Here is a 144,179-nt window from a genome sequence, read left to right on the forward strand (position 1 = left end):
GAACTTGCTGTTCCAACAGGACAATGCATGTCCGCATGTATCCTGTGTCACCCAACGTGCTCTAGAAGGTGTAAGTCAACTACCCTGGCCAGCAAGATCTGCGGATCTGTCCCCCATTGAGCATGTTTGGGACTGGATGAAGCGTCGTCTCACGCGGTCTGCACGTCCAGCACGAACGCTGGTCCAGCTGAGGCGCCAGGTGGAAATGGCATGGCAAGCCGTTCCACAGGACTACATCCAGCATCTCTACGATCGTCTCCATGGGAGAATAGCAGCCTGCATTGCTGCGAAAAGTGGATATACACTGTACTAGTGCCGACATTGTGCATGCTCTGTTGCCTGTGTCTATGTGCCTGTGGTTCTGTCAGTGTGATCATGTGATGTATCTGACCCCAGGAATGTGTCAATAAAGTTTCCCCTTCCTGGGACAATGAATTCACGGTGTTCTTATTTCAATTTCCAGGAGTGTATATTTTCTTTATGCTTATGCTACGATTTTTCTGGGTCACCACTATGGGAGCCTTTATATTTTATGAAGTAACAGCTTTTTTATGAGATGAGAAAACATTTTATTTTTTAAGCACAGATCAAAAACTAGCAAGAATAAACAACTCGTAACCAAGGCGACTACGGCAAAGATAACTATCTATCAGCTGCAGCTTTCACCCGCTGTTTTTGGCGCAGTGGATAAATAATGTCGCCACAATGTTATCGGCAGTAGCTTCTGCTCTACTAGCTCGTTGTATAGTGGCTTGCGTTGCTGCCTCTTGATTATGGGCTCCACGGTTAGATTCCCGGCTGGGTGGTTTTTTTTCCGCCCGGGGAGAGAGTGTTCGTGTTGTCCTCTTCATTTCATCATCATTCATGAAAGTGGCGAGATTGGACTGTGTAAAGATTGGGAATTTGTACGGGCGTTGATAACCGCGCAGGTGAGCGCCCCTCAAACCGAACGTCATCGCCATTACAGGTTTAATATTCTTTCCAGGTTAAAATCTTTTCGCCGTACTTTTTTGACGAAGACAGAATGATATATGCTAAAGTTCTGTAAGATTGTGCAGATACAATAAGAACAGCAATTCGTACTCTAGTTATTGAGACTTTTAAGCATTAGCAAGAGAGTGTCTGCTTATTCACGACACAAACTTCGTCAGCGTAGGTCAGGATCAGACACTGGTGCATCTGCATTAGCTTCATGTTATAATTACTTCAAGTTTAATTATTTTTTCTTCACGATTAATTGCACATTCAGAATAATGCATCCGCACGTACATACAACGATGTATACAAATATTATAAAGGATATACTGAAAGTGTAAGTGTAAGTAACACTATACATTGGCCAACCTTGTCTTGCAGAAACCTTGCTGTTCGGCTCACTAATTCCTCTTGCTTTTCCAGTGCCCAGACGTTAGTCTTGCGCACCCTGTTACATATTTCCTTTATCACTCTCGCAAACTCTTTTAACCGATTCTCTTGTCTCGTACTTCTTGGTTTTTAACATATTGAACGGCGATAGCGTCTTACGACCTTATACTACCTCATATGGTGACAATCCTGCGTTCGTGCACTGCTTCGAGTTGCACGCTGAGACCACATATCCAAAACATCCCATTTGGTATGGTGTGTATCCATACAGTGTTCTAGCATCTCCCTAAATGTCTATGCCCATATCTGCTCTTGCCGTGGCTTGGGGATGTAGAGGACTGGTTCTCAATTTTGTCGCTCATAACAGCTTACAAAATTTCGTGAACAAATCCGTGACAATCGTTTTAAGTACTCTGACAACCAATATTCAATTGTTTACTAGCGCCTGCGCCACTGTTGCTGCCTGTTGCTTAGGTATTGCGATCAGTTCCACATACAGTATCTCGAAAAGTGCTCAGTAATCATGAGTACATACACTCCTGGAAATGGAAAAAAGAACACATTGACATCGGTGTGTCAGACCCACCATACTTGCTCCGGGCACTGCGAGAGGGCTGTACAAGCAATGATCACACGCACAACACAGCGGACCCACCAGGAACCGCGGTGTTGGCCGTCGAATGGAGCTAGCTGCGCAGCATTTGTGCACCACCGCCGTCAGTGTCAGCCAGTTTGCCGTGGCATACGGAGCTCCATCGCAGTCTTTAACACTGGTAGCATGCCGCGACAGCGTGGACGTGACCCGTATGTGCAGTTGACGGACTTTGAGCGAGGGCGTATAGGGGGCATGCGGGAGGCCGGGTGGACGTACCGCCGAATTGCTCAACACGTGGGGCGTGAGGTCTCCACAGTACATCGATGTTGTCGCCAGTGGTCGGCGGAAGGTGCACGTGCCCGTCGACCTGGGACCGGACCGCAGCGACGCACGGATGCACGCCAAGACCGTAGGATCCTACGCAGTGCCGTAGGGGACCGCACCGCCACTTCCCAGCAAATTAGGGACACTGTTGCTCCTGGAGTATCGGCGAGGACCATTCGCAACCGTCTCCATGAAGCTGGGCTACGGTCCCGCTCACCGTTAGGCCGTCTTCCGCTCACGCCCCAACATCGTGCAGCCCGCCTCCAGTGGTATCGCGACAGGCGTGAATGGAGGGACGAATGGAGACGTGTCGTCTTCAGCGATGAGAGTCGCTTCTGCCTTGGTGCCAATGATGGTCGTATGCGTGTTTGGCGCCGTGCAGGTGAGCGCCACAATCAGGACTGCATACGACCGAGGCACACAGGGCCAACACCCGGCATCATGGTGTGGGGAGCGATCTCCTACACTGGCCGTACACCTCTGGTGATCGTCGAGGAGACACTGAATAGTGCACGGTACATCCAAACCGTCATCGAACCCATCGTTCTCCCATTCCTAGACCGGCAAGGGAACTTGCTGTTCCAACAGGACAATGCATGTCCGCATGTATCCTGTGTCACCCAACGTGCTCTAGAAGGTGTAAGTCAACTACCCTGGCCAGCAAGATCTGCGGATCTGTCCCCCATTGAGCATGTTTGGGACTGGATGAAGCGTCGTCTCACGCGGTCTGCACGTCCAGCACGAACGCTGGTCCAGCTGAGGCGCCAGGTGGAAATGGCATGGCAAGCCGTTCCACAGGACTACATCCAGCATCTCTACGATCGTCTCCATGGGAGAATAGCAGCCTGCATTGCTGCGAAAAGTGGATATACACTGTACTAGTGCCGACATTGTGCATGCTCTGTTGCCTGTGTCTATGTGCCTGTGGTTCTGTCAGTGTGATCATGTGATGTATCTGACCCCAGGAATGTGTCAATAAAGTTTCCCCTTCCTGGGACAATGAATTCACGGTGTTCTTATTTCAATTTCCAGGAGTGTATATTTTCTTTATGCTTATGCTACGATTTTTCTGGGTCACCACTATGGGAGCCTTTATATTTTATGAAGTAACAGCTTTTTTATGAGATGAGAAAACATTTTATTTTTTAAGCACAGATCAAAAACTAGCAAGAATAAACAACTCGTAACCAAGGCGACTACGGCAAAGATAACTATCTATCAGCTGCAGCTTTCACCCGCTGTTTTTGGCGCAGTGGATAAATAATGTCGCCACAATGTTATCGGCAGTAGCTTCTGCTCTACTAGCTCGTTGTATAGTGGCTTGCGTTGCTGCCTCTTGATTATGGGCTCCACGGTTAGATTCCCGGCTGGGTGGTTTTTTTTCCGCCCGGGGAGAGAGTGTTCGTGTTGTCCTCTTCATTTCATCATCATTCATGAAAGTGGCGAGATTGGACTGTGTAAAGATTGGGAATTTGTACGGGCGTTGATAACCGCGCAGGTGAGCGCCCCTCAAACCGAACGTCATCGCCATTACAGGTTTAATATTCTTTCCAGGTTAAAATCTTTTCGCCGTACTTTTTTGACGAAGACAGAATGATATATGCTAAAGTTCTGTAAGATTGTGCAGATACAATAAGAACAGCAATTCGTACTCTAGTTATTGAGACTTTTAAGCATTAGCAAGAGAGTGTCTGCTTATTCACGACACAAACTTCGTCAGCGTAGGTCAGGATCAGACACTGGTGCATCTGCATTAGCTTCATGTTATAATTACTTCAAGTTTAATTATTTTTTCTTCACGATTAATTGCACATTCAGAATAATGCATCCGCACGTACATACAACGATGTATACAAATATTATAAAGGATATACTGAAAGTGTAAGTGTAAGTAACACTATACATTGGCCAACCTTGTCTTGCAGAAACCTTGCTGTTCGGCTCACTAATTCCTCTTGCTTTTCCAGTGCCCAGACGTTAGTCTTGCGCACCCTGTTACATATTTCCTTTATCACTCTCGCAAACTCTTTTAACCGATTCTCTTGTCTCGTACTTCTTGGTTTTTAACATATTGAACGGCGATAGCGTCTTACGACCTTATACTACCTCATATGGTGACAATCCTGCGTTCGTGCACTGCTTCGAGTTGCACGCTGAGACCACATATCCAAAACATCCCATTTGGTATGGTGTGTATCCATACAGTGTTCTAGCATCTCCCTAAATGTCTATGCCCATATCTGCTCTTGCCGTGGCTTGGGGATGTAGAGGACTGGTTCTCAATTTTGTCGCTCATAACAGCTTACAAAATTTCGTGAACAAATCCGTGACAATCGTTTTAAGTACTCTGACAACCAATATTCAATTGTTTACTAGCGCCTGCGCCACTGTTGCTGCCTGTTGCTTAGGTATTGCGATCAGTTCCACATACAGTATCTCGAAAAGTGCTCAGTAATCATGAGTACATACACTCCTGGAAATGGAAAAAAGAACACATTGACATCGGTGTGTCAGACCCACCATACTTGCTCCGGGCACTGCGAGAGGGCTGTACAAGCAATGATCACACGCACAACACAGCGGACCCACCAGGAACCGCGGTGTTGGCCGTCGAATGGATCTAGCTGCGCAGCATTTGTGCACCACCGCCGTCAGTGTCAGCCAGTTTGCCGTGGCATACGGAGCTCCATCGCAGTTTTTAACACTGGTAGCATGCCGCGACAGCGTGGACGTGAACCGTATGTGCAGTTGACGGACTTTGAGCGAGGGCGTATAGTGGGCATGCGGGCGGCCCGGTGGACGTACCGCCGAATTGCTCAACACGTGGGGCGTGAGGTCTCCACAGTACATCGATGTTGTCGCCAGTGGTCGGCGGAAGGTGCACGTGCCCGTCGACCTGGGACCGGACCGCAGCGACGCACGGATGCACGCCAAGACCGTAGGATCCTACGCAGTGCCGTAGGGGACCGCACCGCCACTTCCCAGCAAATTAGGGACACTGTTGCTCCTGGGGTATCGGCGAGGACCATTCGCAACCGTCTCCATGAAGCTGGGCTACGGTCCCGCTCACCGTTAGGCCGTCTTCCGCTCACGCCCCAACATCGTGCAGCCCGCCTCCAGTGGTGTCGCGACAGGCGTGAATGGAGGGACGAATGGAGACGTGTCGTCTTCAGCGATGAGAGTCGCTTCTGCCTTGGTGCCAATAATGGTCGTATGCGTGTTTGGCGCCGTGCACGTGAGCGCCACAATCAGGACTGCATACGACCGAGGCACACAGGGCCAACACCCGGCATCATGGTGTGGGGAGCGATCTCCTACACTGGCCGTACACCTCTGGTGATCGTCGAGGAGACACTGAATAGTGCACGGTACATCCAAACCGTCATCGAACCCATCGTTCTACCAATCCTAGACCGGCAAGGGAACTTGCTGTTCCAACAGGACAATGCATGTCCGCATGCATCCCGTGCCACCAAACGTGCTCTAGAAGGTGTAAGTCAACTACCCTGGCCAGCAAGATCTGCGGATCTGTCCCCCATTGAGCATGTTTGGGACTGGATGAAGCGTCGTCTCACGCGGTCTGCACGTCCAGCACGAACGCTGGTCCAGCTGAGGCGCCAGGTGGAAATGGCAGGGCAAGCCGTTCCACAGGACTACATCCAGCACCTCTTCGATCGTCTCCATGGGAGAATAGCAGCCTGCATTGCTGCGAAATGTGAATATACACTGTACTAGTGCCGACATTGTGCATGCTCTGATGCCTGTGTCTATGTGCCTGTGGTTCTGTCAGTGTGATCATGTGATGTATCTGATCCCAGGAATGTGTCAATAAAGTTTTCCCTTTCTGGGACGATGAATTCACGGTGTTCTTATTTCAATTTCCAGGAGTGTATCTATTGCCTACTGGTGTTTTGTTAAAAGGACCTAAAAATCAGTCCTGAGCAACTGAAACGGTGCTAATGCTTCAGTTAACCTCTGCGATTATACTTTCATCTGACATAAACCCGTTATTTGTGCATACTGTTCGCAGTTCCGCAAATACTGGTCCATGTCCGTCCTGTTCTTCGACCTGTACCTCCCTGCTACTCTTCAGTTGGTAGACCTATATCCCCCAAGACCTGCTAACACGTAATCATGTTTCTCCCATAATACTCTATCCCTCAGCTTCACTGGTACCACCACTCATGGCCCAAACTTAGTTTCTGTACACAGCAACCCATCCTGTATACAATGTGTTTTTTTACAAAACTGTTTACATTCGTCATCCATTTTCTCTGCTGTCTGCCATTGCTTAAGCTCATGCAACCTGTTTGCAACCCTGATACGTTCCTTCTCGAACCACCTGTGTTTCCATGTTTATTAGCAGGTTTATGTGCAACCCCAAAATGGCACTCATTCAGTCGTACTGCATATCATGTCAACCTACTGGATAAGTCGTTCAACATCAGCAAGCATTTCAATGCTGCATGATCTGTTATCACACAAAACTTTTTCCCATAGACACTTGAAGTAGTTCATTCCATAGATAAGGCTCAATATTTCTTTCGCCTTCATGGAGTGACTCCTCTCCATTGAGTTAATTTGTGTAGATGCATAGCCTACTTATTGAGACCACACACAAACAAGTACTTAATTTGATGCATCGCAGGACAGCGGATATTCTTTATTGAAATTTGGAAACATTAAGATCGGTCTTGATGTCAAAACTTTCTTCAGTTTCTTAAAAGGGCTATGACAATCCTTTAACCAAACAAATTTTGAATCGTTCTTCAACAATTGCATCAATAGGTCTGGCTATATCCACAAATCTTTTTACAAATCCCCTATAATAATTTACAGCTCCAAGAATTATAGTTTCTTCACTGATTCGGACACTGACAATTGACATATAGCTTTAACAAACTTCGGGGTCTATGTCAATCCCATCATTGCTGGTATGACTAAGGTATGCCACCTCTTCTAATAGAAAATTACACTTTTCTATTCTTAATGTTAAATTCTTGGGTTTCTACAGGAATACTTCACTTAGGCGTTGTGTGTGCTGTTCCATATCACTCGCAAAGACTATTTTATCATCAAGATACACTATGCATTGCTGTGGTTTCAGTCCTCTGAGAACTCCATCCCACAACCTCAGAAACGTCACAGGCGACTTCTTTAATCATAAGGTATCCTCCTCAATTGCTAATGACCCTATAGTGACGAAAATGACGTTTTTGATTGGTACTCTGGAGCAGCGTCTACATGAAGGTCTGGCTATATCCACCTACGGTTTCTGTAACGTTTGGAAAAGGACAACCAGCTGTTACAGTCTTAGCCTACAGATGTCGACAATCGCAACAAAACCTAATTTTCCTGCCCCCCCCTCCCCCTCATCTTGGGCAATTACTTTTCTCAATAACTCGATCCTTCAGCTGCTGATCGATAAATACCTGCAAAATCCGCTGCAAGTACCTTGGGACTCTGTATGGTTTGTGGCACAGAGATGATTCATTTTCTGTTGGTATTCAGTGCTGCGTAATAAGCGTTGTTGGCAGTATCCCTTTCGGAAGAAACAAATCCCTAAATTGCAACAGCAACTCTTCCATCCATTCCTTATCACTTCCCGAAGGATGCTTCACCTTCTCCTGTAACGCAGTTTTAGTGGTGTCTGGCAATTATCCGTAGCTAAGACCCCTTATGTTCCACTCTTCCTCCTACAGGACATCCATGCTGGTGATCAACAACTCCTTTGTTAATTTTAAATCTTCAGCGATAAAATCATCCAAAAACAAAGATACTATTTTCTTACAACTACGTCTTGTTGGCGTACCACACTTCTGTTGACTAAGCAATCTGAAAGACCCAATAGTTCATTCATTTCCAATGATTTCAACCCACAAAACATTCCTACCGGTAAGTTACACTTACCATTAACACAAAGTGATATCCCAGTACCCTTAGGTACACAATTGTGTGAAATGAGTCTTAGTGTGACGGCTAGCGGTTTAAAAGTTTCGTCATAAGTGATGGACTGACCTCGTAACATTGCTATAATGGCAGCAGCTTCACCCAAAGATCGATTTTGGCACAACCTCTACACATTGTCTGAACTGAACCATGCCCAGACAAACATCTGTACCCACCCAATGGTGTGATATCTTAATACGCCACTCCATGCAGTGTATACCATTGTGGGTTACATTCCCCCAGATCACTACACTCCAATGGTCAACAATACTATTCCATTGAGCACACAATCCACCTCTTCAGATGACTTCGCAGCATATAATCTTATTGGGAATCACAATAGGTGGACCTTGCGTTCTCTTGGACATTTAATGTCTGCTTCTTTCCCGATCCCCTACTGCTGAAACTAGTTACCATTGCGCTGACTTCTGCCCCACCTTGTACTGTCCTGTGGCTGGCGACATTCCTTCCGCACATGTCCCATCTGCCCACGAGGATAACACTTTATATTGGTCGAAAACGCTGTCCATCTAACTTGCAGACCAGTTGACATGTCAATTTTCTCACATTTTACTGCTGATGTGACATCTGCATGCAAATCAGCTCTGTTTGTAGCTTCCTTGACATTTCCGAAGGCAACCTTCTTAAATAAAAGCACCGAGAGCCCTCTGCTCAGCCTCCCGCAGAAATGCTTCATTCACCATAGTATTCTTTCCAAATTCATATGTGCAATGGCTGGTCTTCCTTTATTCTACCCGCAAATTCCTCTACTGATTCAGCACGCTTCTTTGTTACCAGGCCCAACTGTTCGCTTGAATGCCTGGCACTGTTTTCCTTTGTATACGTTTCCAGCTCCCTTAGGGGCCTCTGTGTAATTCGCATGAGCCTTTGCTTCTCTCGTTAATCTTAATTTTGCTGCTCTCAAAATGCCCACACCAGAACATCCTTCCATCTTTGCTAAATTCCTAAGATCCTCCACAAACGCTTGCACACTCTCAGTAGGTTTACCAGAGAAACGACCAACTAAACATCTGTCTGACAAAACGATAATTCGCTATGGCGACTGTGACTCCAATAGGCCATATAACTCCATATTATCTGTTGTTATTTGCGCTGCCATTTCCAGTAATATGCAAACTGCCTTTGGTTCCGAAATCCCTGCATCTCTGACTCTGCCAAACTCCTTCCCGTCTCGGCATTCATTTTGAAACACCAACATTTACACATCGAATAATTCTTACATGTAAACACCAACCATTTCGATTCCCAGCATTGTCTAGCCATATCCCCATAATGTTTACGTCTGAAACACGCTATCTACACTGATTCTGTACATGATGCTGAATGACCTAATTACGCTGCATCCACCTGACAGGTACTAACCAATCATGACCTCCATTTCATCTAAAGTGCGACAAATTCTCTGACTCCTTACTTTTAAGAAAATGCACCTTGCAAAGAGCGTAGCAGTCAAGCCTCTTTTCCGTGACCAAGATACAGCAACAAATAGCCTGTAGGTTCAGATATTATGCAGAAAAGGCGATGTCAGTACTCTGAGATTAGTGAAAAAGTCTGGTGTCAAAGCGGTGCAGGGGGACACTGTGTGACGCCAGACAGCTAGGAATTCCAAATTACTCTAATGCAGCGTTCTGGCATATGATTTATTACAGGCAGCGGTAGTGTGCTTGCAGTATTGCATAGCCTCTTGTGTGTGTGTGTGTGTGTGTGTGTGTGTGTGTGTGTGTGAGCGCGCGCTTGTGTGCGTGTGTAGTTGTCCAGCAATGCTGACAGAATGTGGCCTAGGATGAGTGATTACGCTTTACAGAACATTTTGTGCCAGCGACAACCCCATGTTCCGGCCGCTATGGCTGGCTCTGGCCGCACGTGAGACGGTGCGTCTTGCGTCCCTCGGGTTGGCTAGTAGGCAGCTGCATGTTCCATAATGGCCGAGACCCACTGAATTGCATTAACAGCTGACATGTTGCTTTCCAGGATCAGGCCGGTCCAAAGTGGTTGCGGCTCTGCTCCCCATGATCTCAGGGCAGTGTCCTCTGAAGCAGAGTCGAACTAGATCCCAGAGCAACATTTCCAGCAGCGCCCCAAGATCCCCCATGGTGGTAGAGTTGCGATACTGACACAAGTAGCTTTAGTACGAAATGACTGTGTATTTATATGCCTTTGAGCTGTACTTGGAGGGGGATGAAAGGGAAGCAGCGGTTGAGAAGGGAGCGAGACAGAACTGTAGACTATCGCTGATGTTATTCAATCTATACATTGAAACAAGCATTAACGGAAACCAAAGAATGACCTGATAAGGAGTTCAAGCTCAGGGAAAAGAATAAAAATTCTAAGATTTGTAGACGATGTAATTCTGTCAGCGAGATAGGAAAGTCTTGAAGGAGCAGTTGAATGGAAGGGACAGTGTCTTGAAAAAAGGCCATGAGATTGCCATCAATAAAAGCAACACAAGGGTTGTGGAATGTAGCCGAATTAAATCAGTGGATGCTGACGGAATTAAATTAGGAACGGAGACTCTAAAAGTAGTAAATGAGGTTTGCTATTTGGGCAGTAAAATAGCTGATGATTGCTGAAGTAGAGAGGACATAAAATGCAGACTGCACAATCTGGCAGCACTCTCCACGACATCGATTCGACGCAACCCTCCATCACATTATCGACGAATCAGCTGCCGACGCCGGTCTGGGCAGCCAGCTGCACCAGACCAGCTCACGGTTCTAAGTTCACACCCACGGATTCAGAACGACACAATGGATGAGCTGCCCCAGGCTCCACAGCAGCACTGAACTTCTGTGTTGGAGGGTAGCGGTTTGTAAATAGAGTGGTACTCCCGCCATCCTTCCTCATCAGGGCAGACTTCTGAACCATTAGCAGTGGACATCGACGAGAATTCTGTGGATATGCGCATCACTGGGTACTGCTCACTCAGGGCCACATAGTGTTCACTCAGACACACAATGTGTACTGAAGTAAACAGGGTCAGTAAAGCAGGACACAGACGTCAAGTGACCACCCCACTGCCATGATCTGCCGACGCCATCCCCCGCACCATGGGACAAAACACCTGCAGAGGCTGCATGAAGGGCATCGCAGCACCTGGACATAACAGCTCCAGACGAAATAAAGTATGTTGTACCTTGGAGTGGACCTTGCTTAGCGACCCCTGTGGGAGATCCAGTCATGAGTAAACTCTTCCATCTCGTGTGCAACAGATTTGGGACAGGTGAAATACCATCAGATTTCAAGAGGAATGTAATAATTGCAATGCCAAAAGAATCATATGCTGACAGGTGTAAATATTAACAAATTTCAATTTGTACATTGAGCAAGAAGTAAAGGACACCAAAGAAAAATTTAGTAAGTCATTGTTAAAAAATAACACGAACTCCTTACAGAAGAATGGACAAATAGGTAGAAGCCAATCTCAGAGAAGATCAGCTTGCATTCCAGAGAAAAATAGGAACACGCAAAGGAGTACTGACAATATGACTTAACTTAGAAGACGTTTATACCATTTGTAGACTTAGAGAAAACATTTGACAACGTTGACTGGAATACTCTCTTTGGAATTCTGAATGTAGCAAGAGTAAAATACAGGAGCGAAAGGTTATTTGAAACCTGTAGAGAAACCAGACAGCAGTTATATGGGTCAAGGGGCACGAAAGGAAACAGTGATTGAGAAGGGAGTAGCTTGTCCCTGATGTTTTTCAATTTGTGCATTGAGCAAGTAATAAAGGCCACCAAAGAAAAATTTGAAGTAGTAATTGAAGTTCAGGTAGAAGAAGTAAAAACTTTGAGGTTTTCTCATGACATAGCATCTCTGTCAGAGACAGCAAAGGACTTCGAAGAACAGTTAACAGAATGGCCAGTGCCTTGAAAGGACGATACAAGATGTATATCAACAAAAGCAAAACAAGGATAATGAAATGTTGTCAGATTAAAGCAGGTGCTGCAGAAGAAATTAGATTAGGAAATAGTGCACTAAAAATAGTAGCTAAGTTTTGTAATTTGAGCAGCAAAATAATGAGGATATTAAATGTAAACTGGCAATGGCAAGAAAAAGGTTTCTGAAGAAGAGAAATTTGTTGACATCGAATATAGGTTTAACTGTTCGGAAGCCTTTTCTGAAGGTACTTGTCTGGAGGGTAGGCTTGTATGGAAGTGAAATATGGACGATAAACGGTTCAGGCAAGGAGGGGATAGAAGCTTTCGAAATGTTTACTACCGAAGAAGGCTGAAGATTATATGGTTAGATTATGTAACCAAGGTGGAAGTGCAGAAAGAAATTTGTGGCATAACTTGACTAAAAGAATTGATCGGTTGATATGATACATTCAGGGACATCAAGGAATTACCATTTGGTATTGGAGGGAAGTGAGGGGGTAAGAACTGTAGAAGGAGACTGAGAGATGAATACAGTAAGAAGGCTCATAAAGCTGTATATTGCAGTAGTTATTCGGGGATGAAGAAGTAGTAGTACATTAGCACATGGTAGAGTAGGGTGGAGAACTGCACCAAATCAGTTTTCACACTAAGGACCACAACAACAACATATACTTATTATTATAGTAGGTTCATAAGGCTGTATATTGCAGTAGTTATTCGGACATGAAGAGGTTATTAGTATTGTTTTGAAGTTCATGATATTGCTGCATCTATCTTAGAAGTTAGCTAGTTTTGTTTTGGCGCCAAAAGGACTCACGCAGTAGTCTGCAACTAGCAGCTGGCCATATCGAATTCTGGTAATGAAATAAATTTTATCACTAATATCTGTGTTATACGTTGATATTAAACCATGAGACTCTTCTATCTCACTCAAAACCCAGATGGCTGCCGTTAATGGCCGCATTAAGAGAATTTTTAAATTCTGGATTCCACAAAAGCCCTTTTTTGACGCCGAAGACAGGAAACCTAAAATTTTTTTTTCAGTAGTCCCATCAGTGAAATTTAATTCATGTTCCCGCAGTCAAACTTGGCTCTCTTTGAAAAAAATATAAAAAGCGTAGAGAAGACTAAAGTCTCGATAACTGATATAAGAAATATATTAATCGATACTCTAGGATATCTTAATGAAAGGAAGACTGCCAGTTTTATTGGCTTGCAAACCAAGACCAATTTGAGTAAATTAAAGAATGAGAACCCTAACCAAGAAACAGTTAATTTGGTTTACATATTTGAGGAGGAGACAATCGCTTTCTATACCATAGCACTTGATTACGTAGAGAAATGGGCTATTTCTTTTAATAAATACTAAGTATTTGATTACATTTCCAAGCAGTACATGGTATGTCTCTCCAAGCGAAAGTTAAAACTTCCCCTCACTCGGAGTTCCTAGAGGGGAACACATGCCAACCAGCCAGCATAGAGATGAGTAAGTGGAAGAATATTATGAGAAAATACAAGAACTCATCGACAAAGAAAATAGAAATTCCTGCATTATAATCATGGGGGACTGGAATGCAGTGGTGGGTGAAGGAAGAGATAAAATTTGGATTAGGAATCATAAATGTCAGAGATGAACGAGTAATTAGTTTCTATAAAGAAAATTCATTAGCAGTGGGTAATGTACTACATCCTGATACAAAAAAGGTTTAGGAGCTGTTTGAAGAATGCCAAAGATTATCCAGGAGCGGATATAAATTCAGACCACAATAGTGTATTTCTCCCACAGATGTGGGAGAAATACAAGTGAAGTTGAAAAAAGTCTGGAGAGGTAAAGCAAAAGAAAGAATAAACATAGAAAGACTCAAAGAAGTAGGAAAGGCATCGGATTTGGAAAACAGATTTATGGAAAAATGGGAAACAGGTAGTGTTGATGAAAGTGTTAATGACAAATGGATAAAAATGAGGGAAGGACTCATGGACTCTGCCAAAGAAGTACTAGGAATTAGAGTATCTCAAAGTAACAGGTAGATCGGATAACAGAAAACTTGTAGTAAAAGATGGAAGAGCGGAGAAAGTGGAAAAATGTAGAAACTGAAGAAGGCAAAAAGAGTACAGGAAACTGAATAATGAATTAAGAAGAGAAGCTGAAGAAGCAAGGGAAAAATGGATGAAACGGAAATGCGACGAAATAGAGAAAATGTAGAAAGAGGGAAAGTATGAAATGATGTATAGACTGGCTAGTGAGATAGTTTTTGAACGTAAAAGAAAGAGGAATAAGATGGAAATAGAAAGAGCGGATGTTACTCTAGCAGAAGAACCACAGAAGTTTTGAACAGATGGCAAAAATATATTTAATGTCTGTATAAGGGGAATGAAATACAAAGCGAAATTAGGGTTGAAGAGGAGCAATATGTGACAGAAGATGGAAAGGGATCCACCATCTTGGAAGCAGAAGTAAAAAAGGCGGTGAAGAAGATGAAAAATAGGAAGGCATGTGGAACTGATGATCTGCCAGCAGAACTGTTGGAGAAGCTGGGTAACAAGGCAAGAAAACAAATAGTCTACCTCTATAACGATATATTTGACAAAGGGGAGAGGCCTGAGGACGTCCTTGCAACAGTTATGATACCAATAGGGAAAAAGAGAAACACTAAAAAATGTGAAGAGGATAGGACCATTAGTCTAATTTCTCATGCAGCTGAGAGTGTTGCTAAGAAGGCTATATGGAAAGCTGGATAGAGGAATTGCAGAGGAGCAGTTCGGATTTAGAAGAGGAAAAGGAACAAGAGATGCTGTTGGCCTGTTAAGAACTATAGGGGAAAGATATATGGAAAAGGTAGAGAAATCTTTGCTGTTTTTATAGATTTAGAAAAGGCTTTTGACAGAGTTCAGTGGAACAAGCCGATGGATATTTTGAAGAGGAAAGGAGTAGATTGGAGAGACGACTGATACAGAATCTATATTTACATCAGAAAATAAGGATAAGGATTGGAAATGAAATGTCAGAAGGAAGCAGCATTGGACGAGGTGTTAGACAAGGTTGTGGCCTTTCCACACTGTTGTTTAACGCGTACCTGGAAGAGATTATTGCGAAAGGCTTAGTTGTGGAAAGAGGAAATTGTATTGTTGGAAAGAGAATAGAATGTGTAAGATTTGCTGATGACATGATATTAGTGGCAGAAAGTGACCGGACGGTGAATAACATGCTGAAATATCTGAATCAAGTTTGCGTGGAATATGGGATGCAAATAAACACAGCAAAAACAAAGAGTATGGTCCTCAGTTCAAGACGCAGACTGTTCAATATTAAAATAGGACTGTCTACCATTAACCAAGTAAGTGCATTTAAATATCTTGGAAGCACAATAACTGAAGACTTGATATGTCACCAGGAGGTGAAAACTCGAATTGCCATAGCGAAAGAGGCATTCAACAGAAAGAGGAGACTCTTATGTGACAAATTAGATAAAGGTCTAAGGAAAAGGACTGGCAAATGTTTTGTCTAGAGTGTGGCACTATATGGGGTAGAAACATGGACACTGGGACAAGAAGATGAAAAACGGTTGGAAGCGTTTGAGATGTGGATGTGGAGGAGAATGGATAGAATAAGCTGGATGGAAAGTGTGAGAAATGAAAGATTATTGGAAAGGGTTGGTGAGAGAAGATGTCTGCTGAATGTTGTAAGAGAAAGGAAAAAGAACTGGTTGGGACATTTATTCAGAAGGGAGTGCTTACTAGCAGATGCTTTGGAAGGATTCGTTTGTGGGAGAAGACTGAGAGGAAGAAGGATATACAAGATGATAGACGACGCAAAGGGAAGAGGAAATTATGCAGACCTGAAGAGGATGGCAGAAGACCGTACAGCCTGGAGAAATAACATGTAAAAACCTGCCTTTTGGCAGAATACTGATGATGATGATGATGAGTATCTGTCCAGTTTGTCCGGAAAGGGGGGAAATTAAGGTCGTTCATAGTTGACGATCACCAGAATGTTACTCGATGCCTTTTATTAAATGGTTCAAATGGCTCTGAGCACTATGGGACTTAACTTCTGCGGTCATCAGTCCCCTAGAACTTAGAACTACTTAAACCTAATTAACCTCAGGACGTCACACACATCCATGCCCGAGGCAGGATTCGAACCTGCGACCGTAGCGGTCGCGCGGTTCCAGACTGAAGCGCCTGCAACCGCTTGGCCACTCCTGCCGGCGCTTTTTATTACATTAAAAATATATCCGCTGTGTCTCATCGACGGAAAGCATTTGACATTGTTGATGCTGATTCGTCCATAAGAAGGAACACTAACCTAAGTGGTGGCTTTTCTGTTACGTAAGAGGAATGGAGTCTGCCTTCCATTTACTTTCCTTCTGTCCTCATTTGCAAAGGCAAAATTAAGCATACCGATTAAAAAAGTTATTCAGTTCCACGAGGCATAATGCTAATACCATGTAACGTTGCATCGATAATGGTCTCAACTCAGCGGAAAATGAAGTCCAAAACTTTCCTCAGTTCTGCCATATCTCGCTGTAGCCACTCATCGATCGCTAGGTCCCGTAGACCTACCAAATGGGGAGAGGGCGGCGGGGGCCGGGGTGGGGGGTGGGGGGCTGTTGATTGGTACCCTTCATCCGCTGTTTCAAATAGTCAGTGGGATTCAGTTCAAGTGATGTATCGACCCAGTCGAAGTGCCTGAGGGTTACCTGAGAATACATCAGTAGAGAAACATACAAGTGCAACTCTGTGAACATAACTGTTGTCATCCTCAGAGACGTGTCCACAGCATACTCATCATTAATATGTAGAAGTAAGGGAAACAGTAACCGAGAATCATCTTGGTTTAGGTATACATAACCCGGAGTGAGTGAGCCCCTGGTATCATGCAATGATACCATTTAACTGGTGTAGCATGTTGGTACGGGAATTGCAAGTTTCTGTCCAACACTGACAACGGTCATTGGGATCTGTCAGACACAATGGAGGATGCCGGCGGCAGCCACTCAGCCTACTTGTGCTTTGAACCGCTTTGCTACGTGAGGCTATGCACACGCCGCCTAGTCATGGTACTGACATCTACATCTACATTTATACTCCGCAAGCCACCCAACGGTGTGTGGCGGAAGGCACTTTATGTGCCATTGTCATTACCTCCCTTTCCGGTTCCAGTCGCGTATGGTTCGCGGGAAGAACGTCTGCCGGAAAGCCTCCGTGCGCGCCCAAATCTCTCTAATTTTGCATTAATGATCTCCTCGGGAGGTATAAGTAGGGGGAAGCAATATATTCGATATCTCATCCAGAAACGCACCCTCTCGAAACCTGGACAGCAAGCTACACCGCGATGCAGAGTGTCTCTCTCGCAGAGTCTGCCACTTGAGTTTGCTAAACATCTCCGTAACGCTATCACGCTTACCAAATAACCCTGACACGAAACGCGCCGCTCTTCTTTGGATCTTCTCTATCTCCTCTGTCAACCCGACCTGGTACGGATCCCACACTGATGAGCAATACTCAAGTATAGTGTTTTGTAAGCCACCTCCTTTGTTGATGGACTACATTTTCTAAGGACTCTCCCAATGAATCTCAACCTGGTACCCGCCTAACCAACAATTAATTTTATATGATCATTCCACTTCAAATCGTTCCGCACGCATACTCCCAGATATTTTATAGAAGTTACTGCTACCAGTGTTTGTTCCACTATCATATAATCATACAATAAAGGATCCTTCATTCTATGTATTCGCAATACATTACATTTGTCTATGTTAAGGGTCAGTCGCCCCTTCCGGCACCAAGTGCCTATCGGCTGCAGATCTTCCTGCATTTCTCTACAATTTTCTAATGCTGTAACTTCTCTGTATACTATAGCATCATCCGCGAAAAGTCGCATGGAACTTCCGATACTGTCTACTAGGTCATTTATAAATATTGTGAAAATCAATGGTCCCATAACACTCCCCTGTGGCACGCCAGAGGTGACTTTAATGTCTGTAGACGTCTCTCCATTGAGAACAACATGCGGTGTTCTATTTGTTAAAAACTCTTCAATCCAGCCACACAGCTGGTCTGATATTCCGTAGGCTCTTACTTTGTTTATCAGGCAACAGTGCGGAACTGTATCGAACGCCTTCCGGAAGTCAAGTAAAATAGCATCTACCTGGGAGCCTGTATCTAATATTTTCTGGGTCTCATGAACAAATAAATAGAGTTGGGCCTCACACGATCGCTGTTTCCAGAATCTATGTTGATTCTTACAGAGTAGATTCTGGGTTTCCAGAAACGACATGATACGTGAGCAAAACATGTTCAAAAATTCTTCAACAGATCGACGTCAGAGATATAGGTCTATTTTTATTTATTTATTTATTTATTGTTCCGTGGGACCAAATTAAGGAGAAAGAGATGGTCATGGAACGAGTCAATACCTGAAATTATAACACGATATTAGAAACAGATAAAATGAAATATAAAAAAAACATATTCAGGTGTTAAGTCGTAAGTTTAAATAAAGAAAATCAACACTGTAACACTGGAATTTGCTTAATTTTTTAGCTCTTCCAGGATCTCCTCGACAGAATAGAAGGAGTGAGCCATGAGGAAACTCTTCAGTTTAGGCTTAAAAGAGTTTGGGCTACTGCTAAGATTTTTAAGTTCTTGTGGTAGCTTATTGAAAATGGATGCAGCAGAATACTGCACTCCTTTCTGCACAAGAGACAAGGAAGTGCATTCCACATGCAGACTTGATTTCTGCCTAGTATTAACTGAGTGAAAGCTGCTAACTCTTGGGAATAGGCTAATATTGCTAACAAAAAACGACATGAAAGAAAATATATACTGTGTGGGCAATGTCAAAATTCCCAGACTATTGAATAGGGGTCGACAAGAGGTTCTCGAACTTACACCACATATAGCTCGAACAGCCCGTTTTTGAGCCAAAAATACCCTTTGCGCATCTGCTCGACGACCTTCTTTGAAGACTGGGACTGCCTGTGCTCTTTTCCAATCATCATCGTTTGTGTGTCGGTACAGAGAGACTCTGTACCGAGTCAAATCTTTAACCTCACTCTCCACACACTACGGGTCAAATACCTAAGTGGGCCGTCGAACTTGGCGCTTTGCATCATTTGAAAAAAAAAGAAAGAAAGAAAGAAAGTAAAGCAAAGTCGTGACTCGTTGGACCGCATTACACACCTCCAGCCAGCCAGCTGCTGTCTAGTTTCTGTGTTCTTTGGCCGACTGAAGACATGTCACTGTATGTGTCACTGTTAACAGTGGCACATTCCAACTGTCAATTTCGTGCAGTTCCATTCCAATGTTCGCTTGTAAAAGGTCGAGAAAGACCTCAATTCACCAGTAGGGGGAAACAGGTCGTTGTTTGCAAGGCTACACTGACATGCCCGCGAGTGGTACAGCATCCGTTGTATACACAATAGACAGTCTACGTTGATACACCAACGGAACGAGCAACTTCATCCACGGTGCGACTATGAGAACGACGGAACGTGACAGCTCATTTATGCCATTCTATCATGCTACAAGTCAACACAGTGTGCTGCACGGAATCCATGAAACTCAGGTGCATACACACTGCTTCACCAACATGACTTGCGTCAGCGGTAGAAGATGACATGACTGCCTGGTACCAGTTACGCACTATCTACAGCGCTCGGAAACGACCACTGAGCTATTTATAGAGGTGATTAGTATTTCAACAGTACTCTGGCAAGCACTGATCTGTCACTCATGTAACGCAGATATATGCGCTTTTGGCAGACTGCACCGAGGAAAGAAGAAGTGTCAATGTCTTACGATTTCATTAGTATAAGGGATACTAGGGAAAATGTGGCCCTATGATCTATTTTGAGACAATAACTTCACAAATGAACGCAAGCATGCCAAAAGTTGTTGAGCAGATACTGATTGTTCCTTACACTTTTTCTGTACCTACGTTTCACCGTGCTGGGAACGCAAGACGTATCAAGACATCAAAAGAAAAATTACTCTTTTTCTGTAACGGAAAGCGGGGGCCTACGCTTCTTTGCGTCAGAGCAGCGTATCAGTACTCATGAACAACTTTCAAAAGTTTCTTCCCGTAGGTCACTTCCCTCCATGAGTTTCTTTTTCGCATCAGAGTTCGAAATATTTCTATCAAGGGACCGAGGTGAACAGGAAATCGGGCCACTTATATTAATGTAGCGATCCTCAAATTTGTAACGTGCCTGAAAGTTGTACTTCATGACACAGTTCTTCCCTTGTAAGCAGTGCGATGGCGCCTTCTTGCAGAAGAAAGACTGGAGTTTGTTGATGAAACGAAAGTTCAAAACAGCTCCTGAATGCCGATTTAATTAGTAGCATTTATCAGTGCACAAATGAAAAAAGTGAATAGCTCTAGCAGTCATGACTCATCATTACATATTAATATTTGTGACATTACGCACCCCTTCTCGAGCAGATAGTGAGTTTGCTTAGTCACAGACGCGGACGATACGTTCATCTCTTCCACAAAAATGACCAGTTGTTTTACCAGGAAATAAAAGCTTCTGCTAGACCATCGAAAATCTCTTACTGTTATGTTAGGTAATTCATAATATATAAAAGTTTTATTCATTTCATAATTCATAAGAAACATGTATGAATCAAATTTTAATTCTTTTAATTGCTGTTGTTGTATCTCATATCGTCCATACAAGCTGAACATTGAGATCGTTGAATGAATCGAAACCCGTAAAATACTATATTATAGCGGTATTGACTGTTGTAATAAAAGTTAACAAACATTTGCTGGTGTTCTAAGAGACGTCGCTTCTAAAACTATTAATTTTATCAAAAATGCGATATTATTAACGTATGATCCAAACGTGGAACGATTGCTTTCTAAATTGCATGCATTTCTGTGCGTTATCTGTTTTAATGGCCTTCTGTAGGTGCAGCCGATACGAATATAACTGAAGATGTTTTCGTAGATTTCTACGCATTGCCATATGACGGATGTGGAGTTCCCATACATGTTACAAAACTACTTATATGGTTAGCAATGAGAAGCTACCTGTAAGCATTCGGAGTTTTCAGCACGGACTTTATAAGAGATTGCAACCTTCACACGAACTGAGTTCTTAATAAAACTTTTCTGCTCTGAAGACCGTCTCATACTGTAAAATGTCCGCCCCCGATAGCTGAGTGGTCAGCGCGACAGACTGTCAATCCAAAGGGCCCGGATTCGATTCCCGGCTGGGTCGGAGATTTTCTCCGCTCAGGGACTGGGTGTTGTGTTGTCCTAATCATCATCATTTCATCCCCATCGACGCGCAAGTCGCCGAAGTGGCGTCAGATCGAAGGACTTGCACCAGGCGAACGGTCTACCCGACGGGAGGCCCTCGTCACACGACATTTCATTTCATTTTCACTGTAAAATAAGAAAACACCATTTCGTCCATTATTGAAAATAACCTTCAGGAAGATATTTGACAGGCTACGCAAAGCCACTTAACGATAGTGGCAGCAAGCCTTGGTTCATCATTTACAATATTTCGCGGTCTAAAAATCAGTAAAACTTCGCACGAACTTACTGTAACCACGGAAGGCAACGAACATGCTTATAATTCAGTGTGTATTCCCACGGAGAGCTTCTGCATCGTACCCTGAAATACCAGACGACAGTGTTAAATCATCAGGTGTTTAATCTTCACTATGTGGAAGCCATTGTGTAACAAGAAAATAACGTAGCAATTCCATTTCGGAACGACTTACTTTTTTCTCTAAAATATTTGCTAGTATTAGAAATTACCATGACATGTTGTTATGATGTTATCAGATACTCTGCGCATGGTACGACCTTACACAATTTTTTTTCCGTCGTAAGTACCATTTATGTGATAATGTGCTGGCTGAATTATATCTATACAGAACGGGAAAATAAGTAAAGAAATGTTTTCAGGAATCGTTCTACACCAGCCAATACGAAGTTTCACATCCACAATCCCTGCCTCCAACAAACTGTTCAGCCACATTCGCCTATAAATCCGAGAAGGTTGTTTTTTGCCGTATTTTGTTTTTTGTTTCTCTTTTCTTGTTCTTCTGATGTTTCATTCACACGCTATTGAGAGGGTAAATATATCACAGTTCGTTACGTTCCCACGGACTGACTTAATACAGGGTGTCCATAAAACTTTCAATTATTTGTTGCACAAGAACCAACATTGTATAGATATCATACATATGCCATTTTGAAGAGAAACCCTGAAGGTTTTTTTCATGTATACCGCCACAGTGTAGTTCGGTAATTTACCGATAGTCAGCGTTAATCGCAAACATGGCGAGTTCAGGTGCGGAGCGAGTTTTCTGTGTGTCGGAGTGCGACAAAAACAAGTGTGCTAGATATGTTCAGTGGATGTTTAGAACCAAGTACGGTAAGAAGCCACCACCAAGAAAAGCCATTTACCACTGGCACAACAAATTCATTACGATGGGTTGCTTGTGCCCGGCAAAGAGAAGCGGACGTCCCAGTGTGGTTGAAGTGAATGTGTAGCGCGTACGAGAGAAATTCATAATGAGTCCAAACAAATCGGTGCGTCGTTGCATCCCGTGAACTCGAAACGTTTGTAAAAAAAACTTTCAGAGTTCCTCTTCAAAATGCAGTATTTATAACATATGTACAATGTTTAGTTCTTGTGCAATAAATAATTGAAAGTGTTCCTGGACTTTATGTACACCCTGTATTATTTCCCTCGTTATGTTTTATACGGAACTGATGATGGGTACCACAACAGACACTTCAGTTGAAGTGTAATGGAGCAATCAGCAAGACCTGGGCAGACAAATAAAGGTACAAGAAGGTAACTGTGAAGAAACCGTAGGTAACAGAAGAAACGCTTCCATTGATCGATGAAAGAAAAATGCACAAAAATATTCAGGAAAAATCAGGAATATAGGAATATAAGTCACTTAGGAATGAAAGAAATAGGAAATTCAGGGAGGCCAAGGTGAAATGGCTGCAGGAAAAATGTGAAGCACAAATAATGGTTATCCGAAGGACTGCTTAAAATATAGACAATTTAAAACTAAGTTTGTGACATTAAAAACAAAGGGGTCAACATTATGAGTGCAAGAGTAATTGCACAGTTAACTGCAGAAAAGGGAGCGAATAGGTTGAAACAGTACATTGAAGGGCTCAGTGATGGGGAGGAACTTCCTGAAGACGGTATAAAAGAAGGAATGGGAGTCGATAGTAAGGACATAGGGGATCTACTGTAACAGTTTAACATAGCTTTGGAAAACTTCAGATCAAGTAAGCCAGAAGGCATAGATAACATTAGTTTGAAACTCTAAAACCACTGGGGGAAGTAACAACCAAACGAGTACTCACTATGGTCGGTAAAATCCATGTCCTTGAAACATACCATCAGAATTTCGAAAAAATGTCACACACACAGTCTGGAAAATAGCCAGGACGGAAAAATGCTAGAATCATCAAACAGCTTATCATCTTAAGCAACGTGAAACGTGGCAGACAATTCTGCATGCCATTTTCATAAAAAACTAGAGTATTTTTTCGTAATTCAGAGAATGACAAAAGATAAAACCGAAATGAGAACGTTTATTGATTAACTGAAATCACGGTGACAGGCAGTATGAGCTCTACGTAATATTCATTTCTCTCCTTTATTAACACTGTGACTGGCTCAATGGTTTGTGAAAGTGTCTGGTGAGCATGCCAATATACGTTGGATTTCAGACGGGCGAACGGGAAACACTACGGCCAAATGTGGTAGGTTGGGAGTCAAGATCGGCGAATCGCGAATCGCCCGATAGAGTCTTGCGCCCAGCTTAGATGTTGCAGGGGGAGGGGGCGTGGGGGGAGGGAGCAGCTTTTGTACATCTACACCACCGTACAGCCTGGAGGACAGTCTGGTGCTGAGTATAGGAGTAGGAGGCACCTTTTGTGTTTTGTGGACCACCTTTGAAGACAACCATCTACTGAGATCCATGGGCTACCGGAAACAATCTCTAGCTTTGCAGTGACTATTTATCAAGTCCTCAGTTGCAAGACCAGTGGCATATGTGGGGAAACGCATGCTTGGCATAATTGTGTGTGACGTCAAGAGCGCAGTTTGAGGTAAACGTATTTTTGATAGTAGGGGAGATTTCAATGCTGTGATTAGCGTCCGAAGGAGACGCGCTATTTTGTGGGATTCTGTAGGGGAAGGAAACCTCATGATTGGGACGCAGTGCTTCTTAATTTTGCAATTAGCATCTGGCAATGTTTGGTGGAAAGGAGTCAGCAGTGCGTAAGTGAGCGCCACAAGAGAAACTCTGGGGGTTATGACACGGGGATGTCCACATAGATTTCAGTTTAGGACACGCAGGTTACTCATCGAATCCGAGTACAGTAGCAATGGAAGATGGATCGACTTGGCATTGCATCACGGTTGAACATGCAACATCTTCGAGTTGCAACAGCTTTCTGACAAAATCGTCTTCATGCTGGGGCCAGGACATCAGCAGCGTACAGCACGGCGTACCTGAAAAATTACCAGTTCATGACATTGATGTGGATGTACCAACTGTAAAAATAGTTAGTTCACCTAAACAGGTCATTCCAGAGGATTTAAATATGCCAAATCTCATGTTAGTAAATTGTCGAAGTGTCTGTAGCACGATCCCCGAGTTACTCTCCGAAATAAACAGTAGTAATGCCAATATTGTATTAGGTACCGAAAGCTGGTTGAAACCAGGCACAAACAACAGTGTAATTTTGAACCCGGATTGGACAATGTTAGGAAGGATAGTAAGACTGATGCTATGGGAGGTGATGTGTTCATTGCTGTCAAATGTTGTTTAAATGCAGTTGACATCGATAATGGGTCGGACTGTGAAATAGTCTGGATAAAGCTGTCAATCAGACAAGGAGTGACCATTGTATTAGGATCTTTTTATATGCCACTACCATCCGCAACAAACGTCGCAGAACGTTTCAGGGTCAGTCTTGAGTACATAGGAAATAAATATCCAAATTATCCAATAGTTATAAGTGGAGACTTTAATCTGACGTCCATTGACTGGAAAAATTACACGTTTATCACAGGGGGCAGAAGCAAAAACTCGTTTGAAGTTACTCTCGGGGCGCTCTCAACACACAACCACGAGCAATTGGTTAGAAAACCAAATCGAGATGGGAACATATTAGGTACCTCGGCGACAAACAGACCCGATCGTTTTGACGAAGTTAATCTAGAAGTGGTATTAGCGACCATAATGTTGTTATGGCTTCTATGTTAGTGGAAGTTACAAGAAAACCAAAGAAGCAACTTAGAGTTTCCTTGTTTGGGAAATCTCCAAGCATTCATTGCGGGACACAAAGATATTGAGCATCATTGGTCGGAATTTAAAGGTATTGTCCACCAGATGCTAGAGAAATATGTGCCTAGCAAAAATGTAGGGGAGGGAAAGGATCCACCTTGGTTCAACAAACATATTAGGAAGTTGCTGAAAAAGCAGAGAATTTTGCACAGTCGTTTTAAACGTAGTCACTGCCCCGCTGACAAACATAAATTATGCGATATGAAAGAAGTTGTCAAAAGGTAAATGAGAGATTCTTTTAACGAATTTGAAAGCAATATTGTAACTGTAGATTCTAAAAATAACCCCAAAAAATTTTGGTCGTACGTAAAATCTATGAACGCCACAAATAATTCAATACCTTCTCTTGCTGACAGTACGGGTGATGTAACGGATGATGATAAACAGAAGGCCGAAGTTCTAAATCTAGGTTTCAAAAACACATTTACGTTAGATGGCTGCAGCGCCATCCCCATTTTCAATTATCGAACAAACGTAAGGATGGCTGACATAGTGTTTAGTGTATCTGAGATTGTAAAACAGTTAAGATCCTTAGATGCCAGGAAGGCATCTGGCCCAGACGGTATCCCCATAAGATTTTATGTCGACTGTGCTACAAATGCACCATTCTTACCCGTCATCTATCAGAGATCATTGGAACGGCGTAAAGTTCCACGGGACTGGAAGAAGGCCCAGGTCAGAGCAATCTATAAAAAGGGTAGAAAATCGGATGCACATAATTACCGGCCAATTTCACTGACATCGATTTGTTGAAGAATCATAGAACATATTTTCTGTTCAGACATAATGACCCTTCTAGACTCTGAGAAGCTCATCTGTAGAAACCACCAAGGTTGTAAGAAACAGCGGTCATGCGAGACACATCTGGCCCTCTTTGTGCATGATATACAACAGGCTTTAGATACCGGCTCCCAGGTTGATGCCACATTTCTCGACTTTCGAAAGGCGTTCGACTCAGTTCCGCACTGTCGCTTGCTCCAAAAAGTGCTCGATTACGGTCTATCCGATGACATATGCGGTTGGATAGGAAGTTTTCTAAGAGACAGAGAGCTGTGTATCGTCCTGAACGGGGAGACGTCAACAGAAACAAATGTAACATCAGGTGTGCCGCAGGGCAGCGTAATAGGTCGGCTGCTTTTTACGATTTACATAAACGATCTGGTATTGACAGCGGCATTAAACTGTTTGCTGATGATGCTGTAGTCTACAGAAAAGTAGTAGCACACTAAAGTTGTGAACAAATCAATGAGAATTTGCAGAAAATAAATGCTTCCTGTAATGGCTGGCAGTTATCTCTCAATATTAGTAAGTGTAACCTATTGCGTATAACAAAGTGAAAATCCCCATTGATGTACGAGTACTAAATAAATGTCCACTCTTTGGAAGCGGTAAAATCCGTCAAGTATCTGGGTGTGACTATGCGAAATGATCTCAAATGGAACGATCAGGTTACTCAAATAACAGGTGAGAAAAACTCTAGATTGCGGTTTATTGGTAGAATCCTGAAGCGATGCAGTCCTTCAACAAAGGAAATTACTTACAATACTTTAGTTCGTCCAGTGTTAGGGTACTGTTCTTCTTTATGGGACCGTTACCAGTTGGGTCTGATTCAAGAGATTGAGAAGGTCCAAAGAAGAGCGGCAAAATTCGTGACTGGTTCATTTAGCCATTGCGAGAGCGTTACAAATCTCATAGAAAGACTGAAGTGGAACGTACTTGCAGACAGACGACGCGCTAAACGGAAGGGGCTGCTCACTAAATTCCAAAATCCGATCTTCGCAGACGATGTAGAGCATATATTATTACCTCCAACTTTCATATCGTGCAATGATCACCATCAAAGATAAGGGAAATTAGAGTTCGTACTGAGGCGTTCAGACAGTCGTTTTTCCCTCGCGCGATCCGCGAGTGGAACAGACGGGGGGGGGGGGGGGGGGGGGGGATATGGTTTTCGCGCGAATAGTGTCCTCCGCCACACACCGCTTGGTGGCTGGCGGAGTATATATGTAGATGTAGAGTAATATTCGCAGTACCGACGGAGTAGCTGAGTTCGATGTCATACTTGTGGGGTTTAGGATGATTGCCTGTCTCATGTACTGAATGTGTGAACTTCTGGGGTAGTCACCAACTTCCAATCACTATTTCTATCAGGAATTTGCAGTATTATATACATTTCAATTATCTTTGTACTTATCAGAGTGTAAATTCTCAAGTGAACAAGTAGTAGATTCATATCTGTGGGAGCATTGTTGTCCATTTAATCTTCCACTTGAATTTTGATAAACAGTACTGTCACAGTTCTCAAGTTGAATTTTATATTATGAATGTGTTTATTAATAAATTTGAGTACTTAACTAATCAGTGTTTTTATTTGGTACCTTTAATGAAATTAATTTATATGCAGTCAGCCAGGGCTGAGGTAGATACTTTCAATCGGGTTAAAAAATATGCAAATAATTATTGTTCCAGTCAGATAGCATCACTGAGATTACGTTTTTACGCAAGTTCCCCGTTGTAGGGTCTATGCGTAGGGCCGTAATTTAGGTTCATCCACGTAACTTTGTGAAAAATTAAATTTTAAAGGATAGATGTTGAACACGGGGATTCCCCATAATTAGTTTTGAGGAACAGGGGATTTAACCAGGAAGGATTTCGCAACCACGTACAGAAAAACAGAAATGAAACTTGATGATCTGTTAGTCGGCGATCATTTTGGCTTCAAGAAAGATAAAGAGGCCAAAGAGGCAGTTCCGATGTAGTGCACGATAATGGAAGCAAGACCTTAGAAAAACCAAGATACGTTCATAGGATTTGTCGACCTAGGAAAAGCGTTGGACAGTGTAAAATGTTGAAGGGTTTCCCAAATTGTGAAGAAAGTAGGTGTACGCTATAGTGCAAGACGGTAATACGTGTTATATACAAGAACCAAGAGGGAAAAATAGGTACGGAAGGCCAAAAACGAAGCGCTCGGATTTGAAAGGCGTGTAGTCTTTCGCATCTACTGTTCAACTTACACATCTAAGAGGCAATGACGGAAATTAAAAAGAGGCTTGGGATTGGGATTAATGTTCAGGGTAATAAGATTCGCAGAGGATATTGCTGTCCTTAGTGCAATTGGGGAAGAATTGCAGAACGTGTTGAATGAGATGGTCTGATAAACACAGACTATAGATTGAGAGTAAACGGAAGAAAGACGAAAGGAACGAGGAGTAACGGAATTGAGATTAGCGATGAACGTAACATCAAAATATGGGAGCAAGAAATTATGCAACACGTGACGGAAGGGCAAAAGGATTAAAAAAGCAGAACAGCACAGGCAACTAGGACATTGCTTGCTAAAAGAAGTATACTAGTTTCAGTGAGCAGTCTTAATTAGAAGTAGTTTCTGAGAACGAACGTTTGCAGTATAACAGAGATGAGGAGAACCGAAGGGTTTGAGGTGGACGATAATGTTGAAAGTAGGGAGGAGATTTCCACGGTATTAGTGAGGAGAGGAAGATGTGGAAAACTTTGACACGAAGGGACACGATGGTAGGAGGAGTGTTAAGACGTCAAAGACTAACTTCCATGGTACGCGAGACAGCTGTAGAGGGTAAAAACTGCAGGAGAAGAGCGTCTGGAATATATTCGAAAATAACTGATGACGTAGGGTGCCGTATCAAATCAGTCACAAGACTGACGGGAAAAAAAATCTCGTTTCTGCAAAAAAACTTTTATATGCATGGCCCATTATTGTTAATTTCAAAATTTTTAATTCACTCATTTAATGTACGTTTTATTTTCTACTGCTTAGTTTACAGCTTCGGGTTTACAACTTCTTCATCGCAAAGCAAATAGATTTCTCTAGAAAAAGAAACTCACTTTGTTCTGAAACCTCTTTTGTCAATAGGCACATCTTCTAGTAATTATATGCAGCGAGAAGATGCGAAAACTTTCACCAGCTGACTAGCTTCGATACGGTATAGACATGAATGGACAAGAATATACTAACATATGGTGGACGTCATCTTCTGGAGTTGATTTACAATTAATCGACATTAGTTTTTTTTATTATTATTATAAAGTTCATAGAATTTCTTCACAATGCGGTTTCCACCTTATCGCCGTTTTTTGACAGTCGACTTAAGTTTGAATTATATATGAAGAAAGTAACTGTTCTCGAAAGAACAGAAACAATTGGTCATGAACCATGGACCTTGCCGTTGGTGGGGAGGCTTGCGTGCCTCAGCGATACAGATGGCCGTACCGTAGGTGCAACCACAACGGAGGGGTATCTATTGAGAGGCCAGACAAACGTGTGGTTCCTGAAGAGGGGCAGCAGCCTTTTCAGTAGTTGCAGGGGCAACAGTCTGGATGATTGACTGATCTGGCCTTGCAACATTAACCAAAACGGCCTTGCTGTGCTGGTACTGCGAACGGCTGAAAGCAAGGGGAAACTACAGCCGTAATTTTTCCCGAGGACATGCAGCTTTACTGTATGATTAAATGATGATGGCATCGTCTTGGGTAAAATATTCCGGAGGTAAAATAGTCCCCCATTCGGATCTCCGGGCGGGGACTACTCAGGAGGATGTCGTTATCAGGAGAAAGAAAACTGGCGTTCTACGGATCGGAGCGTGGAATGTCAGATCCCTTAATTGGGCAGGTAGGTTAGAAAATTTAAAAAGGGAAATGGATAGGTTAAAGTTAGATATAGTGGGAATTAGTGAAGTTCGGTGGCAGGAGGAACAAGACTTCTGGTCAGGTGACTACAGGGTTATAAACACAAAATCAAATAGGGGTAATGCAGGAGTAAGTTTAATAATGAATAGGAAAATAGGAATGCGGGTAAGCTACTACAAACAGCATAGTGAACGCATTATTGTGGCCAAGATAGATACGAAGCCCACACCTACTACAGTAGTACAAGTTTGTATGCCAACTAGCTCTGCAGATGATGAAGAAATTGAAGAAATGTACGATGAAATAAAAGAAATTATTCAGATAGTGAAGGGAGACGAAAATTTAATAGTAATGGGTGACTGGAATTCGAGTGTAGGAAAAGGGAGAGAAGGAAACATAGTAGGTGAATATGGATTGGGGCTAAGAAATGAAAGAGGAAGCCGCCTAGTAGAATTTTGCACAGAGCACAACTTAATCATAGCTAACACTTGGTTTAAGAATCATGAAAGAAGGTTGTATACGTGGAAGAACCCTGGAGATACTAAAAGGTATCAGATAGATTATATAATGGTAAGACAGAGATTTAGGAACCAGGTTTTAAGTTGTAAGACATTTCCAGGGGCAGATGTGGACTCTGACCACAATCTATTGGTTATGACCTGTAGATTAAAACTGAAAAAACTGCAAAAATGCGGAAATTAAGGAGATGGGACCTGGATAAACTGAAAGAACCAGAGGTTGTACAGAGTTTCAGGGAGAGCATAAGGGAACAATTGACAGGAATAGGGGGAAAAAATACAGTAGAAGAAGAATGGGTAGCTCTGAGGGATGTAGTAGTGAAGGCAGCAGAGGATAAAGTAGGTAAAAAGACGAGGGCTGCTAGAAATCCTTGGGTAACAGAAGAAATATTGAATTTAATTGATGAAAGGAGAAAATATAAAAATGCAGTAAATGAAGCAGGCAAAAAGGAATACAAACGTCTCAAAAATGAGATCGACAGGAAGTGCAAAATGGCTAAACAGGGATGGCTAGAGGACAAATGTAAGGATGTAGAAGCTTATCTCACTAGGGGTAAGATAGATACTGCCTACAGGAAAATTAAAGAGACCTTTGGAGAGAAGAGTACCACGTGTATGAATATCAAGAGCTCAGATGGCAGCCCAGTTCTAAGCAAAGAAGGGAAAGCAGAAAGGTGGAAGGAGTATATAGAAGGTTTATACAAGGGCGATGTACTTGAGGACAATATTATGGAAATGGAAGAGGATGTAGATGAAGACGAAATGGGAGATACGATACTGCGTGAAGAGTTTGACAGAGCACTGAAAGACCTGAGTCGAAACAAGGCCCCCGGAGTAGACAAAATTCCATTAGAACTACTGACGGCCTTGGGAGAGCCAGTCATGACAAAACTCTACCAGCTGGTGAGCAAGATGTATGAGACAGGCGAAATACCCTCAGACTTCAAGAAGAATATAATAATTCCAATCCCAAAGAAAGCAGGTGCTGACAGATGTGAAAATTACCGAACTATCAGTTTAATAAGCCACGGCTGCAAAATACTAACGCGAATTCTTTACAGACGAATGGAAAAACTGGTAGATGCAGACCTCGGGGAGGATCAGTTTGGATTCCGTCGAAATGTTGGAACACGTGAGGCAATACTGACCTTACGACTTATCTTAGAAGAAAGATTAAGAAAAGGCAAACCTACGTTTCTAGCATTTGTAGACTTAGAGAAAGCTTTTGACAATGTTGACTGGAGTACTCTTTTTCAAATTCTAAAGGTGGCAGGGGTAAAATACAGGGAGCGAAAGGCTATTTATAATTTGTACAGAAACCAGATGGCAGTCATAAGAGTCGAGGGGCATGAAAGGGAAGCAGTGGTTGGGAAAGGAGTGAGACATTGTTGTAGACTCTCCCCGATGTTATTCAATCTGTATATTGAGCAAGCAGTAAAGGAAAGAAAAGAAAAATTTGGAGTAGGTATTAAAATTCATGGAGACGAAGTAAAAACTTTGAGGTTCGCCGATGACACTGTAATTCTGTCAGAGACGGCAAAGGACTTGTAAGAGCAGTTGAACGGAATGGACAGTGTCTTGAAAGGAGGATATAAGATGAACATTAACAAAAGCAAAACGAGGATAATGGAATGTAGTCAAATTAAATCGGGTGATGCTGAGGGAATTAGATTAGGAAATGAGACACTTAAAGTAGTAAAGGAGTTTTGCTATTTAGGAAGTAAAATAACTGATGATGGTCGAAGTAGAGGGGATATAAAATGTAGACTGGCAATGGCAAGGAAAGCGTTTCTGAAGAAGAGAAATTTGTTAACATCGAATATAGATTTATGTATCAGGAAGTCGTTTCTGAAAGTATTTGTTTGGAGTGTAGCCATGTATGGAAGTGAAACATGGACGATAACTAGTTTGGACAAGAAGAGAATAGAAGCTTTCGAAATGTGGTGCTACAGAAGAATACTGAAGATAAGGTGGATAAAGCACGTAACTAATGAGGAGGTATTGAATAGGATTGGGGAGAAGAGAAGTTTGTGGCACAACTTGACTAGAAGAAGGGATCGGTTGGTAGGACATGTTTTGAGGCATCAAGGGATCACAAATTTAGCATTGGAGGGCAGCGTGGAGGGTAAAAATCGTAGAGGGAGACCGAGAGATGAGTACACTAAGCAGATTCAGAAGGATGTAGGTTGCAGTAGGTACTGGGAGATGAAGCAGCTTGCACAGGATAGAGTAGCATGGAGAGCTGCATCAAACCAGTCTCAGGACTGAAGACAGCAACAACAACAGCAGATGATAATTAATTGAAACCCTCAGCTACCGACATTTAAGTTTGAATTGTCCGGAACTCTGTCGGTCCTCCTCAATTGGCAATATCAATTTGTCACCATTACCATTAACATCACAAGAAACAAAGAAAAATAAGTCTGAATGAATATGTTGAGGCAATTATGGTAAACAGATTAAAATTATAAAATTTGACTTTTTAGATGTTGTGTTATTAGGAGCAAAGTTCAACTTCTACGTTTAATGTCTTTCGTATTATTGCGCAGTCATGTAATGAAATATCTTTGTAGGCAGCGACGAACTTGATCCTGCTAGCTACCAGGAGTCGCGGTAGCAAGTGGCGCAGTGAAGGCTGGCGTCGGTCCTGGTACGGAGCTCCTTAAAGCCGCACCGCGTCGTTTACAGCTCGGGGCATAGACAGCCCACTTTATGTCCCGCCAGCTGCGTAAATCACTGGAGCACCGCTTCCGCCGTCAGCGACGGCTCGGCTTCTTCTACATGCCGACATCTTCACGCTTACCTACACTACTGGCCATTAAAATTGCAACACCAGTAAGGATATCAATAAAGCAATTTTATTTATTGTGTGTATACAGTACAGTGGAATGTATACATAATTAATTTTGGGACTGATTTAAGGGTATTCAAGATGCCAGATTTAGTATCCAAAGCTGTGAGCTCTAACAGCAATGAAGGCTGTAACCAGGCTGGGTAGCGTGAATCTCAGATGAGGGTGCGTCAGTCCATACTACTTCAACTGTTAGTTAATTGTTGTAGCGGCTTGCCACTCTCTCGGCAACCTGACCAGACGTTTTCAGTGGGCGAGATCTCAGCGGAATGTGATGGTCTGAACATCAGTCGAACTTCTTGCTAGAAGTGAGTCATCACAGCGCGATCAATATGTAGTCTTTCGTTATCTTTGGAAGGCCTAATGGTACCGACCGACCGCCGTGTCATCCACATCGATAGGCGTCACTGGATTCGATGCGCGTATAGAGGGTCAAGTGGTCAGCACACCGCTCTCCTGGTCGTCGTCAGCTTTTGCGAGCAGAGCCGCTACTTCTCAATTAAGCAGCTCCTCAAATGAGTTCACAAGCATTGAGTGCACCCCACTTACCAACACTCTTTGCAGTAAAGATGGTGGTTATCGCTGAAACAACCAATTTTATTTTCACTCCATTTTTAATCTGACTGTTAAGGCCGCTCCAAATAACCGGTTTCGGAAATAACCGATTTTCGATTTTTATTCATATTATTTCATGTATTAAATGTAGAAATCTAACAAAGATTGAAAAATTCTGACTCTTTCACTTTCAAGTCACATAGAAACAAGGTATTAAATCAAATAGGCAAGTAAAAGATACCTCGTTCCGTCCACCGTTCGCTGCGTTTTTTGAACACTGATGAGCCGTTGAATATTACAGAATATCACCAGTACTATTCTAATGAATCTATTTCTTTGAAACTGTTCTCAAAAATCATATTGTAATCGGGGATCACACCACTGTTTGGGCATAGTCAGTGCTGAAGAGTGAAAACTGAGGTCGAAGCACACTGTTTTTGGTGTTAATTTGTCCGTTTTAAAGGGCTGCATATTATATAGACACAGGTAGCAGGTTAGCTACTTTCTATTTTTACTGTAAGCTATGAATGAATTGCTATTAAACTTTTAGTTACTGTTATCAAATTTCTTTCCATCTTTTATTATTTCATAGAAATGGCAGACATATACATTTAATCTTTTAAAGAAAATGCAACGTCACTTTGTAACAATATCTCCAGACATGCTGCAGCATAATGAATGTCCGGCAATGACAGAGAGAAACCGTACCACAGACCACGTGGGGTCAAGTCTTGCACATGTACATACACGCTTACATTAAGTCACGTGACACGGCAACAAGGACATTATTGTCACAGCAATGCTGTACTGATCTTTATTCCATGTGTTTGTTGCTCGTATCTGTCAGCATTGGCACTAAAATAGCACCCACTTGCTGTAACAACGCAATAGTTCAAAACAATGCAAATTTTAAGAATAAATATTACTCCCTTTTTTTAAAAAAAAAAAGCTAATTTAAAAACGAAAAACTTAACATTGCTGCTATGGCTAATTGATATTTCGATTTTGTTACTCGGTTTTTAGTCAATGGTATAAAACACCTGTGATCAATGAGACCAAAAAAATACAAAAAATTCCTCTTATTCATAAATAAAATACCGGAATTGGTTTAACGGTCAGTTTTTCCATCTTTACTGGCAGACCCATCCGAGCCCAACAGCGGTGAACTCGGGTGATCTGACGAGAAACGGGAGGGACGCCTGGTTCTTCTTCCCCAACCAGGAGCTCAAAAATGGTTCAAATGGCTCTGAGCACTATGCGACTTAACTTTTGAGGTCATCAGTCCCCTAGAACTAAGAACTACTTAAACCTAACTAACCGAAGGACATCACACACATCCATGACCGAGGCAGTATTCGAACCTGCAACCGTAGCGGTTCTAGACTGAAACGCTTAGAGCCGCTTAGCCACATTGGCAGGCTCAACCAGGAGCTCCTACATATCTTTCCTGGCAGCGCACTCGACGCTATCAAGGGCCAGAGGCGCAAGCCTGAACACCGACAGCGTGTGCAGGAGTTCGGGGCCGTCCTGCTGGAGAGGGACGGGGAGAGACCGGAGTCCAGCTGGGGCCGGCGGTGATAATGGGCGACAGCGGCGTGAGTGTGGCTGTGTAGGGCGTCAAGGGGTGTCCGTCAAGGGGACCCTCCCCCTTAGCCTCTCCTTTTCAAAATGACCATGGACACTGTGCTTTACAGCTTGCTTTCCCACATAGGAACCCGGATTTTAGGTTGCAGAGTCAACGTTGCGGCCTTCGCTGATGACGTCCTGCTGTTTACATCGACGAAGAGAGGCCCACAGTCCCTCATCGACGCGATCACGGCAGTCATAGCCCATCTGGGGCTGCATATAAACGCGCGGAAGTGTTTCACCGTCGCCTTAGTGGCCTCCAGCCACGAGAAGAAGGTGAAGGTGGACGACACCGTCACCTTGACTGCCGGCAACGCCAACTTACTGGCGCTATGCATGGGTGAGACTTTCCCCTACCTGGGGCTGCTGTTCTCTTCTTCTGGTCGGTGCCTGTTCCATCCTCGGTGCCACCTGCAAGAGCAGCTGGACATCCTCACTTGGGCTCTCCTGAAGCCACGACAGCGCCTCTATGTCCTTGTGCAGCTGCTGCTATTGGGCATGTACCACAGGCTGGCCCTCTGTCGCACCTTGATCACTGTCGTGAATGCCGCGGACACCGCTGTGCGAGCAGCCGTCAGGAGATGGTTCACCTCCCGGCGGACACCCACTTGGGCTACTTCCACTCTCTTGTGGCCCATGGGGGACTCGGCATTACATTTGCCCACTGGATGGGCCCCGCCCTGCGGCGGCCCGACTACTTATGGGGCCAGCTGTGGACGACGCGGCTTGCGCGAGGTGGCGGCGCTTGAGCGGCACTTGACGATGGAAGCCAATCTCCTCACGACGTCAGAGCATGTTGGGGAAATATGGGCAGCTCACCTACACGTCGCCTTCGGCGGTGTGGCGCTCTCGGAGTCTGCTGCATCTGGGAGCAGCACCAGTGAGTCGCTAACTCCAGTCGACTCCTATCTGGGTGCGACTATATCAACTATATCAAATGGTTGAAATGGCTCTGAGCACTATGAGACTTAACATCTGTAGTCATCAGTCCCCTAGAACGTAGAACTACTTAAACCTAACTAACCTAAGGACACCACACACATCCATGCCCGAGGCAGGATTCGAACCTGCGACCACAGCAGTCGCGCGGTTCCGGACTGTGCGCCTAGAACCGCTAGACCACCGCGGCCGGCGCGGACGTGTGGCCGACAACCGATGCCGCTCGGATAGCAGAGCCGTCGAGACCGCCAACCATATCATGCAGGCTTGTGGACAAACGCACAGGTCTCGAGTGAAAAGTCACGACGCGGTCGTGAAGTACCTCGCGAATGGACTCGCGCAAAGGGGTTCCGACGTCTCCGTGGAGCCCTACCGAACACCAGAAGGACTTCGCAACCCTGACATCATCGCTGACAAAGACAACCAAGCCCATGTAGTCGACACCCGATAGTCGGCGACCACCTTCGGCTCGACTGGTGCCACAAGGAGAAGGCGGCGGAATGCAACACGCCGTCCAGCAGCCGCTCCGTTCTCGACCTGCGTACCGGCGTCGAGAGTGTACACTTTTCATCGGACACATTGAATCGGAGGGGGACATGGTCCCCACAGTCTGCGGGCGACCTCCTGAAGCTGGGCTTCAAGGTGCAGGAGCTCGCGATCATTTCATCCAGGATGCTGTCTTCGTGATGCGCGTCGTCCAGAATCTTCGAGCTTATGACGGCACAGCGCCCGATGCCCAGGGCTGGCGTTGGGTGGAGTGCTGGTCTTCTCTCCCTGACCGCTGGGGACTATCACAGGAGCAATACCTGTTTTTATTCGTGTATCTTCTATTTCTGCATTGTTATTTTATTCTTTGTTTATTTTCTGTGTTTTTCTTTAATATACGAGGTGTGTCGTCCTATGTAAGCTCCCTCTGCGATGGGGGTACTGGCAAAGTACATAACACCTTTGTTCAGTGTAATATATATATATATATATATATATATATATATATATATATATATATATATATATATATATATAATCATGTATGTACTATTCCAAAGGAATAAAGGCGGCTGAAACAACTAATTAGGCCTACTGCAGAAGAAACAGTGCTGACTGTAAACACACGGCCAAAGACGGTAATGGTGAAATATGTGAGATTTCCAAAGACAATTTCAGGGTCGATATCTCAGAAAATTAATAAAACTACTTATCATACATTGTGAGACGTTTCACGCTTTGCAAGAACAAATTAAATATTGCCACATTAAATTTTCTCTATAACTTATTAAAATACATGTTTATCATAATACAAGCTAACACTCTACAAAAATTCGATTTCGTACACCTTGCAGGCACATAGCGCTATCTTAATAAGCCTAACACAAGGCTTTGTATGACCACCCTTCATTGCTATAAATGCTAAAAAAATTCCATAACACGTATTAAAGTGATGTTATTCTCTGTAATTTACAGGTATGTAGACATAAACGTGAAAGTAATAGCATTCTAAGAAAAACTGGGGGTTCACAACTGGAAATGACGTTAGAGATTGTTCCAACCCATGATGTTGCCTCATCTGAAATATATGCTTAATATCCAGTCCTCAACCCCTTAGTTCATGTCTGGACTTCCAACGGCAAAAAAACTGTACGAACATTCACTAGGCAGAAACTACATTATACTAGCGCCGACTGAACCGACGCACATTCCTTATCAGAGGGGACACAGGCCAGACGTGATAGACATGGCCCTCATCAAGGGCATTACATCGACACTCAACGTTGCCGTTGAAAACGATCTGCCCTCAAACCAACCCGTAATACTATAAATTGAGGAAACACCGCAGCACATGGAACAACGCAAGATGTTGGACTACGGGCGTGCGATTTGGACATTGTTCAAGCAAACGCTCTTTAGCCACTTCCCACCTATACACGAAATTAATGAAACAGCGCCAATTGACGAGGCTGTAGAAACCCTCACTATCGCCGTCCAGGACGCAATGGCAGGCACCATACCTGATCGCACCTCACAACAACGCAGTGCGGCCCTGCCCTAGGAAATCTTGGGCCTAATATCAATGAGAAATCGCCTCAGGAGACAATGGCAGCGCACCAGGCGTCCGTACTTCAAACGGCACATTAACAGGCTACAGGGCACCGTACACGATAAAATATAAACACATAGAACACAACAGTGGAACCAAAAATTCGAAGGGTAGGACACCGCACGATCTGGCGTGTGGCAACGAGCCCGACACTTCACCAGGGAGAAAATATACACCCCAACGCTTCAAGGGCCTGACGGACCTGCATACTCAGCGGAAGAGAAAGCAGAGCTAATGGCCCGCACACTCGCAGCATCATTCACACCGAACCTGGTACCATCAAATCCAGTGTTCACACTTACAACTGACCTAGAGGTTACACGCATTCTAGCCCAACCATGGTGCGACGACATTCGACATGCTAGCACAGCCGAAGTCTCCTGGACTGTAATGCATTCCGATGCTAGGAAAGCCCCTGGTCATGATGGCATTCAAAACCGTGTCCTCCAGGAGTTCACGGATAAAGCAACTGAGTACCTAACACACATAACGAATGCCATACTAAAACACCAACACTTCCCCGCCTTTTGGAAGACGGCCAAGGTCCTGATGTTCAGGAAGCCGGGGAAAGACCACAGCGTCCCACAAAATTACCGACCCATCAGCCTTCTGAGCTCGCTCAGTAAGATTGTTGAGAAGGTGATTCTCAAACTCATCACTAGGTACTGCATAACAAATGACATCCTGAGACCGGAGCAATTCGGCTTCAGTAAGCACCACTCCACAACACAACAACTCCTACGGGTCGTTGAACATATGGCTTCAACATAAACAAAGCTACAGGGGCGGTGTTCCTGGACATCGAAAAGGCTTTTGACCGACTATGGCACAACGGCCTCATCCGCAAGCTCAGCGACGGGGAATTCCCCGACGGTCTGCTCCGTCTAATACACTCATAACTCACAGACAGGAGTTTCAACTCTGACGTGCAGGGAAAATAATCAACTCGACACGGTATACACGCGGGAGTACCCCAGGGCTCCTACTGTTTAACCTCTACATAAACTATCTCCCAACCACACACAACACAACGATGGCAATCTACGCGGATGACACAGCCATCCATGCGCAAGATTGGAAACCATCAAACATTACGTCACGCCTACAGACTGCACTCAGAGTGGCTGAGCCTTGGTTGGAGAAATGGCGTGTAAGAGTAAACGTCGACAAGTGCGAAGCCGTTCTGTTCACTAGAAGACCGTAGCAACTGCGCAAACACCGCTACTGCAGACCAATAACTCTACATGTACGCCCAATACGTTTCCGCGAGAAAGTCAAATACCTCGGTGTCTGGGGGGACCACATACAACACATGACCAACCGAGCTAGCGCGAGGCTCAAACAGCTCTACCCTATGCTCAACAGGCGTAGCACACTGGACAGAAGGGTGTCGAGGTCCATGTACATGACACTTATCCGACCCCTGATGACATACGCAGCTCCTGTGGGGGGATACGCTGCGCCTACACGCCTGCGCCTACACGCCTGCGCCGTCTGCAGCTCATACAAAACAAAGTGCTCAAAATCATAAGCAATACTCCACGATACACACGCATCGCGGACCTTCACCGGGAATACCGACTTGAGACTCTCACGGAGGTAATCCACAAACTAACCACAAGACTATACATAAACTCCAGACATTCGCAGAACCCTTTTATTCTGAATCTGGGGAACTACGACCACAACCATAGATGGAAACATAAAAGACTAAAAGACATACTTGTAATGACATAACATCTACGGCCAAGCATACGCAAACATAACGGTACAGGCGAACTCCTGTTAATCAGACGCCATTACTGGATATCCAGCTGAAATACACTGCCGAATAACTGGCACCACACAGGGAAGCCGTACCGTACACTGCATGCAGACAAGCTCCACACATCCCCCACACAGTGAGATTGTCTATGACCGATCTCTCACTACTGTATAACGACCTTGATTGTTCCAGGAATGTAGCGGCTGCAGCAACTGGGATACATCGCTATCGCTTGTCACGGTAATGATGCATGATACCTATACTAACAAATCCAACCTTGCATGAACTATCGCAGCTAGTAAGCCACTACTGCTCTTACTACCCATCCCACTGTCGCAGAGGATTTTTTCCCACGGCACGAGCCATGGCACTTCCTTCCCTCTGCTCTTCAAATCACTACCCTCACTCGCGTTTCGTCCACTATCTATAACCTGATGGACCGTGTTAATGCGTAGTCTTACCCAGCTGCACGGACAACATCACAGCCCGGCATCCTGTGATCCAGTTACTAGATAACTAACATGTTTACGGAGGTGACAGTAGAACGTTTTGTTTGGTCACCACGTTGGTGCGGGCGTGGAGGGGCCCCGTCTCTCTTCCCAACAACCAAAGATTAAACAAATTGGGTCTAAGTATTAAGAGGTATGATACCTTAACAGTGTAGTGTTAAAGCATGACAATGCACATCTGCAGAGACGAAGATACCAACATCGTAGTATATGCAAAACAGAGACGAAATAACGTGCCTACAGCAGCAATAGTGGAAGACATCACCCACAATTACTGAAGTGACGTAATTATATTCTATAACAGAGTACTTGAAAAGAAAGATACTAGTCATCAAGTATAAATCTGAAGTCTTGCACAAAGAACAAGCAAATGATCCTCTCTGTAGTGCTCTGCAGCCTTGTAATACCATGTATCTTAGCCAAGGAAGGCGTAAAAAGTTTCCTGTAGTCACATATCTGGTCACATTATAAAATCTGTAAGTTGGTTACCAATAACACTGCCTGCTTGTGGGCTTGTGATTTGACATATATAGTATATTATATAAGTTTTATCTTACAATTGGAGGTCACCACGTTAAACAGTCAACCCTAACTGTCTTATCATATAGTATAACCTTAGGTGTCACTGTATATGGGGGATGTTTTCTCAAAGCGAACATTATGTTTGACCTAGGAATAGCTTTATAGACCTACCACAGCAGGCTGCTTTCATAATGTAGATTTTAGTGTAGTTTCATATGGTGGAATAGTAATACGTAAATCCCATGTTTGTTGTATATAAATTAATGGCGTCATAGAATATACAGCAGAAAAATGGTGATGAATAGTAACATAATGGAATAATTTAATGGTAAATTCCGCGAATTGTGTGATAGAGAACCAAATTGCGAAGGGCAGATGGTGCCGCTGACGGCACTGCGAATAACAACGCTTCCCCCGATTTAATATAGCACTTATGTCAGAGTCAGAGTGGCTCATTACAGCCAAATGCATATAGCATATAATTGATGGTACACTTGCCTGCCAGTAAACAAACAGCAGAAGCTTTGTTAAACACCACGCAATGACTGTTCTGTAAGTTAACTGACACAACATGGAAGCAACTGCCAGAGAATAGGGGTACTCCTACTCGGCACTTGCCACTATCAATTAGCAACGTATATTGCCTGAGCCATCGAAACCCAAGGGGTTTCCGACCCATTGCTAGCAGAACTGATGGAGTCGCAGCAAGAAGTGTAGGAGACACATTATAGGATTGGATGCTTGAATACAATGTGGGTAACCTAGTATAACTGGCTTATAGTAAATTGTCATCTATCGTCCAGTTCACATGTGCTGTAAACGATTTGGTGCTCCTGTGGGGTTAGTGATCAACAAGAAGCCTATGCTGTTGACATGGTGCTCTCAAACCATGTTATTCTACGTGTACTACATCATAAAGTTCGTGTGAATGACTTACTTTAGCAAACCTGCCAGCTGATGTCACAACAGTAGCATTTGTAGATAATCTCTACACCTCACAGTCTGGACGTTGCTGCAAATAATTCAGAAACTCATTGATAGCACTGTTCAGTAGATATGTATAACATATCATATAGGTCACGGGTAGGGCTATGAATTGCTTATGGCTGAATACATGAACTTCCTTACAAAAAAGGCATTTATTGTGCTTTACAACACATTGATATTACCTTGTGAACTGTGGAATTTAAAATGTTGCAAAGACAAATGGACACACTATTTGCTGATACGGTCTTAACTGCGTTGAATGCATACTCTAGCTCCAGATGCTGTAGGCTCCCAACTAGCGACACATATGGAAATGGAACATACACATTCAAAACAGGTAGTAATGTGTCTACATAGATGGAACATTACACTCACCTCATCCTGGAAGGAAATTATACACAGTCGTGTACTCTCAACCACATGCTGTTCAGATGATACTGCTTTGTCCAGAATATCTGCCTCAAGTTTAATGTTTAACACATCGTTTACTGTAATTATAACATTTTTCGTTTGACAGATAGTATCCACAAAGTCCCTGCTTTTTACATGAATCAGAAACATACATTTATAGAACCACAGAGTGTATACTCTCCATGAATCATTCTTTTCAAGCCAATGCTTGAAGCCACCATCACAACAAACTGTTTTATTATCATTGGCAGTGTAAAAGAACCTCGCTTCACTTTCAAGAAACCCCTTGCATGTCGCAATATTTAATGTTTGTTGAAAGTGCAAGATATCTCAATATATGATGAATAGTTGTATTTATTTTCCGAGGTATTGACTCTGACATTATCTTTGGTAATGTCACATCTCTCACTGTTACCATCTTTGGTTCTGTGTTTACAAGCAGTACATGCTCTTCCGTAATCTAAGTTATATTTGGCAATAAAAACACATTATTCCTTCCTTCCGTCCTTTGTGGTGGTGTAGTTGTTTACAGGTTTTTATTTCTGTGGACCATAGTTTGAGAAATGCAACTGCACTGGTTGAATACACACTTTATATATTTAGGTACCACTGAAATGTGAACATAGCATTTTCGGGTAACTGACGTATTTTTAAAATATTGTGAGCAATATTATAGCAGAAATCCAGTCTATAAACCACTTAGGGAGCCTTCTTAGTGCAAACTGCTGTTATTGTGCCTAGCCTCCAGTAGGCGTGTGCCATTTCTAATAATAGCAATAATTGGTAGCATATGTTTTTTCTAGTGAATAACATCATGCATTATCTTTCTCCCTCCTAAAATTAGTTACATTCAGTCTGGCTGTTTGCCTGATTAGTTAACACATATATTCTGCAGTTATAATCCTAGTCAGGTTAGTTTTATGGCCTCGACTTAGTAGATCTAGCTTCTAACATGTCCAATGTTTTTAGGCATTGAAATCTAGCATTTGGAGCATGTACTGCCGAATATGTGTGTATGGGAAATTAGCCAGCACTTTCTTTTACACTTTTTTTTCTTTATTGGATTTTTTTTTTTTGGGGGGGGGGGATGCTTCATGCAAATTTCAGGAGCACAAGGGTAGGAGATCCCTCCCTCCCTCCTCCCCTCCCCCTTGACCATCGCACATGGTAGGATGTCATGATTCCTGGAATAGCCTTGGAGATAAGGACGAGCTGATCGTACTCTCAGCGAAATATGTCGTGTACAGTTGCATGAGATTTCCCATAATAACCTGTCAGTTGTGGTCAAGGTTATTTATGCCAACAGTGCCCCACTACTTTCGTCCTCTCCACTATTTTAAATGACGACTGTGGTACTGGCTTTTAAGGTTTTAATTAAATTGCCTGGCCTCCTTCACAGTATATTGGGATGGGGTTTTATCGCGTATGAGAGGCTATGTCACCCTTTGTTAAGTGGGTACCCAACCACAGTAATATGAATCCTCTTTATCTTGTTTTGTGATGCTATTTCATAATCAGTTTTATCGACAATTATCCTTAGTTATTATTATAGATTGCTATTGTTTTTACAACCTTCTTTACTTCAGTACTGTCTTTTAAATACTGTTTATCTTCGTCTGTTATTAGTATTTGATTTCAGAGATAATTGTTGCTGTAAGTGGTATTAACCAGACTCGTCTCTGTTCTACCTAAATGCATTGATGCCCGAGGAGTCTGGCGCCATGCAAAATGATATCCGTGTTTTTCGGTAAATTGTGCAATGGCTGGTCAGCATTAACCAAGGATAATCGCACGCGTGCTGTAATGAACTCGGAGCGCAGCGTGTGCAACAAGACTATATCGTACGTGCCCGTCATATGAGACACTTCGTTTCCTAAATCTAGCAGTTGCTGGACGTTTCAGGTAACTTCCTGAGTGCCTCTTTTCCGTTGAAAGCGACGTCAGTGGCCAAGAATGTGTAGTTGAGAAGCGTCGATGTCGACTACTGACGAAAGCTACAGCTGAAGTGTAGAAGATAATTCGCCCCTTCGGCGCTGGATAACAACAGCTAGATAGCACTCACTCAGATTAGGGTCATGCTTTTTTTATTTTCGAAAAAACCTTACGCCACAGCTATGCAGTGGATAATACTAACATTTTATCGCCTTTCTAAGCTCGACGTCTCATTCATCGTGGAAGGATGCCAAGTCATTTTTCAGGCAAGCAAATTGGAAGTTGCGGTACACTAGGAACAACCGAATGAGACTTCACTTTTTTAAGCAGTCTGCGTTTGAAGTTTGATGGATGCATGCTCTTTTCGGTCGTCCTGACTTAAGTTTTCGGTAGTCCCTCTACTCTCCGTCTCTCGCGGAATTTTCTGCCAAGACACGTCGCCGCCGTCACCTTGGCGAATAAGGTGCTACACGCTTAGTGGTAGGTGTACCTAATTCAGCTGCCCTTAAGTGTGTTGCCCAGGACAATTGGCTATGGGAATCGTATTGAATAGAAAGATTTTTTTTTTAACAAAGACCTAAAGATATCTTCCGTCCGAGAATGGTGTCTGTATACATAAACGCGTAAAACACGAGAGGTTCAAATGGCTTTGAGCACTACGGGACTTAGTGCTGAGGTCATCAGTCCCCTAGAACTTAGAACTACTTAAACCTAATTATCCTAAGGACATCACACACATCCATGTACGAAGCAGGATTGGAATCTGCGACCGTAGCGGTCGCGCGGTTCCAGACTGTACCGCCTAGACCGCTCGGCCACTCCGGCTGGCAAAACACGTGAGAACCAGGTGTCTCAGTTAGTCGGAGGTTGCAGATAAGTAGATTTCCATCCCTCTCTCTGAACATATCGTATACGCCGGTTTGCAGGATAATGCTTACTACTTGTTTTTGAAAGCGTCCTACTGTTTTTGTTGACGAATGAGCCGCGTATGCATGGAGTTGGATTCAGTAGTTCCTTTCTTGAATGGGATCCTGTGCAGTTCATACACTAACTAATAGAAAATATCAGAGACTATTAACAATTTGTACAGAAACCAAATGGCAGTTATAAGACTGGAGGGGCATGAAAGGGAAGCAGTGGTTGAGAAGGGAGTGAGACAGAGTTGTAGCCTCTCCCCGATCTTATTCAATCTGTATATTGAGCAAGCTGTAAAGGAAACAAAAGAAAAATTCGGAGTAGATATTAAAATCCATGGAGAAGAAATAAAAACTTCGAGGTTCGCCGATGACATTGTAATTCTGCCAGAGACAGCATAGGACTTGGAAGAGCAGTTGAACGGAATGGACATTGCCTTGAAAGAAGGATATAAGATGAATATCAACAAAAGCAAAACGAGGATAATGGAATGTAGTCGAATTAAGTCGGGTGATGCCGAGGGAATTAGATTAGGAAATGAGACACTTAAAGTAGTAAAGGAGATTTGCTGTTTGGGGAGCAAAATAAGTGATGATGGTCGAAGTAGAGAGGATATAAAATATAGACTGGCAACGGCAAGGAAAGCGTTTCTGAAGATGAGAAATTTGTTGACATCAAGTATAGATTTAAGTGTCAGGAAGTCGTTTCTGAAAGTATTTGTAGCCACGTATGGAAGTGAAACATGGACGATAAATACCAGGTGACAAAAAGTCAGTATAAATTTGAAAACTTAATAAACCACGGAATAATGTAGATAGAGAGGAAAAAATTGACACACATGCTTGGAATGGCATGGGGTTTTATAAGAACAAAAAAATTTAAAAAGTTCACAAAATGTCCGACAGATGGCGCTGGACAGCAAAACTGCTACCGTGACGGGTGAGAGGTACGCCAATATGTTACAGAATCGCATCATCCCCAGCCTGGCTGATAAACACCTGCTGGAACGTACGATGTTTATGCAGGATGGCGCTGCACTCCATGTTCTAGACGCGTGAAAGATCTCTTGCGCGCGTCGTTTGGTGATGATCGTGTGCTCAGCCGTCGTTTTCGTCATGCTTGGCCTCCCAGTTTCGCACACCTCAGTCAATGCGATTATTGGCTTTGGGGTTACCTGAAGTCGCAAGTGTGTCGTGATCGACCGACATCTTTAGGGATGCTGAAAGACAACATCCGAAGCCAATGCCTCACCATAACTCCGGACATGCTTTACAGTGCTGTACACAACATTATTCCTCGACTACAGCTATTGCTGAGGAATGACGGTAGACATATTGAGCATTTCCTGCAAAGAACATCATCTTTGCTTTGTCTTACTTTGTTATGCTAATTATTGGAATTCTGATCAGATGAAGCGCCGTCTGTCGGACATTGTTTGAGCTTTTGTATTTTTTTTTGTTCCAATAGAACCCCATGTCATTCCAAGCATGTATGTCAATTTGTACCTCTCTATCTACATTATTCCGTGATTTATTCAGTTTTCAATTTTATACTAACGTTTTGATCACCCGGTAGTTTGGACAAGAAGAGAATAGAAGCTTTCGAAATGTGGTGCTACAGAAGAATGCTGAAGATTAGATGGGTAGATCATGTAACTAATGAGGAGGTATTGAATAGAATTGGGGAGAAGAGGAGTTTGTGGCACAACTTGACAAGAAGAAGAGACCGGTTGGTAGGACATGTTCTGAGGTATCATGGGATCACAAATTTAGCATTGGAGGGCAGCGTGGAGGGTAAAAACCGTAGAGGGAGACCAAGAGATGAATACACTAAGGAGATTCAGAAGGCTGTAGGTTGCAGTAGGTACTGGGAGATGAAGAAGCTTGCACAGGATAGAGTAGCATGGAGAGCTGCATCAAACCAGTCTCAGGACTGAAGACCACAACAACAACATAACGCAGACGTACGAGTATTGTGCTGGCCGGACATCTGGTAGCCCTCTGGAACTCGCGTGTGTATTTTCCAACAACACTTCTCAATGCTCAGCGCTCCTTGTGGATCAGTACATGAGGTGTGTCAGGTCTTGGTTTATCTGTGGTTGTTCCCGTGCTTCCCTACTTCCGAAACTTTAGGACGATTGAATTGTCCCTGATAGATTCACTCCTCAGGTGACATCCAATGACTAGCGCGCTTTCCGTGTCAATTCGCTGCCCTGACCTAGCCGTTCTGCCGTTACGGATTGTCTGCTGTCAACACAGCTCTTCCCGCCTCTTTTTATACCTTTTTGGTCCGCGTCTCGTGGAATCTAGCAGTCAGCATTACAGAGTTGTGTCCGGATACTTTTGATCACATAGTATATTTGAAGATAGATTGCACAACGATTAACATCTTGGGAAACGTGCTACAGACTGCAGAATCAGAAGGGTGGAAGTGGCGAGAGCAGGTGAGCTGCCGGAGGGAGACTTACGGCGGTGCACGGGGCAGAGCGGCAGGCGCTGCGCACCAGCAGAGCGCGTCCGCGACTGACAGACGAGTTGTGTGTCTCGGTGCTCGAGGCGTACAGTCCAAGCGTTCACAGATGTCCTGCTGCCTACTTCGTGTCTGGTCTGGAATACAGCAGGGATGGAAATCTGCAAGCAGCCATCAATAACACACCTACATCTGTACTCTGCGAACCACTGTCAGGGGCGTGGCAGAGGGTACGTTCCACTGTATCAGTTATTAAGGCTTTTCCTTGTTCCATTCATGTATGGAGGGCGGGAAAAAATGTTTTTTTAAAACTCTTTCTGTGTGCTATCATTAATCTAATCCATAAGATACCTTATGGGAGCCACATGTAGGAAGTTGCAGTATATTCCTAGGGTCATTATTTCAAGAGGTTCTTGAAAATTTGTTAGCCGACTTTTTCGGGGTAGTTTCCGTCTACCTTTAAGCCCCTTTTAGTTCCGTTCTTTCAACATCTCAGTGACACTCTCTCGCACGTCAAACGAACCTATGACCATTCGTGCTGCTCTTCTCTGTATAGGTTCAATATTGCCTGCTAATTGTATTTGGTATGTGTCCCACAAATTGAGTGTATTCTGGGTTAGGTCGCATGAGTGATTACGTAAGCAATCTCCTTTTTAGGCTGATCGCATTGCTACAGTATTCTACCAATAAACCAAAGTCTGCTATCTGCTTTACCTACGAATGCTTCTATCTTCAAATGTTCAAATGTGTGCCAAATCTTATGGGACTTAAATGCTAAGGTCATCAGTCCCTAAGCTACACACAACTTAATCTAAATTATCCTAAGGACAAACACACACACCCATGCCCGAGGGAAGACTCGAACCTCCGCCGGGATCAGCCGCATAGTCCATGACTGCAACGCCACAGACCACTCGGCTAATCCCGCGCGGCAATGCGTCTATCTGATCGTTTCGCTTCATGTCCCTAATAGTGTTACACCCAAGTATTCGTATAAGTTTACAGATTCCATCTGTGACTCACTAATACTACATTGGTAGGATACTATGTTTTTCTGTTTTATGAAGTGCACAATTTTACATTCTTGAACATTCAAATCAAGCCGCCAATCATTGCACCAATTTGAAATCTATTCAAGGTCTGACCGAATATTTTGACAGCTTCGTTCAGACTACACTTAGTTGTACATAACTGCATCATCTACGAAAAGTCTGAGTTACTACACTGAACGGTACGAAAAATTCAACACTTCAACTTCTTACAGAAACTGAAATTTATTTTAAATTTATGTCACTTTTATGACACTAATCCACTATCTTGTGATGGAATATTGTGGTACGGTCCCATCTAAGTGTCCAACGATGAAATAAAAGACGATTATAAACAAATTTAACAAATTAAGCCAGAGATGCATACTTCAAGCCGGCCAGAGTGGCTGAGCGGTTCTAGGCGTTACAGGGTGGAACCGCGTGACAGCTACGGTCGCAGGTTCGAATCCTGCCTCGGGCATGGATGCGTGTGATGTCCTTAGGTTAGTTAGGTTTAAGTAGTTATAAGTTCTAGGGGACTTATAACCTAAGAAGTTAAGTCCCATACTGCTCACATCCATTTGAACCATTGGCATACTTCAAGGAAATTCTGAGTAAGCTCATAAAGCTAATGCATGTCTGTTTCGATGTTACACACTTCACACTTTACTTCACAGACATTGGAGATGATCTCAGAGACCTCTGTTCGCATCTTCAAAAGTGTGTATTGGCACCTCCCGCACCAATGACAGCATTCAACCTTTCAGATACACTCGTGATTAATGTGTTAATGTCCTGTTGATGAATCATGCCCCATTCTTCCGTTAGTGTATTCCATAGGTCCTATAGCATCTCTGGAGAGTGCTGACGGGCTCTTCTCCCCAGACGGTCCCAAAGGTTCCCAATATGATTGAAATAGGGCTTTGAGCAGCCCAATTCATAGCATGAATCCCTGTTTCATCCAAGAACTCTTACACAGTTCTTCCAACATGCGGGCACACATTGTCGTGCATTAGCGTAAAATCATCACCAATAAATGAACCGAAAGGCACAACATGCTCCAGAAGGATTTCCTTCACATACCAATGTGCAGTAAGGTTGCCATGCTTCACGAAAACCAGATCCGTCCTTGCAACTGCATTGATTCCTTCCCACACCATCACAGAACCACCCTGAAAAGGGGAATACCTTTACCCTGGCCTTCTTGTGACCTTCTCTCTTTCGTCAGGTGATCAGGGGGCCAAATCATGACTCATCGGTGAACAACAGTTGATCCAATTGTTGTACTGTCCAGCCAACACGTTTCCTTACGCAGCGTAGTCGATCTGTTCATTGCTGTCTGGTGGATTGTGGACCTGTAGCTTTTCTTCTGGTCTTAAGTTTGGCTCCTTTAATTCTTCTCCGAACGGTTTTCTCACTAACATTGACCCCTCTAATCGATTTAGAAGCTTCAATATCGGTGGTGTGATGGTTGCGGAGTTGTCAGGAGCAGTCATTTCTCTCCGATTTTGCTCTTCTCGGGTCTGCCGCTGGTCTGCTTGAAAAGCCTCCTTTGCCCTGTACGTTAGTACGGTTATGGAAATCGTGGAAGGTGTAGTGCTCAACACTTATGCAATGTAATGCATGCTGCGTCCCTCTTCAACCAAAGCAACAGCTTTGGAAGCTTGTTCAGGACTTAACGGCATGTTTACTGCAGAGAGCTGATTACGACAATCACAGAAAGAACCCGCAAACACTTGAGACTGAAAGGGAACAATTCAGGGCACAACAATAAGCGCAACAACAATGGCAAAACATTATTCGCATACATTCAGTGATGTGTTTTACAGGCTACGCGGTCAACAACAATTGAGGCTAGTGCAATAAACAATTAACACTTGATTATTGGTCCAAACCAATGCCAATAATATACCCTCTCTCAAAAAACTGGTTGAAGTGCTTCACTTTGATTAAATACATAACTACACAATGATTGCCCATCATTTATTGGATGTTGCGTTTTTCGTGCTGGTTAGTATTAATATATATACTAACCAACACGAAAAACGCAACACCCAATAAATTATGGGCAATCATTAATATCCTCCGTATGAACCACGGACCTTGCCGTTGGTGGGGAGGCTTGCTTGATTCAACGATACCGATAACCGTACCGTAGGTGCAACCACAACGGAGGGGTATCTGTTGAGAGGCCAGACAAACGTGTGGTCCCTGAATAGGGGCAGCAGCCTTTTCAGTACTTGCAGGGGCAACAGTCTGGATGATTGACTGATCTGGCCCTATAACACTAACCAAAACGGCCTTGCTGTTTTGGTACTGCGAACGGCTGAAAGCAAGGGGATACTACAGCCGTAATTTTTCCAGAGGACATGCAGCTTTACTGTATGATCAAATGATGATGGCGTCCTCTTGGGTAAAATATTCTGGAGGTAAAATAGTCCCCCATTCGGATACCCGGGCGGTAAAATAGTGAAGGCAGAAGAGGATCAAGTAGGTAAAAAGAAGACGGTTAGTAGGAATCCTTGGGTAACAGAAGAGATACTGAGTTTAACTGATGAAAGGAGAAAATAAAAAAATGCTGCAAGTAAAGCAGGCAAAAATAAATACAAACATTTCAAAAATAAGATCGTCAGGGAGTGCCAAATGGCGAAGCAGGGACAAATGTAAGGATGTAGAGGCTTATCTCATGAGGGGTAAGATAGATACTGCCTACAGGAAAATTAAAGAGACAGAGACCTTTGGAAAAAAGAGAGCCATATAATATCAAGAGCTCAGATGGAAACCCAGTTCTAAGCAAAGAAGGGAAAGCAGAAAGGTGGAAGGAGTATATAGAGGGTCTTTACAGGTTCGACGTTCTTGAGGACAATATAATGGAGATGGAAGAGGAGGTAGATGAAGATGAAATGGGAGACATGATACTGAAGAGTTTGACAGAGCACTGAAAGACCTAAGCCGAAACAAGGCCCCGGGAGTAGACAACATTCCATTAGAACTACTGACAGCCTTGGGAGAGCCAGTCCTGACAAAACTCTACCATCTGGTGAGCAAGATATATGAGACAGTCGAAATTTCCTCAGACTTCAAGAAGAATATATTAATTCCAATCCCAAAGAAAGCAGGTGTTGACAGATGTGAAAATTACCGAACTATCAGTTTAATAAGTCACGGCTACAAAATACTAACGCGAATTCTTTACAGACTAAGGGAAAAACTATTAGAAGCCGACATTGGGGGAGATCAGTGTGGATTCCGTAGAAATGTTGGAACACGTGAGGCAATACTGACCCTACGACCTATCTCAGAAGATAGATTAAGGAAAGGCAAACCTACGTTTCTAGCATTTGTAGACTTAGAGAAAGCTTTTGACAATGTATGAGACTCTTAAAGTAGTAAAGGAGGTTTGCTATTTTGGGAGCAAAATAACTAAGGATGGTCGAAGTAGAGAGGACATAACATGTAGACTGGCAATGGGAAGGAAAGCGTTTCTGAAGAAGAGAAATTTGTTAACATCGAGTATAGATTTAAGTGTCAGGAAGTCGTTTCTGAAAGCATTTGTATGGAGTGTAGCCATGTATGGAAGTGAAACATGGACGATAAATAGTTTGGACTAGAACAGAATAGAAACTTTCGAAATGTGGTGCTACAGAAGAATGCTGAAGATTAGGTGGGTAGATCACATAACTAATGAGGAGGTATTGAATAGAATTGGGGAGAAGAGAAGTTTGTGGCACAACTTGACAAGAAGAAGGGATCGGTTGGTAAAACATGTTCTGAGGTATCAAGGTATCACCAATTTAGTACAGCAGGGCAGCGTGGAGGGTAAAAATCGTAGAGGGAGACCAAGAGATGAATACACTAAGGAGATTCAGAAGGATGTAGGTTGCAGTAGGTACTGGGAGATGAAGAGATTTGCACAGAACAGAGTAGCATGGAGAGCTGCATCAAACCAGTCTCAGGATTGAAGACCACAACAACAACAGCTGTATTAATAACGCCATTAATGTGCAACATGCACAGCAAGGGGCGTAACACCCTTCTCTCGGTTACTTCCGCATCTGTCGATGACTCTCTGTCCAACATAACAGGCTGTGTCCTCTCTGTCAAGGAATCCTCAATATAGTCATACAATGAAGAAAAAAAATTGCAACACCAAGAAAGAGTTGTGCGACATAAACAAAAGTTGGCAGGCCTGTTCCTACCTCTGTAAGATGACGTTTATTCAAATTTCGCGCCAGTCGCATAAGAGTTGGGTTAGTAGCGCCCCTTCAAGGACCTTACCAAGCCCTAAAACGGGTTAGCACGCATTCTACTGACCCTTAACCACTGCCATTTGTGCTTTCAGTGGTCTCGAGTGAGAGGTTACTGGAGACCATGTTGGAGGTCTGGTTGTGTTTCCTGATGAAAGCTGGTTCTGCCTCGGTGCCAGAGAGACTTAGTTAGGTCATTTGAGGGCCTGCAGCCAACCAGTCTGGTTGCTATACATACTGATCCTACTCCAGGAGCTGCGATCTGGGGTTGCGACTTCGTATGAGAACATGAGCCCTCTCGTGGTTATCCCACACCCCGTGACTGGTAAATTGTACATCAGTCTGGTTGCGGGCTTTCACATATAAAATGAAGTGATGTGGGCATGGTGTTGGTGGCCCTCAACTACGTACCCTCACACCCAACGTTGAAATATTAAAAGTTTTGGCTGGTTTCGTTGTCAAGGGGCTGGAATACGTAGTTGACGCATTACAGGCCAAATACTGCTGAGTCTACAGTACAGATAATAATACACATATTAATACAATTGTTAAAGGTTTCTATCACTCGGCAATTGCGAATTATGAAAGTAACATATAAATTTATAAATGAAAGATTTCAATTAAATAAAATGTGCAGGAACTATCTTAACCACTTTAAATGATGAGTACGATAGTAGAAGTACTTTTGAGAATGCGGTATATTTCTGCAAAACACTTATTGGTGTTGATGGTCCAGCAATTAAATAAAATGCAAGTTGAGTAACAGGGAAACAATAGATTCCTACTGCGTGTAATTAGTTATGAACGATGACATAGCTCGCGAGATATTCACTTCTAAAAGCATACTACGTATTCACTGTGTAGAAACCTCGGAAATCTCACAAGTTGACAAGTCCGCACTCCGAAGTATTTCTGTCTCTCGCGACCACGCGCAAACCGCTCCACACTGCAAGTGTATCTCGCGACCGTACGTCCGCTGCGCCGTCGCGTGCAGCCCTCCTGTCCCGTACTACCATCTCCCGAACTCGCTTCCATCCAGTCTGTGATTGGCTAGAGTGCTCACACCATGTCTTCAAACCAATGCACCCACACAAACATAATGAAACACATTCGAAATACTTGATTTACACTTAAATAGCTTGAAATTAAATAAATATCCTTACGGCTGGACCATAAACACGCTCTGACACACATTATTAAATACATAAACAATTAAATAACATATATCAAAGGAATAGCAACAAAAGGTAGGCCAGTAGCCTAACGTCTCTAATTTCTTGATGAATAGTATATATCGGATAGAAACGAAGACATAGATGAATAAGTATATTTATAAGCATTCTGCTGCCTTTTTTCGTGTAACTGCGAAGTACTTATAGCTTGACGTGATCGATAGTAATCGCCCACTTTGACCTCCTATAATTCATGTACTATTCAAGTTACATGCCTGTACTTTTTACTAATTTAGGTTTACACTAATAGTTTTCTAAACACAGATCGATCAACGAAATCGGATGTATTTTGGAAATTCGTTGCTGGGTGTTACTTGTCTAATTTACAGTCAGATACTAAACTTTAAATTAATAAATACAATAAAAATCTGATTACACCATCAGAATCGTCGTGCAATTAATGGTAATGTACATGTTTCTTTTTGAGGTATCATGATTCCTCTCGCTACTATTAGTTTCTATATGAACTGTGTAATGTCTGCCATTAAGGTTTCACAAAGTCCGACATCATTGGCACTTCCTGCATAGAAATCTTCTTCATCGACATAAAGCACCGTCCCCGTCACAGTGTCACCATGGAATTCCCAGCCACGCGGCCGCTGGACCCCCCTTGCTTCGGCCAACGTCCGGCGCCACGTGTTCGGTCTGCCGAGCTGCCTACGGCAACACCCCCTAGACTACAGGCCTGCACACACACTTGTGACGTCACCTACTGATGGCCGGGTCTGTATCGGAACGCTCCTGTTAAGCACACTGCAGCTATACGAACTTTATTAGTTTTAGAGCTGAAATTGCATAGGGATTCTCGTGCTTTCCTCTTCTACGTGTCCTTGTAATGAAAGTATGGAAATTTATATCATTGTGTAAAGTAACTGAACAAAACTGCCCTATGTTATTTCAAGATGTAAAATTATTTTGGCGATTTGCCTTATATTCGTGTTTTTAGGCTTGAATACAAACTGTAATTTTAAATTCTGTCTGTTACCCCAGGAGCTACGCTTTCTTGCAGTAAAAAATTGGCAATATGGAATAACAAGCAGACTTTTTCGGTTTCAAATAAAGCAGCTGGAGCTCCTACAGAATTTAAGAATTTGTTTCTCTGGTTATTTTCGTAAATTTTCCTCTCCACTTCAAAATTTGCTGACCTCACATGAAAGTCAAATCATTCCATGAAATGGAGTTTCTCCTGACATAATGTTTAATAAATCAAAAAAACCGAAAAAATATTTTATTTCCCTGTTTCTCCAGAACTTTAGAACCTGAAACATGAAAAGACTGTTTGTCCTCTATCCTTGATTGTAATTCGTCTCACAGAGTGCTGTTAATTTAATCATAATGCACGTACCTCGAAATTCTGCTTTCTACACTGCTTAATCTGTCGAACACTCAATTCATTAAAACAATTTTCTAAGGTAGTTTAATCAAATTGAAATTTCCGAATAGCTGTATATGTAAATCTGAACAAAATCATTCTGTAGCTCTTCCAAATAAAATTACTGGAAACTCAATAATCTGGTAGGAATGATAAGGAATACTAAACATTTTCGAGTCACACTAATTAATATAACTATCCTATTTCACGGCCAGCTTCCTATTAACCTCGCAGCTATGGCCCAGAATTAAGAAACAAATGATAGTGGTACATGATACATAACTGCTTTTAAAAGCAATTGGTAAATGTGGTGCAATAGAAACAAATAACATGCAATTTTTTTTTCATTTACTTACCTTGAATGATCCGTAGACACAAATTTCTGTCTGGGAATAGCTACAATCCAGCCCTATCTCAACTTCACACATTTGGGAAATGGAAACATGTGCACTTTCATGCTTTTTGCGATTTATAATTTCCCTGGCAAAAGGGAACGCAGCACTTGTATCCCATAGTTCGAAGAGCTATAGACTAATACTGTATAAATATATATCACTTTCACGTGTCACACACTTTCAACGTAACATACACGCCAACAGGACCGCCGACTGAAGATAAGATGGCCAACAGTTTGTGACATCACGTGCCAATATGGCCGCTGTGCGTAGGCCTTGTGTCTAGAAGGCTTTTCCTGCGGCCGCCGAGCGTCCTGTGCGGCCGCCCAATTCCGAACATATAATATTTCTAGGACGCCACAACTCGCCTGTTACCTCACATGGTGATCCAACTTGCTGTTGAGCCATTCAGGAACAGTATTCCTGGAGGTGTTTTCCAACAGGATAACGCTCGCCCACATACCGCTGTTGTAACGCAACATGGCCTACAGAGTGTCGACATTTTACCTTGTCGTGCTCGGTCACCAGGTCCGTTCTCAACTGAGAACTTACGAGACATTATCGGACGATAAGTCCAGTGCCATCCACTAGCAGCATTAACCGCCCCCGTATTGACTGACCAAGTGAAATAGACATGTAACTGCATCCACCAACTGACATCAGGCACCTGTACAACACAATGCGTGCACTTCTGCATGGTTGTATTCAACATTCTGGTAGTTACACCGTTTATTGATGTTCCATCATTTCACGTTTGCAGCGGCTTGGCTTATCTCGCGTTTACATTAGCTTGTTATCTTACAGTGTTGATCCCTTAAATATGTTACCTAGGCAAATGAATTCACGAATTTTCATTACTCTAAATTAATTATTTTTTGGTGTTGTGATTTTTTCCGTCGGTGTGTACAATATCTGATACCTCATGTGATTGTACTTTTGCCGAAGGGTAATCATAAAGTTTCATTATGAAAAAGTCAAATTTCTGTCATGAAGCTAGGCGATCGTCTAATCCTATTCTACATATTCATCCTCTACATCGACACATTTTCCCCAAAGAAGGATAACTTGGCAGCAGTCTTGGTTGTAAAAGTCCTCACCTTGGCTGTTTGGGAAATGTTTCAAGTAGAGAACCACATCGTCGTCGTTTTGGAAATACCTGTCACTCAATGGCGTCTACACCCGAGGAAATAGGAGGTCGCTGTGCCACGTCTATAGAACACGCAGGAGAGGGGAGGGAGGAGTGTGTGGCAAAGTTTTACAGCCTAAAAAAGCGTCGGGGAGATGCTGTAGGGGAAAATGTCCCCTCGGACAACTTCCTGCAAAGCTTCGTGTTGACAGCCTCTCCTAATCTCGTCGTGATATGTCGACGGTGAGCTCCTGTGATGGCATGCCCCCCTTACGAGCATAATAAGTTAGCGCTACAGGAAGATAGTTCCAAGAACCACTCTGCTCGCCTTGCCCGATGATGGTAGGTTCTTCGACTTTCTCGGCTATAGTGAATCGGCATGTTTCCACTGTCTGGTTTGCTCCTCTGTCTCGGGGTAATAATGACACTTTCAGCGCTCGTCCACAGTCATTAGTGTGCCAAGGAAATAATCTGGACTGGTCTGCCACAGCTGCAACGTTCTGGCCAATGACTCGACTCGACAGGCTTTTTGGGTGGTGTGAGCAGTCACAGAAATCGCCACGGACGGTGGCCTTCGGCATGTTAGTGGTAGTGGTAATAGTAGTAGTAGTAGTAGTAGTAGTAGTCGCTTTATTCACTTGTAGATCTCTTTATACAAGAATATAAGATATGTCAAAGTATTTACAAATTTAGATCAATTTAAAATAAGTTAATTCGTATACACATGTATTTACAGACTTACAGTTAGAGCCAATCATTAGATTTACTCCTGGTATACAATACTTTTTTTACAAATAACTTATTAAATAATGTAATGCCTCATTGTTCACTCACATCTCACTATCAGTCACTGCACACACTATACACACATTGTTTCATAACACTTCACTCACTGCATACACAAACACACACACATTGGTGATCTCTTGGCCACTTTCTGTACCATAACTTCCCATTTGCTATCCTAAAAAACTGAGACACCATCCCTCTATGATGAGTGAAATGTTGAGCTCAGAAAGAGGAAGAGGTGTTAGCATTGTGCTATGCACAGCTTGGGGGTAAGTTTTTTAGAAAAAGAAAAAAGAAGGAAAAAACATAGTGTGAAGGTGTTATGTGGTATGTTGGATGTTTTATAATCATCATTATTATTTATTTGTATAATTTTTTTTACCAAACACGTGCTCTGTTTTATCTAAGTAATCTTTCAATGTATAAAATATACTGCATAACAGGTACTTTTTGGCTGCCTTTTCAAATAAGTCTATTTTTGCAATTTCTTTAATCTCTTTTGGTAATTTATTATATAATTTTATTCCTTGGTAGAAAATGCTGTTTTGAGTTCTATGTTTATTTTTTTCTTGGTAAAAGAAAGTTGAGTCTAGCTGTAGTTCCATGGTCATGGACAGAGTTGTTCGTGCAGTCATTAACAATGTTATTTTTGATATACTGACTAGTATATATATTTCACAGGGAAACTTTAAAATCTCCAGTGTTTTGAACAGATCTTTAAAATGAGCTCGAGTACTGTTTTTGATTATTATTCTTACGACTCTTTTCTGGAGTTTGAAAATTGTGTTCATATTTTGTGGATTTGTTCCCAAAAAAGGAATGCCATAGCTACGAATTGAGTGTACATACGAATAGTATGTAACTAAAAGACACTGCGTATTACACATTGATGACAGGGTTCTAAGGGCATAACATGCTGATGACATTCTGTTTTCAAGTATCTTTGTGTGTTCACACCACTTCAACTGAGAATCAATATTTGTTCCTAGAAATTTAGCATTTGTTACACAGTCTATAGAGGTACCATCTAGTTTAATATTGTCATTTTCCCTCTTCAAACTGAAATTCATGGCATAAGTTTTGTTTATGTTCAATGTCACTTTATTGTTCATTAACCAATCGTAAACTTCATTGAGAGTTTCATATGAGTTTTTTGCAAGGATTTCTCTTGTTTTCTCAGTGATTATAATATTACAGTCATCAGTAAAGAGAATTTTATTACCATGAGTAACACTACTGGGAAGGTCATTGATGCATATCAGGAATACTATTGGTCCTAACGTGCTACCTTGTGGAACCCATATATTAATGTATTTAGGTTCTGATATGTGTTTTGCTAGATGTTTAGATCTATTTGAAGTATGTGTGATCTCTACTCGTTGTACCCTAATTGCTAGGTATGATCGAAATTAGTCATTAGATAACCTCTTATTCCTAATGCTTCTAATTTATTTAATAGAATCTTGTGAACGACTGTATCAAAGGCCTTAGAAATATCCAAATATATGCCTGTGACACACTCATCTTAGTCAAGAGCATCAAGTACAATTCTTGTGGATTCTATTATGGCTGACTCCGTACTTTTACCAAGTCAGAAACCAAACTGTGTGATTCGCTTAAAACATTGTATTTATTCAGATAATTTATTAATTTGTCTTTCATAATTGCTTGTATTATTTTTGAGAATGCTGACAGCAGGGAAATGTTCCTGTAATATTCTATATCTTCTGCATTACCTTTCTTAAGCAAAGATACAACTCTTGCCTGCTTTAACTGCTCTGGAAATGTCCCTGATGTGAAGGATTCACTTTTTATATTTGTGAAGGGTCCTTGCATAATATCTATCCATTGTTTCAGTACACAAACTGGTACTTCATCTAAGTGTACTGAATTTTTATTTTTTAGTTGTTGAACAGTTTTATTGACTTCATTCTCTGTGGTTGGAAGTAGCATCATTGTATTTAGTGCAAGATTATTTACATGTGTTATATTTGTTTTGGAGAATTTTTGCTAAAACTTCTCTGCAATATTTGAGAAATGCTCATTTACATAGTTGCTAAGTGTTGTGGGTCATTTATTACTTTATAAATTTTCTCACTTGTTATAGTCTTAGGTGGAGATTTCAATTTACCAGATATAGACTGGGACACTCAGATGTTTAGGACGGGTGGTAGGGACAGAGCATCAAGTGACATTATACTGAGTGCACTATCCGAAAATTACCTCGAGCAATTAAACAGAGAACCGACTCGTGGAGATAACATCTTGGACCTACTGATAACAAACAGACCCGAACCTTTCGACTCTGTAAGTGCAGAACAGGGAATCAGTGACCATAAGGTCGTTTGCAGCATCCCTGAATATGGAAGTTAATAGGAATAGAAGAAAAGGGTGGAAGGTTTATCTGTTTAGCAAAAGTAATAGAAGCAGATTTTAGACTACCTAACAGATCAAAACGAAAATTTCTGTTCCGACACTGACAATGTTGAGTGTTTATGGAAAAAGTTCAAGGCAATCGTAAAATGCGTTTTAGACAGGTACGTGCCTAGTAAAACTGTGAGGGGACGGGAAAAACCCGCCGTGGTTCAAGAACAAAGGTAGGAAACTACTGCGAAAGCAAAGAGAGCTTCACTCCAAGTGTAAAAGCAGCCAAAACCGCACAGACAAACAGAAGCTAAACGATGTCAAAGTTAGCTTAAGGAGGGCTATGCGTGAAGCATTCAGTGAATTCGAAAGTAAAATTCTATGTACCGACTTGACAGAAAATCCTAGGAAGTTCTGGTCTTACGTTAAATCAGTAAGTGGCTCGAAACAGCATATCCGGACACTCCGGGATGATGACGGAATTGAAACAGAGGATGACACGCATAAAGCTGAAATACTAAACACCTTTTTCCAAAGCTGTTTCACAGAGGAAGACTGCACTGCAGTTCCGTCTATAAATCCTCGCACAAACGAAAAAATGACTGATTTCGAAATAAGTGTCCAAGGAATAGAAAAGCAACTGGAATCACTCAACAGAGGAAAGTCCACTGGACCTGACAGGATACCAATTCGATTCTACACAGAGTACGCGAAAGAACTTGCCCCCCTTCTAACAGCTGTGTACCGCAAGTCTCTAGAGGAACGGAAGGTTCCAAATGATTGGAAAAGAGTACTGGTAGTCCCAGTCTTCAAGAAGGGTCGTCGAGCAGATGTGCAAAACTATAGATTTATATCTCTGACGTCGATCTGTTGTAGAATTTTAGAACATGTTCTTTGCTCTCGTATCATGTCGTTTTTGGAAACCAAGAATCTACTCTGTAGGAATGAACATGGATTCCGGAAACAGCGATCGTGTGAGACCCAACTCGCTTTATTTGTTCATGAGACCCAGAAAATATTAGATACAGGCTCCCAGGTAGATGCTATTTTACTTGACTTCCGGAAGGCGTTCGATACAGTTCCGCACTGTCGCCTGATAAACAAAGTAAGAGCCTACGGAATATCAGACCAGCTGTGTGGCTGGATTGAAGAGTTTTTAGCAAATAGAACACAGCATGCTGTTATCAATGGAGAGACGTCTACAGACGTTAAAGTGACCTCTGGCGTGCCCCAGGGGAGTGTTATGGGACCATTGCTTATCACAACATATATAAATGACCCAGTAGATAGTGTCGGAAGATCCATGCGGCTTTTCGCGGATGATGCTGTAGCATACAGAGAAGTTGCAGCATTAGAAAATTGTAGCGAAATGCAGGAAGATCTGCAGCGGGTAGGCACTTGGTGCAGGGAGTGGCAACTGACCGTTAACATGGACAAATGTAATGTATTGCGAATACATAGAAAGAAGGATCCTTTATTGTATGATTATATGGTAGCGGAACAAACACTGGTAGCAGTTACTTCTATGAAATATCTGGGAGTATGCGTGCGGAACGATTTGAAGTGGAATGGTCATATTAATTTAATTGTTGGTAAGGCGGGCACCAGGTTGAGATTCATTGGGAGAGTCCTTAGAAAATGTAGACCACCAACAAAGGAGGTGGCTTACAAAACACTCGTTCGACCTATACTTGAGTATTGCTCATCAGTGTGGGACCCGTATCAGATCGGGTTGACGGAGGAGATAGAGAAGATCCAAAGAAGAGCTGCGCGTTTCGCCACAGGGTTATTTGGTAGCTGTGATAGCGTTGCGTAGATGTTTAGCAAACTCAAGTGGCAGACTCTGCAAGAGAGGCGCTCTGCATCGCGGTGTAGCTTGCTGTCCAGGTTTCGAGAGGGTGCGTTTCTGGATGAGGTATCGAATATATTGCTCCCCCTACATATACCTCCCGAGGAGATCACGAATGTAATATTAGAGAGATTCGACCGCGCACGGAGGCTTTCAGACAGTCGTTCTTCTTGCGAACCATACGCGACTGGAACAGAAAAAGGAGGTAATGACAGTTGCACGTAAAGTGCTCTCCGCCACACACCGTTGGGTGGCTTGCGGAGTATAAATGTAGATGTAGATCTAGATGTATCCCCCTCCCTTAGAAGTATGTTATTCTGCATTTATTTGCATCTCCCCATTTCCTTTTTATTACATCCCAGACTGCTTTGCTTTTATTCTCTGCATTATACATTACTTTGTCATTAAATGACTTTTTTACAGCTGTCAGCACCTTCCTATAGATATTTTTGTATCTATGACAGAAAATTAAGAAATCTCGATCACTGAGACTCTTTTTCATGGAACTAAGGCATTTAAGTGTCTGGGAGGACTTCTTAATACCTGCTGCTATCCATTCTGTTTTTGTGAGATGTTGATACAGAAATGCATACTTTTTGAAATGCCTTTTCAAAGTTCAGTTTAAATAATGTGGATAATTGAGAGAATTTCATATTCACATTGGTTTCCTTATACGCTTCATCTCATCTTTGTTTTGCTAGTTCTTTTGAAAAATCTTTTATTTTGATTTCTGATAAATGTAGTTTGTAGGCTTGTATTTTAGGGAATGATTCGATGCCTGATTTTACTGTTGTTATGTGTCAGAATTGGTCAGATAGTCCGATATCTTTTACAGTTACATCACATTTTTCTGTGCCTATATTTGTGGCCACAAGGTCAAATACTGATGCAGTCATTGTAGTAACCCTTGTCGCACTATTGACCAATAGGGACATGCCAAAACTTTGAAGGATATTTGTGAGGTTGCTGCTGGATTCATTTATGATATTAGCGTTGATATTAATGTCCCAATGCGAAAGTATGTTGATCTTTGTACTTGAGACTTTATTTAGAACTTCAGTTAATTTGCTGAAAAAAGTTTCCACACTACCACTGGTAGATCTATAGACACATAAAATTATTAATTTCTTGATGATATCAAGCCCTGTTAATTCAATAGCTGATATTTCAAAGTGTTTTTCTTCATTTACTGTGCTGAGGTCATGTTTTGATTTGAACTGTGTTCCTTTTCTGATGTAAATGTATGATCCCCCACTCCTCGAAGCAGTTCAGCAGTAAGAGCTTGCCCTTTCATTCAGTGTTAATATTACGTATTGGATTTCTGTGTCACTACACCAGTGCTCATTAACACAAACTACTGTGCAATTCAAAGATTGGAGCTCAACTTCTAATAGTTGTATTTTATTTTTTAGTGATTGCATGTTTTGATGGACGATTGTTAAGTCTGTGAAATGCCCCATGTTACTCTTTCCAATGGTTTGCTTTTCTTTCTGACATATGGTATTTGTGGAATTTGGAGTGTTAAAATATTGTCTTGTGAGTGATTGCTTCAGTATTTTTTTTAACTGCTGGAGATACTCTTTACGCAGGGGAACCTGTTGTCTGAAAAAAGCTTACTTTTCCTACCTATGACAACAGGTATTTGACTATGAGTGGCCTGAGGTCTGCCCCCATAATTTCATGAATCAACTGTACCAGTCGCCCCTTCCCAGTCCTATTTAGGTGTAGGCCATGTCTAGTGAAACCCTCATCTGTTGATAGTCCTGACGGGCACCAGAGAACCATGAAGAAAGTTGGCTGCTTTCAGAGCCATCCCTAACTCCACATTTATTCGCCTCACAGCTCCATCAAGTTATGGTCGGTCATGACGCCAGGACAGCTCAACAAGATGTACGTTGGTGCCATGAGTCAGGGAAGCTATGTTGTCCATGTCGCCACCTATGTCATATGCCCAATCCCTGTCCAAACTGTTTCCTGCCCCACCCACTATCATTACATGATTCTATTTTGTACAGTCCTTACATAATGACCCTAAGTCCTCTATCACATGACTTAGCCCTGCATTTGGTCTGAAGATACTGGTGGCCTGGAACACTGTCCCAAAACTATTCTGTAACTCAGGGCCTACACCTCACCCATGGCTACTACCTAGCAGCAACACCTTCTTCTTCTTAACACTTCGTACATTCCTAGGCTTCTTAGCCTCGGTTGCAGTGTGCTGCACATTTCCTGCTCCTCGTTCTACCTGAGGCTCTTCTCCACTGAACTCTGGCAGTGGTAGATAACTGTTTTTGGTGTTGATGATGGCCGGCCGCGGTAGTCTCGCGGTTCTAGGCGCGCAGTCCGGAACCGTGAGACTGCTACGGTCGCAGGTTCGAATCCTGCCTCGGGCATGGATGTGTGTGATGTCCTTAGTTTAGTTAGGTTTAAGTAGTTCTAAGTTCTAGGGGACTGATGACCACAGCAGTTGAGTCCCATAGTACTCAGAGCCATTTGAACCATTTTTTTTTGTTTTTTTTGTTGAAGATGAAACTGTCAGATCGCGTTCTCTTTCTTCCTATCCTCCTACCAGCTGCCATTTCCCAACCACCCTCCTCCCCCCTATCTCTCTTGATCTGTATCAGTTCCTTCCTTGCTTCCCCCAACTGTACCCGAAGGGCACAGATTTTCCTTTCCTGTTCCCCAATCAGAATGTTCCTACTGCATAATCTGCAGTTCCAGAGAGATCATCTTCTGTTTCCCAACATTCTCCCCAAAGCATCCCCCCCCCCCCCAGTGAAAATATTTCCTACAAGACTGGTAACAAATCCCTCTACTCGCTACCCTATAACAGCTCCCTCATTTCTCACTCATGGTCAGTTTCGAAAGAATAATTAAGTTAAAGGAATGGTTTAAATTTGTCAAGGACCCGATATTGGCTGTATGTAAACAAAAAACGACACAAAGGTCTTACGTGCAGTTGTTGTTTTTGTACCGATTTAAAAATACAATGACAGAAGAATGAATTACTAATTACTTTGCTTTTAGAGAATTTATGTTATCAAGCGTGTTAGGTCAGGTTTTTAAACGTTTATAGCTCGGAAAATTTAGGCCTAGATCGCGTCTATCTAACTAGTAAACATACGAAATGTGTTAGTTAAATACGATTTAGAAACGTTTAATTACACTTTTATTGCGACAATAGATACTGATGAGACTAGCAAATGCCTTTAACGAATTTTGCACTATCAAGAAAACTAGAACGGACTCTACAGAAAATATAAAAAACAAAAAAATTACATTTGACACTATTTCCTCTTAATTAAGCCCTTTTAGCGGACGAAGAAAATACTTGTGATTTCACTCGACGACCGTCTTGAATCGCTGTAGAGCAAGATATTGAAAAGTGATACATGACTGATGTTCACTTTTTCCATCATCGTCTCTATTGCGATACCCCTCTCTTCCAGCACTATAAGTTCCACTTCTCTTGGGATTCCCAGTTCATCGTAAAGAGATGATCTGCATTTTATTATGCGTAGTTTAGACCGCACTGGATGCGTTTTCCCACCTAGCCACTGTGTCATGTGAGGTGCATCGCTGCTAATACACTCATACCAGTTAAGCATGGATAGTTGCTGCGTTGTCCCCATTCAAAAACAAAAACGATTTTCCGGCCCAAAGTCTACTTTATCAAGGGGCTGTGGCTTTTTGTTTTGGCAACAATACTGTGTTCTGGGATTTTTACATGTATCAGGAGTGGAACGGAACAAGAGATTCAGAATGCAACTTCATTTTTTCGAGGCTTCCGGTAGGACAACTATTCGTACTTCCACCACTGATCCGTGTAGTCCTGCGTATGACAGAGAGCGTTGTGCTGAGCGGCATTCTCCTGGCCGACGGTGTAACCCGACAAAAACGCTCATGTTATATAACGGAAAGCGTGTTTTGTCTAGCCAGCAGACTTGTCACCATTCCTGTAACGGCGAGGTTCCAGCATGCTCTTCCATCACACTGAAACATTCTGTTAGGCTGACAATATTACACGTGCAGCTTGCCACCTGAGTCCAGTTTGCAGCAAAGTTCGATGAATGGTGTTCCGAGAAACGCTTGTCCTCGCGAGAATTGTACACGGAGCTCAAATATATCGCAATTTAGCTACCTGTTCTGTTCTACAGAGACCGTAAGTCACAAAGACTTTAAATCACACAACAAGCTCGCATTTTAAATGCACTAGCGTAAGTCTTAGCTATGATGACAAATCCCCCATTTCAGCTTGTAATACACTGAGTTCTAGAATATTCGACAGCACTATGAAAAACATCTAAATACTAATCAGCTATACCACATGGCAGTAACAGGAAGTCATAGCTATCATGACAAATCCTCCACTTCAGCTTGCAATGCATTGGGTTCTAGGATACTCGATAGTACCATGAAAAATATGGAAAATGCCTAAAATCAATGTAAAGTATTTGTTAATGACTTCAGTGCACGATGTGGAAAATATAAAAAAGATCTAAAATGTTGTATGAAAATATCTTGCACGCTTTGAACAGACGGAAATGGTGAAAATTTGGTTATAATACATCAGATTTTGCAGTAAAACTGACGCCCACAAACTTTCAGAAACTACCAAGGATAATTAAAAACCTGAATATCTCTAAATCCTAATGAGCTGTGCCACATGACAATACGAGTAACAATAAGGAATTTAAAAGAACTGATGACTCTTACAGTGATCACAAATGAAGACTCTGAAAAAGAATAATATCATTCAACAATTAAAACTTAATTTTTCTTTCCAAGGAGAATGCGCGTTGCTACCTTTGTTCATCATCGTAGTAGGGATGAAGCACATAGGGTGGTGGCTTGAGGGCAGTTGGCTAGACAAAATGATCACTTCTGGTTTTTAAAACCTGACATCAACAGGTTTGCGCATGGCCGCCAATTTTGACAGCAGGCGTCGTTACACTTCTGACCCGTTAAGGCCTGTCGTTGCGTCTTGTCTTTGAGATCTTTGTGACATTTTCTTTCAGCAAGATAATGCAATATTGCACGTTTCCCTTGCTGTCCAAAGCTGCCTTGATACGGTTGGTGTTCAACCGTCTCCCTGTCCAGCACGTTCTCCGGATCTCTAACCCGTTGAAAACATCTGGTCAAGGTTTGTCCCAAATGTGGCACGCCACTACACGTCACACGATACCATTGATGAACTCTAGCGTAGAGATGAAGCATCATAGAATGATGTACCCATATCTACCGCCGAACGCCGACTCGCTGGTCAGCCGCATTAGATAGAGCCATCGTTGCTTCCAGAGGTTGCAGCTCCGTGTACTGAAACTCGAACCCTGCTTTCTCTAAAATAACCTACAAATTTAACTGTGCGTTCTTCCGACTGTTATGTAAACACACAATAAGTAAAATTTCCTTACTTGTTCTCCTCACTGGTTTTGCAGTTTTTATGACCACCACTGTTCTAGTATATTCCTGTGGTGTGATTACCTTGACGCAAGTTATCACTAGAGTCCACAAACTGAAGAAAAATTGTGTGTCGGTGTTTGATAGTCGTATTTGCGCCTATATTTTGAAATTCAAGGATGTTTCAATTGTCTCTGTCTTACAGGTGTATTTATACTTAGAGATTTATTTATAATCACTTTAACGTTGGCGTGGATTCGTTTCTGCCGTATCAGTGTATTGTGTCTCCAAACTCATATAATGTTAAGCACGTTAATCACAACTACTTATATCAGTATTTCGTGAACACATAAAATGGATAGGAAGTCATGGAATCAGCAGCATCGATGACAGCCATTGCTGTAAGGCAGTCTGTAGAATTACTGGCAGCATAAAAGAAAAGAAAGGAGCAGATTATATGTTATGTTGTTTAAAGACCTGAGGATAGTGGACCCAAACAAACTACGAAGTCTCGGGACAATATGATTTACAACATGCTGGAGTGATTGCAGTGCAACATCTTGTGTTACCTAACACAACGGAAAAATAGCCAAAGCTGCAGATTTCACTTTTACTTACTTGATGACTAGTTTCAGATCGGGACCAATTTTCATCTCATCCAATAGTCAAAATGGTGTTTCCCAGAGTATAAGAAGCATGTCAAGGTAATAAACATATACAGTATAACAAAGTGCAAATGGACAGCTTGCCCCGTATTTGTTCGTTTGCACTTTGTAATACATATATATTCGCTTCCTCGTCAAGGTTCTGATATTTTTGGAAACACCGTTTTGACTGTCGGGATGATCTGAAAATAAATCCCAACCCAAAAACTTTTAAGTCTAAACTGAAGAGTTTTTTTTATTTTTCATTTTATCTGTTTCTAATATCGTGTTATAATTTCATGTATTGACTCGTTCCATGACCATGGAGACTTCTCCCTAATTTGGTCCCACGGAGCAATAAATAAATAAATAAACTACTCATGACGTAAATAAAAGTAAAATTTGGAAATTTGACTGCTTTTTCCGTTGTAACGATTCTTGGGAAAGCATGAGAAGAGAAAAGCATACGTTGGGGCGACAGAAGCCGCCTCCAGAGAAACCACTCTGCTCACTCTACAAGCTTTTGACAGTCACTTCCTGCGCAATCCCCTGATACACCTGGCGCCTTCCTTCAACATTTCTTCCAATAGTGCTAGGAAGTACAGGACGTTTCCATTGCACTTCTCTAATTGAGTGTCTGTTTGGAGCTATCCATAACAGAAACAGGGTGAGATCACCAAGAAGATCAAGGACGTTGCAAAATTTCCTCACTGACGTACATTACATTTTCTGTACCTACTAGCATATTCTCTCCCAGATACGCACCGATAAACTCTACTATGTGTGTAGAAATCTGAATTGGTCTATAATAATTTGTTTCTGTTTTTGTCTCCTTAATATGTCTGTCATTGCTGACATTACTCTTTATTTAAATTTCCAGTAATAATAATAATAATAATAATAATAATAATAATAATAATAATAATAATAATGAACGCCGGCCGGTGTGGCCGAGCGGCTCTAGGCGCTTCAGTCTGGAACCGCGCGATCGCTACGGTCACAGGTTCGAATCCTGCCTCGAGCGTGGATGTGTGTGATGTCCTCAGGTTAGTTTGTTTAAGTAGTTCTAAGCTCCAGGGGACTGATAACCTCAGATGTTAAGTCCCATAGTGCTCAGAGCCATTTGAACCATTTGAATAATAATGAAACACAAATAATGGTAAGAATAAAATGACGAAGTACAAACAGTTAGCCTCCGAAAAAGACGGAGAAAGTGACTGTTGTCGGGTACTCCCAATCTGACTGCGCCTGTGCGCGTTAGCTGTCTGTGGTGTCGTGTTTGACAGAGAGGTTTGGAAGTACGTTCGTGTAAATATCCGAGCGTATCCAATGGTAATTCTGCACTGTCCAGTCATATTGATATGACCACATGTCAAAAGCCTGACCGCCGCGAAACGTACAGGGATAGAGTCAATGAGATTCTGGAAGATACCAATAAGGATGTGCAGCCGTGCCGATTGCAGTGCCGTGGGCAGCTCCGATACATTTCTCAGTTGAGGATCCATGGCGCGAATAGGCCGATCGAGGTTTAAATCCGGGGCGTTTGGTGGCCATGGCAGTAGCGAGGAAAAACGAGCGGCATGTAGGGGTGTGCATGGCCCCCAAGGGTAGAGGCATTCCTATGTTGATCTACTGTGCCTTCCAGAATGCCAAGGTCACCCAGGGAATTCCACTACAACATTCCTGAGACCATAACGCTCCCTTCTCCGGGCTGGACCTTTCCAACGATTGTTGCGGGGCGTTTGCTTTCAGACGTTTCACGCATTAATGAGCATAAAACACTAGGGTCGTCGACAACCGCCTGAAGAATTGACGCCTCCCGTTGCTGTGTGTTCATCCTTCTAGACCTCCCCCTAAGTAGACCTCCAGTTGCCGTACTGGCGCCCAAATTCCAGCCTTCGTCGCCGATGAACAGCCGTCAGCTTCGACGAGTGAACTAGACATCTGACACAAAGGCCTTTATGCAGCAACGTTCGCTGAACAGCCGTCAAGGAGAAACTCTTGGTGGCCCCTTGGTTCATCTGCGCGATCAGTTGCTCAACTGTTGCAAGTCTGTTCACTCTTACACATCTCCGAAACTGTAGTTCACACCTATCATATATGGCCTATAGTGAACCATATTTGCCTTGGCATAGGCTTGTAAAGTGCCCTTTCGCCATGCATGGTTCAATGATCTTACCATTTTGGACTTCAGATAAACCATTCCGATTCTGCGCTACTACACCAACAGCAGTGTTTTTCTCTCCCCTCCATGACACACATTATATACATTCCACTGCTAGTGCTATCCCTCTCCAACACACTTTACATACATTCCCACGCTAGTGCTGTCCCTCCCTGACATGCTTTACATACATTCCACTGCTAGTGCTATCACTCACCGACACACTTCACATATGTTCCCCTGCTACTGCTGCCCCTCCCTGACATGCTTTACATACATTCCTCCGCTAGTGCTGTCCCTCCCTGACATGCTTTACATACATTCCTCCGCTAGTGCTGTCCCTCCCTGACACGCTTTACATACATTCCACCGCCAGTGCTGTCCCTACCTGACATGCTTTACATACATTCCACTGCTAGTGCTATCACTCACCGACACACTTCACATATGTTCCCCTGCTAGTGCTGTCCCTCCCTGACACACTTTACATACATTAAACTGCTAGTGCTGCTCCTCCCTGACTCACCCTACATACATTCCACTGCTAGTGCTGTCCCTCCTCAACACACTTTACATACATTCCCACGCTAGTGCTGCCCGTCCCTGACCCACTTTACATACATTCCACCGCTAGTGCTGTCCCTCCCTGACAAACTGTACATACATTCCCCTGCTAGTGCTGTGCCTCCCTGACACACTTAACATACATTACACTGCTAGTGCTGTCCCTTCTCGACACACCTTACATACATTCCACTGCTAGTGCTGTCCGTCCTCGACACACTTTACATACGTTCCTCCACCAGTGCTGTCCCACCCTGACACGCTTTACATACATTCGACTGCTAGTGCTGTCCCTCCCCGACACACATTACAAATGTTCCACTCCTAGTGCTATCCCTCTCCGACACACTTTACATATGTTCCCTTGCTAGTGATGTCCCTCCCTGAAACACTTTACATATATTCCACTACTAGTGCTGTCCCTCCCCGACACACTTTACATATGTTCCCCTGCTAGCGCCGTCCCTCCCTGACACACTTTACATACATTACACTGCTAGTGCTGTTCCTCCCTGACACACCTTACATACATTCCACTGCTAGTGCAGTCCCACCTCGACACACTTTACATACGTTCCCCCGCTAGTGCTGTCCCTCCCTGACATGCTTTACATACATTCCACCACTAGTGCAGTCCCTCCCTGACACGCTTTACACACATTCCACTGCTAGAGCTGTCCCTCCCCAACACACTTTACACATGTTCCCCTGCTGTGCTGTCCCTCCCTGACCCACTTCACATACATTACACTGTTAGTGATGTCCCTCCCAGACACACCTTACATACATTCCACTGCTAGTGCTGTCCCTCCTCGAAACAGTTTACATACATTCTCCCGCTAGTGCTGTCCCTCCCTGACACGGTTTACATACATTACATCACTAGTGCTATCCCTCACTGACACGCTTTACATACATTCCACCGCTAGTGCTGTCCCTCCCTGACACACCGTACATACATTCCACCGTTAGTGCTGTCCCTCCCTGACACACTTTACATACATTACACTGCTAGTGCTGTCCCTTCTCGACAGACCTTACATACATTCCACTGCTAGTGCCGTCCCTCCTCGACACACTTTACATACGTTCCCCCACTTGTGCTGTCCCTCCCTGACACACTTTACATACATTACACTGCTAGTGCTGTCTCCCCAAGACACACTTTACATATGTTCATCAGCTAGTGCTGTCCCTCTCTGACACACTTTACATACATTACACTGCTAGTGCTGTTCCTCCCTGACACACCTTACATACATTCCACTGCTAGTGCTCTCCCTCCTCAACACACTTTTCATTCGTGCCCCCGCTAGTGCTCTCCCTCCCCGACACGCTTTACATACATTCCACCGCTAGTAGTGTCCCACCGTGACACACTTTACATACATTCCACTGCTAGTGTTATCGCTCCCCAACATACTTTAAATATGTTCCATTGCTAGTGCTGACCCTCCCTGACACACTTTACATACATTACACTGCTAGTGCTGTTCCTTCCTGACACACCTTACATACATTCCACTGCTAGTGCTGTCCCTACTCGACACACTTTATATACGTTCCCCTGCTAGTGCTGTCCCTCCCTGACGTGCTTTACATACATTCCACCGCTAGTGCTGTCCCTCCCTGACACGGTTTACATATATTCCACTGCTAGTGCTATCCCTCCCCAACACACTTTACAGATGTATGATTTCATGCTTTCCCAGCGAAATGCTGACATTCTGGAGTAGTCGGGTGTTCTGCCGGATGTTCGTGTTAAACTTGCACAATATTTCGACAGTGTGCCTCACTGTCTTGCTTAGGTGCTTTCTGGGACTTGTCCCTGTTTGGAACGCGTCCAGTATTTATGCCTAGGTGTTAGGCGTTCCATGTTCTGTCTGCGCCGAGTCCTCTGCTCTGTGATTGGTCCATTCCCAAGAGGGTGTGTCTGGTTGGCGCCTGGCGCTCCCTCCGCCGTCCGCGCCACGCCAGACGCCAGACGTCCCCTCCGCGTCCGCGCCGCGGCAGGCGCTTGCTCCGCCGTCCGCGCCTCGGCAGGCGCTTCCTCCGCTGTCCGCGCCACTGCAGGTGCTGCCTCCACCGTCTGCGCCGCGCTGGGCGAACTCCCTCATGCTGCGTTTGCCTATCTCGCGCTGCTTTTCAACCTCATTCTTCAACTGCAGATTTATCCTGCGGCGTGGAAGCACGCTATCATTGTGGCTGTCCCCAAGCTGGGACGCAACAGGAAAAATCCACGTCATTACCGGCCGATCAGCCTCCTGACGCAGTTAAGCAAGATCTTTGAACGGCTGCTACTTCATCGCCTCAAGCGGATTATTGATCGCCGGCAGCTGCTACCCCCAGAACAGTTTGGGTTCCGCAGCGGGCACTCCGCCACACTGCAACTCATACGCGTGGTTGAAGAAATTATGAAGGCCTTCAACAACAAGGAATATTGTGGGGCCCTCTTCCTTGATGTCAGTAAGGCTTTCGACAGCGTATGGCATGATGGGCTACTCTGGAAGCTGACTCTGCAGGGATTCCCACGATCTGTCATCAAGCTGCTCCATTCCTACATGCAAGGACGGACCTTCGCTGTTCGCATCGATGATGCCCTCTCCACGGTTCGACCCATCGCCGCTGGCGTGCCGCAGGGATGAGTGTTGGGCCCCACACTCTATTCCCTGTACATGTCTGACCTCCCTCGGCCTCCACGCATCGAACGGGCCATCTACGCTGACGACACCACTCTCTTCACGCGGAGCCGCTGGTCCCAAGCGCTGTATCGACGCCTCCAGGACGCCTGTGCCGCCCTTGAAACCTGGGCCACCCTTTGGCGCATTGGATTCAACGCTCGGAAGACTCAAGCTGTCGTCTTCACCAGGAAACGAGTTAAACCTCCAGACACCCAGCTTCTGCTCTTTGGTGAAGCTATCCAGTCGACGACGTCAGCCTTCTATCTTGGGGTAACCATGGACAGCCAACTCATCTGGCACTTACAGGTAGCCAACGTTCGCCGGAAAGTGGATCAACGACTGGGAATGTTGTACCCACTCATTAATGAATGGTCTTCCCTGTCCATCAACAACGGGCTTCTGATATACAGGATGTTCATCCGTCCAGTCATGGATTATGCCTGTGCTGCATGGGGTAATGCGGCAAACCGCCATCTCCACCGCCTCCAAGCGCTCCAAAATAAAGCGCTCTGAAGGATTTTTCATGTGCACCCGCAGTTCCCGTCACGGTACCTCCATGACGCGGCATCAGAACTCGAGGTCCTCTCCAGGTTTCAAGCGACAGCGCACAAGATTTATCACCAGGTCACTGCCTCTGCTAATCCCCTCCTGCGGGCGCTCGGAGCTCCATCGGATGACAGAGATGTGTATAAAAACCCTGTTGCGCTGTTAAACAGGTAAAAAGCACTTAGCCTGAAGCGCGGCTAAACAAACCAGAAACCCATGATGCAATGACCTATCCCACAAATAACGAAGACACACTCAACTCCTGAAGCCTATCTCCTTCCTACCCATCGCAGCAGTAGTAAATGTATTCGGGTCAATGCTACCTTGCCTCACTCGCAATAGTTCGAAGATGTGGACTGGAGCCGCGCTGGGCGCTCCCTCTGCCGTCTGCGACCTGCTAGGTGCTCTCCCAGTCGTTTTTCGTTGAGATTTGGACTACAACAACACAAGAATAGTAACACAGACGCCGAGATTCTGGGACAGTGTCATAAAAGAATCCATTGAGATTAAGATCAGTGAAAACCTCATCAACCGTGACACTGGATATCAACTTAGTGTTGCATGGAACCCAGCACTGGAGCTTCTAAAATTTCAACGAAAAACGACTGGGAGAGCACCTAGCAGGTCGCAGACGGCAGAGGGAGCGCCCAGCGCGGCGCAGACGGTGGAGGCAGCACATGCAGCGGCGCGGACAGCGGAGGAAGCGCCTGCCGCGGCGCGGACGGCGGAGGGGACGCCTAGCGCGGCGTGGACGGCGGAGGGAGCGCCAGGTGCCAATCAGACACACCCTCTCGGGAATGGACCAATCACAGAGCAGAGGACTCGGCGCGGACCGAACATGGAACGCCTAACACCTAGGCATAAATACTGGACACGTTCCAAACAGGGACAAGTCCCAGGAAGCACCTGAGGAAGACAGTGACGCACACTGTCGAAATATTGTGCAAGTTTAACACGAACATCCGGCAGAACATCCGACTACTCCAGAATGTCACACTTTACAGATGTTCCCCTGCTAGTGCTGTCCCTCCCTTAAACACTTTACATACATTACACTGCTAGTGCTGTCCCTTCTCGACAGACCTTACATACATTCCACTGCTAGTGCTGCCCCTCCTCGACACACTTTACATACGTTCCCCCACTAGTGCTGTCCCTCCCTGACACCCTTTACATACATTCCTACATTCCACTGCTAGTGCTGTAAACCCACGACACACTTTACATATGTTCATCAGCTAGTGCTGTCCCTTTTCACACGCTTTACATACATTCCACTGCTAGTGCTGTTCCTCCCTGACACACTTTACATACATTACACTGCGAGTGCTATCCCCCCCTGACACTCCTTAAATACATTCCACTGCTAGTGCTGCGCCTCCTCGACACACTTTACATACGTTCCCTCGCTAGTGCTGTTCCTCCCTGACAATTTACATATGTTCCCCTGCTGGTCCTGTCCCTAACTGACATACTTTACATACATTACACTGCTACTGCTGTTCCTCCCTGACACACCTTACATACATTCCACTGCTAGTGCCGTCACTGCTCGAAACACCTTACATATGTTCCCTTGCTTGTGCTGTCCCTCCCTGACTTGCTTTACATACATTCCACTGCTAGTGCTGTGACTCCTTGACACACTTTACATACGTTCCCCCGCTAGTGCTGCTCCTCCCACACACACTATAAATATGTTCCACAGCTAGTGCTGTGCTACCCTAAAAGCTGTACATACATTCCATTGCTAGTGCTGTCACTCCCCGACACACTTTAAATACATACCACTGCTAGTGCTGTTCATCCCTAACAAACTTTACATACAATCCACTGCTAGTTCTGTCCCCGACATGCATTACATACGTTCTACTGCTAGTGCTATCCCCCATACCTTACACACTTTAAGGACATTCCACTGCTAATGTTGTCCCTCCCCGACACACGTTAAATACATTACACTGCTAGTGCTGTTCAGCCCTGACACACCTTACATGCATTCCACCGCTGGCACTTTCCCCCCCCCCCCCCCCCCCGACATGCTTTACATACGTTCCCCCGCTAGTGCTGTCCCTCCCTGACACACTTTACATACATTCCACCGCTAGTGCTGTCCGTCCCTGACACACCGTACATACGTTCCTCCATTAGTGCTGTCCCTCCCTGACACACTTTACATACATTACACTGCTAGTGCTGTCCCTCCTTGACACACTTTACGTATGTTCCCTCGCTAGTGCTTTTCCTTCTTGACACGCTTTACAAACATTCCACTGCTAGTGCTGTCCCTCCCTGACACACCATACATATGTTCACCTGCTAGCCCTGTCCATCCCTGACACACTTTACATAATTTACACTGCGAGTGCTATCCCTCCCTGACAACCCTTAAATACATTCCACTGCTAGTGCTATCCCTCCCTGACACACTATACATATGTTCCCCTGCTAGTCCTGTCCATCCCTGACACACTTTACATACATTAAACCGCTTGTGCTCTTCCTCCCAGACACACATTACATATATTCCACTGCTGGTGCTGTTACTCCTCAAAACACTTTACATACGTTCCCTTGCTAGTGCTTACCATCCCTGACATGCTTTACATACTTTCCACTGCTAGTGCTATCCCTCCACGACACACTTTACATATGTTCCCTGCTAGTGCTGTCCCTCCCTTAAACACTTTACATACATTCCACTGCTAGTGTTTTCCCTCTCTGACATGCTTTACATACATTCCAGTGCTACTGCTGACCCTCCCTACCACAGTTTACATATATTCCACCACTAGTGCTGTCCGTCCTTGACACACCGTACATACATTCCACCGTTAGTGCTGTCCCTCCCTGACACACTTTACATACATTACACTTCTAGTGCTGTCCCTCCTCGACACACTTTATGTACGTTCCCTCGCTAGTGCTTTTCCTTCTTGACACGCTTTACATACATTCCACTGCTAGTGCTGTCCTTCCATGACACACTTAACATATGTTCTCCCGCTAGTGCTGTCCCTCCCTAACTCGCTCTATATACATTCCACCAGTAGTGCAGTCCCTCCCTCACACACTTTACATATGTTCCCCCGCTAGTGGTGCTTCTCCCAGACACACATTACATACAATTGCACTGCTAGTGTTGTCCCTCCCCGACATACTATAAATACGTTTCAATGCTAATGCTGTTCATCCCCAACAAGCTTTACATACGATCCACTGCTAGTGCTGTCCCTCAATGACACACGTTACATACATTCCACTGCTAGTGCTATACCCCCTTGACACACCTTACATACATCCCACTGCTAGTGCTGACCCTCCAAGACATGCTTAACATACATTCTGCCGCTAGTGTTGTCCCTCCCTGACATGCATTATATATATTTCGACTGCTAGTGCTGTCCCTCCCTGACATGCATTACATACATTCCTCCGCTGGTGCTGTCCCGCCCTGGCACACTTTACATACATTCCACTGCTAGTGCTGTCCCTCCATGACACACTTTACATACGTTCGACTGCTAGTGCCGTCCCTCGCTGACACGCTTTACATACATCCAACTGCAAGTGCTGTCTCTCCTCGACACATTTTACATATGTTTCCCCCCCTAGTGCTATCCCTCCCTGTCACGCATTACATACATTCCATTTCTAGTGCTGTCCCTCCCCAACACACTTTACATATGTTCCCCTGCTAGTGCTGTACCTCCATGACACGCTTTACATACATTCCACTGCTAGTGCTGTCCCTCCGCGACACACTTTTCGCAGTTCCACTGTTAGAGCTATCCTTCCCTGACACACTTTACATACATTCCACCACTATTCTTGTTCCTCCCTGACACAATTTCATACGTTCCACTGCTAGTGCTGTTCCTCCTGACAAGCTTTACATACATGCCACTGCTAGTTCTGTCCCTGACATTACATACGTTCTACTGCTAGTGCTATCCCTCTCCGACATAGTTTAAATACATTCCACTGCTAACGTTGTCCCTCCCGACACGCTTTACATACATGGCATTGCTAGGGTCATCCCTCCCCGACACAATTTATGTATGTAACACTGCTAGTGCTATCCCTCCACGACAAACTTTACATATGTTCCATTGCTACTGCTGCCTTCCCCTTACACGCGTTACATACATTCCACAACTAATGCTGTCCCTTCCTGACATGCTTTACATACATTCCACCGCTAGTGCTGTCCGTCACTGACACGCTTTACATACATTCCACCGCCAGTGCTGTCCCTCCCTGACACGCTTCACATACATTGCACTGCTAGTGTTGTCCCTCCCTGACACACCTTACATACATTCCACTGCTATTGCTGTCCCTCCTCGACACAGTTTACATACGTTCCTCTGCTAGTGCTGTCCTTCCCTGACATGCTTTACATACATTCCTCTGCTAGTGCTGTTCCACCCCGACACACTTTACATATGTTCCCCTGCTAGTGCTGTCCATCCCTGACACACTTTACATACATTACACTGCTAGTGTTTTCCCTCCCTGACACTCTTCACATACATTTCACCGCAAGTGCTGTCCCTCCCTGACACGCTTTACAGACATTCCCCTGCTAGTGCTGTGCCTCCCTGACACACTTAACATATGTTCCCCTGCTAGTGCTCTCCCTCCCTGACACACTTTACATACATTACACAGCTAGTGCTGTTCCTCCCTGACACACCTAACATACATTCCAACAATGGTGCTGTCCCTCCTCGACACACTTTACATATATTCCCGTGCTAGTGCTGTCCCTCAATGACACACTTGACATACATTCCACTGCTACTGCTGTCCCTCCCCGACACACTTTACATATGTTCCCCTGCTAGTCTGTCGCTCCCTGACACACTTTACATACATTACATAACTAGTGCTGTTCCTCACTGACACACCTTACATACACTCCACCAATGGTGCTGTCACTCCTTGACACACTTTACATTCGTTCCCCCGCTAGTGCTGTCCCTCCCTGAAACACTTAACCTACGTTCCACCGCTAGTGCTGTTCCTCCCTGACTCATTTTACATGCAATTCCACTGCTACTGTTGTCTCTCAGCGACAAACTTTAAGTACGTTCCAATACTAGTGTTGCTCTACCCTAACACAGTTTACATACATTACACTGCTAGTGCTGTCCCTGACTGACACACCGTACATACATTCCACCGTTAGTGCTGTCCCTCCCTGACACACTTTACATAATTTACACTGCTAGTGCTGTCCCTCCACGACACACTTTACGTACGTTCCCTCGCTAGTGCTTTTCCTTCTTGACACGCTTTACAAACATTCCACTGCTAGTGCTGTCCCTCTCTGACACACCATACATATGTTCCCCTGCTAGTCCTGTCCATTCCCGACACACTTTACATACATTTCACTGCTAGTGCTGTTCGTCCCTGACACACTTTAGATACATTACACTGCGAGTGCTATCCCTCCCTGACACACCTTAAATACATTCCACCGCTAGTACTGTCCCTCCCGAACACACTTTAAATACATTCCACTGCTAGTGCTATCCCTCCCCGACTCACTATACATATGTTCCCCTGCTAGTCTTGTCCATCCCTGACACACTTTACATACGTTACACCGCTTGTGCTGTTCCTCCCAGACACACATTACATATATTCCACTGCTGCTGCTGTTACTCCTCGAAACACTTTACATACGTTCCCTTGCTAGTGCTGTCCATCCCTGACATGTTTTACATACATTCCACTGCTAGTGTTATCCCTTCCCGACACACTTTACATACATTCCACTGCTAGTGCTGTCCATCCGTGACACACTTTACATACGTTCGACTACTAGTGCTGTCCCTCGCTGACACGCTTTACATACATTCCAGTGCTAGTGCTGACCCTGCCTACCACAGTTTACATATATTCCACCACTAGTGCTGTCCCACCCTGACACGCTTTACATACATTCCACTGCTAGTGCTGTCCATCCGTGACACACTTTACATACGTTCGACTACTAGTGCTGTCCCTCGCTGACACGCTTTACATACATTCCACTGCAAGTGCTGTCCCTCCTTGACACATTTTACATATGTTTCCCCCCTAGTGCTATCCCTCCCTGTCATGCATTACATACATTCCATTGCCAGTGCTGTCCCTCCCCGACACACTTTACATATGTTCCCCTGCTAGTGCTGTCCCTCCCTGACACACTTAACATATGTTTCCCTGGTAGTGCTGTCCCTCCCTGACACACTTTACATATATTCCACCGCTAGTGCTGCCCTCCCGGAGACGCTTTACATACATTCCACCATTAGTGCTATACTTCAGCGACACACTTTACATTTTTTCCCCTGCTAGTGCTGTTCCTCCATGACATAATTTACATACATTACACTGCTAGTGCTGTACCTCCCTGACACACTTTACATATGTTCGATTGCTAGTGCCGGTCCCTCGATGACACGGTTTACATACATTCCACTGCAAGTGCTGTCCCACCCCGACACACTTTAGATATGTCCCCCTTCTTGTGCTGTGCGTCCCTGACACACTTTACACACATTACACTGCTCCTGCTGTCCCTGCCTGAAACACCTTACATACATTCCACCTTTAGTGCTGTCCCTCCTCAACACATTTAACATACGTTCCCCCGCTAGTGCCGTACCTCCCCGACACACCTTATGTATGTTACACTGCTAGTGCTGTCCCTCCCTGACATACTTAACATATGTTCCCCTGCAAGTGCTGTACCTCCATGACACGCTTTATATACATTCCACTGCTAGTGCTGTCCCTCCGCGACACACTTTTCGCAGTTCCACTGTTAGAGCTATCCTTCCCTTACACGCTTTAAATACATTCCGCCGCTAGTGGTGTCCCTCCCTGACATGCTTTACATACATTCCACCGCTAGTGCTGTCCCTCACTGACATGCTTTACATACATTCCGTCGCTAGTGCTGTCCTTCCCTGACAAGCTTTACATACATTCAACTGCTAGTGCTGTCCCTCCCTTACACACTTTACATACATTACACTGCTAGTGTTGTCCCTCCCTGACACATCTTACATTCATTCCACTGCTATTGCTCTCCCTCCTAGACACAGTTTACATACGTTCCTCTGCTAGTGCTGTCCTTCCCTGACACACTTTACATACATTCCTCTGCTAGTGCTGTTCCACCCCGAGTCACTTTACATATGTTCCCCTGCTAGTGCTGTCCATCCCTGACACATTTTACATAAATTTACTGCTAGTGTTTTCCCTCGATGACACGCTTTACATACATTTCACCGCAAGTGCTGTCCGTCCCTGACACGCTTTACAGACATTCCCCTGCTAGTACTGTGCCTCCCCGACACACTTAACATATGTTCCCCTACTAGTGCTCTCCGTCCCTGACACACTTTAAATATAATACAGTGCTATTGCAGTCCCTCCCTATCACACCTTACATACATCCCACTGCTAAAGCTGTCCCTCCATGACACACTTTACGTATGTTCCCCTGCTAGTGCTCTCCCTCCCTGACACACTTTACATACATTACACAGCTAGTGCTGTTCCTCCCTGACACACCTAACATACATTCCACCAATGGTGCTGTCCATCCTCAACACACTTTACATACGTTCCTCTGCTAGTGCTGTCCTTCCCTGACACGCTTTACATACATTCCTCTGCTAGTGCTGTCCCTCCCCGACACACTTTACATATGTTCCCTTGCTAGTCTGTCCCTCCCTGACACACTTTACATACATTACACAGCTAGTGCTGTTCTTGGAACATACTTAAAGTTTGTCGGGGAGAGACAACAGTAGCAGTGGAATTGCATGTAAAATGAGTCAGGGAGAAACAGCACTAACGGTGGAACATATGTAAAGTGTTTCAGGGAGGGACAGCACTAGTGGGGGAAGGAATGTAAAGTGTGTCAAGGAAGGACAGCACCATTGGTGGAATGTATGTAAGGTGTGTCAGGGAGGAACAGCACTAGCTGTGTAATGTATGTAAAGTGTGTCAGGAAGGGAGAGCACTAGCAGTGGAATGTATGTAAAGTGTGTCGAGGAGGGTCAGCACCAGCAGTGGAATGTATGTAAATCTTGTTAGGGAAGAACAGCAGTATCAGAGGTACATATTTAAAATGTGCAAAGGGGGGGGGGGACAACACTAACAGTGGAATTGTATGTAAGTTGTGTTAGGGAGGAACAGCATTAGCGGTGGAGTGTATGAAAAGCTTGTTAGGGAAGAAGAGCACTAGCAGTGAATGTATTTAAAGCGTTTCGATGAAGGACAACGCTATCAGTGGAATTGTATGTAAGGTGTGTCGGGGAGGAACAGACCGGCACGGGTACACATGTAAAGTGTGTCAGGGAGGGACAATTATAGCAGTGTAATGTATGTAAGGTGTGTCAATGAGGGACAGCACTAGCAGTGCAGTGTATTTCATACGTTCCACTGCTAGTGCTGTTCCTCCCTGACAAGCTTTACATACATTCCACTGCTAGTTCTGTCCCCGACATTACATACGTTCTACTGCTAGTGCTATCCCTCTCCAAAATAGTTTAAATACATTCCACTGCTAACGTTGGCCCTCTCGACACGCTTTACATACATGGCATTGCTAGGGTCATCCCTCCCCGACACAATTTATGTATGTAACACAGCAAGGTCCGAGCAGGCACACGGGGGGAGGGGTTTATTAGTTATTGGGAGCTCCAACGTTAGGCGGGTGATGGAGCCCCTTAGGGAAATAGCGGAAAGGTCGGGGAAGAAGGCCAGTGTTCACTCTGTCTGCTTGCCGGGGGGTCTCATCCGAGATGTGGAGGAGGCCCTACCGGCGGCGATAGAGAGCACTGGGTGCACCCGACTGCAAATTGTTGCTCATGTCGGCACCAATGACTCTTGCCGTCTGGGTTCAGAGGTCATCCTCAGTTCGTACAGGCGGTTGGCGGAGTTGGTGAAGGTGGAAAGCCTCGCTCGCGGGGTGGAATCAGAGCTAACTATTTGTAGTATCGTTCCGAGAACCGATCGCGGTCCTCTGGTTTGGAGCCGAGTGGAAGGCTTAAACCAGAGGCTCAGACGATTCTGCGGAGAGCTGGGGTGCAAATTTCTCGACCTCCGCTATCGGGTGGAGAAATGTAGGGTCCCCCTGAATAGGTCAGGCGTGCACTACACGCCGGAAGCGGCTACGAGGGTAGCGGAGTACGTGTGGAGTGCACATGGGGTTTTTTTAGGTTAGAGAATTCCCTCCCTAGGCCCGACAAGACGCCTCCTGAGACGCGGCAAGGCAGGAGTAGGCAAAATGCAACAAGGAATAACAATATTAATGTGCTAATAGTAAACTGCAGAAGCGTCTATAGAAAGGTCCCAGAACTGCTCTCATTAATAAACGGTCACAACGCCCACAACACTAGGAACAGAAAGTTGGCTGAAACCAGACGTAAACAGTAATGAAATCCTAAACTCTGATTGGAATGTATACCGCAGAGATAGGCTGGACAGTGAAGGTTGAGGCGTGTTTATAGCGATAAGAAGTGCAATAGTATCGAAGGAAATTGACGGAGATTCGAATTGTGAAATGATTTGGGTGAAGGTCACGGTTAAAGCAGGCTCAGACATGGTAATTGGATGTCTCTATAGGCCCCCGGGCTCAGCAGCTGTTGTGGCTCAGCACCTGAAGAATAATTTGGAAAATATTTCGAGTAGATTTCCCCACCATGTTATAGTTCTGGGTGGAGATTTTAATTTGCCGGATATAGACTGGGAGACTCAAACGTTCATAACGGGTGGCAGGGACAAAGAATCCAGTGAAATATTTTTAAGTGCTTTATCTGAAAACTACCTTGAGCAGTTAAACAGAAAACCGACTCGTGGCGATAATATATTAGACCTTCTGGTGACAAACAGACCCGAACTATTTGAATCAGTTAATGCAGAACAGGGAATCAGCGATCATAAAGCAGTTACTGCGTCGATGATTTCAGCCGTAAATAGAAATATTAAAAAAGGTAGGAAGATTTTTCTGTTTAGCAAAAGTGACAAAAAGCAGATTACAGAGTACCTGACGGCTCAACACAAAAGTTTTGTCTCAAGTGCAGATAGTGTTGAGGATCAGTGGACAAAGTTCAAAACCATGGTACAATATGCGTTAGATGAGTATGTGCCAAGCAAGATTGTAAGAGATGGAAAAGAGCCACCGTGGTACAACAACCGAGTTAGAAAACTGCTGCGGAAGCAAAGGGAACTTCACAGCAAACATAAACATAGCCAAAGCCTTGCAGACAAACAAAAATTACGCGAAGCGAAATGTAGTGTGAGGAGGGCTATGCGAGAGGCTTTCAATGAATTCGAAAGTAACGTTCTATGTACTGACTTGGCAGAAAATCCTAAGAAATTTTGGTCCTATGTCAAAGCGGTAGGTGGATCAAAACAAAATGTCCAGACACTCTGTGACCAAAATGGTACTGAAACAGAGGATGACAGACTAAAGGCCGAATTACTAAATGTCTTCTTCCAAAGCTGTTTCACAGAGGAAGACTGCACTGTGCTTCCTTCTCTAGATTGTCGCACAGTTGACAAAATGGTAGATATCGAAGTAGACGACAGAGGGATAGAGAAACAACTAAAATCGCTCAAAAGAGGAAAGGCCGCTGGTCCTGATGGGATACCAGTTCGATTTTACACAGAGTACGCGAAGGAACTTGCCCCCCTTCTTGCAGCGGTGTACCGTAGGTCTCTAGAAGAGCGAAGCGTTCCAAAGGATTGGAAAAGGGCACAGGTCATCCCCGTTCTCAAGAAGGGACGTCGAACAGATGTGCAGAACTATAGACCTATATCTCTAACGTCGATCAGTTGTAGAATTTTGGAACACGTATTATGTTCGAGTATAATGTCTTTTCTGGAGACTAGAAATCTACTCTGTAGGAATCAGCATGGGTTTCGAAAAAGACGATCGTGTGAAACCCAGCTCGCGCTATTCGTCCACGAGACTCAGAGGGCCTTAGACACGGGTTCACAGGTAGATGCCGTGTTTCTTGACTTCCGCAAGGCGTTTGACACAGTTCCCCATAGTCGTTTAATGAACAAAGTAAGAGCATACGGACTATCAGATCAATTGTGTGATTGGATTGAGGAGTTCCTAGATAACAGAACGCAGCACGTCATTCTCAATGGAGAGAAGTCTTCCGAAGTAAGAGTGATTTCAGGTGTGCCGCAGGGGAGTGTCATAGGAACGTTGCTATTCACAATATACATAAATGACCTGGTGGATGACATCGGAAATTCACTGAGGCTTTTTGCAGATGATGCTGTGGTGTATCGAGAGGTTGCAACAATGGAAAATTGTACTGAAATGCAGGAGGATCTGCAGCGAATTGACGCATGGTGCACGGAATGGCAATTGAATCTCAATGTAGCGAAGTGTAATGTGATGCGAATACATAGAAAGATAGGTCCCTTATCATTTAGCTGCAAAATAGCAGGTCAGCAACTGGAAGCAGTTAATTCCATAAATTATCTGGGAGTACGCATTAGGAGTGATTTAAAATGGAATGATCATATAAAGTTGATCGTCGGTAAAGCAGATGCCAGACTGAGATTCATTGGAAGAATCCTAAGGAAATGCAATCCGACAACAAAGGAAGTAGGTTACAGTACGCTTGTTCGCCCAATGCTTGAATACTGCTCAGCAGTGTGGGATCCGCACCAGGTAGGGTTGATAGAAGAGATAGAGAAGATCCAACGGAAAGCAGCGCGCTTCGTTACAGGATCATTTAGTAATTGCGAAAGCGTTACGGAGATGATAGATAAACTCCAGTGGAAGACTCTGCAGGAGAGACGCTCAGTAGCTCGGTACGGGCTTTTGTTGAAGTTTCGAGAACATACCTTCACCGAAGAGTCAAGCAGTATATTGCTCCCTCCTACGTATATCTCGCGAAGAGACCATGAGGATAAAATCAGAGAGATTAGAGCCCACACAGAAGCATACCGACAATCCTTCTTTCCACGTACAATACGAGACTGGAATAGAAGGGAGAACCGATAGAGGTACTCAGGGTACCCTCCGCCACACACCGTCAGGTGGCTTGCGGAGTACGGATGTAGATGTAGATGTAGATGTAGTGCTATCCTTCCACGACAAACTTTACATATGTTCCATTGCTACTGCTGCCTTTCCCTTACACGCTTTACATACATTCCACCGCTAGTGCTGTCCCTCCCTGACATGCTTTACATACATTACATCGCTAGTGCTGTCCCTCACTGACACGCTTTACATACATTCCACCGCTAGTGCTGTCCCTCCCTAACACGCTTTACATACATTCAACTGCTAGTGCTGTCCCTCCCTGACACACTTTACATACATTCCACCGTTAGTACTGTTACTCCCTGACATAACTTACATACAATTCCACTGCTAGTATTGTCCTCCCCGCCACGCTTTAAATACGTTCCACATCTAGTGCTGTTCTTCCCTAACAAAGTTTACATACATTCCACTGCTAGTGCTGTCCCTCCTCGATACACCTTACATACATTCCACTGCTAGTGCTGTCCTTCCTTGACACGCTTTACATACGTTCCCCCGCTAGTCCTGTTCCTCCCTGACAGAAATTTCACACAATTCCACTGCTAGTGTCGTCCCTCCCCGACACATTAAATACCTTTCTCTGCTAGTGTTGTCCCTCCCCACCACACTTTAAATACGGTCAATGCTAGTGCTGTTCCTCCGTAACTAGCTTTACATACATCCCACTGCTTGTTCTGTCACCGACATGTGTTACATATGTTCTACTGCTAGTGCTATCCCCCCCTACACACTTTAAATACGTTCCGCTGCTAATGTTGTCCCTCCTTGACACACTTTTCATACATTTTACTGCTAGTGCTGTTCCTCCCTGACACACCTTACATACATTCCACTGCTATAATTGTCCCTCCCTGACACACTTTACATGTGTACCCGTGCCGGTCTGTTCCTCCCCGACACACCATACATACAATTCCACTGCTAGCGTTGTCCTTCATCGAAACACTTTAAATACATTTCCTGCTAGTGCTCTTCTTCCCTAACAAGCTTTACATACATTCCACCGCTAATGCTGTTCCTCTCTGACACACCTTACATACATTCCACTTCTAGTGCTGTCCCTACTCGACACACTTTACATATGTTCCCTCGCTATTGCTGTCCTTCTCTGACACGCTTTACATATTTTTCCCTGCTAGTGCTCTTCCTCCCTGACACACCTTACATACAACTCCACTGCTAGTGTTGTCCCTTCTCGACACACTTTAAGTACGTTCCACTACTAGTGATGTTCTTCCCTAACACACTACACATACATTACAGTGCTAGAGCTGTCCCTCCCTGACACACCATACATACATTCCACTGCTAGTGTTGTCCCTCCCTGACACAATTTACATATACTACACTGCTAGTGCGTTCTTTGCCTGACACGCCTTACATACATTCAACTGCTGGTGCTGACCCTCCTCGACACACTTTACATACATCCCATTGTTAGTGCTGTCCGTCCCTGACACACTTTACATACTGCACTGCTAGTGCTGTTCCTCGCTGACACACCTTACATACATTCCACTTCTAGTGCTGTCCCTCCTCGAAACACTTTACATACATTCCCCCGCTATTGCTGTCACTCCCTGACACACTTTACATACATTCCACAGCTAGTGCTGTCACTTTCTGACACACTTTACATACATTCCACTGCTAGTTCTGTCCCTCCCTGACATGCTTTACATACATTCCAACGCTAGTGATGTCACTCCCTGACACGCTTTGCTTGCATTCCACTGCTAGTGCTGTCCCTCACCGACACACTTTACATATGTTCCCCTGCTAGTGCTGTCCCTCTTTGAGACTCTTCACATACATTCCACTGCTAGTGCTGTTCCTCCCTAACACACCTTACATACATTCCACTGGTAGTGCTGTCCCTCCTTGACACACTTTAGATACATCCCCCCCCCCCCTAGTGCTGTCCCTTCCTGACACGCCTTACACACATTCCACTGTTAGTGCTGTCCCTCCTCTACACACTTTACAAATGTTCAACTGCTAGTGTTGTCCCTCCCTGACACACTTTACATATATTGCACTGCTAGTGCTGTCCCTCCATGACACGCTTTACATATTTTCCAGCGCTAGTGCTGTCCCTCCCTGGCACACTTTACATACGTTCTCCTGCTAGTGCTCTTTCTCCCTGTCACACCTTACATACAATTCCACTGCTACTGTTGTCCCTCCTCGACATACTTTAAGTATGTTCCACTACTAGTATTGTTCTACCCTAACACACTTTACATACATTACAGTGCCAGTTCTGTTCCTCCCAGACACACTTTACATACATTCCACTGCTGATGCTGTCCCTCCTCGACACACTTTACAAACATTCCACTACTAGTGCTGTCCCTCCCTGACGCACTTTACATATGTTCCCCTGCTAGTCTGTCTCTACCTGACATACTTTACATACATTACACTGCAAGTGCTGTCCCTCCATGACACACCTTACGTACATTCTACTGCTAGTGCTGTCCCTCCTCAACACGCTTTACATACGTTGCCCCGCTAGTGCTGTCCCTCCCTGACACTCTTTACATACATTCCACCGCTAGTGCTATCACTCCCTGACACACTTTACATACGTTCGCCCGATAGTGCTGTTCCTCCCTGACACACCTTACATACAATTCCACTGCTAGTGTTGTCCCTCCCCGCTACACTTTAAATTCGTTCCAGAGCTAGTGCTCTTCTACCCTAAGAAGATTTACATACATTCCACTGCTAGTGCTGTCCCTCCTCGACACACGTTACATACATTACACTGCCATTGCTCTCCCTCCTCGACACGCTTTACATGCGTTTCCCAGCTAGTCCTGTTCCTCCCTGACACACCTTACATACAATTCCACTGCTAGTGTGGTCCCTCGCCGACACACTTTAAATACATCCCCTGCTAGAGCTGTTCTTCCCTAACAAGCTTTACATACATTCCACTCCTTCTTTTGTCACCAACATGCATTTCATCTGTTCTACTGCTAGTGCTATCCGCCCCTGCACACTTTATATACGTTCCACTGCTAATGTTGTCCCTCCCCGACACACTTTACATACATTCCACTGCTAGTGCTGTTCCTACCTAAGACACATTACATAGATTCCACTGCTAGTGCTGTCCCTCCTGACACAATTTATGTATGTTTCTCTGCTAGTGCTATACCTCCTCGAAACACTTTACATATCTTCCTCTGCTATTGCTGCCCCTCCATGACACACTTTACATACATTCCAGTGCTAGTGCTGTCCCTCCCTGATGCAGTATACATGCGTTCTCCTGCTGGTCTGTTCCTCCCCGACACACCTTACATACAATTCCACTGTTAGTGTTGTCCTTCCCCGACAGACTTTAAATACATTCCTCTCATACTGCTGTTCTTCCCTAACAAGATTTACATACATTCCACTGCTGGTGCTGTCCGTCCTAGACACAGTTTACATACGTTCCTCTGCTAGTGCTGTCCTTCCCTAACACGCTTTACATACATTCCTCTGCTAGTGCTGTTCCACCCCGACACACTTTACGTACATTCCCCTGCTAGTGCTGTCCCTCCCTGACACGCTTTACAGACATTCCCCTGCTAGAGCTGTGCCTCCCCGACACACTTAACATATGTTCACCTGTTAGTGCTCTCCGTCCCTGACACACTTTAAATATATTACAGTGCTATTGCAGTCCCTCCCTATCACACCTTACATACATCCCACTGCTAGTGCTGTCCTTCCATGACACACATTATGTATGTTCCCCTGCCAGTGCTCTCCCTCCCTGACACACTTTACATACATTACACAGCTAGTGCTGTTCCTCCCTGACACACCTAACATACATTCCACCAATAGTACTGTCCCTCCTCGACCCACTTTACATACATTCCCCCGCTAGTGCTGTCCCTCAATGACACACTTTACATACATTCCACTGCTACTGCTGTCCCTCCCCGACACACTTTACATATGTTCCCTTGCTAGTCTGTCCCTCCCTGACACACTTTACATACATTACACAGCTAGTGCTGTTCCTCCCTGACACACCTTACATACATTCCACCAATGGTGCTGTCCTTCCTTGACACACTTTACAATCGTTCCCCCGCTAGTGATGTCCCTCCCTGAAACACTTTACATACGTTCCACCACTAGTGCTGTTCCTCCCTGACTCATTTTACATGCATTTCCACTGCTACTGTTGTCTCTCCCCGACAAATTTCATGTACGTTCCACTACTAGTGTTGTTCTTCCCTAACACACTTTACATACATTACACTGCTAGTGTTGTCCCTCTCCGACACATTAAATACGTTCCTCTGCTAGTGTTGTCTCACCCCGCCACACTTTAAATACGTTCCCTGCTAGCGCTGTTCCTCCGTAACTAGCTTTAAATACATTCCACTGCTTGTTCTGTCACCCTAATGCGTTACATATGTTCTACTGCTAGTGCTATCCCCCCCCTACACACTTTAAATACGTTCCGATGCTAATGTTGTCCATCCTTGACACACTTTTCATACATTTTACTGTTATTGCTCTTCCGCCCTGACACACCTTACATACATTCCAATGCCAGTGCTGTCCCTCCATGACACACTTTTCATACGTTCCCCCACTAGTGCTGTCCCTCCCTGACATGCTTTACATACATTCCACCGCTAGTGCTGTCCCTCTCTGACACACTTTACATACATTCCACCGCTAGTGCTGTCGCTCCCTGATATGCTTTACATACATTACAACGCTAGTGCTCTCACTTCCTGACAATTTATACATACATTCCACTGATAGTACTGTCCCTCCCCAACACACTTTACATATGTTCCCTGCTGGTGCTCTCCCTCCCAGACACACTTTACATACATTACACTGCTAGTGCTGTTCCTCCCTGAAACACCTTACATACATTCCACTGCTAGTGCTGTCCCTCCTTGACATGCTTTACATACATTCCCCCCTTGTGCTGTCCCTCCCTGGCACGCTTTACATACATTCCACTGTTAGTGCTGTCCCTCCTCGACACACTTTGCATATGTTCCCCTGCTAGTGGTGTCCCTCCCGGACACACTTTACATTCATTGCACTGCTAGTGCTGTCCCTCATTGACACACCTTACATACATTCCACTGCTATAATTGTCTCTCCCTGACACACTTTACATGTGTTCCCGTGCCGGTCTGTTCCTCCCCGACACACCTTACATACAAATCCACTGCTAGCGTTGTCCTTCATCGAAACACTTTAAATACATTCCCTGCTAGTGCTCTTCTCCCCTAACAAGCTTTACATACATTCCACCCCTAATGCTGTTCCTCCCTGACACAACTTACATGCAATTCCACTGTTAGTGTTGTCCCACCTCCCCCGGCACATTTTAAATACGTACCTCTGATACTGCTGTTCTTCCCTAACAGGATTTACATACATTCCATTGCTGGTGCTGTCCCTCCTCGACACACTTTACATTCATTCCACTGCTAGTGCTCTCCCTCCCTGACTCACTTTACATGCATTGCACTGCTAGTGCTGTTCCTCCCTGACACACCTTACATACATTCCACTTCTAGTGCTGTCCCTACTCGACACACCTTACATGTGTTCCCTCGCTATTGCTGTCCTTCCCTGACACGCTTTACATATTTTTCCCTGCTGGTGCTCTTCCTCCGTGACACACCTTACATACAATTCCACTGCTACTGTTGTCCCTTCCCGACACACTTTAAGTACGTTCCACTACTAGTGATGTTCTTCCCTAACACACTTTACATACATTACAATGCTAGTGCTGTCCCTCCCTGACACACTTTACATACAATCCACTGTTAGTGCTATTCATTCCTAACACACTTCACATAGATCCCACTGCTAGTGCTGTCCCTCCCCGACACAATTTATGTATGTTCCAGTGCTAGTGCGATACCTCTCCGAAACACTATACATATGATCCCGTGCAATTGCTGTCCCTCCCTGACACACTTTACATAGATTACACTGCTAGTGCTGTCCCTAACTGACACACCATACATACATTCCACTGCTAGCGTTGTCCTTCCCTGACACAATTTACATACACTACACTGCTAGTGCTGTCTTTCCCTGACACACCTTACATACATTCCACTGCTGGTGTTGTCCCTCCTCGACACACTTTACATACGCTCCCCTGCTAGTGCTGTCCTTCCCTGACTCGCTTTACATATATTCCGCCGCTACTGCTGCCTCTCCCAGACACACTTTACATACATTCTACTGCTAGTGCTGTCCCTCCCTGACACACTCTAATTGCGTTCCTCTGCTGGTCTGTTCCTCCCCAACACACCTTAGATACAATTCCACAGCTAGTGTTGTCCTTCCCCTACACACTTTAAATACGTTCCTCTGATACTGCTGTTCTTCCCTAACAAGCTTTACATACATTCCACCCCTAGTGCTGTTCCTCCCTGACACAACTTACATACATTCCACAGCTAGTGCTGTCACTTTCTGACACAATTTACATACATTCCACTGCTAGTGCTGTCCCTCCCTGACATGCTTTGCATACATTCCAACGCTAGTGATGTCACTCCCTGACACGCTTTGCTTACATTCCACTGCTAGTGCTGTCCCTCACCGACACACTTTACATATGTTCCCCTGCTAGTGCTGTCCCTCTTTGAGACACTTTACATACATTACACTGCTAGTGCTGTTCCTCCCTAACACACCTTACATACATTCCATTGGTAGTGCTGTCTCTCCTTGACACACTTTAGATACATTCCCCCCCTAGTGCTGTCCCTTCCCGACAGGCTTTACACACATTCCACTGTTAGTGCTGTCCCTCCTCAACACACTTTACATATGTCCCCTGCTAGTGTTGTCCCTCCCTGACACACTTTACATATATTGCACTGCTAGTGCTGTCCCTCCATGACACACCTTAGGTACATACCACTGCTAGTGCTGTCCGTCTGTGACACGCTTTACATACGTTCCCCCGCTAGTGCTGTCCCTCCCTGACACACTTTACATACGTTCCCCTGCTAGTGCTCTTTCTCCCTGACACACCTTACATACAATTCCACTGCTACTGTTGTCCCTCCCCGAGAAACTTTAAGTACGTTCCACTACTAGTATTCTTCTTCCCTAATACACTTTACATACATTACAGTGCCAGTTCTGTCCCTCCCTGTCACACTTTACATACATTCCACTGCTGGTGCTGTCCCTCCTCGACACACTTTACATACATTCTACTACTAGTGCTGTCCCTCCCTGACGCACTTTACATATGTTCCCCCGCTAGTCTATCTCTACCTGACATACTTTACATACATTACACTGCAAGTGCTGTCCCTCCATGACACACCTCACGTACATTCTACTGCTAGTGCTGTCCCTCCTCGACACGCTTTACATACGTTGCCCCGCTAGTGCTGTCGCTCCCTGACACGCTTTACATACATTCCACCGCTAGTGCTGTCACTCCCTGACACACTTTACATACGTTCTCCCGCTAGTGCTGTTCCTCCTTGACACACCTTACATACAATTCCACTTCTAGTGTTGTCCCTCCCCGCAACACTTTAAATTCGTTCCATCTACCCTAACAAGATTTACATACATTCTACTGCTAGTGATGTCCCTCCTCGACACACCTTACATACATTCTACTGCCATTGCTGTCCCTCTTCGACACGCTTTACATGCGTTCCCCAGCTAGTCCTGTTCCTCCCTGACACACCTTACATACAATTCCACTTCTAGTGTTGTCCCTCCCCGCTACACTTTAAATTCGTTCCAGAGCTAGTGCTGTTCTACCCTAACAAGATTTACATACATTCTACTGCTAGTGCTGTCCCTCCTCAACACACTTTACATACATTCCACCGCTAGTGCTGTCATCTTTTTGACACCCTTTACATACATTCCACCGCTAGTGCTGTCACTCCCTGACACGGGTTACATTCATTCCAACGCTAGTGATGTCACTCCCTGTCACGCTTTACATACATTCCACTGTTAGTGCTGTCCCTCCTTGACACACTTTACATACATTCCACAGCTAGTGCTGACCCTCCTCGACACAGTTTACATATGTTCGCCTGCTAGTGCTGTCCCTCATTGACACTCCTTACATACATTCCACTGCTACTGTTGTTCCTCCCCGACACACTTTAAGTATGTTCCACTGCTAGTGTTGTTCTTCCCTAACACACTTTACATACGTTCCCCCGCTACTGCTGTTCCTCCCTGACACACCTTACATACAATTCCTCTGCTATTGTTGTTCCTCCCCGACACACTTTAAGTATGTTCCACTGCTAGTGTTGTTCTTCCCTAACACACTTTACATACATTACAGTGCTAGTGCTGTCCCTCCCTGACACACTTTACATACATTCCACTGCTAGTGCTGTCCCTCCCTGACGCAGTTTACATGCGTTCCCCTGCTGGTCTGTTCCTCCTCGACACACCTTACATACAATTCCACTGTTAGTGTTGTCCTTCCCCGACACACTTTAAATACGTTCCTCTCATACTGCTGTTCTTCCCTAACAAGATTATTTACATACATTCCACTGCTGGCGCTGTCCCTCCTCGACACACTTTACATACATTCCACTGCTAGTACTGACCCTCCCTGATACACTTTACATACATTAACCTGCTAGTGATGTCCCTCCCTGACACACCTTACATACATTCCACTGCTAATGTTGTCCCTCCCCTATACACTTTACATACATTCCACTGCTAGAGCTGTCCCTCATCGACACGCTTTACATACATTACACTGCTGGTACTGTTGCTCCCTGACACACCTTACATACATTCCACTGCTAGTGCTGTCCCTCCTAATCACACTTTACATATGTTCCCCCGCTAGTGCTGTCTCTCCCTGACACGTTTTACATACATTCCACTGTTAGTGCTCTCTCTCCCCGACACACTTTACATATGATCCCGTGCAATTGCTGTCCCTCCCTGACACACGTTACATACATTACACTGTTAGTGCTCTCCCTCCCTGACAAACCTTACATACATTCCACTGCTAGTGCTGTCCCTCCCCAACACACTTTACATATGTTCCCCTGCTAGTGCTGTCCCTCCTTGACACACTTTTCATACATTACACTGCTAGTGCTGTCCCTCTTTGACACACCTTACATACATTCCACTGCTAGTGCTGTCCCTCCTCGACACAGTTTACATATGTTCGCCTGCTAGTGCTGTCCCTCATTGACACACCTTACATACATTCCACTGCTAGTGCTCACCCTCCTCGACACGCTTTACATACGGTCTCCCGCAAGTGCTGTCCCTCCCTCACACGCTTTACATACATTCCATTGCTAGTGCTGGCCCTTCATGACACGCTTTTCATACAGTCCATTGCTAGTTCTGTCCCTCCCTGACACACTTTACATACGTTCACCCGCTAGTGCTGTCCCTCCCTGACATGCTTTACGTACATGCCACTGCTAGTGCTGTCCCTCCCTGACACACTTTACATATGTTCGCCAGCTAGTGCTGTTCCTCCCTGACACACCTTCCATAAAATTCCACTGCTAGTATTGTCCCTCCCCAACACACTTTAAATACGTTCCACTGCTAGTGCTGTTCTTCTCTAACAAGCTTTACATATATTCCACTGCTAGTTCGTCCTCGACATGCATTACATACGTTCTACTGCTAGTGGTATCCCCCCCCCCCCCACACACACACTTTAAATATGTTCCACTGCTAATGTTGTCTCTCCCCGACACACTTTACATACATTCCACTGCTAGTGCTGTTCCTCCCTAACACACTTTACATACATTCCACTGCTAGAGCTATCCTTCCCCAACACAATTTACGTATGTTCCACTACTAGTGCTGTCCCTCCCTGACACACTTAACATATGTTCCCCTGCTAGTGCTGTGTTTCCCTGACACGCTTTACATACATTCCACTGCTAGTGTTGCCCTCTCCGGCACAGTTTACATGCGTTGCATTGCTAGTGCTGTCACCTGCTGTCTGTGCGTGGTTGCTGCACGCTGACGTCGAACATAGATAGTGGTCACATTAATACGACTGGACCATGCATTAGCAAACATTTTCCTCAGTGCTACAGTATTTAAGAAGTTTTAATTCGAAGTTTTCCACTTTCTGTGACTTATACATTATGTCAAGTGCCACATTTTGTTAATAATGGTTGTCGGCGCTTACATCGTCGATGGATCATCAAATACACGCTGTAACAAAAAAGTATGGCACAAACTGCAGGACATATTACTTACACAGAGACGAAGAAATTATGTCATATGAACATGTGTGTGAAAATGGTTTGTTTCCATGTTACAACTAATTTTCTCCAACTCATTAACTATGAGAAATACACAAGAACAGACAGTTAGAATCGTAGGGAATATGCACTCTCGGTCTGGTTACGTTTTGCACAGCGTGTGTTTTGTTTTACATTTCATGTCCCTGTTGCCATGCGACGTGTGTCATTGCTTGTTTATAGGTAGCGTCAACTGTTCAAAAATGGCTCTATGGGCGTTCTGTGGGACTTAACGTCTAAGGTCATCAGTCCCCTAGAACTTAGAACTACTTAATCCTAACTAACCTAAGGACATCACACACATCCATGTCCGAGGCAGGATTCTAATCTGCGACCGTAGCGGTCTCGCGGTTCCAGAGTGTAGCGCCCAGAACCGCTCGGCCACTCCAGCCGGCTAGCGTCAACTGTTCCAGCGATCAGTATGACCGTTGCAACCACATGGGTTACTACATACAGTTAATCCCAGGCGTGGTTTGTGCAATGGCAGTGTACACAAATGCAGAGATAGCAGTTGTTCATTTGATGTATGGATTAGCTATTGGCAATGACGCTCGCGCTCAGCGTTTGTACAAGGAGAGATTGCTGGGACGAAGGTACCCTGACATGAAAACGTTAGAAGCCATTGATCGTCGACTTAGGGAAGATGTTGCATTTAAGCCTGATACTTGAGACCGAGGGAGGTCTGGAAGGACGAGGAGGTGGTAATTCTTCCGGCAGTAGACGACGACCTTGTGTCAGTACAAGACATGTAGTTGCAACACTGAATGTTGACCACATGACTGGCTGGTGACTGTTAGACGAGGATCAACTGTATCCATACATTTTCAACGTGTGCAGGCAATATCAGCAGCTGATTTCCCTGCACAGATGCTCTTCTGGGAATAGTTTATTCAACAAAGTGTTAATCCTAATTTTAGTGCAAAGGTATTGTTCACAGATGAGGGGACGTTTCAAGGAGATCACATTGTAAATTTTCACAATCGGGGTGTATGAGCAGACGTAAATGCCCACACAACTGTTGAAGCAAGTCATCAACAAAGATGTTCTGTCAATGTTTGGGGTAGCATTATTGGGGACTGTATGATAGAGCCTCACTTTCTTCCACCCAGGCTCAACCAACACAGTTATTATAATTTCATAGAGAATATTCTACATGATCTATTAGTAGATGTGCCTTTAGCCATGCGACAAAGTATGTGCTTTATACACGATGGAGCACCTCCCCATTTTAGTGTTAACGTCCGTCGTCCGTTGGCTTCTGATTAACAGATCCAGTGATAGATGGATGTGTAGAGATGGACCAATTGCCTGTCCCCACGTTCTCTGGACGTAAACTCACTGGACTTTTATTTGTGGGGTCATTTGGAAGCTCTTGTGTATGGAACCTTAGTACAAGATGTTCAGAGTCTCCATGCCCGCGTTCTGGAAGGCTGCTAAACCATGCAAAATGCTCCAGGAGCACATCAGTCACATCCGAGTACACTACGACGGCTGGTTGATGCATGTATCAGTACCCACGGAGGGCATACTGAACGTCTCCTGTGAGAAAAAGTAGCATGTGGTGTGCTAGTGCGTTCTGTTCGTGTGTGCTTCCCGTGATTAATAAGTTGGAGAAAATGAGTTGTAACTTGGAAACAAAGCGTTTCCAGGTTCATGTTCATGTAACATATCTTCTTCATCTACATGTGAGAAATGTGTCCTGCAATTTGTGACGCACATTTTTGTTACACCGTATATAGATAATATGCATAATGATGACCCTAACCAAACGCACTTACTTGAAAAACATGATCACGGCAGTAGTTGCCTGTATTGAAGATATTGCATAATCATCTCTGGCCACTAAGCAAAGAGCTCAATTGACCTGTCACATTTGAATGACTCCTAACAGTCGTATCTTTTGGAAGCTCTCCTTTCATATCTTAATGTGGAACTGTTTCCTTAATAAACCTTCATTTTCATAAGACTAATTTCACGTGTCACCTAATACCAGATTTTCAGAATCGCTTCTTACCAAGGTAACTAACTCAAAACTTGTACTTAATAATAATGTAATTTTAAGTGTAAAAATCTTCCTTCCTGAATTTAAAAATGGTGTACATTCTCGAACTGCAAACAGATTCACACGATGTCCGATATGTGTCATCTCTATCTACTATTTTTTATATTTGCTTCTCTGGTATTGATCTATCTACATGCGTTGCTCGTCTACATTGTGCGTTCGATGACGTTGATTTGAAAATTTGTGCAGCGTCGTACTGTGTTTTTATGACGTATCCTCATCGTAGTATCTACCATCAGTCGGCTGACTGAAGCCAATGAGGTTGTAGTTCAGTTTTTGTCACTGGTGGGCGTTTAGACGGCGTGGGCTGCTCAACTTTGACAGCTCTCGATGACAGCAGTGGATGTTTACATTCTGAAACTCAGTTAGAGATTCATTGGTAAAACTTTTCCAAATTATTGTCAGTTGTTGCGGTAATAATTCTCATACAAATGAGTGTCATCTAGAGAGCTTATGAAGATGGATGCTCTTCTTTTGTAATTTGTAATTATTCTTATTATTATACTATAGAAGTAAAGAGTTCCACAGTAACAGCTATACTAACGCGTCAGATTTTTCAATCTCAGTAATGATTTAGTCAGTTTTGCTCGTTGTGTGGTTAAATATCTCAAAATTGTGGGACAAGGTCGTAACTGTTAACTAAAGAGATCCGATTTCTTCATTTTACATGTTTTGTCCTTGCCATTTCTATCAGTAATAGCATACATTCAAAATACACTAAAGTAATTGTAAATCCATCTGAATTATATCAGTAATTTGAGTAAACTGATCTACAGTCAACCATCTGCTGTACCGGCGGTACTGGTTATCCTTGTCTGTGCTATCGTATTATGAAAGTAATGCGGGCTGACGAGCCAACACACATGTCCACCGCCTACCGCGAGACTGAATGCCGCTTCGTGATGCTATGAGCGCTTGACGCGGTAAGGAAAGTGTATAAGTTGAGCAGAAGCGAATGGACAGTCATTCTAGTAACTACAGGGGCTAAAAATTGGGAAATTAGCGGCTTTGACAGAGGGAAGATCGTTGTGCCCCATGCCTAGGAATGAGCATCTTGGAAATGACGCGGCTTGTCGGCTGCCCGTACGCGACTGTCGTGATGATGTATGGAAATTTGTTGTAGGACGCTGATACCACGATTAGGCGACAAGATGTCGGACGACACGTCTCATCACAGAGCGTGGAGATCAAAGGCTTGCCCATTATATAAAGAAGGATACGCAGCGATCTGTGGCAGGTCTGACGCCAGAGTAAATTGCTGGTGCAGCCACAAGTGTTTCAGAACAAACCATTTGGGGCAAATTGTTGAACACGGGGCTCCGCAGCAGACGACCCCAACATGTTCCCATGTTAAACCAACGATATGGTCAATTATAATTGGAGTGGGCATGGGATCATCGAAACTGGACCGTGGATCAATGGAAACGTGGTACTTGGTCAGATTAATCACGTTTCTTATTACACAAGGTCGATGTTCGTGTATGGATACGTAGTCGTGCATAATATGTCTGCCGACGACCGCACAAAAAATACCCAGGTAGCAATGACTGAATAAGTTTGTTTATCAAAGATTAATAGCACGTCTGCTGGACGAAACAACTGGATTGAAACAAAACACAAAATAAGTCACTTCTTGAAACAGAACAAACTTAATACTTCTGGCAGCCGAAGGCCCGTTGGAATGTCACTGAGTCTACGTTTATTAAACACACATTTTAACAAACTCGACATTCCGTAGAACACTCAGTGTTAAAGAACAAATTGAATGAACAAAGTTCAAGTCCATTAGGGAGCAAAATTTTATAAGTCCGCCAATCTGCCACGATGACAGAGTCCCTATCTTCTTCAACGAGTGGACCCTGAACACTCTACGTCTACAGCTGCCGGCTACTGGGGTCGCAAAGCCAAACGTGAATGGCAGAGACGTCGTGAAGGTGGCTCTCGAATGAGAATCCTGCTTGATGGGATCTTTGTGGAAGCAGCGCCTTGCTAGGCAAAACTCACTCACAGCGAACTGGTCGGCAATTTGGAAATTTGTGGTAAGGTTCAATGGGATCAAACTGCTGAGGTCATCGGCCCCTGAACTGCGCTGATCTGGCCCAAGCGCTACCCTATATACCACTCGGTATTAGAATACAGATATTCCTATTTTACATTGCATGCCCTGCAGAAGAGAATAGGTCCTCGTGGCCTGCAGCCTCTATGACGCTTGGATTGCTTCCTGGTGGAGGGTCAGAGCCTGACCATCTGTGTTCTGCAAAATTGTCCTCCGTTTGTCCTCATCTCGACGTCCCTACAGGAGGCAGGTTCTGAACTGCTGGGCCAGACGAAAAGGGATGATGTCCACATCCATTGGTTTCGGTCCTGACAGGGTGCGTGAAATTGTTGAAGTCCTCTGCAGTGAGCTTCTTGCCTGGAGCAGTTTCAATGGCCTGTAGTGTTCACTGTGGAGACAGCGGGTGGCTCCGTCTCCAGAATAAAAGGGTGTGGTCGCCCCTGACGTATGTGTGAAGCTGCTGAAGGCCTCTTCAGTCAGCTGGTTGCCAGTAGCATTAAGATGACACAATTGTGTCTGGGTTGGAATCATTGGGAGGCCCCACCTCTAGAACAAAAGTATGTGGTGCTTTCTTGCTGTCAGGAGAAGGGCAACGGCGAGGTCTTAATTGACTGACATGTTTGTGGCACAGTGTGGCGTCCTGAAATTCCACCACAGCTATGATCCTACCTAGTTGTTTGGCGTCCCTTAGTAAGAACAACAGCGCTACTGGGCCTTTGATGAAAACGGTGGTGGCTAGACTGCCAAGTATTGGGGCTATGAATTGTGGGGTAAAGAATAAATTTCCTTTATTTCTGTCTGTGATTAGAAAACTGTTAGATCCTTTGTCTATTGGTTTCATTCAGTGATGACCATCTTCAGATATGTTTTGTGTTTATCTTTTGGCGATGCCACTATGGCTTCATTGTATTAGGACATGTTTTAAAACAGATCTGAAGATGAACGTCGCTGACTGAAACTGCTAGTCTAAATACCTAACAACACTGTGATCATAGACGGAAATAAAAGGAATTTATTCTACACTTTTTGGATCACTGGTCTGTTAGCGACAATGTCGCAGCTTGTGGGGTGACGGATGGGGCGAATGAGATCAACCCTGACGTTCTTCGGCAGAAGACGAGCCATCCTACCTGGTTGCCTTGTAGAATGCCAGAAAAATCTGGAGCTTCGTCCAGAGGATGTGACGGTGAAGTTTAGACATTTGGGTCTTAAAAGCGTGGAGAAAATGTTCCTCTAGTCCTTTTGAGACAGGGTGGATGGGTGCTGTGTAAACTAGTACGATACCAGTTTTCTCAAAGAAAGTGCAGAATTTCACAGATGCAAGATGTGGACCATTATCTGTAACAATGGTATCAGGAAGACCTTCAGTGAAAGAAATGTGAAATAAGAATTGTATAGTTGACTAACTGTTGTGGCAGACACACGGGAAAAATACGGAAAACTGCCGCCGATGTCTGTTGCAATTATCCAAGTGAGGCCTAAGAAGGGTCCTGCGAAATCCAAATGAAAACCTGGACCGAGGACTGGAAGAGTCTGAAAACGGAAGAAATGACATGGAGTGGCGGCCTGCTTGCTCTGGAGGGCTGTGCTAAATGGTAACATTTGAGTAATAGCCATATCCATACCATAACAAAGACAGTGCGGCAGACCAGCTGTCTAATAAGCACAACGTCTTAGTACCCAACAAGGAGGAGCAATAAAACATGCTGCTGGAGAGGTGCAGGAATCAAAACGCAGGTGTGGTGATTTTCTCCTTGGAGCAGCAGCACGTCGCTCAGGGTTGAAAGCTTGTTTCAACGGTGCCAGAAAACCTGTCGGATCTGTTTGTGGTCTGGCGGCCAACCGGAGTGCACCACGCAGAGGATCTCGCTGAGAGTTGGGTCCTCTGCAGTGTGGCGTGTGATGAGCTTGGCATCCAGTGGGAAAGCTGGCCTCTGCTCCTTCCATAGTGATTTCCAGATGGAAACACACTCAGGGATACTTGTCAAACACCAGGTCCTGATCCAAGGGTAGGAGGGAAAAGAGATCAGCTTTTGCATGTTGTGTGGAAGGGTAACACTACAACTCGACAGGAACAGGACCTTCCGCTGAAGGAGGTGTGTGGGTTTGGGAATCTTGGTTGAAGCCTTAAAAAGGGTAAGTAAAGGATTATAGTCGGTGAATAATGTGAGTTGTCTACCATGCACAAAATCATGGAATTTTTTAAGGTCAAAAATGGCGAGTAATGTTTTTTCTCTATCTAGTTACAATTTCGCTGCGCATTGATGAGGGTTTTGCCACAAAAGCTATTCGGCAGCCCACCCTGTCTATCACGTGCGATAGGACTGCCCATACCCCATATGTGACACGTCTTCTGCTGGGATAAGATGTTTGGCAGGGTTGCATGGTAAGAGGCATAAGGGGTGGAGAAAGCTCTATTTTAACTCTCTGAAAGTTTTTTCACACGCTGGACTCAGTTGGCATGGGCGTCTTTCCACAGTAGATGGTTTAGGGATTAAGCAATGGCGGCCGCATTGGGAATAAACTTTTGTTAACAATTCAATTGTCTCAGGACTGATTTCAGGTGGCTGGTATTAGTAGGAACCGGATGTTTTTGTACTGCCTCGGTGTGCTGAAGCATAAGTTGGATCCGGAAGCACTGAAAAAGTGTCAGAGATAATGAACTTGATGAAGAAAGAAACAACATTTGTCCCTGTTACATTTTAGACTGGTCTGCTCGAGATTCGTGAACAAAGCGTCGAAGTTGTAAGCTAGGTCCTGGGCATCTTTGCCTGCAACGAGGATGTCGTCTAAGTTCCTTACTGTCCCCAGCACATCATGAGTGAGGTGTTCCAGATGTCACTAAAATATCGCTGGGGCACTGGCTATACCAGAAGGAAGTTTGTTGTATTGGAACAACTCAAAGACAGTGTTGATAACTAGGATATGTCAGAATTCTTCGTACAGTGGCAGCTGGAGATATGCGTTCCTCAGATCAATTTTTGCAAACATTCTTCAGTCGACTACACAGGTTTTGACGTCCTCTACTTAACAGATAGGGTATGGATCGATGACTGACTCAACTGATGATCGTCTTGAAATCTCTACAAATGCGTAAGGCACCATTTCTTTTCGGTATTGACAGTGGGCACGGGACTGGAGTGAGGATGCCTTCATCTTGTAGGCGATGTAATTCTTCCTTAAGCTCATTCCCTGAACGTAAAAGGAACATTTATAGTCTTCAATACCTTCGGTGTTGCCGATGGAACGAAGGCCACTTGGACTTCAAAGTCTCTAACACCTAAAGAGGGTTGTGAAAATATGGAGCTGAGTTCTAAAAAATCTTTGAAGTACGAGTCTGTACCCAAAGAGTTGACTGTGAGGCCGAGTCGTGGGTTCCTATCCAGGTGCATCAAAAATGTCTGTGCCAAGAAACAGACAGTTCTCGGGCATCCTTGCCCTGATGTTGTGCGACTGATACTGGACGTAAGCCATGAAGTGTCCATTGATTTTTATAACGTCATTGCTATTGCTTTGTGTTCCATAATATGATTCTATAATATGATTCCCAATCGACAATGGTTGTGGCAGATCTGTATCTATCTGCAAGGAAACTGGCACATCATCTATTTTGAAAGTTAAGGAGATACTTTCTATAGAGTGTGGGAAATGTGATTGAATGTGTGCTGTGTCTGGATCTAGTTCATCTGTGTTGTCTGCCCCCATGTCTGAGGTGTCCATGTGCGTGTAGCCCACTGACATCTTCAAAGCTGATTGACACACTTCAGCCCTGTGTCCGGATTTCCCAGCGGAGGTACACTTTGCTCTCTGGTAATGGCACTGTGGTCGCTGATGATTGATAAAACACTGACTGTAGGAAGGAAGCTATTCGAGATGGCGCTGGGATGCCATCTCTTTGCCTGAACTTCGTAAGTCTGATTAGGTTTGAGGACGACGCAAAGTTGCGAACACTTGTGAAGGGTCCTGTAAGGTGGCTAAGGATAGGAGGGACTGTTCACATGCCCTGATAATTGCAAGACAAGTTTCTAGAGACCATTTCTAAGACTGTCATCTGCGGCGTGCACTACAATCATATCTCTAGTCAAGAAAGCAGCATATGATTGCTCATACTAGGTGTTACTGCACTGAAAATGACAGTCAAGAGATAAACCCTGCAGTCGAGCAATCCATTCTCTGTATGACTGTCCTTGGAGTTTATGATAGCTAAAAAGTTTGTGGTGTGCTGCTCTCTTGTGCACTGGAGAGTCAAAGTTCGCAAATAAACAAGTTTTCAATTTTTCACATGGAAGGGCGTTGGGTTATGCTTCCGAATTCAATTGTTGTAATAGGTAATAAAAGGGCAGATATTTGTATGCTAAAAAGAAAGCGCGCCACTGTCGTGAGCCAGGAAATATTGCCCCTTGCACACTTCATAGTTTGCCCATGGTTAAACCTCCCTATGGAGTGGCTGGACAGAAAGTGGTGCTGACCAGAAATCCTTTCTGTGGATCCAATCTCGGAGAGGCAGGAGGAGGTTTACAGAGGCCATGTGCAGATGGCTGCGACACACTCTATCATGAGTTCATGGGTGCGCTGCATCTGCTGGAGTAATATCAACACCTGATCAGAAGAACCCACAGGTTCCATCATGCTGCAAGAAACATTATAATGAGAGTTCTGTCAGCTGAAGAAAACACAAGCAATGACTACTTGGATCAAAGCACACACGTGAACCTGACATGAACACAAAATATCGATGGAAACTGATCTGTCGTTCATTAAATACACACTTTAACAAAGTCAAAATTCAGTAGGACACTCAGTGTTAAAGTACAAACTAAATTAAGTCCACATGTCTGATATGAAGGCCAAGGCTGCCGCATCGTGGTCGTGAAGTAGGGCCGAGGCAGTTCAAAAATGGCTCTGAGCACTATGGGACTTAACTTCTGAGATCATCAGTCCCCTAGAACTTAGAACTACTTAAACCTAACTAACCTAAGGACATCACAGACATCCAAGCCCGAGGCAGGATTCGAACCTGCGACCATAGCGGTCGCGCCGTTGCAGACTGTAGCGCCTAGAACCGCTCGGCCACTCCGGCCGGCAACCACCGAGGCAGTTTCAGATACGTTTTACAGTCTGACGATAATTTATGGATTTGTAGTTTTAGCTTGACGATGTCCACTATGGACAAACGGTAGTTACTGTTATTCTGAAGAAGGTTGGGTTATCCCGACTGAAACCCAGGTAAATTCTAGGTAAACGGTGCAACTGAGGCGCTTGATTATTAAAATTAAAATCCATTTTCTTCATTTAGGATACCACAAACACTCTCAAGTCCACATCTGGCAGCTGCTGGGGTCACAAAGTCAGATATTAACTGTAGCGACATTATGGAGACGGCTCTCGAATGAGAATTCTAGTTGGTGGAATCCTTTCCGAATCGGTGTCTTGGCCAAGAACACTCTGAGCGAATTGGTCTGGTCCAGTCCCGGTGCTGTCCTAAATAGCACTCTGTGCTAGAATACAGGCAGACCTATTTTCGATAACGTGTCTCGCAGAAGAGAACAGGTCTATGTGACCTGTGGCCTGTTCTGGCCTTGGGTCGCCTCCTGGTGGACGGTAGGAGCACGGCTGTCTGTCTTCTGGAAAATTGTCCCCTGTCTGTTAGGCATCTTTGCAACTCCGTGGTGGCGTTGGTTGGTGACAGTGCAGGCGTTAAGCCTCGGTACAGCAATGCAGGCGAACTGCTGCTAGAAGCAAGAACTACACAACGGATGCAGGCCAATGGTTGCAGTATTATGCTATGGGTGACACTCACCTCGGCTTCCATAGGACCTATGGTAGTAATAGAAGGGACAATAACAGCTGAGTTTGTGAGTGATGACAAATGGGCTGGGATAGATGCGCCCTGTTTGAAATGTGACACGGTGTGAAGTGCCGAAAGTCTTGATAGAGGTGAGTGTAGCTTGTGAGGAGTTGTCTGTTTGACGAACAGATGGCGCTTCAGCCTCTGCAACTGTGCTAAGTATCCAGTGGCGCGAAGTAAGCTGGCTGCCGTAAAAGCGGCAGATAGTCAAAAGGATTACTGCAAATGGCTTTCCCTGGGCGACTGGATCTTGCCGAAGGTGCCACCATGGCCCAGACTGAGCGGCCGCTAATTATTTCGCCACCGCTGCTAAGGCAAAATCCAATAAAAATACAGAATAGGCAGTTACACCACATTAAAGAGAGGAACGAGGTGGAGAAGCACATCTAAACATCCACTCTGTATGCAGCTCGACTACAGTTATGCAGACTATGGAAAGATTAAGTAAGTGGCTTTCTGAGATGTACCAACTTGTCATTATTCCCTGACCGATCACTGACCTGCTAATCGTACGTCCATGGACAGTACTGGCATCGGACTCCCTCTCCTACTACAGGCGATTTGCAGCCCAGTAATGACTTAGATAAACAAAAAAGGGGTAGTAGAAAAGCTGCAGACCAATGGAAGTGAATAGATTCTGGTAATGAAGTCAAATATTCATAAAGTAACACCAGTAGACGAGGTAGCCCTATCAAAATATCTTCCCTAAGATATAGCTCAGAAATAATACCGTTTTGTCGAGTAATTGCATGCTGCAGGACAAGTTAGAAGTTTCATATAGTTTTGTAAAGAGTTATACCAACATAATAAAGTCCAGTAACTAGAGAGAGAGCACGGAAAGTAAACCAAATTGAAACACTATAGTGAAAGAAGCCAGCCATGGATAACAAATACTGACACAGAAAACAGGGGTTGGACGATAATGTTTACCTCGCTACGATTCATGCATTTTCAGTGGAAATGGAATTGTCTCGGTAGCACAGTCGGAACCATCGTAATTGCGGAGCGCTTCCTGACGCAAATATTGACGAAGATATCGCGAACGGCTAAACACAAGGTTGCTCGCAAAGTGATAGAAGGCAAAACTTGCAACAAAATGGCGATAAATGCCACTCCATGACTCTCGCCATGCAGACTAGTTCAGAAACTGGAACTGAAGGGAGCTAGAGAGTTGCTCTCCGTGCTGTTTGAAATCCCAGTTGCCGGGTCACGGTGTCCGTTCACAGTTAACTCCTAGTTTCCTGCAGCCAACTGGACAGGGGGTGGAAATGAATCGTTAGAGAAGCCACGCTCCGGCCGCGGCACGGTCTCTTTGCCTCTCAGGTTGGGACATCTGTTGGGCATCAGTTCTACAAAATGCGGGAGGAACTGATATGCCTCCGCCGTCGTATGGTTTCAGCTTAAGTTTGAAATTACTGCCAGGAAATTATGCTAGATTTCGCCATCTGATCGTTTTCTGTATTAATTAATTGGTAATGTGAAAATTACCACTCTCCCTCCAACTGATAATTCGTTATGTACACAAGGCATCGGTATTGTCTGTAGTCCTGGGGAAGTTAATTTGGTAGTATAAAAATGGTAATACAGTTTGTCAGTTTGAGAAATAACCATCTAACCGGTCTGAGTTTGTTATCAAATTATTTGTAATTTTATCACTAGTCCGAATTAACTTTATTTCTCTTTCTCTTCCTTTGTGGTAGAGTCTGGTCTGGACAGCAGCTGTGATCTTGCTATGTGCGATATTTGAGCTTATGTAAATCTGTGCATTGCATGTAGATATAATAGTACTTTAGGTATTAGCGATGAAAGGTATAAATGTATCTATTACCTTTACAAATTAGTAGCTTATAAACACATGTATTACTTGAACTGCACTATCTAAAAACAACTACAAAATTTATATGAAAGCAATACAATTTGAGTTGTGGGCATAAATGATAATTTCGAGGCTTTAAAAACGCATTTCGTGCAAAATAAATTGCAAAACAGTAAATGTAGCTGTAGTATTAGATAGTGGATTACAATAACAATCCGTAGACATTTGATTCCACTCCTTTGAATAGGAGGTAAATAACTCAAAAACCAAGGACACCAGTAATGTTACCACGGGAAAGATGGTGAAATTCTAGCCCTAATTCACGTATAACACATATAGTAACGGAAAGTTTAATGTAATTTTTATACATTATGGGGCTTATAGACATCCTGTGAAGTATGTTGTGATAGAATTTTGATGAAGTGTAGTCGTGTGGCATGGATGACTGGGAGACCGCGAATGATAGGACGAGCCACCTGATACGGAGGATTTTTCCCATCCTTCGTGCACATTGGCACCTTTGCTTCACGGAGTCTGAGAGTCGTGTGTTATGTTTACCTGATACGTGTAGGTGACTAACTGGCGTGTCACTAGTATGGTGTCACGTTCGCGTTGTCTGATGGTGAGAGAAGGGAGAGGGTGGAACCCGGTGGCCGGTGCGTAGCCCATTTCTCTCGAATGACACCTGTGGCGCTTCTGAGCTTAACGTCCCCATCCGGCGGACTCAACACCATCAATAGTGTCGCCCCACGACTCATTTCGGAGAAGTTTGGAATCTAATCAACGACACTCGCGTTCTGGTGACGAGGAACCTAATGCGTCCTCTCCTTTGCTGGAAAGGCAAAAGGAAAGCAGCCAACAGCACGTGGCATACCCGGGCGGTTACGCATGCAAGCACTGGGTAAGCTCGATGTTGCTTAACTTCAGTGACCTATCGGAAAGCTGAGTATTCAACTAGGTAAGGCTGGCCGGCTGGTGTGGCCGAGCAGTTCTAGGCCCTTCAGTCTGAAAGCGCGCGACCGCTACGGTCGCAGGTTCGAATCGTGCTCGGGCATGGATGTGTGTAATGTCCTTAGGTTAGTTAGGTGTAAGTAGTTCTTAGGGGACTGAGGACCTCAGATGTTAAGTCCCATAGTGCTCAGAGCTATTTGAACCATTTTTTTGAGGTAAGGCTGTTGGTGTAAATAGACCATGAAATTGGTGCGTTTTAAGAGGTCAAGGGAATAAGGGAACCGAGACACAAGTGCGAATTATGTAAAAGGGTTACAGATGTGGAATTTGTGTAGTAATATGTTCATTATGTCTGTATAAGGGCAGTGGTCATATTGACCTGGGTCATTTCGCTATGAGGGGTCGACGAGTTCAGGCGTGTGCTGACGAGCGGTGTGTCAGTCGCGATTAAAGTACTTAAAAATTTTTGTGTGACAAGTCGAGGAGCTGGTAGAATTTCTCAGGGAACTTAGAAAAGTTTTCCACCATTGCATTCGTGAATTTTAATTTCGAACAATAGAGTGGTTACAGTCTTGTGAAATTTCGGCATAGCTACTTGTACTTTAAACTACAGCGTAGGTTTAGAGACGTGAAATTCCGTAATAGGTTCGTAGTCTTTGAAAATTTACTTACGACCGATTTTCGAACTTCAGTTCTGAACATGAACGTGGTTTGCCGGACTTAGTGCATTCTTGCTTGAGCTAGTGAAACAATCTGTCGTTGAAGAGTTGAAGGGCTGAATAAGCATTACTAAACGGTACCCAGCTTGGACTACGGACATTTTTCATTCCACCAACTGTATCCTTACTGCAGTTTAATCAAGTTACAGGATGTTAACGGAATGATAACAGGGTAGTGCGACAGGTCTGTGACCGACCCCTAGACACATACACTATCTGTGTCTGGATACCTGTTAGTGAACATCATTGTGGGGTACGTCGAAATCGTTTTTATAAAGGCTTGAACTGTGCTGGGGACACTTTCGATGAGGTATCTCATCATCTGCGGAGGAATGGCAGCCCATTATTCCCCAAGGAGCGAAACCAGAGAACGAAATCATACTGGACACTGGAGTCTGGATCGAAGCCGACTTTCTAACTATTCCGAAACATGCTCCATTGGATCCAAGTTGTAGCCCTGGGCGGGTCCATTCATTTCAGTGATGTTATTGTCCACAAACCATTGCCTCAAATATGCTGGTTTTTGACACGGTGCATTATCATGCTAATACAAACAGTCATCTTCTCTGAATCGACTGCGTGCAGTGCATAATGCTCTAAAATGTGTTAATGTCATCCGGAAAAACACAATCTCCTACATGTGTAGCACTATACCTGATGGCAGGTAACGTTCTCCAGGCATTTGTCAGATCCAAACCCTTCCATCGAATTGCAACACATTATAAAGTGATTCGTCGTCCCAAATCACTCGTTTCCAGCCATCCACCGTCGAGTGACGCTGCTCTTTACACCACATCGAGCGTCCCTTAGCACTGACTACAGAGATATATGACGTATGAGGAGGTACCCGACGTTTGTACTCTTTTTTTAACTACCTACGCATAGTGATTGTGCTAGGTAGACTGCTGGTAACACTCTGGAACACACGAATGACTCCTTCCATTGATTTTTGCAACCACCCTCCGCTAAGATTCCACGGTCTGTGTTCGTCGGTAAAAGAGCTCAGGCTGACCTTGGTTTGTCTATGGTTATTTCTTTGCACCAGCAACAGTCGACTTCATAAGCTCTAGAAGGGTTGAAATATCGCTGATAGATTTGTCACTATGATGATATCCGATGACCAGACCGCGTTCAACGTCACTGAGATGTCCTGACCTAGCTGTTCTGTTGTTATCGCTTCTCTATTGACAAAACAATACTCCCTGCCGCCCTTTATACTGGTGGATCGCTGTCTCGTGACTTCGTACTGGTGTCTGGATACTTTTGATCAAATAGCATAGAAACAAACGGACATCAGAATTCAGTCACATACTTCGTTACGCGTTTGACACACAGAGACTGAGAAATGATAATTAAATCAACACCCTAAGCTGTCGACAGGCGTTGATATACATCATCGGGGACAGTTGAAAATGTGTACCCGACTGAGACTCGAGCCCGGGATCTCCAAATTACATGGCAGACACATTATCCATCTGAGCTACCGAAGCCACAGAGGATAGTGCGACTGCAGGGATTTATCCCTTGCTCGCTCCCAATGAGCCCTACATTTCCAACTTAATGTCCACACACTACATCCCACATTTACATCTACATCCACACTCCGCAAGCCACCTGGCGGTGTGTGGCAGAGGGTACCTTGGGTACCTCTATCGGTTCTCCCTTCTATTCCAGAATCGTATTGTTCGTGGAAAGAAGGACTGTCGGTATGCCTCTGTGTGGGCTCTGATCTCTCTGATTTTATCCTCATGGTCCCTTCGCGAGATATACGTAGGCGGGAGCAATATACTGCTTGACTCCTCGGTGTAGGTATGTTCTCGAAACTTCAACAAAAGCCCGTACCGAGCTACTGAGACAAACTCCAGTGGAAGACTCTGCAAGAGAGATGCTATCATCTCCGTAACACTTTCGCGATGATCCTCTAACGAAGTGCGCTGCTCTCCGTTGGATCTTCTCTGTCTCTTCTATCAACCCTATCTGATACGGATCCCACACTGGTGAGAAGCATTCAATCAGTGGGCGAACAAGTGTACTGTAACCTACTTCCTTTGTTTTCGGATTGCATTTCCTTATGACTCTTCTAATGAATCTCAGTCTGGCATCTGCTTTACCGACGATTAATTTTATATGGTCATTCCATTTTAAATCACTCCTATTGCCTACTCTCAGATAATTTATGGAATTAACTGCTTCCAGTTGCTGACCTGCTATATTGTAGCTAAATGATAAAGGATCTTTCTTTCTATCTATTCGCAGCACATTACACTTGTCTACATTGTGATTCAATTGCCATTCCCTGCACCATGCGTCAATTCGTTGCAGATCCTCCTGCATTTCAGTACAATTTTCCATCGTTACGATCTCTCGATATACTACAGCACCATCGGCAAAAAGCCTCAGTGAACTTCCGATGTTATCCACAAGGTCATTTATGTATATTGTGAATAGCAACGGTCCTTCGACACTCCCCTGCGGCACACCTGAAATCACTCTTAACTTCGGAAGACTTCTCTCCTTTGAGAATGACATTTGTAGTGCCCCTGCCCATTACACTCATTACTCGCGGCAGACAATCTTACCGAGTCCCTTAAGAATTCGGGCAATGCATGTGCATCCAGCACAGAAGAAGCAGGTCAATGGCCGGTTAGCCTTAACTGTGTCCGAAAGAACATATACCATCTTCATATAGAAACTGAGTGAGTTCTGACGACGGCAGCTATGTGAACATTTTTGCGGACTACGTGCTTCCCTTCATATTTGATGTCTCCGCCGACCACGATTGCATCTTCCGGCAGCAAAACTGTCCGAGCCTCGTAGTCAGAAACGTGGTATAGTGGTTCGAGGAGTATGGTAGTGAACTCAAGTTGCCATCTTGCTCACCAAATCGCGACGAAACACATGTGGGACGCTGTCGGGTGACAGCTCCGCGCTACAAACCACCGGCTGGTAATTTACGGGAATTGCCTGACGCTAGACTTTTGGTGCCACACACTTCCGGAAACCTACCAAGGCCTTGTCGAATCCATGACACTGAAAATCACTACTACACTGCATTGCAGAGGTGGAAAACGCGCTGTTAATCAGGTAGCCATACTAACCATGCCTAAGATTTAGAAACGCACAGACAACATAATCAGTCTCCACTCACGTCAGCAATGTGCTAGTTACGTAATTGAGAGCCGAGTATACGCTGTGCGTCTCAGTCGAATAGTCGAGTTAGACAAGAGGAAATGTTCAAATGTGTGTGAAATCTTATGGGACTCAACTGTTAAGGTTATCAGTCCCTAAGCTTACACACTACTTAACCTATATTATGCTAAGGACAAACACACATACCAATGCCCGAGGGAGGACTTGAACCTCTGGCGGGACCAACCTCACAGTCCATGACTGCAGCGCCTTAGACCGCTCACGTCCGTGTAAAGCAATTGACAGATGCTTAAAACGAGAAGTGTGCCGCCCCTGTATAGAAGAGTTAGTAATTTTATCCAATTTGATCCTAACGGTGAATGGTAAGCAGCTGAAGATAAATTTTTAACGAGCAACCGAAGATTAAGGGGCGATGAAAAAGAGCGTTGCTGCAGCGTATATGCAACGTAGCGCGACTCCGATGCAGATATATAAGCTCCGATATGCAAGCGACGGATTAGTGTGACATTCTTGTCTTTCTGACGTGTGTGTTGTAAATGCGGAAACGTGAGCTATGGCGATGTTATTTCCAAATGCCTCCAAACAAGAGCAGTGTGCTGTTATTCTTTTCTTGGCTGGCGAAGGACAAACACTGACTGATATCCAACGGAGAATTAAGGATGAGGCATCCATAGGAGAATGAGAACGGAGAATTCCAGGAAAACTGCTTCATGATAACGCTTGTTCCCGTATAGCAAATGTCGTAACACAGAGGTTACGCCAACTTTTAAGTGGGAGACATTCTAGCACCCGCCCTATAGTCCTGATCTCTCCTATGCGATTATCACGCCCTCGGTCCATTGAAAAAGACGATGAAGGGTCGACGATTCCTGTCGGATGAGTATGTGCAGCAGGCCATTACGGACTTCTTCACGCAGCAGTACGCAGTGTTCCACCAAACAGGTATCTTCAACCTACGAGGGTCACTCCAAAAGAAATGCACACTATTTCTTCAATCCATCTTTTATTCTGTATGTTTGAAAGTTTTACAGTGTGTAGATACATCCTTTAGGAACAATATTTTCATTTCTCCACATAATTTCCATCCCTCCCAACTGCCTTACGCCATCTTAGAACCAGCGCCTGTATACCCGCACCGTAAAATTCTGGACCAGCATGATGGAGCCACTGTTTGGCAGCGTGCACAAGGGAGTCATCATCTTCAAACCTTGTTCCGCGAAGAGAATCTTTCAGTTTCCTAAAGGGATGATAGTCACATGGAGCCAGGTCAGGACTGTAAGGCGGGTGTTTCAGTGTTGTCCATCCGAGTTTTGTGATCACTTCCATGATTTTTTGACTGACATGTGGCCGTGCATTGCCGTGCAACAGCAAAACATCCTGCTTCTGCCGATGTGGTCGAACTCGACTCAGTCGAGCTTGAACTTTGTGCATTGTCTGTCAGCAGTCACCTATTCGTTAACACTGCACATTATCTGGAGTGTGTGCAGTACGAGGCCTGCCGCTGCGAGGACAATCCTCAAAAGTGCCGTGCCCGCTTTCCTCACGTAACCTGCTTGCTCACCGACTAACTGTACTGCGATCGACAGCTGCATCTCCGTACACCTTTTTCAACTTCTACATGTACATCTACATCTACATACATACTACGCTATCTACCATACGGTGCGTGGCGGAGTGAATCTGGTACCACAACTAGCATCTTCTCTCCCTGTTCCACTCCCAAACAGAACGAGGGAAAAATGACTGCCTATATGCCTCTGTACGAGCTCTTACTCTCCTATATTTGTGGTCCTTCCGCGAAATGTAAGTTGACGGCAATAAAACTGTACTGCAGTCAGCCTCAAATGCTGGTTCTCTAAATTTCCTCAGTAGCTATTCACGAAAACAATACCTCCTTTCCTCTAGAGACTCCCACCCGAGTTCCTGAAGCATTTCCGACCAGTAACAAAACTAGCAGCTCGCCTCTGAATTGCTTCTATGTCCTCCCTCAATCCGACCTGATAGGGATCCCAAACGCTCGAGCAGTACTCAAGAATAGGTGGTATTAGTGTTTTATTAGCGGTCTCCTTAACAGATGAACCACATCTTCCCAAAATTCCACCAATGAACCGAAGACGACTATCCGCCTTCCCCACGACTGCCATTACATGCCTGTCCCACTTCATATCGCTCTGCAATGTTACGCCCAAACATTTAATGGACGTAACTGTGTCAAGCGCTACATTACTAATGGAGTATTCAAACATTACGGGATTCTCTTTGCTATTCATCTGCATTAATTTACATTTACCTATATTTAGAGTTAGCTGCCATTCTTTACACCAATCACAAATCCTGTCCAAGTCATCTTGTATCCTCCTACAGTCACTCAACGACGACACCTTCCCGTACACCACAGCATCATCAGCAAACAGCCGCACATTGCTATCCACCCTAAACAAAAGATCATTTATGTAGCTAGAAAACAACAGCGGACCTACCACACTTCCCTAGGGCACTCCAGATGATACCCTCACCTCTGACGAACACTCACCATCGAGGAAAACGTACTGGGTTCTATTACTTAAGAAGTCATCGAGTCACTCACATATTTGGGAACCAATCCCATATGCTCGTACATTAGTTAGGAGTCTGCAGTGGGGCACCGAGTCAAACGCTTTCCGGAAGTCAAGGAATATGGCATCCGTCTGATACCCTTCATCCATGATCCATGGTTCGCACGATATCATGTGAAAAAAGGGCGAGTTGCGTTTCGCAGGAGCGATTCTTTCTAAAGCCGTACTGATGCATGGACAGCAACTTCTCTGTCTCAAGAAAATTCATTATATTCGAACTGAGAACATGTTCGAGAATCCTGCAACAAACCGATGTGAAGGATATTGGTCTGTAATTTTGAGGATACGTCCTTCTACCCTTCTTATATACAGGCGTCACCTGCGCTTTTTTCCAGTCGCTCGGGACTTTACGTTGGCCAAGACATTCGTGATGAATGCAAGCTAAGTAAGGAGCCAATGCAGTAGGGTACTCTTTGTAAAATCGAACTGGAATTCCTTCAGGACCTGGCGATTTATTTATTTTCAACCCCTTCAGCTGCTTCACAACCCCAGGGATGTCTATCACTATGTCCTCCATACGGAAATCTGTACGAGACTCAAACGGCGGTGTGTTTGTACGATCCTCCTCCGTGAAAGATTTTTCAAATACTAAATTTAAAATTTCAGCTTTCGTTTTGCTGTCTTCCGTTGCCAGGCCAGACTGATCAGTGAGTGACTGGATGGCCATCTTGAAGACATGCTGTGACGGCGCCACTCACGGGAACAGGTCGAACTGAGTTTGAAAACAAGCGGGAAGGATGTATCTATACACTGTAAAACATCCACACATGCAGAATGAAAACTGTATTTTTACAAAAATAGTGTGCATTTCTTTTGGAGTAACCCTCGTAATGTGTCGTTGCGATGATGCCTTCAGTGCTCACGGCGATTTTTCCTGGTGGGCAGATCCGGTTCAACATTTCATTAGGCCCCTCAGGAGACTGGAATTGTAACGTGCTTCAGAACCGCCGACTTGTGGGGCCGGGAATCCAGGAGACGGCTCCGACACTGAAGCCGTCAGCCGCGCGCCGTGTGTAAGGTCGCTGCAGGCCGCATGCGGCGTGCACTCGGGATGCACAGGCGGCAGGTTTGCGTGCAGCCGCAGCCGCAGCCGCTTGTTTGTGTAGCGAGGACGCCCTGTGATCGCCCGCCGGCTGCTCTCTGCAGACTAAACAAGCCCTGCTGGCCATGTGTCTAGCCGTGTTTTGCTCTACGTTTGTTTCCTATTAATAGCTGTGCACGCTGCTCGGCGCACACAGGAGAAAGTCTCAAACTGACGCGCTTGGCCTTGACCTCCACGAGGGATGCCGTCGCGCCAGCCAAGAAGAGAACAACAGCACGTTGGTCTTGTTTGGACGCATTTGGTACTAACGTCGCCACAGCTCAAGTATCCGTATTTGCCGCACGCAAGTCGGAAAGATACAGATGCCATACTTTTCCCTTGCCTACAGGTCGGTGATTATATACCCGCAACAGAGTCGTGCATGTAAGCTGCCGCAACGCCCTCAAACGGAAACTTTTTGACCGTTCCTTACATGCGGGATGTTCCATAAAAATTTATCGTCACCTGCATAACATCGCTCATTAGGAACAAACAGAACAAAATTACTGTTCTCCACAGGGGAGGCGACATCTATCGCTCTGTGAATCTTCAAGCCCATTACACGAGCAGCTTCTTGTCTGACTCCACTATATGAGTGAGATGTCAGCGTATATGTCAGCCCTGAATCACGTAGCTAGCACGTCGCTGCCATCAGTCTAAACAGTCGTACGCGAAACGTGGAATATAGATAACCTTGTACGAAATAACTTTCTTTGCAGTTATTTCCCAACCATACAGGGTATCCCAGGAGGAATGGTCAATATTTAGAGATATGACATGAACGATCATTAGAAGGAAAAAATTCTAGTAAGCAAGGGCTCTAAAATGCATCTCTTAAGAGCTAAGAGCACTTTTTCATCTTTGCTACTTTGAAATAAACCTCTTCTTCTGTAAGCTCCTTGCTTTCCATATTTTAGGAGGGGGTAGTATGAACAAAAAAAAGTGTACTAAATAAGAGCTCTGCAGTGCATACCTCAACAGCTATGAGCACTTGTTCATCTTTGCTACTGTGAAACACATCCCTTCTATTGGACGACTGCTTGTACACTGAAAAGCCAAAGAAACTGGCACGCCCGTCTAATATCGTGTAGGGCCCTCGCGAGCATGCAGAAGTGCCGCAACACGACGTGGCATGGAATCTGAAGTAGTGCTGGAGGAAGCTGACACCAAAAATCCTGCACAGCTGTCCATAAATCCGTAAGAGTACGACGAGGTGGAGATCTCTTCTGAACAGCACGTTGCAAGGCATCCCAGATATGCTCAATAATATTCGCGGCTGGTGGCCAGTGGAAGTGTTCAAACTCAGAAGTGTGTTTCTGGAGTCACTCTGTAGCAATTCTGGACGTGGGGGGTGGTCGCATTGTCCTGTCGGAATTGTCCAAGTCCTTCGGAATGCACAACGGACATGAATGGATGCAAGTGATCAAACAGGATGCTTACGTACATGTCACCTGTCAGAGTCGCATCTAGAAGTATCAGGGGTTCATATCATTCCAACTGCACAAACCCCACACCATTACAGAACCTCCATGGCCTCGGGCATGGATGTGTGTGATGTCCTTAGGTTAGTTAGGTTTAAGTAGTTCTAAGTTCTAGTGGACTGATGACCACAGCTGTTAAGTCCCATAGTGCTCAGAGGCATTTGAACCATTTTGGAAGAACCTCCATGAGTTTGAACAGTCTCCGACCGACAAGCGGGGTCCGTGGATTCATTAAGTTGTCTCCATATCTTACACGTACATCCTCTCGATGCAATTTGAAACGAGACTCTTCCGACCAGACAACATGTTTTCCAGTCATCAACAGTCCAATGTCGGTGTCGACGGGCCCACGCGAAGCGTAAAACTTCGTGTCGTGCAGGCATCAACGGCACAATAGTGGGTCTTCGGCTCCGGAAGCCCATATCGATGTTTCGTTGAATGGTTCGCACGCTGACACTTGTTGATGGCCCAACACTGAAATCCGCATCAATTTGCGGAAGGGTTGCGCTTCGGTCACGTTGAACGATTCTCTTCAGTTGTCGTTGGTCCCGTTCTTGGAGAATTTTTCCGGCAGCAGCGATGTCGGAGATTTGATGTTTTACCGGATTCCTGGTATTCGCTGTACACTCGTGAAATGGTCAAACGGGAAAATCTCTACTTCAGTGCTGCCTTACTCTTCTGTGTCCCATCGCTCGTGCTCCGACCATAACACCTCGTTCATAAATCTTGATGACATGTCATTGTAACAGCAGCAACCGATCTAACAACTGTGCTAGACACTTTTTATATAGGTGTTGCCGGCCGCAGTGCCGTATTATGCTTGTTTACATATCTCTGTGGAAATTCCTGGCAGATTAAAACTGTGTGCCAGACCGAGACTCGAACTCGGGACCTTTGCCTTTCGCGGGCAACTGAGCTACCCAAGCACGACTCACGCCCCGTCCTCACAGCTTTACTTCTGCCAGTACCTCGTCTCCTACCTTCCAAACTTCCCGAGTTCGAGTCTGGATCCGGCACAGAGTTTTAATCTGCCAGGAAGTTTCATATCAGCACACACTTCGCTGCAGAATGAAAATCTCATTCTGGATACATATCTCTGTATTTGTATACGCATGCTTATAACAGTTTCTTTGGTGCTTCAGCGTAGCTCTTAGGGTGTGCATTGTAGAGCCCATTTTTACTACACAATTTGTTCTTGTTCTGGTCTACACTAACTTTTCCCAAAATATGGAAACAAAAAGCTTGGAGAACAAGAGATTTGTTTCACAATATCGAAGATGAGGAAGCATTTCAGAGCTCATGTTTAGTAGGCATGTTTGTTTCTAGTAATCGTTCCTGTTGTACCCGCGAATATTGACCATTCTTCCTGGGACACTCTCCATAAAAGTCCTGACCACGATTTAGCGTTCAGTGAACCAGGCTCGAACCCTACCAAACGAAATTTAATGAGTGACTTCCCTGTTTTGCTATCGACGACTCAGTAATCAAATTTAGCGTCATACCCGAGACTTTCAAGGATGTGAAGCTAGTTATCTTGACCAATAAAACGGGAATACAATACCAAAATTACTTTTGTAGTCATGCAGCCAGATGCAAATTGTTTGAATTCCATTATAATTCTTTCGCGGCTTCGTTGTTAGACAACATTTTGTTCGATTCCGTCGTCGTAGATACTTTTTTTAAAAAAATTACCTTTTTCCAAAACACATATTTACCCAAAATATTCCCTTTTATTTCTGAAAATTAAACATCTATAATCATTCTCCAGATTAATCCACTCGTCATGAGCGCTGTCTTCTAACCATGAGTTCTAACACACAACTGCTTTACAAAGCAAGCGTCTACCAAAGCTGGTCTGAAAAGAAAAATTATACACCGAAATGAATGTTTAACAGTATAATTTATCTACAAAATATATTACCTTTCACTGAAATGCCGAATTTTTATGTAAAATTAGTTTTCATTTATTTATTACCTCTTCTTTTACAAGGGACAGTTGTATTTTTCTATTTAGACCACGATTTGATGAATATCTGACTTGGCATCCCTTCGCTCACAGCTGCAATCGGCGCTGACTTCGGTCGCGCAGCTTGAGGCTGTTGCCAATGGGCACCACTGTGGGGAGCCGGACTCGGGTATCACGGGGATGTCAACCTCATCCCGTCTGTCCCCAGATCGGTCTGCCGCTGTGGTTGCCCCGGTTGCTGCCCGCAGTGGGGCTGAGCCCTCGCCTGTGGTTGATTGGGAGGTCGTTCCAAGGCGTGGCAGGCAGTGAAAGGCGTCCCCGGAAGCTGACCAGAAAGCCTCCCCGGTGCGTCTGACAAACCGGTTTCAGGCACTGTCTCTGGCTGAGCCAGATGCAGCTGCCTGCCCTGTTTCAGAGGATCATTCTCAGCCTTCAAGGTCCGGGCAATCGCAGAGGTTGGGCTTACTGGTAGTTGGGAGCTCCAATGTTAGGCGCGTAATGGGGCCCCTTAGGGATATGGCGGCTAAGGAGGGGAAGAAATCCAGTGTGCACTCCGTGTGCATTCCGGGAGGAGTCATTCCTGATGTCGAAAGGGTCCTTCCGGATGCCATGAAGAGCACAGGGTGCAGCCAGCTGCAGGTGGTGGCACATGTCGGCACTAATGACGTGTGTCGCTTTGGATCTGAGGAAATTCTCTCTGGATTCCAGCGGCTATCTGATTTGGTGAAGGCTGCCGGTCTTGCTTACGAGATGAAGGCAGAGCTCACCATCTGCAGCATCGTTGACAGAACCGACTGCGGACCTTTGGTGCAGAGCCGGGTGGAGGGTCTGAATCAGAGGCTCAGACGGTTTTGCGACCGTATTGGCTGCAGATTCCTTGACTTGCGCCATAGGGTGGTGGGGTTTCGGGTTCCGCTGAATAGGTCAGGAGTTCACTACACTCAGCTGGCGGCTACACGGGTAGCGGAGGCTGTGTGGCGTGGACTGGGCGGTTTTTTAGGTTAGAAGGCCTCGGGAAAGTGCGGGATGGGCTGCAATGTCAAAGGGTGCTTGGCAATTACAGGACGTGCTTGGATCAAGGAACAGTCGGAATTATAGTTGTAAATTGTTGTAGTTGCGCTGGAAAAGTCCCTGAGCTTCAAGCGCTAATAGAAAGCACAGAAGCTGATATCGTTATAGGTACAGAAAGCTGGCTAAAGCCTGAAATAAGTTCTGCAGAAATTTTTACGAAGTCTCAGACGGTGTTCAGGAAAGATAGATTAGGCAGAATTGGTGGTGGAGTGTTGGTGTCTGTCAGTAGTGGTTTATCTTGTAGTGAAGTCGAAGTAGATACTCTGTGCGAATTGGTGTGGGTGGAGGTTATACTTAACAGCCGAATTAAGTTAATAATTGGCTCCTTCTACCGACCCCCAGACTCCGATGATACAGTTGCGGAACAGTTCAGAGAAAGTTTGAGTCTCGTAACAAATAAATACCCCACTCATACGGTTATAGTTGGTGGGGACTTCAACCTACCCTCGGTATGTTGGCAAAAATACTTGTTCAAAACCGGTGGTAGGCACAAAACGTCTTCCGAGATTGTCCTAAATGCATTCTCCGAAAATTATTTAGAGCAGTTAGTCCACGAACCCACGCGAATTGTAAATGGTTGCGAAAACACACTTGACCTCTTGGCCACAAACAATCCAGAGCTGATAGAGAGCATCATGACTGATACAGGGATTAGTGATCACAAGGTCATTGTAGCTAGGCTCAATACCATTTCTTCCAAATCCATCAGAAACAAACGCAAAATAATTTTATTTAAAAAAAGCGGATAAAGTACCACTAGAGCCTTCCTAAAAGACAATTTCCATTCCTTCCGAACTGACTATGCGAATGTAGACGAGATGTGGCTCAAATTCAAAGATATAGTAGCAACAGCAATTGAGATATTCATACCTCATAAATTGGTAAGATATGGAACGGATCCCCCGTGGTACACAAAAAAGGTCCGAACGCTGTTGCAGAGGCAACGGAAAAAGCATGCGAAGTTCAGAAGAACGCGAAATCCTGAAGATGGGCTAAAATTTACAGACGCGCGAAATTTGGCACGTACTTCGATGCGAGATGCCTTTAATAGGTTCCACAACGAAACATTGTCTCGAAATTTGGTAGAAAATCCGAAGAAATTCTGGTCGTATGTAAAGTACACAAGCGGCAAGACGCATTCAATACCTTCGCTGCGCAGTGCCGATGGTACTGTTATCGACGACTGCGCCGCTAAAGCGGAGTTATTGAACGCAGTTTTCCGAAATTCCTTCACCAGGGAAGACGAATGGAATATTCCAGAATTTGAAACACGAACATCTGCTAGCATGAGTTTCTTAGAAGTAGATACCTTAGGGGTTGCGAAGCAACTCAAATCGCTTGATACGGGCAAGTCTTCAGGTCCAGATTGTATACCGATTAGGTTCCTTTCAGATTACGCTGATACTATAGCTCCCTACTTAGCACTCATATACAACCGCTCGCTCACCGATAGATCTGTACCTACAGATTGGAAAATTGCGCAGGTCGCACCAGTGTTCAAGAAGGGTAGTAGGAGTAATCCATTTAACTACAGACCTATATCATTGACGTCGGTTTGCAGTAGGGTTTTGGAGCATATACTGTATTCAAACATTATGAATCACCTCGAAGGGAACGATCTATTGACACGTAATCAGCATGGCTTCAGAAAACATCGCTCTTGTGCAACGCAGCTAGCTCTTTATTCGCACGAAGTAATGGCCGCTATCGACAGGGGATCTCAAGTTGATTCCGTATTTCTAGATTTCCGGAAAGCTTTTGACACCGTTCCTCACAAGCGACTTCTAATCAAGCTGCGGAGCTATGGGGTATCGTCTCAGTTGTGCGACTGGATTCATGATTTCCTGTCAGGAAGGTCGCAGTTCGTAGTAATAGACGGCAAATCATCGAGTAAAACTGAAGTGATATCAGGTGTTCCCCAGGGAAGCGTCCTGGGACCTCTACTGTTCCTGATCTATATAAATGACCTGGGTGACAATCTGAGCAGTTCTCTTAGGTTGTTCGCAGATGATGCTGTAATTTACCGTCTAGTAAGGTCATCCGAAGACCAGTATCAGCTGCAAAGCGATTTAGAAAAGATTGCTGTATGGTGTGTCAGGTGGCAGTTGACGCTAAATAACGAAAAGTGTGAGATGATCCACATGAGTTCCAAAAGAAATCCGTTGGAATTCGATTACTCGATAAATAGTACAATTCTCAAGGCTGTCAATTCAACTAAGTACCTGGGTGTTAAAATTACAAACAACTTCAGTTGGAAGGACCACATAGATAATATTGTCGGGAAGGCGAGCCAAAGGTTGCGTTTCATTGGCAGGACACTTAGAAGATGCAACAAGTCCACTAAAGAGACAGCTTACACTACACTCGTTCGTCCTCTGTTAGAATATTGCTGCGCGGTGTGGGATCCTTACCAGGTGGGATTGACGGAGGACATCGAGAGGGTGCAAAGAAGGGCAGCTCGTTTTGTATTTTCGCGTTATAGGGGAGAGAGTGTGGCAGATATGATACACGAGTTGGGATGGAAGTCATTACAGCATAGACGTTTTTCGTCGCGGCGAGACCTTTTTACGAAATTTCAGTCACCAACTTTCTCTTCCGAATGCGAAAATATTTTGTTGAGCCCAACCTACATAGGTAGGAATGATCATCAAAATAAAATAAGAGAAATCAGAGCTCGAACAGAAAGGTTTAGGTGTTCGTTTTTCCCGCTCGCTGTTCGGGAGTGGAATAGTAGAGAGATAGTATGATTGTGGTTCGATGAACCCTCTGCCAAGCACTTAAATGTGAATTGCAGAGTAGTCATGTAGATGTAGATGTAGATGTAGATGTAGATGTAGATTGTAAGTGTTCTGAACTTCAGTATAGTAACTATAAACTACTCTAATTAAATATCTGATGTTACAATAAAAAAATAGTTCACACGGCTTCAGATTTTGAATAAATAAGTGTAAAAATTACCTTCTGGATGAAATACAGACTTTTACAAAACTTACATAGATTGACAGTATCACACACTGATATGAAATAAGCGACACTTCTCCTTTCACAAATTACACGGGAGCGTACCGACACCCCACGACACAACTGTACTGAGCAGATACATTTTACTGATAATATTACAAATGTTACTTTTTTGTAAATATTTACGTATGTTGCACTCTTAAAAAAATGACTCTGAGCACTATGGGACTTAATATCTGTGGTCATCAGTCCCCTAGAACTTAGAACTACTTAAACCTAACTAACCTAAGGACATCACACACATCCATACCCGAGGCAGGATTCGAACCTGCGACCGTAACAGTCGCGCGGTTCCAGACTGAGCGCCTAGAACCGCCAGACCACAGCGGCCGGTGTTGTTGCACTCTTAGCTCTATCGCCAAGTAATTAGAGAGATTTATACTTTGTCTTGAGTAGTCTCTACTTAGCGAGACCGTTGCTCTTAATTGAAGCAATAGAAAATACTTTTTTAACTCACGAAAATTCTCCCATAATTTGCAGCAATACTTCTGTGTTACGTAAATAGTCTACTATTAGTGCTACATTAGACATAATGTTCAATGAAGTACACAGTGCTAACATTGGTACCATAAACAGTTTATGCAGTACAGTAAGACTCATACAAACAATTACACAGGGTGGTGCTGGTATGGATCAAAATAAGACAAAAAGTCAGTGAACATGGGCTCTAATAAACGTACTTAAAGAGCTATGAGCACTTGTTCATCTTCGCTACAGTGAAACATAACTCTTTTACGAAAATCTCTTTGCTATTACGAAAGACCTACAGAATTCGGTAAACATTCTTCTGTTACTGTACACGGGTGCAGCATGTTATTACTGCAAATCATATTCACAGTTCTGGGTAAGTGCAACGCGTACATTAGTTCTGATGAAACCAGCTTGTGTTTTGATAAATTTATGAAATGCTTTTGCAGCACTAAACTGCATAATGAAAGCCTGTTATTCCACAGGGGAAATGGCAGACGCGAGATTCAATTAATGTCTGGCAAACGGAAGCGAACCCGTGTCCTGTTTGCTCAAAAATATCCAGACCGCAGCGTATCATCTGCCCAATTATTCAGACATCTTTGCCAGCGGCTACCAGATTCTGTCTCCGTAGCGCCAACAAAAGTGGATCGTGGTACACCTGGAAGATTCTGGAATTAGAGTGCGTGGAATTTCAGCATCTCTCGGGGTTGTCATCCTCTAGTCTTTGGATCTCGCATGAACGGTTGCTATATCCATATGTTGTACAGCGTATCCAAGTCTTTACGCCACAAGATCATTCTCATGAAGCAAGGCTTCATTGTTGATTTTTAAATAATATATTGCCAGGAATTAATGGCAATAGACTAATAGGATCTAACCTGCTACCAAACAGGTTCATTGATACAAGGTATCTTCAGTTCCTATCAAAAGATTTCCTTATCCTGCAAGAGGAGGTACCATTCCAACAACAGCTGGATATATGGTTGATGCATGATGGAGCGCCAGCTCATTTTCTCCTCACACAGACATTTAATGTTCAGTGCATTGGCAGCTCGTTCCCCAGATTTTAATCCCTTCGTTTTTTTAGTTATGGGGACAGTCGAAATGATGCAGAAACACTACAGGAACGCGTCATCAATGTCTGCCAACGCATTCCTGGCCATTCTGGAATTTTACAGAGAGTATGTGACTCCTTAAGATGTCGGATAGAAGCATTCCGTACTTTGAATGGACAGCATTTGAGTACCTTCGTTAGCGATAGTTCACAAGTGCAGCTCGTGTGTAACAGCAAGCAGATTATATTAGAAGCTCTGCTGTTTCACACTAACGGAATAATGTGTTCTCATTCGTTTATGTATTTGTTTATTTTTCTGTAGGTCGTTCGTAAGAGTTAACAGTTTGCACCAGGAGAGATGTGTTTCACAGTAGCGAAACTGAACACCTGCGCGCAGTTTTTAGGGTACGCATTATAGAGTCCACGTTTACAGGCCTTTTTTTCTTGCTTTGGTCCATGTTACCACGTCTCAAAATACGAAATACTTTTTTTAACGACCTGTATATAAAAACAAAACAGAGGGAGGTTAAGTCAATTTTTGTCATAGTCAAATGGATCACTTTTAAGGTAAAAACTGTGTATCAGAAGTAATATAAAGCTGTAATACGATAAAATACAGAAACAAATTGATGTTAATATATTTATTTAAATATTATACCATGTAAGAAGGAGTCATTTACCCCTTTTATCGCAAAAAAGCAGAAAAACCTGTCTGACTCCGACTTTACCCTTGATAAAACCATTAACTCCCTCAAAACGAACAAGAGCAACAGTGATTCATACCAATTACTTATAATTACTGTAGTCATCAACAGTATATTTACATTTACATAATCATCGAGAAGGCAAATTTGAAATGTTGCTTAGGGCTACAAAACCCGAAAAAAGTATCGAACATATCGTTACAAATTTTCCTGTATGTATCATAAGTCAGTTGTGTAACATTTCTTAAAGCGCTCAATTTTTTGTTAACTTCCTCATATTCCGGTAAACATTCTTGACAGTGCTCTCCAGGTTGCTTTTTACATATTCAAAATTAGTTTTTTGTTATACAGATAACAGTCCAGAATACTTTGGCACAAACAGTAATATCACTTTCTATATCTGTGGCATCACTTTGTCCGTTAATCAACCTTTGAATCCTCTTCTGGATACGCTGAGGAGAAAAAATGCTCACGACACTTTTTCATTGGTCAAATAACAATAGCGGTATAAAAGGAACAGAGAATAACTATATAACGTCACAAAAGCAAAGAATGACACATGGCAATCGTCACAGTGGAGCTCTCGCACATAGCATGACTTGCAAAGCGCCACCTGAGCTGTCAGGCCTTTTGGCTGCTGATATAATTTGCACCAGCTGGGCCGACAGAGAGGCAGATCGCTCCCCATGAACTCAGGTACATCAACCATAGTGTTGCACAACGGATTGCACCATACGAACACAAAGGCCCTCGTAGACGAATCTCAGGTGTTTGTTCTTACAAAATGAACTAAAGGTTTTATAGTTAAAAGGGGTTTCATCTAACTTCTGAATTAAAAGTCTTGGCCCGATTTAACGCCAACTCATTACAATCATTGCTCATAAACAGGTATATAATAAACAAAGCTATAATTACACATTAACATGAGCAATAAATTACAAAGCGAGAGGAACTACCAATTATGAACATTGAAACGCACTTAAATCAGAGGTAGGTTGGTTTGGCAAAGTCCACAGAAAGTAAGTGGCATAGGAACGACCATCGTCCCAATAAGTCATTCTTGCAGACACATAGCCACGAATGGGCATGCAGTAAGTAGCCCGAATGTGCTAGAAAGATGTATGAAAACCATATGCAAATGACAAAGACTACTCGGTCACGGATGAGGCCTCGGATCCATGGCCAGGTGTTAAAACTTGGAAACTAATATAATTTAGAAGCTATTGGCCGAAAAACACCTAGCTGCTTTTCTCCCGATTTCCTTGGGTTGTAAAATAATCTCACCGAACCTGATGGGCCAAGTGCGGCATAGGTGGAGCTACCTGCTAGCCGCTCGTCATCAGCCGCTATGTGGCCGGCTGACCTTCGGAAATCCACCTCTGTTGTCAGAACGTCAGCTTTTCTGTATCTTCGAGACCCAAGCATCTACTTCCGCATCTTTATCAAGTCACCAAAAAATTATATGTTTCCTCTCTGCTCTTAACAAAATCTACGCTAAAGAATACTCCACCAATCAGAAGGCTTTACTAAGCATTGTCCAATCAGATCTTTAAACACTGATCCAAAGCACCCGCCTAGCAAATATTTTACAAGTCATCCAGTGGGCCGCATTCTGGCGCCCACAGTTCCGAGGAAACCGTGCTCCAGACTCCCGCTTTTCTAAATATTTTTGCGTCCCGAGTGGGCTGCTTTAAAAAGTCCAAAATTTCTAGAGGCTGGTATCCTGAACTCCCAATTACTGATTTGTTTTAGAACATTCAATGGGCTTCATTCTTTCAATGCGAGAGAGTGACATCTGTGCGCACTTCCTCCCCTTTATGGGGAGAAGAAAAAAAATTAACAATATACAACACCCAAGATTCCCATGAGTAAGCGGAAATGAATGTCTTCTGACCAGCCAGGCACCCTCCGTTTTCTATGGAAAGCGTTACAGGGGGAAAACACCATTCCAGAGTGACTTGTAAAAATAATTATTCCAGCCTTGCTCTTTTTAGACAAAGTCTGATACCCTACAGCGCTTGGTCAGGCCAGTGCAATATTGTCCGTTCGCCGCCACGCTGTCACTGAACCGGACGACACAGGGTCCTGCAACCTCTACCTGAGGCCAATGTCCGTGTCATTAACGCTGCTCCCAGAGGCTTAATTCTTAGAAGCTGCATATTTTCCCTTCGGATTCCCTGGGGCTCGCCATAAGTGGCCCCTGCCCCTCCATCCGTGAGGCCCCATCAAAGACCCTGTCAAATTAACATATTACAGCGAGTGCAGCACATGCAGTTAAGTTCAGAGATATAGAGAAATTATGTTGCGTTAGTGTCTCGATCTTTGCAATCACCGGTATCACACATATTATCACATCAGATATTCATAGACCAATACAAACATTATGCGGATTTCGATTAAATGAATAAAAAGCACTGTTATACGAGTATGAGAGATGTCAGTCCACCGCTTGAGTGAGGCGTTTAAGATTTACCTACTCCTTTTAAGCCTTCTCCCGATTCTCTTGGTTCATCAACACGTCATTCAGTAGAGTTGACCCACACAGACATGCACAACAGACATGTACAAGAATGTGTACAAAACTATAATTTTTATCAAGCACGACGAATAATGTTGTTCCCAAAATAGATAAAAATAGCTCCAATGCCCCAGTCTCAAGCTTCGATTACGGGAAATTTCCATCAGTTGTCGGGTAAATACTGGTACTGATAAGTCCCTCCTATTTACTCCCAGTTGGGAACTTTCCAGACCACTACCAGTTCACTTGATACTCGGCGGAAGAACTGCAACTCTATGGGCCGCGTCTGCAACAGCCCATTCCTCCCCTTGGAGCGGAGAAAGAAAAAAAAAAAAGTCCAGCACGACTTCCGCCACCCATAACACCTGACATACCTACTTGTTTGCTCTTTTCGAGCCATGAGCATTAGTATGAGTTCGATACAGTTCCCCACAGTCGTTTAATGAACAAATTAAGAGCATATGGACAATCAAACCAATTGTGTGATTGGATTGAAGAGAACGCAGCATGTCATTCTCAATGGAGAGAAGTCTTCCAAAGTAAGATTGATTTCAGGTGTGCCGCAGGGGAGTGTCTAAGGACCGTTGCTGTTCACAATATACATAAATGACCTTGTGGATGACATCGGAAATTCACTGAGGATTTTTGCGGATGGTGCTGTGGTATATCGAGAGGTTGTAACAATGTAAAATTGTACTGAAATGCAGGAGGATCTGCAGCGAATTGACGCACGGTGCAGAGAATGGCAATTGAATCCCAATGAAGATAAGTGTAATGTGCTGCGAATACATAGAAAGATAGATCCCTTATCATTTAGCTACAAAATAGCAGGTCAGAAACTGGAAGCAGTTAATTCAATAAATTATCTGGGAGTACGCATTAGGAGTGATTTAAAATGGAATGAACATATATGTTTGATCGTTGGTAACGCGGATGCCAGACTGAGATTCATTGGAAGAATCCTAAGGAAATGCAATCCGAAAACAAAGGAATTAGGTTACAGTGCACTTGTTCGCCCACTGCTTGAATGCTGCTCAGCAGTGTGGGATCCGTACCAGATATGGTTGACAGAAGAGATAGAGAAGATCCAACGGAGAGCAGCGCGCTTCGTTACAGGATCATTTAGTAATCGCGAAAGCGTTACGGAGATGATAGATAAATTGCAGTGGAAGACTCTGCAGCAGAGACGTTCAGTAGCTCGGTACGGGCTTTTGTTGAAGTTTCGAGAACATACCCTCACCGAAGAGTCAAACTGTATATTTCTCCCGCCTACATATATCTCGCGAAGAGAGCATGAGGATAAAATCAGAGAGATTGGAGCCCACACAGAAGCATACCGATAATCCTTCTTGCCACAAACAATACGAGACTGGAATAGAAGGGAGAACCGATAGAGGTACTCAAGGTACCCTCTGCTTGCGGAGTATGGATGTAGATGTAGATGCTTATCATCGTGCATCAAATAGCACCCTTTTTCTACAAATGCTTTCTTCTTGAACGTCTCCTTCCCGCAATCGGTGAACATCTGCAGTTTGAAAACAATATATTCTACGAATTACATTCTAATAAACGTACGCGTACACAGTAAAGAATCTACAGCCCACGCCAACGACCATGGTGGGAACCGACCCCAGAATCTTTGGTCTACGAGTCAGCGAAGTTACTCCGAGACATCAAAAGTCGGTAATAAGTCACCCTGAAACGTTGGTTGTCGTCTGCTCTTCCAGTATACGCATCTTTGTCTTCACCAGCTCAAGCCGACCCACCTACGTGGTATGTAGTAGTTGATGCGAATAATGAAAGCCTGGAAAGTCTTATTCCAGTCGAAAACATTCGTACCGTATACACAGGATCTCCATAATTCCTGTTACAGGCTTCTATGGGTTGTAGAGTGGACTTAGTAGATACAGTTTTGATACGAAACCCATGTCCGAAAGTGTACTACTTGCATGTAAAATAAGTTTGAAGATCGGATCACTCTCAAATCTTCCGCTTCACGGTATCCACACAGCGGTGAAATGAGCTCTGACCTGTGTGCTGTATAGGATCTCACGGCTTGGGTAATGTTTCGAGCATACTTCGTTGGGTTGCCTTAGTCGTTACGAACGATGTCCTCTTTAAAGACGAGAGTGCAGCGCGTCCATATAGCGCCACAGTAAACCCTCTTACTAGCGTACACATAAGCTTTTCGCAGCCACTGCAGTCGGACGGAAGTCCAATGTGATGACATAATTTTTTATTTACTTCACTTATTTAACCTTATATGATTAGGTCCATCAGGCCCTTTCTTACATCGGACCAGGATTTCAGACATACAGTACCTTTTTTACATCAAAGTTACTGTAAGTAAAAGTTTCGACGTCAGTTTGATCTAAGATGTTGCTAATACATTGTTATAGCAATTGCTGATGTGAATTACGACATTCTTTTGTAAATAAGAGTAGCACGATTCGGTTTCAATTTTTTGTCACTTCTTCTTCTCCATTGCACTTCTCCGATCTTCAGTTTTTCTTTATATCCTATAATAGATTTCCGGATATGGGTTTCCTATCATAAATTTATGAACTAGGTTCCCTCTACCACCCTAGAAGCCTGTACTACGAAATGTGAAACATCGTGAGTACAGGTTGTTAAAATAAAGTATTCCACATACTGAGAAATAACAATAGCACCAAAAGTATTCGGTCACCTATTGGTGCCCAACGTTCACCTTTGCGATAGTTCGAAATCAGCTGGGGACACTTTCAACGAGGTGTCTGAATGTTATTGGAGGAATGGCAGCTCATTCATTCTCAAGAGCCGACACTGATCAAGGCAGAAATACTGAAAGCCTTCTGACGCGCGTTCGACTTTCTAACTCATCCGAAAGGTGTTCCATTGGGATCAATTCGGGGCAGACCATTTCATTAGAGGAATACTGCTGTCCACAACCATTGCTTCATAATCATTCCATCTTCAACGACGAGCAAGTCGCCTTAATGGTATCGACTAAAAAGTCTTGAACTCGACGCCGGCGAGCAGCCACACGACAGAGAACAGAATTACAGATTAAAAACTTGGTCCAGAAAAATCCAAATATTTATTACAATTCTTAGTGTGCACAAATTCACAATGAACATTACGCGATTTCTAATGGAGAACATAGGAAAAGTGTTAAAACGATGCATGAAACTGAGTTATAATAAGCAATGATACATTTGCCAAAGATAATTTAACAGTGAAATGGGGCTCGTGCATATTAAGTTCCTGGAATATTAATACCGTGCAACATCATCGCGAAATGAGACCAGTGATTGCATTGTCATGCCAGAGAGAGAATATGAGATGACATGCAACTTGCCTGCCGCGTAGCCGTCAAGAGCCAGCGCGAATTGACACAAACGTAAGCAAATGTGTAACTCCGTTCTGCCCCAGCCGGAGGGTGTCACTAGATATTCTCGCCCGTACGCGCATATTGAGGTGTAGACACAGTGTTGCCGGTGGAAGTGTCGTCCCACCCTGCTCTGCAAGTGGACTCTGTCTCTTTACCTTGTAATATCTCTTTATATTCGATTAATTATTCTGATACAATTCTACACTTGAATGACGTTGACAAAATTTCTATCTTCATACTCGCAGAATCCATGCGCAAAATAGTTTCATACAATAGCTATGCCATGAGCGCATAATTATTCTTTGTAGTACTCTCTCTGTTGGTTGTTAGAAAAAAAAAGCTTCCGATATTGTCTTCGTGCTGATTAGCCTGAGTTTTGTTTGAAGAATTGTAATCTGATTATTGAGATTTATGAAAGAAGACAACTGGTACAAAATTGTACGATTAAAAGGGAAATATATATATTGCTCCTTCATACAAAGGTGTGTATTTCACAGTTGAGAATTAATGATATTCATCGATATATTGTGTAGTTGTTAATCAGAAGGGAACTTCCGAAATACTGGATACGAACCTGCATTTAACAATCCAAGAGCTCCATTACTTCTTCGGAAGGTTAAACTTCATCAAAGCCAAATATCCGCTAGATTTGACGTGTCCCGACTGATTATACAACGCTCCCAAAATTACGAGACATTTTATTTGTACAGATTAGCAAACTGCCGCAAAGCACGAGTTTCCAGAGAAGAAGAATCATCGCCTGATTTCATTCTAACAAGTAAAATTTCTGAATCATTTTGAGTGACTCAGCTATGACTGCGTTTCCTATCATGAATCACTGTTTGCTCGATCGAATTGAGAACTACATAGATAGGACGAAAAATTACAACCTCTAAGTCTGTTGTACAAGTGCTGCAGTATCTGCTACCAGTTTCGTAGTCCGGCGCCAGAGAGGAAAGCTGCAACTCGAATGAAGCCTTCCACGAGAAAGCTATTATTTGACTGAAATCTGGAATGAGTATGCTAAAAGAATAATCAAATCACACGTCTCCTGTCTTTGCTTTGTTCAGATTCTCCTTATAAAACTCTTCACTTACCGATGGGAACAAAGATTGCATGAGGCCAGCCAATAGTGCAGTTTTTTGTATTTTTAAATTTCTCCATTATGGACTTTGTAAAAATCGTCCTCCGGTCGTCCGTCCTGCCGCCCCCACCGTTCTGGGAATCCAAGGAAAGCGAGCCTACGTCAGAGCTCCGTGTCTTCAGCTACCAATCCAGGTTTCGAAAGCGGTCATTGACCTGCATTGCTTATCTGTCATTTTCAGGAAAGCCAAGTCGTAGCTTTCACGACCGCGGGATGAGAATGTTTTCTTTCACTATATCTGCCTTCTGTGAACTCGTTGGTCAACGCCAATGCCTAGTGAGGAAAGGGCATTGCCAGAATGGACAGACTATAAAACGCGAGAAGTGAGTCGTCACTGGTTATCTTTTAGCGTATCGCCAGGTTCACGTGAAGATCTCCGCCTTCCGAATTTCTCGGTGGAAGATTACTGCACCCGCCATCGCGGCGCCAGCAGGACAATACATCTCCAGTGTACATGTAGGCTGTCCTTTTCCCTGTGGCTTTGTTCGTGTATTCATTCAACAAAGACAGGATGTTGCTAGAGGAATGGTCAGTAACCGAGGATACAAAAGGAACGATCATTCAAAACAAAAAATACGAATTAACATGGGCTCTAAAATACATATTTTAAGAGCTGGGAGTACTTCTTCATCTTTGTTATTGGGAAATAAATTTCTTCTACTGAAAACTTGTTGCTCTCCATATTTTTGGAGGACGTAGTATGGAACAAAACAGGAAAAGGTTGTCAAGTAAACGTGTGCTCTAAAATGCGTACCTTAAGAGCTATGAGCATTTGTTCAGTAGAAGAAATGTGTTTCAAAGTAGCGACGATGAGCAAGTGTCCATATCTTTTAATTATGCACTCTTACGGCCCATGTATATTAGACAATTTTTCTTATTTAGGTGCATACAATCATCTCTCAAAATATGGAAACCAAAGAGTTTGCAGTAGAAGACATTTGTTTCACAGTATCACAGATGAAGAAGTGCTCATACCTCATATGGTATGCATGTTAGAGTCCACACTTATTATATATTTTTTGCTGCAAATGATTGTTCCTGTCTCATCCTTGAATATTGACCCTTCCTCATAGGACACTATGCTAATTGCGTATGCCTGGTCCATCCTACATGTCCACATCATTCTTCCCCTGTCTCTCTGTCCACCTTGTCCTCCCAACTTTAACCCTCCATCTCCTACTCTGCTTCTACATCTCCTTCTCCCATCTCTCCAACTACGACTTCCTCACCCTCTCTCTACCCATTTCCTCCTTCCCTCTCTCTGTCCATTTACACCTCTTTCTCTCTCTCTGGCCATATTCTCCTCCCCCTTGCTATAAATCCCCAGCTCCCCCTCTCTCCCTGTCCATTGCCTCCACCTCCTACCTCTGTCCATCTCCTCCTTCTCATCACTCTTTATCTATCTCCTCCTGCCTGCATCTCTCTTTCCATCTCATGCCCCAATTTCCCTATCCCACCCCTGCTACCTCCCCCTCCATTTCAAGCTCTGCCTCTCCACAACTCCCTATTCATTATCTCCTGCCTTCTTTTCGAATCCTGCCTCGGGCATGGATGTGTGTGCTGTTCTTAGGTTAGTTAGGTTTAAGTAGTTCTAAGTTCTATGGGACTGATGACCTTAGAAGTTAAGTCCCATAGTGCTCAGAGCCATTTGAACCATTTTTTGTAGTATTACATTTGCATTGCATGTTGGGTGCTAATAAGATACTAGGGTGAGTCACTGAAGTGAAAAAACCTGAACGACACTTTCAGAAAATAGAAACCCACTGAGTTTACTCAGTCTATTCTATAGAAACTGTAATAATCAAATGTTACGAGGATGGGAAACCAAGGACCATGGAAAGGCTGGAACTGTAAAATAGTGGCATCTTGATTAATGGCACGATAGTGGCACCTTGGTTCAAATGTTCATATGTGTGTGAACTCCTAAGGAACCAAACTGCTTATGTCAGCGGTCCCTAGACTTACACACTACTTAAACTAACTTATGCCAAGAACAACACACACGCGCATGCCTGAGGGAGGACTCGAACCTCCGGTGGAAGGGAGTCGCATCTTGGTTTAGTGGTACGGCTTGTGATGTAGCAGGGCGTAACTATCGTTCGCAAAGCAACCATTACCACGATTAAGTTGTCGGACCAATCTTGGAGTATCCCGTCTGCGCAGAAACTTACATACCTTAACGACACCCTGAATCCAGGACTCCTACACTGGGTCGAAAAGCTAATCACATAAGAAAAATGACGTATGCTGCAGAACAGATGTTCAGACATATTCAAAAGTTTCGACTCTAACATCGTTTGAAGACTTCAGCTACGAGACAGCAGCCTGCCGGCTTAGGTGGGCTCTGGTATAAGACGCAGGCCTAGGGGCCCTTCCTCTCGTGAAGGTCCTAGCCGACCTACTGCAAGGTGTATCTTCTACTTGCTGGCTGGGCGCGTGAGTCTCACCTCTGAGCCTGTGCGTGTGCCACCTTCCTGACTGTACGCTGTGTATGCTCAGGGAGCCCTGGGGTTCTGCCTTCAGGGCAACCGCCATCCGGAAGTTGCTGTGGGTACAGATCTAAGCGGTCCCTTTTCGAGTGCGCTGAGACCTTCCAGCTCACCGTGCCACGCCACTTAGGATCTCTCTGCCGGCCCCACAATGAGAGCGACGACTCTACCTCGGCCGGCCGGAGTGGCCGAGCGGTTCTAGGCGCTTCAGTCCGGAACTGCGCGACTGCTACTGTCGCAGGTTCGAATCCTGCCCCGGACATGGATGTGTGTGATGTCCCTAGGTTAGTTAGGTTTCTACATATACATCTACATCTACATGACTACTCTGCAATTCACATTTAAGTGCTTGCCAGAGGATTCATCGAACCACAATCATACTATCTCTCTACTATTCCACTCCCGAACAGCGAGCGGGAAAAACGAACACCTAAACCTTTCTGTTCGAGCTCTGATTTCTCTTATTTTATTTTGATGATCATTCCTACCTATGTAGGTTGGGCTCAACAAAATATTTTCGCATTCGGAAGAGAAAGTTGGTGACTGAAATTTCGTAAAAAGGTCTCGCCGCGACGAAAAACGTCTATGCTGTAATGACTTCCATCCCAACTCGTGTATCATATCTGCCACACTCTCTCCCCTATAACGTGATAATACAAAACGAGCTGCCCTTTTTTGCACCCTTTCGATGTCCTCCGTCAATCCCACCTGGTAAGGATCCCACACCACGCAGCAATATTGTAACAGAGGACGAACGAGTGTAGTGTAAGCTGTCTCTTTAGCGGACTTGTTGCATCTTCTAAGTGTCCTGCCAATGAAACGTAACCTTTGGCTCGCCTTCCCGACAATATTATCTATGTGGTCCTTCCAACTGAAGTTGTTCGTAATTTTAACACCCAGGTACTTAGTTGAATTGACAGCCTTGAGAATTGTACTATTTATCGAGTAATCGAATTCCACGGATTTCTTTTGGAACTCATGTGGATCATCTCACACTTTTCGTTATTTAGCGTCAACTGCCACCTGACACACCATACAGCAATCTTTTCTAAATCGCTTTGCAACTGATACTGGTCTTCGGATGACCTTACTAGACGGTAAATTACAGCATCATCTGCGAACAATCTAAGAGAACTGCTCAGATTGTCACCCAGGTCATTTATATAGACCAGGAACAGCAGAGGTCCCAGGACGCTTCCCTGGGGAACACCTGATATCACTTCAGTTTTACTCGATCATTTGCCGTCTATTACTACGAACTGCGACCTTCCTGACAGGAAATCACGAATCCAGTCGCACAACTGAGACGATACCCCATAGGTCCGCAGCTTGATTAGAAGTCGCTTGTGAGGAACGGTGTCAAAAGCTTTCCGGAAATCTAGAAATACGGAATCAACTTGAGATCCCCTGTCGATAGCGGCCATTACTTCGTGCGAATAAAGAGCTAGCTGCGTTGCACAAGAGCGATGTTTTCTGAAGCCATGCTGATTACGTGTCAATAGATCGTTCCCTTCGAGGTGATTCATAATGTTTGAATACAGTATATGCTCCAAAACCCTACTGCAAACCGACGTCAATGATATAGGTCTGTAGTTAAATGGATTACTCCTACTACCCTTCTTGAACACTGGTGCGACCTGCGCAATTTTCCAATCTGTAGGTACAGATCTATCGGTGAGCGAGCGGTTGTATATGAGTGCTAAGTAGGGAGCTATAGTATCAGCGTAATCTGAAAGGAACCTAATCGGTATACAATCTGGACCTGAAGACTTGCCCGTATCAAGCGATTTGAGTTGCTTCGCAACCCCTAAGGTATCTACTTCTAAGAAACTCATGCTAGCAGATGTTCGTGTTTCAAATTCTGGAATATTCCATTCGTCTTCCCTGGTGAAGGAATTTCGGAAAACTGCGTTCAATAACTCCGCTTTAGCGGCACAGTCGTCGATAACAGTACCATCGGCACTGCGCAGCGAAGGTATTGACTGCGTCTTGCCGCTTGTGTACTTTACATACGACCAGAATTTCTTCGGATTTTCTACCAAATTTCGAGACAATGTTTCGTTGTGGAACCTATTAAAGGCATCTCGCATCGAAGTACGTGCCAAATTTCGCGAGTCTGTAAATATTAGCCCATCTTCGGGATTTCGCGTTCTTCTGAACTTCGCATGCTTTTTCCGTTGCCTCTGCAGCAGCGTTCGGACCTTTTTTGTGTACCACGGGGGATCCGTTCCATCTCTTACCAATTTATGAGCTATGAATATCTCAATTGCTGTTGCTACTATATCTTTGAATTTGAGCCACATCTCGTCTACATTCGCATAGTCAGTTCGGAAGGAATGGAAATTGTCTTTTAGGAAGGCTTCTAGTGACACTTTATCCGCTTTTTTAAATAAAATTATTTTGCGTTTGTTTCTGATGGATTTGGAAGAAATGGTATTGAGCCTAGCTACAACGACCTTGTGATCACTAATCCCTGTATCAGTCATGATGCTCTCTATCAGCTCTGGATTGTTTGTGGCTAAGAGGTGAAGTGTGTTTTCGCAACCATTTACAATTCGCGTGGGTTCGTGGACTAACTGCTGGAAATAATTTTCGGAGAAAGCATTTAGGACAATCTCGGAAGACGTTTTCTGCCTACCACCGGTTTTGAACAAGTATTTTTGCCAACATACCGAGGGTAGGTTGAAGTCCCCACCAACTATAACCGTATGAGTAGGGTATTTATTTGTTACGAGGCTCAAACTTTCTCTGAACTGTTCCGCAACTGTATCATCGGAGTCTGGGAGTCGGTAGAAGGAGCCAATTATTAACTTAATTCGGCTGTTAAGTAGTTCTAAGTTCTAGGGGACTGATGACCTCAGATGTTAAGTCCCATAGTGGTTCAAAATGGTTCAAATGTCTCTGAGCACTATGGGACTTAACATCTGAGGTCATTAGTCCCCTAGAACTTAGAGCTACTTAAACCTAACTAACCTAAGGACACCACACACATCCATGCCCGAGGCAGGATTCGAACCTGCGACCGTAGTGGTCGCGCTGTTTCAGACTGAAGCGCCTAGAACCGCACGGCCACACCGGCCGGCCTGTCCCATAGTGCTCAGAGCCATTTTTGTCCCTCCTCGACGCTCACTGGCCCCTTGGCCCGAGGCGTGGCAGTTACATAAATGTTAATACACTTATCCCACTGTGCGAAAAGACGGTCAATGTATTCATGGAAAAATCTTTTCGATTGCCTACGTAACCTTTATTGCATCCAGGCATGCACCTCTTTATTCGAAGCAAATCGAAGTTCACAATGTCTCCCTCTAGGACCTGGGAGACACTGAGATCGTAAGGACACTATGTAAAGGGTTACCAGCGAAACATCTGCAGCGTACACGAAACATCTGGGCGGGATCCATTGAGGGAAGACTCCCTATACGAATAAACAGCACCATTAAGCAGGACAGCATTCCACTTTCGCGAGGAACTTCTGCTCAGAAAAGGAATGCGTTAAAAGAAAACTTAGATATGAAGGCTTGGAGGCTATCACTGTTATGACTTCTTGCACGCTGTGTGGTTCTTTAGTGGATACAGGAGCGAGGAACAGATGACGATCATGAACAGAGAATTCAGATATCAATTTATTCAACGTATAATATCAAATAGTAAAATTAATGCACAAAATTGTTGCTGAAGTAGCAGTGTCAGTTCTAACAGTAGATCTGAACTCAGAAATACATACAGATAAGAAAGATTTATAAATCTGTCGCTCTTCGATGCAATGTCTAGTCAGAAGATGTCGAGCCTTCGCCACTATGAAGGTATGTGAATCACAAACACACGAAATAGCTTCAGACCATGAATGTTCGAACTTAAGCACACGAATCGCTGAAACTTGTTTGCATCTCATTGGCAGCGCCGAAATCGTTGTTGGCAGCGCCCTCGTAACACGGTGGCGGCTGTAGGAAACGCCGCAGCGTTAACTCCGGCGCACGTATTCGAAAGTGCGGCCGACCGGATATCGCAATAACCCGTTTTTCAGTTTTGCGAGAAGCCTACTGAAAATTAGAGTCTCAACTTTTCTGTACAATGCTTAATGAGGTATTATCCAAGTGCAAATCGTTTCTCTGCTTGTTGTCTACTGAATAAATGTTGCACTTTCTTCTGAATTAGTTAATTCTGTGAATGACAAATCCAATGATGGAATGTATGTACGGGGATGACGCAGTCAGAATTCCGAGGAAACTCTACAACGGGCTGCCTGAAGTTAGTGAACTGGTACCTCGGATCAATCCGACTGCCTTATTCTGCACCAAGAATGCGCGCAGAGTTTCCAAAAAATATAATGCCATACGATATAACAGAGGAAGAGTAAGCGAATTAAACAAGCCTGTCCTGAATCATAAGGATTTTAATGATCGACGGATCCAGGAGATACTTGCTGGGTGCTAAGAGGGAAAAAAATCAAAATATCGAGACTTCATCCTAATTTTAGGAAGCACAGCGTTAGGAAATATGTAGGCACAGCGAGGATGCGCGTAGCTGAAGAGCTTAATGCGAGGAAAAATACTCAGTAAATAGACTGGGGATAACGCCTCGCATCAAGGAAAACATATATAGGATTCGATGCCCCGTGCACTACACTACTGGCCATTAAAATTGCTACACCAAGAAGAAATTCAGATCATAAATGGGTATTCCTTGGACAAATATATTATACTAAAACTGACATGTGATTACATTTTCGCGCAATTTGGGTGCATAGACCCTGAGAAATCAGTACCCAGAACAACCGCCACTGGACGTAATAACGGCCTTGATACGCCTGGGCATTGAGTCAGAGCTTGGATGACGTGTACAGGACAGCTGCCCATGCAGCTTCAACACGATACCACAGTTCATCAAGAGTAGTGACTGGCGTATTGTGACGAGCCAGTTGCTCGGCCACCATTGACCAGACGTTTTCAGTTGGTGAAAGATCTGGAGAATGTGCTGGCCAGGGCAGCAGTCCAACATTTTCTGTATCCAGAAAGTCCCGTACAGAACCTGCAACATGCAGTCGTGCATTGCCCTGCTGAAATGTAGGGTTTCGCAGAGATCGAATGAAGGTTAGAGCCACGGGTCATAACACATCTGAAATGTAGCGTCCACTGTTCAATGTGCCGTCAATGCGAACAATAGGTGACCAAGACGTGTAACCAATGGCACCCCATACCATCACGCCGGGTGATACGCCCGTATGGCGATGACGAATACACGCTTCCCCAGATGTCTCCAAAATCCAGATGCAACCATCATGATGCTGTAAACAGAACCTGGATTCATCCGAAAAAATGACGTTTTGCCATTCGTGCAACCAGGTTCGTCGTTGAGTACACCATCGCAGGCGCTCCTGTCTGTGATGTAGCGTTAAGGGTAACCGCAGCCATGGTCTCCGAGCTGACAGTCCATGCTGCTGCAAACGTCGTCGAACTGTTCGTGCAGATGGTTGTTGTCTTACAAATGTCCCCCATCAGTTGACTCAGGGATCGAGACGTGGCTCCACGATCCGTTACAGCCATGCAGATAGGATGCCTGTCATCTGGACTGCTAGTGATACGAGGGTATGGTATCCAGCACGGCGTTCCGTATTACCCTCCTGAACTCACTGATTCCATATTCTGCTAACAGTCATTGGATCTCGACAACGCGAGCACCAATGTCATGATACGATAAACCACAATCACGATAGGCTACAAACCGACCTTTATCAAAGTCGGAAACGTGATCGTACGCATTTCTCCTCCTTACACGAGGCATCACAACAACGTTTCACTGGGCAACGCCGGTCAGCTGCTGTTTGTGTATGAGAAATCAGTTGGAAGCTTTCCTCATGTCAGCACGTCGTAGGTGTCGCCACCGGCGCCACCATTGCGTCAATGCTCTGAAAAGCTAATCATTTGCATATCACAGCATCTTCTTCCTGTCGGTTAAATTTCGCATCTGTAGCACTTCATCTTCGTGGTGTAGCAATTTTAATGGCCAGTAGTGTATACGCAATCAGTGATTGTTATGTAGACTGCATTGTTTTATCGATACTGGCTTACGTGTTGACGCTATTATTGACATATCTTGTGTTAGATTTTAGTATATACGACCCTAATACTACTTTTTTCAGATTCATTTATTAAGAGAGTGATACAGAATACAACATTGTGGGATGGCCTGTGGTCGGAGGGAGATGAATTTTGAGACGAAACCATTTAATCACAATATCCGGAACATTCATGCGCGAACGTCTTAGGATAAAACTTCTCCATCTACATTAGTATTCCGCAAACCAGCTGACGGAGTGTGGTACCACTAACTGAGCCCCCTTTCCTGTTCCACTTGCGAATGGCGTGCGGTAATAATGATTGTCGGTACGCCTGTGTATTAGCTGTAATTCCTTGAATTTTGTCATCGTGGTTATTTCGTGAGACGTATGTTGAAGGAACTAATATGTTGTCCGACTCTTCCTGGAAAGTACTCTCTCGAAATATCAACAGTAGACCTCACCAGGATGTAAAATGCCTCTCTTGTAGCATCTGCCGCTGGAGTTTGTTGAGCACCTCTGTAAAGTTCTAGCCCCGCTAGGTCATTCCACATAAGGTCGCCGTGGATACTTACTTCTACGTATTTTACGGCATATACTGTTTCCAGAAAATTGTCTTCGATATTGAAGTTGTACGGTAGTGGATTTCTTTTCCTATATATGCGAAATATGTTAAATGCCAGAGATTGCAACATTCATCCGTTTTCTGTTGGTTATTTTACAAAGCGGTACTGTCTTCTGGCGTTGCTGCTTTTTAATAGAGAACCGTATCATCTGCAGATAGTCTTAAAGAGCTTCCGATGCTTTCTACTACATCGTTTACGTACTTTGTAAGACCCAAAAAATAAAACAGCGCACCACGAACGAATTATATGAATGCCGCGCTGGATAAGCCGAGCGGTCTAGGGCGCTGCAGTCATGGACTGTGCGGCTGGTCCCGACGGAGGTTCGAGTCCTCGCTCGGACATGGGTGTGCGTGTTTGTCCTTAGGATAATTTAGGTTAAGTAGTGTGTAAGCTTAGGGACTTATGACCTTAGCAGTTAAGTCCCATAAGACTTCACGCACATTTGAACATTTGAATTATTCGAATGGGATGGAAACCAGTAAATGTGATGTAAATGTATAGACGAAAAACTGATTACAGCTTCTGAAAAAATTGATGATTTATTCAAGAGAAAGAGCTTCACAAATTGAGCAGGTCAATAACACGCTAGTCCACCTCAGAGTCTTACTCAAACTGTTGTTCGGCTTGGCACTGCTTGATAGCTGTTGGGTGTCGTCCTGAGGGATATCGTGCCAGATCCTGTCCAATCTTCCGTCATATCATTTCATAACAGAACCCCTTTCGTTGTCATCTGTGACATCATTACAGCACAGCGTTACGTCGATGATATTCTACGCCCCGTTTTCTTGCCCTTCATGGCAAACCATTCTGAGCTTACATTTCCGCAAGATGACATCCGCCTTCACACGGTGAGAGTTTCTA

The sequence above is a fragment of the Schistocerca gregaria genome, chromosome 3, assembly GCF_023897955.1.
Source record: "Schistocerca gregaria isolate iqSchGreg1 chromosome 3, iqSchGreg1.2, whole genome shotgun sequence".
Classification (NCBI taxonomy): domain Eukaryota; kingdom Metazoa; phylum Arthropoda; class Insecta; order Orthoptera; family Acrididae; genus Schistocerca; species Schistocerca gregaria.